At 54.9% G+C, this 103,044-nt stretch overlaps 6 protein-coding genes and 1 pseudogene across 13 annotated transcripts; 1 reads left to right on the top strand and 6 right to left on the bottom strand.

Moving 5' to 3' along the window:
* The first annotated feature begins 10,262 nt into the window (after window positions 1-10,262).
* LOC149863800 (galactoside alpha-(1,2)-fucosyltransferase 2-like) lies at window positions 10,263-66,842 on the top strand (annotated as a pseudogene). The gene is made up of 3 exons (XR_016442616.1): window positions 10,263-14,157; window positions 62,147-62,244; window positions 63,764-66,842. The product of XR_016442616.1 is annotated as a galactoside alpha-(1,2)-fucosyltransferase 2-like (transcript).
* TNNI3 (troponin I3, cardiac type) lies at window positions 13,958-20,918 on the bottom strand. Of its 2 annotated transcripts, none has more exons than XM_090049370.1 (10): window positions 20,837-20,918; window positions 19,774-19,812; window positions 18,726-18,738; window positions 17,801-17,992; window positions 16,131-16,172; window positions 15,781-15,912; window positions 15,379-15,468; window positions 14,791-14,967; window positions 14,431-14,536; window positions 13,958-14,121 (listed from the first exon to the last, which is right to left on the bottom strand). In XM_090049370.1, exons 2-9 carry the CDS (start codon window positions 19,782-19,784, stop codon window positions 14,435-14,437), a joined length of 759 nt encoding a protein of 252 aa, XP_089905496.1. In that variant the 5' UTR covers window positions 19,785-19,812; window positions 20,837-20,918; the 3' UTR covers window positions 13,958-14,121; window positions 14,431-14,434. The 2 variants fall into 2 exon arrangements, with proteins under 2 accessions (XP_089905496.1, XP_089905497.1); XM_090049371.1 differs by having other exon boundaries at window positions 13,958-14,118.
* Window positions 21,724-34,138, bottom strand: DNAAF3 (dynein axonemal assembly factor 3). Of its 3 annotated transcripts, none has more exons than XM_090049367.1 (12): window positions 34,116-34,138; window positions 33,455-33,538; window positions 32,676-32,818; window positions 30,765-30,858; window positions 29,856-30,013; window positions 25,263-25,439; window positions 24,649-24,771; window positions 24,240-24,362; window positions 23,900-24,062; window positions 23,189-23,303; window positions 22,776-22,850; window positions 21,724-22,287 (listed from the first exon to the last, which is right to left on the bottom strand). In XM_090049367.1, exons 2-12 carry the CDS (start codon window positions 33,534-33,536, stop codon window positions 22,140-22,142), a joined length of 1,401 nt encoding a protein of 466 aa, XP_089905493.1. In that variant the 5' UTR covers window positions 33,537-33,538; window positions 34,116-34,138; the 3' UTR covers window positions 21,724-22,139. The 3 variants fall into 3 exon arrangements, with proteins under 3 accessions (XP_089905493.1, XP_089905492.1, XP_089905494.1); XM_090049366.1 differs by lacking the exon at window positions 34,116-34,138 and adding an exon at window positions 34,081-34,092; XM_090049368.1 differs by lacking the exons at window positions 24,649-24,771; window positions 34,116-34,138.
* On the bottom strand, window positions 37,290-50,960 carry SYT5 (synaptotagmin 5). The gene is made up of 9 exons (XM_090048891.1): window positions 50,851-50,960; window positions 45,780-45,935; window positions 45,125-45,312; window positions 43,923-44,042; window positions 43,453-43,620; window positions 42,893-43,060; window positions 42,158-42,275; window positions 41,666-41,799; window positions 37,290-40,755 (listed from the first exon to the last, which is right to left on the bottom strand). Exons 2-9 carry the CDS (start codon window positions 45,925-45,927, stop codon window positions 40,546-40,548), a joined length of 1,254 nt encoding a protein of 417 aa, XP_089905017.1. The 5' UTR covers window positions 45,928-45,935; window positions 50,851-50,960; the 3' UTR covers window positions 37,290-40,545.
* Window positions 53,740-62,238, bottom strand: TMEM86B (transmembrane protein 86B). The gene is made up of 3 exons (XM_090049372.1): window positions 56,135-62,238; window positions 55,166-55,412; window positions 53,740-54,860 (listed from the first exon to the last, which is right to left on the bottom strand). The coding sequence occupies exons 1-3, from the start codon at window positions 56,183-56,185 to the stop codon at window positions 54,454-54,456; spliced, it is 705 nt and encodes a 234-aa protein (XP_089905498.1). The 5' UTR covers window positions 56,186-62,238; the 3' UTR covers window positions 53,740-54,453.
* Window positions 66,843-67,122: 280 nt separating the features above from the next.
* PPP6R1 (protein phosphatase 6 regulatory subunit 1) lies at window positions 67,123-90,106 on the bottom strand. Of its 3 annotated transcripts, none has more exons than XR_016442614.1 (23): window positions 89,950-90,106; window positions 82,828-83,060; window positions 82,102-82,288; window positions 81,475-81,612; window positions 81,039-81,104; window positions 80,478-80,590; window positions 79,403-79,516; window positions 79,155-79,320; window positions 78,152-78,304; window positions 76,606-76,746; window positions 75,894-75,958; window positions 75,130-75,245; window positions 74,473-74,558; window positions 73,550-73,639; window positions 72,926-73,023; window positions 71,574-71,631; window positions 71,197-71,345; window positions 70,464-70,609; window positions 69,780-69,948; window positions 69,335-69,411; window positions 68,193-69,105; window positions 67,694-67,807; window positions 67,123-67,301 (listed from the first exon to the last, which is right to left on the bottom strand). XR_016442614.1 is itself a non-coding variant. In XM_090049365.1 (23 exons), exons 2-23 carry the CDS (start codon window positions 83,052-83,054, stop codon window positions 67,298-67,300), a joined length of 2,595 nt encoding a protein of 864 aa, XP_089905491.1. In that variant the 5' UTR covers window positions 83,055-83,060; window positions 89,950-90,106; the 3' UTR covers window positions 67,123-67,297. The 3 variants fall into 3 exon arrangements, 1 of the variants encoding a protein (XP_089905491.1); XM_090049365.1 differs by having other exon boundaries at window positions 68,988-69,105; XR_016442615.1 differs by lacking the exons at window positions 67,123-67,301; window positions 67,694-67,807; window positions 68,193-69,105; window positions 70,464-70,609.
* A 1,626-nt stretch (window positions 90,107-91,732) lies between these two features.
* HSPBP1 (HSPA (Hsp70) binding protein 1) lies at window positions 91,733-101,308 on the bottom strand. Of its 2 annotated transcripts, none has more exons than XM_090047253.1 (8): window positions 99,828-101,308; window positions 97,117-97,261; window positions 96,548-96,761; window positions 94,603-94,827; window positions 94,099-94,254; window positions 93,700-93,796; window positions 93,254-93,365; window positions 91,733-92,582 (listed from the first exon to the last, which is right to left on the bottom strand). In XM_090047253.1, the coding sequence occupies exons 1-8, from the start codon at window positions 99,983-99,985 to the stop codon at window positions 92,505-92,507; spliced, it is 1,185 nt and encodes a 394-aa protein (XP_089903379.1). In that variant the 5' UTR covers window positions 99,986-101,308; the 3' UTR covers window positions 91,733-92,504. The 2 variants fall into 2 exon arrangements, with proteins under 2 accessions (XP_089903379.1, XP_089903380.1); XM_090047254.1 differs by lacking the exon at window positions 99,828-101,308 and adding an exon at window positions 97,500-97,647.
* Window positions 101,309-103,044: the final 1,736 nt, after the last annotated feature.

Below are 103,044 nucleotides of genomic sequence, written 5' to 3'. Positions count from 1 at the left end.
CATTATAGTTAAAGGTCTGTCTGGTAATCAGATTCATAAAACAAAATCCTGAGTATTTTGCCTGTCATTTCTACACCTGAGTTAATGTGACCACACCTGTATTAAAGATTTTAGCTAGAGCTAAAGACAGTTTGAAGAGCTGTGGAATAGAAGAGACACATTGCCAGGAATGTCAAACAGGCAGCAAAATTGCAGGGGAAATGATATTTTGAATAGTGGAACATCAAGACCATTAAAAAGGATAGAGGGTCATTAATATCTGTGGAGTGGAGAAATTAGCAGGAAACAGAGAGGTGATAATGAGCCATGAAGTCAATTGACTCCCTCAGTGCTGCCTGACTAGAAATGTATTCCCCCCCCCCCCGGCAGTTGCTTTTAAAGTTTGGGTGCCACATAAATCAAAGGGGGATGTGACTGCACTATTGCAAGCCACCCACCCCTTTCCCTTAGTCTCAGATCTGTCCCTGGGTATTATTACTACCCAGGTCAGCTGAAGAGGCAAGAGACAGGTTTATAAAACGCCCTTTTATTGATTATACCCCAAAGCACAAGAGTAAGCTTATGTCTCTATGCCTACCTAGCCACCTGCCAGAGCACAATACAGATGCTCACCTATATCAGCTGGGAGAGAGGCAGGAGGGAGGCAGACCTGGCATGTGGCTTGCCCTGAATTTGCTGAGGTTTCCTTCAGTCTCCCCCACTCTCCTCCTTTGCACACAATATTTAGATATGGCTTATTTGAATAAATATTCTGACTGGTGTTATTCAAATGTCTTTGTTTCACAGAGACTCTGGGAACTTGATTATGCCAGATTTTCTGTGGATTTGGAAAATGTCCATTAGCTGAGGATCTATGTTCCTGAGAAAAGTGTGGTCCTTGGAGAGAGGACTTCCTACCTCTTTCTTTCACCTTCTGGAGGGCTACTCATGGGTGGATCTAGGACTCTGAAAAGGGGAGTTCAGATGGTGTGGTGCATTGTCACATATAGGACAGCACCCAGTTTTCTCCTGTTATAAATAAACTGAAAGCTTTATTAATAAGCTAGGGGCCTAGGGCTGTATTATTCAATTTAAGATTGAAGCAAAGGCAAAAATGTTATTGGCTTGTGCATTCGTTTGCTAGATCATGTATTATGTATAAAAAAACCACAACAGCCTTGACAAAATAATCAAAAGATGCTGGTTCATTAGTTCTGTAGTTATTAGAATGAAATGTGACTCTTTTTTAGATTCATGAAACAAAAGCCAGACTTCTTAACAATGTCTCCAAACTTTATGGAACATTATTTCCACACCTGAGTTAATGGCTCTAACTACAATTAAAAACAAACTGCAAGCCCATGGACTAGGAACCAGATTTCCAGGAGCAGCTAACAGACAGCAGAATTACAGTGAAGTGTAGCTTGATTAGCAGCAGACCATTAAAAAGGAGAGAGGGTCGTTAACACCTGTGTACTGAAGATTTTGGAAGGAATTGATGCATAAAGCGGTTCGTTTCTCTGGAGGCCACCAAAATCACAGACACACACTCATTAGATGGCACAAAAGGTGTATTTGCAAATAGGGTCAGAGCGGAGTCAAAAACTCAGATTACTCTGAACCCACCAAGGAATTTTGCAGGCTGTATTTATCTTTTTCCTCCTGGGCACGTGTGCAGAAACAGGAACTCTTACAGCTCACTTCCGTTTCATACAAGCATACATGTGGTTACATCACTACATACATCACATGTATAGTATAATTAACTACTTAAGTATGCAAGGCAGAGAGGTAAATATGCATCAGCTAATTAAGCATGCTCAGAGACTACGATAGGTCACCAAGAGTTCAGCCCCCCCCCCCCCCTTTCAAGGACACAGTCAGTTGAATTCCAGCTTCTGTAATCTGTATGAGAAAGGCTAGGGAGAAGCTGGGGGAGAGTCTGCGATTTAGCATAAGAAAAAGCTGTGGCAAGGCTGGGAAAGGAAAAAAGTCCTTGGCAGTGTTTCTTTCTTATCGGGTGCAAGATGCAAGCTGTGCATTTCTAACAATACTCCATTTCTAACAATATTCCATTTCTAACAATATTCCCCCCTCAAGATGCTTTCTGCTCCTCATTTTCATTTAGGCAGATCAAGATAATTACGAGGAATTTTTCTGAGTACCATGACTTTTGCTACAGTCTGGGCTTTGAGGGGGACTGCTGCAACTTGCATCCCTTCAACTGTGGTGGTTATCAATCTAGTGACAGTACTCTTCTAATGCCACTTGGGAAAGATCCCAGCTGCGGTTCTCATCCCGTTCTTGACCAGTACTCTTAACATCCGCCTTATCACTTACCAACCATTTTGGGGCCAAAGGAAAAGCCCTCCAAGGCCACTGTTCTCCGGCCTCTCGGAGTCCCCCACAGGCCCAGCAGTTGGTGAGATTGAAGGTACCTGCAATTCTTTCCATCATGTCAACATACAAATTTGTCCCTGGGGGAGCAATTGGGGGAAGCGGGGATATAGGCTGGCGGCTAGGGCTGCTCAGTCCTGCTTCTCTTACTACATAGATAACAGCAAGGCATATTAAGATTCCCACCATATTCTCCCTTTCTTGAGATCAAATACAGCCTAAACTTTTTCTTTTTACTTTCTTGTCTAATTTTCTGAACTTTGATTAAGCCGTCTCAGGCGCACTTGGAGATCACCAGTAGGTTTACAGCTCCACTTGCTGGCTTCTTGTTCCGAGGACGACTCAGCTTCCGGAGTGAGTTCGTCCTGGGAGTTGGTGTCCTCTGACACTCGTGGATGTCGTTTCACACGGGTATGGTGTATCCAACGGTCATGGCCAGCAATCTTTACAGCGGTGTGGGTTGTTAGAAGTACCTGGAAAGGGCCACTCCACCTCTCAGTCAAAGGTTCCTTTTTCCACCGCTGCACCAAGACCCAGTCTCCCGGGCAGAAGTCATGTACTGGTACGTCTAAAGGCAGACACTGAAAGGAGGCTGCATACCTGTGAAGAGAAGACAAGACAGACTGCAAAGCAATAACGTACATATGAAGCTCACTATTACCTAATTCAAAAGTTACATTTTCTCGCATCCCAGGGGGTAAGACTCGAGGGGGCTTGCCAAACATAATTTCATATGGGGTTAATTTAATGCCCCGTCGGGGAGTGTTTCGAATGCAAGTAAGAGCTAGCGGCAATGCTTGAGGCCACTTAAGGCGTGCTTCAATACAGATTTTGGTGAGTAGAGTCTTTAAGGTCCTATTCATGCGTTCCACTTGTCCTGAACTCTGTGGTCTCCATGGTGTGTGTAGTTTCCAAGTGATCTTGAGAGCTTGTGTGACTTCTTGAACTACCTTTCCCACAAAGTGTTGTCCTTGATCCGACTCAATGGATTCAGGCAGAGAATACCGGGGAATGATCTCCTGCAACAAATACTTCACTACTGTAGCCGCAGTGGCAGTCCTGGTGGGCCATGCCTCGACCCAACCAGAGAGCTGGTCTACCATGACAAGTAAAAACCCATGATGTCCGGACTTTGGGAGCTCGGCAAAATCAATCTGCCATGCTTGTCCAGGGTACGCTGCCCAGGGTCTACCTCCCATTGGCACAGGGGGTTTCCTTCGAGGGTTTACTTTCTGGCATGTGATGCACCTGGTAGCAATACGCTGAGCTTCTATATATAGCCCTGGGGCTACTGCTTGGCGGATCACTAGATCACCCATAGCCAAGCCTCCCATATGGGTTCTTGCATGAAGCTGATGAAGCACTTCCCGAAGCAATGGCCTGGGTATCATGACCTTTCCTCCTGGTACTATCCACCACCCCTGGGAGTTCTTTTCTGCACAAGCCTTCTGTGCCAATTTATCTTCTTCAGGGGAATACTGCGGGACTAAATCCCGGATGTATGGCCATATGGCATGGGACAAGGCCTACCTGGATACTTCCTCCGCTTCTCCACCAATAAATGAGGCTTCCTTTGCTGCCGCATCAGCCTTTGCGTTTCCAAGCTTATGCTTTTCCTCAGCAGCCTTCCCATGGGCCCGCACATGAATGACTGCTACCTCTTTAGGCTGGTGGAGTGCCTCTAGTAGCTTGATAATCTGAGGGCCGTTAGCAATTTTATTCCCAGAAGCTGTAATGAAACCCCTTTCTTTCCACAATAGTCCATGCGCATGGACCGTAGAAAAAGCATAGCGAGAATCAGTGTATATATTAACTCGCTGGCCTGTCTCCAGCTGTAATGCTCGGGTGAGCGCAGTGAGTTCCGCGGCCTGTGCCGACCATGAGCTCGGCAATGACTCCCTCCATACTACCTTATCCAAGGTTACCTCTGCACATCCTGTTCGTCTTTTTCCATCGATGACAGAGCTGGAGCCGTCTACGAAGTATTCAGCATCTGGGTCTTCAATTGGGTCCTCAGCAAGATCAGGCCGCACCTGTGTGGTTTGATTCAGGACCTCAAGGCAGTCATGCGTTGGTTTCCCTGGCTCTGGCAGCAAGGTTGCAGGGTTCAAGGCTGTAGTATGTTTGAAAGTAAGTCCTGGATTAGAGAGCAAAAATATCTCATACCGTGATTGTCTGGAGGGGTTGAGAAACTTTCCTCCCTCAGTCTCTAGAATCTGGGGAACTCCATGAGGGGTGTGTATTTCCATATCCGCACCCATGACTATCTTCTGGGCTTCTTCAACAACCACTGCTGTGGCTGCTGCAGCCCGAAGACAGGCTGGTCACCCAAGTGCAACTGGATCTAGAGCCTTTGAGTAATATCCCATGGGTCTCCAGGTTGGGCCTGATGGCTGTGTCAGCACCCCTGATGCGACCCCTCGATTCTCATGAACATACAGTTGATATGGCTTTTTACTATTTGGTATGGCCAGGGCAGGGGGCTGGGTTAATGCTGCCTTAAGCAGATCAAAGGCATGCTGCATTTCTTTATTCCATTTCCATTCAGTGAGACTCTCCTTAATCAGTGAGTCATACAGTGATCTAGCCTTTCCACCATAATCTGGTATCCATAGTCGACAGAACCCAGTTAGCCCTAGGAATGCCCGCAGCTCCTTGGGTGACTTAGGTGAGGTTAGACCTTGGGTTGCCTGTATGCGATCTGCACTCAGGGCTCTGACTCCTTTTGAGAGCTTATATCCCAAAAATGTAACTTGAGGCTGACATATTTGGGCTTTTTCTCTAGAGACTTTATATCCTTTTTCCCCTAGAGTGTTTAACAGTGACCTGGTGGCTTTCTCGCAGAGTTGCAAGTTTGGGCTTGCAACTAGCAGGTCATCCACATACTGGAGGAGAGTCACTGCAGGGTGTGATCCCTTCCACTCCTCCAAGTCCTTCTGAAGGGCGAGTCCGAAAATATGGGGGGCTGCTGTGAATCCTTGTGGAAGAACTGTCCACATGAGTTGGGCTTTATGGAAAGTATCTGGATCCTCCCATTCAAAAGCAAACAATTTTTGACTCTCTCAGTGAAGGGGAATGGAGAAGAAAGCATCTTTCAAATCTAGCACTGAAAATATTTCAGCTTCCCCCGGTACTTGTGTCAAAATTGTGTGTGGGTTCGGGACTACAGGATGGTCTGAAAGGACCTTCTTAATTACTGCTCGCAGGTCTTGGACCAGTCTGTATAAGACCCTATCTGCCTTCGGCACTCCAAGAATGGGGGTATTATATGGTGAGGACCCTTCCAATAGCCATCCGCACCTCTTGTATTTCTCTATTAATGGCTTAAGTCCAGCTCTGGCCGTTCGGCTAAGTGGATACTGCTTTACCCGAACGGACCCCTCCCCATCCTTGAGTATGATCCTTACCGGGGAGACCGACTTAGCTCACGCAGCGGTTCCATCAGCCCATACCGAAGGGTCTACTCCAGTCATGTGATCTTCTGGACTTACTGCAGGGCGTGGGTCCTCCAGGAGAGCCATCTGATAGTTCGAGCTCTGCTTGACAGGTAGCTGGACCACCATCTGGTCGTCTCTGAAAAATATCTCAGCTTGCAATTTTGTGAGTAGGTCTCGCCCAAGTAACACAACCGGGGAACTTGGAGAATATACAAAGGAGTGCTCGAGCAAATGGTCCCCCACTTTGGTGAGAAGTGGCTTACAAACAGGGAGTCGGGATTGCGTTCCCTCAATCCCTTCCACAAGTACATGCTGTTCACTAGTTCCTGCACAGGGGGTGTTTTCTGGAATCATTGAAAATGTAGCCCCAGTATCCACCAAGGCTTCAAAGTTTTTGCCACCAACCCTAATGGTTACCATGGGATCTTCTCGGGCTCCAGCCCGAAGGGTAGTGGTCTTAGATCCCCGTCCCCTTTATTCTGTGTCCTCACCCTTTTCCTCTGCCCGCATGAGGTGACCTCTTGGTTCACCCTCTCTCTTCTCCTTTAACTTTGGGCATTCCCTCTTCCAGTGTCCTTTCTCCCTGCAGTAAGCACAAATGTCTGCTCCCACTCTTTCTCCTTTCCCTTTCTGCATCCCAGCCTTTCCAGGGTTACCTCCAGTTATAGCAGCTGCCAGCCCTGCCATCTGTCGCTGAGCCTTTTTATCCTCCTTGCGCTTCTGCATATGCTCACGATTCCCATATATCTTATATGCAATTTCCACCAGCTCTGAAATCGGTTTCCCAGCACCTCCCTCAGTTTTCTGTAACTTCTTACGAATATCAGCAGTGGATTGACCAATAAACATAAGATTTACCATGCGTTGATTATCTGGGGCTTCTGGATCTAGGTCCGAAAACCTGCGGAACGCCTCATACAGCCTCCCAAGGAAAGCTGAGGGATCCTCTTCTCTTCCCTGTCTCACTTCATACAATTTAGACAGATTAGTAACCCGAGGCACTGCCTTCCCCATTGCTTCCACTATAATCCCCAGGTACCGTGCACTCAGCTCTCTTCCTTCTGCAGTATGATTATCCCATCTCGGTTCCTCAACAGGGCAGGTATCATGCAAGGTATGACCAGCAGCTCCCTCCGCTTCTACCTTGGCTGCTGCAATGCGCTCTGCCATCCCCAACACTAATCTCCTCTCCTCCTGGGTCAGGAGGGTTTGGAGCATCATCTGGACATCAGCCCAAGTGGGTCGATGGGTTTGTCCAATAGATCGAAACAGGTCCCTCATCTTTTCAGGGTCTTCACGAAATGAGGGGCTCTGATTCTTCCAGTTAAATAAATCTGAAGTACTAAATGGGGTGTAGACAAAAGTTGCATTGCCCCCATCTCCGATAACCTCTTGCATCGGGCAATTCAGCACCGGCTGTGATTCTACAGTCTTGCGCACATAATAGCCCTTATTCCCTGATTCAGATGGGGCACTTGGCTGAGGCTCACGCTCTGAATCATTAGGTATGCTTTGATACGCCGATGGTGGTTTCCCTGAGGGAGGGAGCGGTGGTGCAGAGGGACTGGATCCCGAGGAGGTGTCTGATTCATCCTCACTACCTGAAAGGGTGACCGGAGAGTGGGTCCGATACTCAGCCAATTCAGAATTCCCCCCCTCATTAGACTCAGGGAGTACAGGTGGTCCTCCTTGAGTCTTTCCTTTAACAACCATCGCATGAGACTTTACTAAGCATTTCTTAATCCAAGGTGGCTGATTTTGAACCAGCAACAACCAACAATCGATATAAGGAAATTGATTCCAATATCCGTTCTGCATAACTATTTCATGGATAGCTATCACTTCTTTTACTACAAAGGATCCTTTCGGGGTCCAGTGGACCCCAAATGTTGGCCACTCGAGTTGACAAAACTTAATTAAATCACCCTTTTTCATCTTCACTCCATAATCTGCCTGCTTTGCAAATTTACTGAAGTTTTGTAATATGTAACTTAAAGGCGTATCCGAGTTTTCTACACAGGAGCGACCCGCACCTATATGCCCACAAAAGTGCGCCCAACGCACACCAAATACCAAAAGATCCTAGTTACAGACGGTTCGCATATACCAGGCCGAAAATTTTCCAGTATTAAACCAAATCGAACGCGTCTTTGTTCCCGGATCCAGACCAAATTGGGCAAGGGAATTCATATACTCACTCAGATACTCCAGAGATCTCGATCAGAATGCCGGAATGTGTGTCTGGCGTCCTCAGAAACCAAAAATTTTGCACAGGAGCCTTTAATCTCTCGGGTACCCCAACTCACATCTCGAACCCCCTGGGTGAGCCCAAAAAGGCGGCTCGGTGCGCACTCCCTGTGGTGGCAGAGACGATCTTGTCACTGAGCCCTGAGGTGATCCAGAGACGTCCCATCTGGGATGCCAGATTGATGTATAAAGCGGTTCGTTTCTCTGGAGGCCACCAAAATCACAGACACACACTCATTAGAAGGCACAAAAGGTGTATTTGCAAATAGGGTCAGAGCAGAATCAAAAACTCAGATTACTCTGAACCCACCAAGGAATTTTGCAGGCTGTATTTATCTTTTTCTTCCTGGGCACGTGTGCAGAAACAGGAACTCTTACAGCTCACTTCCGTTTCATACAAGCATACATGTGGTTACATCACTACATACATCGCATGTATAGTATAATTAACTACTTAAGTATGCAAGGCGGAGAGGTAAATATGCATCAGCTAATTAAGCATGCTCAGAGACTACTATAGGTCACCAAGAGTTCAAACCCGCCCCCCTTTCAAGGACACAGTCAGTTGAATTCTAGCTTCTGTAATCTGTATGAGAAAGGCTAGGGAGAAGCTGGGGGAGAGTCTGCGATTTAGCATAAGAAAAAGCTGTGGCAAGGCTGGGAAAGGAAAAAAGTCCTTGGCAGTGTTTCTTTCTTATCGGGTGCAAGATGCAAGCTGTGCATTTCTAACAGTACTCCATTTCTAACAATATTCCATTTCTAACAGAATCAGGTAGATTCTAATGATCAAGGAGCCAGATTGATTTCTCAGTGCTGCTTCAGTAGACGTGCTGCTGACTTGGGAATTGGTTTTAAACTGTGGGTGGAGCAGGAATCGTACTGGGGTGCAAGTGCACCCACCCTGGATCCACCCCTGGGGTTACTTGCCATGTTTTGTTTCTTTTACTTCTCTGACTAGGCCACCTGTAACACAGCAGCCAAGGTTTATTATGACACAGGCTTTGGGGCCTTTTTTAGCTGTGCTTAGCACAAGTCCCTCAAGAAGGGCCAAGGTTAACAAAAGCACGAAGTTATTTCCAGAGGATTCCGGCTGAGGACAGTCTATGGCCCAGTCCCTGCCTGTCCGTCCGTCCCCATCCCAATGCCTGACCACAATTGTGGGAGCAGAAGGGACACATCAGGTCCTGCTGGGCATGGCAAGCAGCACCCACTGACAAAGCACAGAGGAAATCTCTGCTGCCTGGAAGAGACTCCAAGGCTGAGCCTCCCTGGGAGGGCTTCGGACTTGGAGCAGAAGGGATCTGGCCCACCAGGGTGGGACATCACAGCGCTCCTGGAGGACCCCTGAGCCATAGCCGGTGCCCCCTTGGAACGGTTTCCCCCTACCCTGACACAGTAAGGAGGAATGGGTGATCCCAGCTGGACGTTTGCCTCTCCCAGCCCCAGGCCCCCAGCCCTAGAGCCATGGCCCTGCAAGGGACCACCCAGGCCTCCACAGCCACCCCCACATGTCAGCCTGCCCTTCCCGATCCCCGCTTCCTAGCCAAGCAGCCCCTATGTCCACCCAGCCTTCCACAGGCCCAGACACGCATCCTTTCATCTGTCACTCCAGAAACACCCCCTCATGCAGTACTCCTGTCCATCCCCTGGAACACCTACCTGTCCTTCCAACTTCCCGTCATCTCTGTCTATGTGTCCCTCCATACCCTGAACTCAATAGGAATCTGCCTAGCTGCTCTTCTATCTATCCATGTTTCCATCTATCCTCAAACATGCACATCCATCCTGAACATGCACACACATTTTGATCCCTCTGTCCACCCATTTTTTATTTTTTTTGTAAAAATATATGTCTTTATATATATATACTAGCCAATTGCCTGTCACGAATGACAGATTTTAAAGGAGTGTTTATGTGGCCAGCCTCGAAGGGTGGCCCTGCCCCTGCCCATTTTGTTGCCCCTCACTGCCAAGCTACACCCGTCCCAGCCCTGCCGCTGCCCCTCACTCCCAATCCACTGACTCCAACCCTGCTAGTGCCCCTCACTCACCAAACTGCAGTACCCTGCCCCCCTGGGCCATGATGGTGCCCCTCACTCCTGATCCACAGCCCCCTGGTGCTGCCAGTGCCCCCTGTACTCCCAACCCACTATCCTCTGCCCCCACCCCAATGCCCCTCTCTCCTGACCTGCAGGCCCCTGACCCCACCAACCCTGTTGGAGGGGCCCCAGCTGTCCCCGTCCTGACCGGTCAGAGCATGGTGGCTCCAATACTAAACTTTTTATTAATAAGTGGCAATGGGCTGATTCAGACCCAGAGGTAAATCCAAACACTCGGTGACACCTACTTGGCACCAAATAACTGCACACATGCTCCCCTTCAAGGGCCTGGCACATCAATGCCAACACAAAGGAAAAATGGTCAGCAGGCAGTAATGGAGCGGGTTGGAGGGAAGAGGATGGGAGGTTGTGGTACCCCACCACCCTGAGATGGAGCTGCTGCACCTCACCAGGCAGCCTGGCGATGGCCCCCTCCTCACCACCCAGCATCTCGTGGCAGCTCAGCCCCTGTGAGCAGAGTGGGGGCACTGGTCCCTGTGCTGGCCACGGAGTTCCCTGCTACCCTCCAAGCCTTCCCTCCCCTTCCCCAGTGGAGAACAGGCAACCCTTCCCTCCCCCTTGCTTTGTTGCAACCCCAGCTTCTGCTTCCTCTGCCCTGATCAAATGTCTAGGATTTTGCTGTGCTTTGGGGGTGGGAGCAGGGGAGACCAATCGGAGGCAGCAGGGAGCACCGTATGGGTCTATACACCTCTGCAACTGCAGACCAGTACGTGTGTGTTCCCTGCTGCCTCCAATCGCCCTCCCTCTGCTCCCACCAGTGGAGCAAAGGAAAGTCCCAGACACTTGGTTAGATTTTAAAAAACTCGCCTTGACTGAGATCAGAGGCCTTAACAAAGAGGACACAGATGTATGGTAACTCTACCTCAGCAACACATGCACACTTGATCAAAAGCCTTATAGACAGACAGACAGACCGACTAAGCCCTTTATTATATTAGAATATAATAAGGTTACACACGCACGCACACACACACACACACACACACACACACCTCTTCTAGTCACTGATCAGTGATCATTACTTCTTTAACCCACAGAATGCTGCAGCCAGCCTGCTCTTCAAGTAGCAGAAGCACCAACTTGCCTGCTATACCCCAGAGCAATCCAACCAATTTTCTATGACTCCTGCCAACAGCCCTGTGACTGACCATCCAACCATCCCATCTCTCACTTCAGCCACCCAACTGTCCCACCAACAATCCTCCATCCTGTCTTTCACAGCATCCATGCATCCCCCCCATCCCTGCCATTGACATCCCTTGCACCCTTCTTTTACTAACCCCTGCCATGCATCTATCCACAGACCCCAACATCCATCAGTCCTTCTATTCTTCTCTCCTCCCACTGCCACCTTACCATTCCCTTCCATCTTTCCCCAAGAGCTACTCTCCAGCCTACACATGCTGCCATCATGGCCAATTGTCGTGGCCTTCCCTGGATAAGCGGGTTCAAGGAAGGCCTGAAGTTCTATGGGTGTGACTGAGTCTCATCCATTCCTTTTCTCTCCAGACTAGGATCAAGTCTTACTACCATGGTCCTCAGGGTCCCCACCACCTTGTTCCATCTACTATATCTCTGCCCACTGGCATGCCTGCCAATCTTTCTCTTTCTATTCATAAATGACTGGCAGAGTGACCCCGGGCAGAGGCCACCATACCCCAAACCCATGGGGTACCAAAAGGACACTAGCCCCAAAATGGACACTGGGTTGTGGACAATCAACTCTGTTGGGCGCTTGGGGAACCAGATGGGGGAGTACACTACCCTCTATACCCTGGCCAAAATGAATGGGTGTCAGGCCTGCATCCTCCCAGAGATGCACCAGCACCTGGCACCCCTGTTTCATATCACCCTGCCTGTGGCCCCCAGAGCTGTGTTCAAGGAAGTCCCCTGGAGGAATTATCAGCTCCATGACTGGATGCCGGAGGAGTACAGGCACATCCCAAGCAAGTACGTGCGGCTCATGGGCTACTCCTGTTCATGGACCTTCTACCACCACCTCCAGGATGAGATCCTGCAGGAGTTCTCTTTCCATGACTACATCCAGGATGAGGCCAACCAGTATCTGGCTGGGCTGTGTGGCCAGCACCAGAGTGTAACCTATGTGGGCGTCCATGTGCGCAGGGGGGACTACGTCCACAGGATGCGCACAACCTGGAAGGGGTGGTGGCTGACAGGGCCTACCTAGAGAAGGCCATGAGCTACTTCCAGGCCAAGTACGAGGAGCTGGTCTTCATAGTGACCAGCAATGGGATGGATTGGTGCCGGAAGAACATTGATGGTTCAAGGGGGGATGTGCACTTCACTGGGGATGGGAGGGAGTTATCTCTGGGCAGGGATTTTGCACTGCTGGCCCATTGCAACCACACAATCATGACTGTTGGGACCTTTGGCATCTGTGCCGCCTACCTAGTCAGAGGGGAGACCATCTACTTGGCCAACTACACCCTGTCTGACTCCCCATTCCTCAAAGTCTTCAAGCCCTTGGCCGCCTTCCTGCCTGAGTGGATTGGGATCAATGCAGACCTCTCCCCACTCATACACTAGAATCTGAGCTGGGGCAGTGGGTCACAGACTCCCAACAGACTTGGGATATGGTGACTGGTCTGCCCTGCATGGGCAGTAGGGAGCATGTGGAACCCAGCCCCTCCCATGGAGAGGAGGAGAGTGCAGGGAGTTGGGGGTGTGCCATTCCTCTTTGAGTACAGACCAACTTTAAGGTCAAATTTTAAACCAGGAGGAAAGGTAGGAGCCAGGACACCTAAGTACTTTCCAGCATGAACTGCCCTCAGGCAGAGCTGGCTCCATTACAAAAGGTAGTAAAAAGCACTCTGGCATCCAGTCTAGAGGTAAAAGTACCCAGCTCCAGAAACCAGACCAGACCAGGGATGCTCAGCCTCCAGCCCATGGGCCAGAACTGGCCCATGGCACTGTCATCTGGCGTGGGGGGCTCTCCATAAGTCCGGAAATTTGGCAGCAGGGGAGAGTGGTGGCACTGCTCCTGTACTGCCAAATCTCTGGATCCACAGGGAGCCCTGGGCGCTGCCTGCTGGATCTGGTGCCCAGTCTCTGAGCAAGGCCAGACATGGGTGGCACACAGGACCCAATCCCAGCTTTCAGGGGGCTGGAGGGGGGCAGTGCTGGGCCCCCAGCACTCAATTCTGGCATACAGGAATTGGTGCTAGGTCCCAGGGCCCAACCCTGGCCACAGACAGGCCCCATGCCACTCATCCAGCCTGTGGGGCCAAAAGGTTGAGCATCACTGGATGAGAGTAAGGCAGGCAGAGGACAGGACTCCTGGGTTCCAGCCCCAGCTCTGGGATGGGAGTGGGCTACACTTTAATAGATCAAGTACTGTATTTCTCCCACTCTATGCACCCTGGAATATATGATGCACTTTTTTTGAATGAAGGAGAAAACATTTTTGTCATAACTCAGTAGCAGCTGCAGCGGCAAGCAGGGAGACTATGCTCATTGTTCTGCTGCCTGTGGAGGGCTATAGATTTCACTTCCTCTTTTGCCTGGTAAGTGGCAGAAACTGCTTGTACCACATTTCTCAAATATAATGCACACTCAAATTCCAGCAGCTGTTTTTTTGAGTGGGGAAAAGTGCCTGTTGTATGTGAGAAAATGTAGCACTAGAATATCTGCATCCCTGCCCCATTCCATCCCCTGAGCCAGCCAGTCCTCTGCCCAGGGGCCAGATATGGGGAGGCAGAGGGGAATATTCCCCACCTCAACTCTCCCCTCTATGCACAGGTCCAGACAAATCCCAGAGACGCTGAGTGTTTTTATTGGCAGGCAGCTGTGAATACGGTGGTTATAAAGGCAGGGCTGTTCCTGGTTGCAAGAGTGGGAGGGATGGTGTGCTGGTGGGGCTCAACAGCGGACATGGGGTCTGCAGCAGTGTCTACACCCCCATCAGGAGCTCTCTGGGTCTGCTGGAGAGAAACACACACAGGCCGTGAGGCATGGAGGTGAGCAGAACAGTGATGCCCCAGCCCCACCTACTAGGGGGTATTGTGGAGGGGGGTTACCCTGTGCTCCAGCCCCAGCATGGGGCACCATGGGGGCTCAGGGTCAGGAGCTGGCTGGAGATGGGGTGGGAATCTCTTGGCTTCTCCATCTCCAGTAATGGGTGCTGTGGGGAGCCAGGGGTGGGAGCTGGCTGGGGGAAGGAGGGAAGAGGGAGAGTGCTGCCCAGTGCCAAAGCCCTAGCAGGGGCTGGAGGTGCTAGGGGGATCTCTCACCAGCTCAGGCCTGCCCTGCCCCAGAAGTCTCAAATTTCTTCTTCCTGCCCTCCATGCCGCTCAGGGCGTCGATGTTCTTGCGCCAGTCTCCTACCTCCCGGTTCTCCTGGAGGGGGTGGGAGAGTCAGTGCTGGGGAGGGGAGCACCCCATCTTCCCTTTGCTGCCCCCCAGCCTTCCCTTTGCTGTCTCCAGCCCAGAACCTACCCCAGCCATGCCCTTTCTCCACTCCCTCCCAGATCCTCTGATCCCCCTCCCCTCCCCCTGAGGTTCCATCCCTCCCACCCCATGCGCTCCCCAGTCCCCCTTCCCCTGCTTCCTTTCCTCTCCCCCAGTCTCCCTGTGCCCCCTCCCCACCTCACCTTCTCGGTATCATCCTTCTTGACCTGCTTGAGGTTGGCCCGCAAGTCCAGAGACACCTTGTGCTTGGAGCCCAGCAGTGCCTGCATCATGGCATCAGCTGAAATCCGGACCCGCCGTAACGCTGGACGCTTGAACTTGCCCCGCAGGTCAAAGATCTTTTGGTTCAGGTCCTCGATCTGGGAGTTGGGGTAGGGAAGAGAGAGAGTGGGAAGGTGGTAGTGGGTGCTGGGCAGTGGGACGGTGCTAGGGGGTACTGTGCTGCAGGGAGCAAGGTGGGCACTAGTGGGTGCTGTGATACAGAGAGCAAGGTGAGCACCAGGGAGCAGCATGATACTGAGACCAGGGAGGGCACTAGGGAGTGCTGCAGGGGCACAGTGAGGAGGTGGAAGGGGGCTGTGGGAAGGCACTAGGGGTGCCACACTGGGACCAGGGGGGCAGGGCAGTAAGGTGGCTCTGTATTGTAGGAAGGCACTAGGGAATGCAGTGCTAGAGCTCAGGGTGGGCATTAGCGGGCACAAGCATGGGGCTACCAGAGGACTCTGTGCTGCCCTGTCTCTGAAGCAGGGTACCAGAGTCCAGCTCCGCACCTCACTGATGCTCTTGCTGACGCGCACTTCAGTGTCATAGCGCTCCTCATCCACCCTGTCCACACGGGCGTGCAGCTCCCGGCACAGCTCCTGGGGCACCAGCAGGAGGTTGTTCAGCCCCTGCCAGTAGGAGAGGGGACCCTGCCCCCACCCCCGCTCATGACTCCCTGCAGCTCATCCACTCACCCAAGCCCTTTTCCCGCAGCCAGTCCCCTTCAGGCCCCCAGACCCCTCCCCTGCCCCCACATCAGACCCCAGTCCTTTTCCCCACCCCATTCTAATCAAACCCCTCTTTGCCACAGGCCTCCCTGACTCTGTCTAACCCCTGCCCCCTGTCCCCTTCCCAGACCAGTCCTGGGTCCCCCAGGCAGTTGGGGGGGGGGTATGGGGGGAAAGCCATACCTGCAGCTCTGCCAAGGAGAGCCCAGCTAGGGCGAGCGGGGGGCAGTGCTCAGAGAGGAACCGCTCCTTCTCCTGGGCCCGCTCCCCCTCCTCCTGCTCCAGATCCTGCTTTGCCACCTGCAGCATGAGTGTCTAGGGAGAGAATGGGGGGGAGTCAGACCCCAGGCCCAGCTAGTCCCATACCCACCTCCAGCAGCGCCACAAGCTCAGCCATCTCCACCCCATGCCATCTCCTTAAATCAGGGGAGGCCCATGAACCCAGCCTGCCCTGTACCCTCCTTGCCCGCTTCAGATCAGCCCTACAGGCCCAGCCAGCCCAGTCACTGCCCCCTTCCCCACTACCTGGTTACCTTGAGCTGCAGTTTGCGAGAGGCAGTTATCTTGGGTTTTCTCTGTGTCAAGACAAGGAAAATGACATCAGCAGAGGCAGAGACCCAAATCAGGGCAACCCTGCAGACGAGGGGATGGAAACTGCCAAGACCCCATCCCTTCTCCGTCCCCACTCTTTTAAACAGGAGCCTGACCCTCAGCTGAATTGTGCACTGCCCCTCTAGGACAGGCTGTTTCTACCCTCCATCAAAAACCTCATGACCTGGAAAGGAAAGAGAGACCGTTTTGAACCCATTTTCCAGATGGGTAAATGGAGGCCCAGAGCAATACGATGATTCCAATGGTCTAACAGAGCTGGGAAACTGAACTTGGCTTCTTGGCTTGGACCTGAGCCACAAGCCACTGCCCATGTTAGCCAGGACACTGGAGGAAGGTGATTTTAGCCCAGTTGTTGTCATGGTAAACTTTATCAATATCCCAGTATCAGAAAGAAGCATACTGCTGTGGGGCTGGCAGGGCCCTCTGGAGGTCACATCTAGTCTGACCCCGAGCCTGAGGCAGGATCAGCCCCATTCAAGTACTGATCCAATCTGCTCCTAACACTACACTGCAGTGCTGTTGCACAGCTATGAGGCTGCTGCCTGAGGACCCCAGAGCCCCTACACCTGCCCCAGGTGAAGCAGGGGACAAGGGCTGGTGGTGTCCTGCTGCTGCCCGGTTGTTAAATAAACTCAAGAGATCTGAAAAGGAGGGCCCTGCCTCCACTAGAGAGAAAGGCAAACCCCCCCACAATCTACACCATTCTGACCACGGGGTAAAATTCCTTTCTGACCACAACTATGGCGATGGGTCTAATCCTGAATGGAGGAACAAGACCCTCTAGACAGGAACCACCAGGTTTAAGTCCCAGTAGGAGCATTGGTACAGCCCAATCCCAATCCCTAGCATTGGCTGCAGCCAACACTCGGTGCCTCTGAGGAAGACTTAAAAACACAGTGACAGGTGTAACAGAAAAGGGGAGAGGGTGGCGAATTCTCTCCCAGCCCCATGCAGCAACCAGCAAAGCTCAGAAGCATGGCAAATACCCATAGCAGAACACAAGCAGAACTACACCTAGATGATCCCTGACCAGCTGCCTGTCCAAGCTCTTCTGGAACCCTCCAGTGATGGAGAGTCCACGCTTTCCCTAGGCAGTCTGTTCCACTGCCTCACTTGTTCTATCAGTGAAGTTTTTCCTGATATCCAATATAAACCCACTTCACTGCAACTTCAAGCCACTGGAGAAACTGAGGCATGGAGAAAAACAAGGACACCCTCCCCAAGAAGAGTCACACGTGAGTCAGGGATAGACCCAGGTGTCCTGGCTGTCTCCACCCTGCTTTAACTAGGCTGACACCCTAGGACCTTTTTTCTATTTTATCAGTACTCTGCAGTGTTGATACACCTGAGGTTGACCAGAACCCTTTGGAGTGGGAAGACCTTTATAGATACCTGGGCATGGCTGCCAGGTTCCCTTTCAAATGGAGCAAAGATATTGGTTGCTGTCAAGGACCCTGTCAACTGGGGATAACTTTATTGATGCACTGGTGTGGCTGACAGGGACCTTTCCAGATGGGTTCAACTTTATTGGCACCTGAGCATAGCTGACAAGGACCTTCTCAAGGAGGGAGAACTATATTGATACCCCAACCTTAACGTGCGGCTCAATGGCATAGGCTCGGTAATTAGCGGATGACTTTCTCCGGAGGGGTGGGACGGTGGCTGGTGGTGGGGGAGGGAGTGTGGGTTTGGGTGGCTCCGACTGGGACTCCGACTCAGGCTCTTCATCCTCCTGGGCTGCTTCTTCCTCTTCCTCCACATACTCCTCTTCCTCCTCCTCTAACTGAGCAGAGAAATCAATGACATGTGAGCTCCAGGCCAACCCATGCCATCACCTTTAAGAAGGGCAGGGGGGACAGGGGGGGTGTTATTTCCAGCATCCAATTCCCTTTAATTCCTAAATGGGAGGGCAGGATATTTGGTGGACAAAAAGTGTAAGGGATGCTTTCCCAGGGAACTCTCTCAAGGGATTGTTGTAGGGTCACCAACCCTCCAGGATTGCCCTGAAGTCTCCAGGAATTAGATACAAATCTCCAGGAGACAGCTGAGAGTCACCCAGGAGATAAATGATAGGGCATTCATTAAAATAACTATTAAATGTTGAATTTGATTTATACAAGAGTCCAGCAGATTTTTTAAATGCAGTACTGTAGTAGTAATGTGCATTTGCCTTCCTGACAAAGTCTGTGCACCAAAATCCGTAAGTGATATATGCAGGCATACGGGCATGTTGGTGTTCTGGAAACCTCCCAGAATAGATTCAAACAGAGTTGGCAAAATTACATGGTTGTCATAGGGGCCTGGCTGAATGGGGCAGGGGCCTTTACCCTCTAGGGGGCACTGGCCCTAATCTAGCCTCAGGGAAGGGCACTGGCTGCCTTGGGGCCAGGGGTGAAGCAGGGACTGCTCTCCTCTAGCGGGCAGCTCTGCCCTCCAGTCCATCCAATAGAGTGGCTGACTTTGTCCCAGTAATAAAGACTGATTATAGGGGAATGCACCCCCATGCTGATACTTACGGTTACTTCCTCCCTGTGGGGTAGGTTAGGGGGGAGAGAGAGAGGGAAAAAATTAGTTCAGTGACAAACCCAGCCCCTGAATGACACAGACACTATCTGAGACTGGGGGGGCGGGTCCCCTAGCCCTTTGCAGGCCTGGTGGATGGCTTGAAGCCCCCTCCCTGCCTGGGTACTGAAGGGATCAGAATCATAGAGAAGTCAGGGCTTGAAAGGACCTCCAGAGATCATCTAGTCCAAGCCCCTGCCCTGGGCAGGATCAGTCCTATCCTAACCATCCCCTACAAATCTATAATAACCCCTTAGCAAAGCTACTGTTAACCCTGATGCAACACAAGGCATCACACCCCAACCTGCCACAGGTAAAGCAGGGGGACCTCTACTGGAAAACGTTGTTCATATACACTCAAGAGGTCCCAGGTAGAAGCTGTGCTCCCTGCTACAGAGACAGGCAAAACTCCCTCAAAGTCCAGGCCAGTCTGGCCATGGGGTAAAATTCCTTCCTGACCCCAATACAGTAATCAGTCTGACTCTGAGCAGAGGAGCAAGAGTCTCTAACCAGGAACCTCCAGGTGGAAGCACAGTAGAATATAGGCAGAGGTATGCCTAGTTCATCCCTGACCAATGCCTGTCCAAGCTGTTCTTGAACATCTCCAATGATGAAGAGTGCACAGCATCCCTAGGCAGTCTGTTCCACTGCCTCCCTGTTTTACCAGTGAAGAAGTTTTTCCTGATATTCAGTCTAAACCTACTTTGCTGCAACTTCAAGCCATTGGAGAAACTGAGGCACAGAGAAAAGCAAAGACACCCTCTCCAAGGAGACTCACATGTGAGTCAAGAATAGAACCCAGGTGTCCCGGCTGTCTCCACCCTGCTCTAACCCACTAGACACCAGTCCCCTCCCAGGGCTGCTCCCTGCTCTAACCTTGCAGACCCCACTGGGGTAGAACCCAAGCATCCTGACTGCCACCCCACTGCTCTATCCCACAAGACCCCCCACTCCTGAGACCCCACTTCCCTCCCAGAGCTGGGCATGAAACCAATCACTTACTCTTCTGCCATGCTGAGTAGGTTGTGTCAATACCAAGAGCTGGGGGGGAAAAATGGGAAAAATCATCTCATTGTGCCCTACAAGGAGTGCTGCCCGAATCTGACCCCAGGCCTGGCTTAGGAGGTGGGTAAGGGGTAGGGGCACAGGCAGGGGCAGGGGCCTTTCCCTTCCAGTAGGTGCTAGCTCCAATCTGGTCCTGGGTGGGAATAGGCTTCTCACCAACTTCCTTATCTCCCCAGGCCTGTGGCTTTGCCCCTATTTGGGGTGGTTGCTCAGGGCTGATAAGGCAGTAAGTGGAAGGTGCTAAATATAACAGCTCTTATCACAGCTGCCAGATGGAGTCAGAGTTGCAAAGGGATGGGGGGTGGGGGCTGTTCTTTGCATAAAGCTCTGGGCAAGCAGTTGCAGGGTGTGGGGGAGGACCCAGAGGACCCACCAGATGGTGAAGTGGTTGTAGTCTCCCCCTTCTCCAGCCCCATGAGGCTGTGGCCCAGCCGGCCAGAGCTGCTCTAGTCACATCCAGATGGGCTGGGGGGAAGTGTATAGGGTTTAAGATGAAGGGGCTGGGGATGGGTTCAGGTTCATCCATTGTAGGAACCCAGTTTCCCAGTGCTGATGCAGATGCCTCCTGAGTAAGGTATGTGAATGGAGGTGGGGAAGACACTGGTTATACAGGGACCCCTCACACACGCTGAGAGGCAGCTGCTTCTGGGTGGGGTATCTTGGGGGTTGGTTATACAGGCACGACTCACCTGGCACTGGGTTGTGGCTATCCCTAGAGTGGGGCACAAAGAGGGTCTCTTTAAAGTCATGTTTCCCCGTCTCTTGGGGTGGACTGCCAGTGGGTCCCTTTGGGACCAGCTGTGGTATGGTGGGGGCTTGTTTTTGGGGTACTGAAGGTGACAGAATATTTAGTAAGGGGTTAAAGTCTCTAGGGATGGTAAAGGCCAGAGAGGAAAGATCTGTGGGCCTAAAAGCTGTGAATTTGGGGAGGATTCCCCCCCACCGGCCAGGACCTGGCTACCCCCTAGGTTCCCCTCCACTCCTTGCCCTCCTCTCTTACCTTGAGAGTTCCCAGCACAGTGGGGCTGGAAGAAGCAGGGTGTGGGGGGTGGGTCTCTGCAGGCTCTAGGCAAGTGTGGAAGCTGCTGGATTTAAATAGGGCTGGTGGACTGCCCAGCTGGCAGGGGAAAGGGAGGGGAGGGGCTGCTGATAAGGGGGGCCCTGGTGTTGGAGGGCTGGTGGGGAGGGGGGCAGGGGAAGGCCTAGGCAGGTGCTCCCATGGACGAGGGGGTGGAGTGGGCATCCCTGGGCCTGGCTGGAAGGGGTGGGGGGTACACATGGGCTCCTACCCCTGAAGCAGCCCATGGCCTCTGTGCTCCACTGTGGTCTGTGTCCCAGCAGCAGCCTTGGGGTGCCCATAGACACAGGCTGGCAGGGCTGGGCAGTGCTGGGAGGGGCGGGGTGCTGTTCCAAAGGTCCTGCCAAATCAGCAAGGTCAGTGCCGATGGCTCAGGAAGCCTCCCCCAGTTGAGCACCCCCACTCCCACCCCATGGTGCCCCCTAGCTCTGGGGCACTTGGGTCAGCACTCACAGCTGGGATGGAAGCCCTTCACGCTGCTACCCTTGAACCCTGAGGCTTTGGGTCAGTGCCCTCAGGCCCTGTAGCACCCCTAAGGGCTGGGACAGGGGGGCAGTACTGACTGCTGAGCCCCTGTACCCCTTCTCTGTGGCCTGGCACCCCCTGTACTGAGTCCCTTTGTTCCCCACAGCACACTGCTCCTTGGCACCACACAGGCACTTGCACCCGTCGCCAACATCCCCTCCCACTGCATCCAACCACCCATGCCTACAGCAGCCTACAGAAATCCCCATGCCGTGCAGCAGGGTGCCCCAAAGCTAAGCTTCTGGTATCACGTCACTTTGAATCAAACTTGTTGGGAGCAAAGCGGACCCAGCAGGAAAGAACTTTATTTCAGTATGAAACACGTCATAAATGACAAAGCCGGACGCAGATCAGAGGGGGCAGATAAGGGGAGTGAGGGGGATTCATGCTCAATTCTGGGGGGGGGGGGGGGGGGGGCAGGGGGTATTTAGGACCCTCCCCTCAAACATAGAGCAGTGGAATTTTATTAGCTTCTGGCCTGGAAGGACACAGGGCAGGGGAGAGAATGGAAGGATTAATAATGCTGGGCAGAGAGGAGTCCTGGCCTGCAACTAAGTGGGCAAGGGTTAAAGAGTGAAGCTGGGAGAAGCTCAGATGCCCCAATCTAGGACCCCAGCAGGTTAACAATGCGGGGGGGAGGGGTGTCTCTCTCCCCACCCTATATCCCCAGGGAGCTGGTTTCCAAGGTGTGGCCCTGCCCTCAGGCCCCTTCCTGCAGCTGGAAGCACATCCACACTGGATGCTGCCCACTTGGCACACCATGGGGCTGGAAGCCAGCCCCTGCTGCCAGGGCTGTGGCCCGGGAGGTGAAGGCGCTGGCCTGGTCCTTGCGGAGGTCGGGCAGGAAGCTGTGGAGACAGCAAGGAGGGGTGAGCAGTGGGGGAAAGGGGGACAAGATTCCTAGCTGGACCCTTCCTGTTGGGGGTGTCATGGGACCAGGGGCACATAATTCCCTACCAAGACATAGCCAGTCAGGTCCCACAGTACAGGCAGGCCCTCCGGTGTGGAACACAATTCTCTGCCAGACCCTCCTCATTGGGTGCTATATCATCCCCCAACAATCTGCAGGGTTGGGGGCACAATCCCTGCCTGACCTCTCTCCTGTTGGGGTGCTATAGGATGTCCAGGCCTGTCCCAAGTCTGGGGGAAACTATTCTCAGTCGGACATACCCTGTGCCAGGTGCCATAGGCTCCCCACAGAGATGCTTCCTAATGGTGGGGGGAGAGGGGAACACACGGGACACACAATTTCAAGGACAGCAAGGACTGGACCCACTCTGTCAAGGTTTCACCAGCTTTGAGGGGAGCAGGGCCCCAGTGGGTGGAGGGTACATACGTGGTCAGCTCCACAATGAGGGTGGCGCTGGGGGCAGACACTAGCTTCAGCTCTGGCATCAGGTCATGGATCATGCTGTGGGGACAAGGCAGCATGAGCAGAATCCAGCATGGGACCAGATCCTGAACCCTTCCAACCCACCTGACATGTCCTGTCCTACAGGAGGATAGTAGGGGGTATCATGGCACCCAACAGATTGAAGTGGGGGGTAGGTACAGGCTACGCCATATTGATGGTAATATCCCAGCCCATATACCCAAGGGAACAGATCTTGCTCTGCCCCTCCCTCTCTCAGCTAGGATAGAACCCAGGAGTCCTGGTTCCCAGCCCTGCTTGCTCTCACCCACCAGACCCCACTCCCCTCCCCACAGCTGGGATAGAACCCAGGCATCCTCGCTGGTGGCCTACCCTACCTGCAGGAGAAATAGAGGAGGTTGAAGAGCCGCTGGTACTGGCTCTTGCAGTGCAGCTGGGGGGTGCTGTTGAGAGGCAGAAAGTGGATCCGGACATCCCCAGGGGAGATGGGTCCTGAAGGGGAGCTGCTGGTCAGCACAGAGACAGTGAACCCCCGCCCCAGCAGGACCTAGCCCCTGGGAGCTAGGCCAGGGACTAACTGGCCAGAACTGGGGAAGGATCACCCACCCAGAAAGCAGCCCAGAAACCCCAGCAGTAGGGGTCTGCATGAGGGATCCCCCCAAGAGGGCTAGGGAGGAGGGTTCCCTGCCATCTCAGTGAGCTCAGGGGTTTGGCCATGGTCCCAGTAAACAGTGATCCTCAGGCTGACCTGCAGAAGAACAATAGTGTGTGCAGGACCTCTGTGTGAAGGCAATGGGTTTGCTTCCAGCCTTTGCATGCTTCACCCCTTATACAGGCCCCATCATGGCTCCAGGTCTGGGACAAGTGGAAGCAGTTCTGGCATGTGGGGTGAGGCTGAGGGGATGGCCCCAAAGCCCAGGGAGGGGCATGGGTGGGGTCTGGTGAGGAGGGGGGCTGGAGAGTGGGTCTGCACCCTGTGCCCCAGCATGGGCCAAAGAGCCCCCCATCAAAACTGCTCTTGGGTTGAACCAAGGGAGACCAGATGCTGAATCCCTCATAGCTGTGGTGCCACGTGGCAGGGAACTCACTGTGACCCAGCTGGCTCTGCTCCTGGGGCTGGGAAGCATCCCCTGGGACTGCGGGGGCCACGCTGTCCCCCTCTGGGCCAGGTCCTGGGGGGATGTATCGGGCCCGGGCTGCCAGCTCATGGAACATGGCTGTGACATTGTGCAGCGAGATCTCCTGGGCACTCTGGGTGCGGAGAGACAATGTAGAGAGGACAGCTCAGGTCCCCTGAGATTCTGATCGCTCCCCAGTTCTCTCCCTGCCCTCCCCCAGTCTGCTCATCAAGATCAGGACTGCTCCTCCATAGGGGGCCCCAGTCGCCCTCCATGCCCCACTCCTTGCTAGCCCATGAACTGCCCTCACCTTGCTGGGCACCCCGTTGATGGTCTTCAGCAGGCTCTTCTCCTCAGTCTCAATTCCAAAGGGGATGTAGGGTCCTGTGGCAATGTCACCCCAGTACCCGCGGGCTGGCACCCTGTCCCCATTCTGGGTTGGGGTGGGGAAGGAGATAGCATGTTACTTCCTCCACCAGACTCAGTGCCCCACAGCCGTGAGCTATGGAAGCCCCCCTCCATTCAACTTGGCTGGGCTGAGAACCTGCCCCACTCCCCAGCCAGTGCCCTCCACACCTGCCCCCTCATCCTCTCCCCTGCTGACATACCCCCTACCCATGCTAGGTAATGACCATGCTCGCCTAGTTTTGTGCCCCCTGCCCCTACAGTCCTCCCATCCCCCAGAACTGGCACCAACCCCCAAGCTAGGACCTGCTCACCAGTCTTAGGAGCCTCCCAGAGGCCAAGGTCTTGTTGGGAGTGTTATAGATGCCCTCACGGAGCTCGAAAGCCACACCTGTGTCCCGCCACCTCGCATATTCTTGGATATTAATTACACTGGCCTGGATGAAGATGGTGGGAAGGGTGAGAGCCCCCTGCCCAGGGCTGCTCCCTGCCAAGGTCCCAACAGTCTGAAGGTCCTGGGCTAAGCTCTGCCCCCACCCTGCTCCTCATAGCATGATGCCCACTAATAAGCCCTTCTCCCTGTGGCATGGTACCCCCTGTCTCTGCCCTCTAGGCAATGCCCCCCTAGAGCAACAAGACCCTGCTTCTGCCAGCACAGCACCCCTTAGCAAACCCACCCACTCCACTCTGCAATAGACCCCCTGTCATCTCCCCTGCAAGCAACATGGCACCCTTTAGTGAGGTGCCCACATACTCCCTGCCGTATGGCACCCCCAAGTGCCAGGCTGGCTCACTGGGACCATCACTGGCTGCAAGGGGAAGGTGCCCCCTGCAGGCCCTTCTCTGCCCTGCTCCTATCCTGGGGCTGCCCCACCCTGGTGCAGCTAGCATCAAGTTGTGCCAATGCCACATCCCACAATTTTCTCACCCCCTGCTCATGCAGCTTCATGTTGAGGTCCCAGTCGCTCACGCCCCTGCGGGCATCATAGCGGGTGCCCAGGTACTGCCTCACCCGCAGGTCCCAGAGCCGCACGATGGGGAAGGCTTGGGGATCTGGGTGGCGCCAAAAGCGGAAGATGCCCTCCAGCTGGTCCCGCTCCTTGAACTGTGGGAGGAACAGGAGATGGGGAATGGGGCCACTCAGCTGGGATTCTGCTAGGGAGAAACTGAAGCATGGAGGGGGCAAGAGAACAACTCCATCCACAGTGGAATCCAAGAGGCCTAGCTGGTATCACTTACTAGAGTCCATGCCTCACTTGGAACTGGGACAGGACCCAAGAATCCTGACTCCAGCATCTCAGGAAGGGTCAGGGAGGACCAAGCTAGGGAACTTCTGGAGGGGCTGGACAAGTTCAAATCAGCAAGTCCAGATGCTCTCCACCCTAGGGTGCTGAGGGAATTTGCAGGGGTCATTGCGGAGCCCCTGGCATGGCTTTATGAGCCCTTGTGGTGCTCTGAAAGACTGGAAGAAGGCCAGTGTGGTCCCCATTTTCAAAAAAGGGACAAGGGAGGACCCGGGCAACTATAGGCCCGTTAGTTTTACTTTGATCCAGGGGAAGCTCTTTGAGAAGATTATCCAGGAGCACATCTGGGAAGGACCAGCAGCAGGGATGATGCTCGGGGCAGCCAGCATGGGTTCATTAGGGGCAGGTCCTGCCAGACCAACCTGATTGCCTTCTATGATCAGGTCACAAAATCTTTGGATGCAGGTGTTGCAGTGGATGTAGTTTTTCAGGAAGGCCTTTGACACTGTCTCCCACCCCATTCTCATTAAAAAGCTCATTAAAAAGCTAGGCGACTGTGGCATTGATGCCTACATAGTCAGATGGGTCGCAAATTGGCTAAGGGGCTGCACCCAGAGAGTGGTGGTAGACGGGTCATATTCGACCTGGAGGAAAGTGGGCAGTGGAGTCCCCCAAGGGCTTGGTCTTTGGGCCCACACTGTTCAATTTCTTTATTAGTGACTTGGATGAGGGGGTGAAAAGCACCCTGTTCAAATTCGCTGACGACACCAAGATTTGGGGTGACATGGGCATGCTAAAAGGGAGGGACAGGATACAGCTGGACCTGGACAGGTTAGAGGTGTGGGTGAATGAGAATAGGATGGGATTCAATATTGACAAGTGCAGGGTGCTGCACTTGAGCAGTAAGAACCTGCAGCATACCTATAGGCTGAGGAACTCCCTTCTCGAAAACACGGTGGCAGAAAGAGACCTTGAGTCATTACTGATTCCAAAATGAACGTAGGCCGCCAATGTGAGGATGCAGTCAGTAAGGCTAACTGCACCTTGTCATGCATCCACAGATGCATCACAAGTAAGGCCAAGGAGGTGATCCTCCCCCTCTATGTGACACTGGTTAGGCCACAGCTGGAGTACTGCGTCCAATTCTGGGCACTGCACTTTAGGAGGGATGTGGTCAGCATTGAGAGGGTCCAGAGGAGGGCCACTCGCATGATCCAAGGACAGCAGGGAAGACCCTACGAGGAGAGACTACGGGACCTGAACCTGTTCAGCCTTCACAAGAGAAGGCTGAGAGGGGACCTGGTGGCCATCTATAAACTTACCAGGGGAACCAGCAGGGAATGGGTGAGACCCTGTTCCCCCGAGCACCTACCGGAGTAACAAGGAATAATGGCCATAAGCTGTTTGAAAGTAGGTTCAGGCTAGACATTAGAAGACACTACTTCACCGTGAGGGTGGCTAGGAGCTGGAACCAACTTCCAAGGGAAGTGGTGCTGGCTCCTACCTTGGGGGTCTTTAAGAGGAGGCTGGATAATTACCTAGCTGGGGGCAAGGGGTCAGATTTGAAGATCTGCTTAGGTACCTTCTGACTGTACATCTATGAATCTATGAATTTCCTCTCCCCCCAGCTCATCAGATCCTCCTGCCCTCCCACAGCAGAGAGAGAACCCGGGTACTCTGGCTCCCCCTCCAGCATTAATTACCAGATCTCACTTCTTCCCCAGTCTGATCCCTGGAGAAGGGAAATGAGGATAGAGGACTGGTCTGACAGGGACTGGGATACCAGGGCCCCTTGGTCTGACATGGCATAGATAAGAGGATGGCCCACTGGTGGACATGTGTGGGAGCAGCTTCCCCCCTTCCTTTGGGTCTCTCAGCTCCCTGCACCCCTCTTTTTGGGGCAGCTCATTTCCAATAGACCATGACCCTGCTTGATCTGGCTGGAGGGACACCAAGCTCTTAGCTTCTGTACCTGGCTTAGCTGTGGTGTAGAATCTCTCACCAGAGAACCACCTCCATCCCTGCCCCCCGCCAAACTTTACCCTCATGTTTTCACTTGGCTACTGGGTGGACTCCATTTCCCAGGATGCACCACTGCCTTTCCTCTATGTTGCATAATGGGGCATGCAGTTCAGTGTGGGAGGCCTGCTTTTAGAGGACAATGGGGGTGTGAAGCACCCAGACTTCATCTCCTATGATGCTCTGTAGTCATGCTGCAACCAAAAACCATGTCTACTTTACTAGCTGGGAAGTGCTGCATGCTGGGAAATGTACTCCAGCAAGGCAGCACAAACAATAAAAAATTGGAGAATGGGATAAGCAAGCATCATGATGCACTGTGATGATGTCTCTACCATGCTATCTTAACCCGGGGTGGCACTGTTGTTTATTTTGGGAAATGAAGCGCACCCTGGGAGCCCAGCCAATAGACTGGCAGTGGGCAGAACCTGGGCTCCATCTCCCATGATGCACTGTGGTCACACTGCTGCCAAGAATTAGGCCTTCCTAACCTAGGGATGTGTGGCATCCTGGGAAAAGTAGTCCAGCAAGGGAGTAAGGGTAACGATGGGCAATGAGAATAGGAGCTGGGGACAAGTGAAATCCACTCCCCATAATGCACCATGGCCATGAACCTGCTATGAGGCATGGTTGCTGAATGCAGTGAATGTATCAATAGAAGCATTAGGTGCAAAACACAGGTGATAGTGCTGCTCTACTCAACACTGATTAGACCTCATGTAAAGTAGTATGTGCAATTCTGGGCTCCACATTTTAAAAAGGACATGCAAAAGTTAGACAGTGTTCAGAGATGAGTGACAAAGATGACAAAGGGCCTGGAAAGCAAATCATATGAGGAGAGGCTATAGGAGCTAGGCATGTTGAGCTTGCAGAAAAGGTCTTTAAGAGGGGACATGATGGCACGTTTCAAATACTTGAAGTGCTACTGTACAGAGGGAAAAGCACCTTTTCTCTCTTGCTTCAGAGAGTAGGACATGGACCAGTGGCTTGAAGTTGCAGCAAAATAGGCTTAGGTTGGATATCAGGAAAAACTTCTTCACTGATCTGATGAGTGAAAAACTGTTTCACTGAGGCAGTGGAATAGACCACTTAGGGAAACTGTGAACTCTCCATCCCTGGAGGTGTTAAGGAAAAGCCTGGATAGCCACTGGGTGGGGATAGTCTAGGTGTAGCTCTGCCTATGTTCTACTGTGGGGATTTCCCAGGATTTGAGGCTTTTCTGGTTGCCTTCTCCCATTTTCTACTACACATGTAAGGGTGTTTTTAAGCCTTCCTCAGAGGCATTGGGTGTTGGCTGCAGCCCAGACTGGGGATTGTGACATCTGTGCTAATACTCCTGCTGGCACTTAAATGTGGAGGTTCCTGCCTAGAGGGTCTTGCCTCTCCACTTAGGGTCATAGTTTCATAGTTTGTAGGGTCGGAAGGGACCTGAGCAGATCATCTAGTCCGACCCCCTGCCATGGCAGGAAAGAATACTGGGGTCAAATGAGCCCAGCAAGATGTTCATCTAACCTCCTCTTAAACACCCCCAGGGTAGGAGCCTGCACCACTTCTCTTGGAAGCTGGTTCCAGACCCTAGCCGCCCTGACTGTGAAGTAGCGCCTCCTGATATCTAACCTAAATCTACCCTCTGCCAGCTTGTGACCGTTATTCCTGGTCACTCCTGGCGGTGCTCGGGGAAACAGTGACTTCCCCAATGCCTGCTGATCCCCCCTGACTAGTTCATAACAGGCCACAAGGTCAAAACGATCACCACTGTTGGGGTAAGAAAGGAATTTGACTGGTGCAGATTGGTGCAAACTGTAGGAGTTTTGCTTTCCTCTGTACCAAAGGGTGTAGCCTCTACCTGGGATCTCTTGACCATATATTAATAACCTTTTTTGGAAGAAGGGTATTGACTGCTGTGGTTTCCCTGCTTTACTGGTGGCAGGTTCAGGTATGATGTCGTGTGTTGTGTCAGGGTTGATAGCAGTTTTACAAAGAGATTAGATTATGGTTTGGATAGGGATGACCCTGCCTCAGGCAGGGGGCTGGATTAGATGACCTCTGGGGGTCCCTTCCAGTCCTTCTTCTCTATGATTCTATGATTATGGGAAATGTAGTGCATCCACAGTGCCCAGCCCACTGCAGGGAATGATTGAGTGGCACCCAGACTCCATCTCCCATGAGACACAGTGAGGGCATGCTGTTTTCCAATGCCCAGCAGCGGCCCTGGGCACAGGTGGGTGAAACCCAAGGACCACTGGCAGGGGACTTACCTTCAGGCCTGCCATGTCCAGGACTGGCAGGTGGCACTGCTGGAAGTCTGGGTCAGTGGCCAAACGGATGAAGATGTCTGACTTATCCTGCAGGTAGGTGGCTGTGGGGCTGCGCATCAGGCTGTTCCCCAGCAGTTCTAGGAATGTTTCACTCTTCTCTGTGAAGAAGGGAGTGATGGAAAACTGGAAACAGCAGCCTGCTGTCCCAGTGGGACTGAGCGCCAGTACTCCTGGGTTCTACCCTCAGCTAAAGTAGGGGAGCTGAATCTAGTTCGAGCACAGAGGGCTAGGAGCCAGGATGCCTATCCCAGCTCTGGGAAGGGAGTGGTGTCACAGTAAGGAGATCAGGATCCAAGATTCCTGGGTTCTGTCCCAACACAGGGAGGAAATTGGGCTTTGGCGGGTTAGAGCAGGGGGTGCTGGAAATGAGGACACCTGGGTTCTACTCCAGCTTAGAGGAAAAGGTGGGGTCTCTAGAGTACTGGCTCTCATCCTGCTTAGACCCAAGGTTCCCCTTCTCTAAAACTGCCAACTCTTAGCTTTTACTCATTTCTTGCCTACAGTAAAATATTTGAGAGATTTGTCTGTTGCAAAGAACTCAGGCAGCCCACAGCAGGTCAGCATGTTTTGACACTATGGATTCCAATTTGAAATCTCTTGGCTTATCTTGTGAATTGTGTGTAGGTGTTTGCACATCTCACAGTGCTAATGCTGTGTGACACTCCAAAAAGGATTTCATAGCACCCCAGGGTCTAAAGGGCTGGAAGCCAGGATGCTTGGGTCCTACCTCAGCTTTGGGAAGAGAGCAGGGTCTTTCAGAGGACAGTTGGGAGACAGGACACCTGGACTCTCTCCCACTCTGGACGGTGGTAGACTGATCATTCAAGCAAGGGATTTGGAGGACTTTACCTTGAAGCCCCATCTTCTCCTGAGGCTCTAGGGCAAGGCTGAGGAACAGCAGCTGCCGGGCCAGCACTTCAGGGTTATTTTCCACAATGTAGAACTGAGAGAGGGGAAAGAACGAATGTAAGCCACACACCACAGGATTGGCCTCTGTGCCAGTTACAGACCCATCTGCTTCAGAGATGCCCACATCCCTGCACCTGGTGAAGGGTTCCTGTATAACCAATCCCCATCCCTCCCCAAATGTACCTCACACTGGAGATAGTTGCAGTTCAGCAAGGGGGCCTTCCCTGGACCATGCTTTGTGATTTTTGTGGTGCCTCCTATAAAAGCAGCTGGAGAAAGTGTGTCCCTATGAAATCCAAATGCTCTTGCTGGAATTTAAACCTGGAGGTTCCTGGCTAGACAGTCTTACTCCTCCACTCAGGGTCGGACCAATCACCATAGTTGTGGTCAAAAAGGAATTTTATCCCATGGTCAGATTGGTGTGGAGTGTCGTTGTTTTTTTCTTCCTCGGTAGCAGAGGCATGGTCCCTCTACCTGGGCTCTGTCCAGCATACATTAACAAACTTTTCCAGCAGCAGGAGATTGGCTTCTGTGATCCCCCTGCTTTACCTGTGGCTGGTTTGGGTGTGATGTCTTGTGTAGTGTCAGGCTTGATGGAAGTTTTACAAAGAGGTTAGATTATGGATTTGTATAGGACAGTTTGGGTAGGGATGGTTCTGCCTCAGGCTCAGGAAGGAGGTTAGAATAGATGACCTCTGGAGATCCTTTCTAGCCCAACTTCTCTATGATTCTATGATACCCAGGCCTGGTCTCTTCTGAGGTGGGGTTCTGTGGGGAGCAGAGCAAGGATGGTGAATGGGGAAGAGTTCCCCATCTCCAACCCTAGGAGGGGGTGCTGTGAGGAGGAACAGTGGGGGAGGAGCTGGTTGTGGGGTGCTTCTGGCTGCTCTAAAACCCAGAAGGGGGCATTGTGGAGGGCCACAGTGCAAGAGCTGGCTGTTGGAGATGTGCTGGGTACAGAGAAAGATATGTGCTTCTTCTCTTGCCAAGCATCTCTACTTCTCTGGAGAAAGGCATTGCGTTTTATAAACGTCCTCATACAACCCTTCCTGCCTGTCCCTTTCCATGCTCTTCCTGTCTCTCTCTCTCTCTTTCTTTCTCTCTCTCTCTCACACACACCCTCCCCCTTTTCCCCCCAGGCACGTAGGAATCAGGAGATGTAAGCTGGGCAAATGTGAGAGTTTCTCAACAAGACTTGCTCCTCTGGTGAGGAGGGTGGGGGGAATATCTTAAGGGGCACAGGGAGGGCGCAGGAGGCACATCAGAGGCAAGCACACTGTGCTCATTGGCAGCTCCCTCCTCTCCACCCCCACCACCTTGCCTGCCTCAGGGCACATCCTGTGTCTAGCCCAGCTCCCACTCCTGCTACCCTGATTAGTTGTGACACTTGTGTGCAAATGCAGCAGTGGTTCTGACAGCTCCGCAGGGCACTCCAGGCAGAGCCATTGTGCCCAACCCCATAAGAGAGGGACTGAGATCAGAACACCACACAGGGTTGTGGGGAGGGACCCTAAACAGCATGTAAAATGGCAAGCAGGCCCAGTACCCAGAGACAATCCAGAAGCCCTGGTGCCTAGCCCCCCTGCTGTAATCCACAAGACCCCACTCCTCTCTCAGCACTACGATGGAAGATCCAAGACCCTTTGCTCTAATCCATCAGGTCCTACTTACCTTCCAGAGCTAAGGGTAGAGCCCAGGAGTCCTGGCTTCCAGTTCCCCACTGCTCTGACCCCCAAAACCCTATTTCTCTCCCAGAGCTGGGATAGAAACCAGCTCTGCAGATTGTCTCCTGTGTTTGCCTCACTAGACTGCTGTCTCTTCCACATCATGGAAGGAAGGGGAGGTACCTACATTGATTTTCCTCTGTGGCCAACGGTGAGCTTGGCACATGGTCTTGAGGACGTGCCGGCCATCCACAGAGCCCACCAGCAGGATATTCAGCTCTGACAGACCCTCCTCTGACTGGCAGAGATGGTCCAGGGAAGCCTCCAGACCTGGAGGGAAAGAGAACTGCTGCATTCAACACCTGTATAAATAATCCTCAACATACCCCATCCCAGAGGTGGCTGCAGCTCAGTGTCAGGAGAGGGGTTCCCAGCTCTCACACCTCACCCAGAGGCAGCTGCATCTCAGTGCTAGAAGAGAGGTTCCCGGTCATAGAATCATAGGGAAATCAGGCTGGAAGGGACCTCTGGAGATCATCTAGTCCAACCCCCTGCCTCCGGCAGGATTGTCTCTATTGAAACCCTCCTGTACAAATCCATTGTTTAACCTCTTAGCAAAACTACACAGTCAACCCTGACACAACACAAGATATTACACCTGAACCTGCCACAAGTAAAGCAGGAGGATCACAGCAGCCAAGGTTGCAGAGATCCCAGACAGAGGCTAGCCCCCCACCCTACAGAGGAAGGCAATTCCCCACCCAGTCCGCACCAATCTGACCAGTGGGAAAATTTCCTCCTGATCCCAAATGTTACAATCAGGCTGACTCTTAGCAGAGAGACAAGACCCTCTAGCCAGGAACCTCTGTGGTATAGCCTGGGATCACACTTCTTGAGGGGACCTTGCTGAAAGAGAACAACACCCCAGTGCTGGTGCTGCCCCCCAGGGAAGGAGACAGGCCTCACATTCTTTCTGCAGATCCAGCGCAGGGGAGAACCCCCACCAGGTAGTGGTGCCAAAGCCGGTGCCAGTGCCCGCTGCTGTCATGGCTGGAAGACAAAAATACATAGGTGGGGGACCTGCCACCCGTGGTGGTGGGGGTCCAGTGCTGGCCTCCACCCATTTCTTTTTCTCCTCCTAGAAGACCCCTGCCCCCTTTTTCCCTTAAAAGCCCCCTTCTCTTTGTGCTGCCTCCCCTGTGACCCTGGGGGAGCTTCTCCTGCTATGTGTTGGCAGCATCTGGCACAGGGGGGCTGGGACTGCGAGTTCTTGGATCTGCAGGGACAGGGGAGGGGTATGCAGAGGATGCCCCCTGCCCCCTCCCCTGCAGCAGCCACATCCCCCCTCCCACACACCTGCTTTCTGCCCCGCTGGTGCTAAGGTGTTCCCCCCCTTCTCCATCACATCCACAATTTCCCCTTTGCTGCCTGGTCCCTGCTCCCCTCCCCCACCTCTGCCCCTCCCCCACTGCCCCTTTCACTGCCCCCCAGTCTGACCTCCGCCCACTGCACCCTCATTCTGCCCCTCCCTCACTGCCGCCCACTTGTACCCACACGCCGCCCCTCCCCGCTGCCCCAGCCCATCTCTTTACCCCAGTGCAACCCCCGCCCCCAACCTCTTTCTCACCCTACCCGGCTACCTCCCGAAAGACCTACCCCTTCCCGGCAACGGACAGCCGCGCTACCCAATGGGTTGCCGAACCATGCCCGGCTCTGCGCCAATGGGAGCGCGAGTGCAGGCCGGGAGTCTTTGGATTGGTTGATCCTGGGGACGCGGTCGCTACGGCAACGGAGCTGGACGGGATTGGTGAGGGGGGTGGTTGCAGGGCCCTGTACCCTACCCTGCTCCCATTGGGAGACACGGACCCCGCGATTCCCCACTTCCCCCGGCAGCCTGTCCCCGGGGCCCCAGTGATGCTGGCGCAGGACCCCGTCCCACAAGTGGGCACTGCCTGTCCCATACCTGCCTTCCTGAGAGCCCCCCGCTGCAGATCTCCCAGCTCCAGATCCCTGTTGCCCATGATCCTCCTTCCTGAGGTTCCTCCTGCCCCAGATCCCCCTGCCCTAGGTCCCTCCTGCCCCAAATCCCCTTCTTGAGATCTCCCTGCCCTAGTTCCCCCTTCCTGAGACTGCTCCTGCCCCAGATTCCCCTGCTCCTGGTCTCTCTTGCCTCAGGTCCCTCCTGCCCAGTACCCATCACTCCTGCCTCTCAGGCCCCTCATCATGTTTGCTGCCCTGTGCTGGATACCTTCCAATCTGTCCACATCTTCCTGAAGTGCAGGGCCCAGAACTGGACACTGTGCTTCACGGGAGGCCTCCCTTGTGCTGAACAGAGCAGGAGAATCATTTCCTTTGATTTGCAAGTGACGCTTCTGTTAATACAACCCAGGGCAGAGATGGGGGTAGGAGTGTTGTGCCAAGAACCTGAGAGCGGTGAGGGGCAAACAAAGTCCTGTGGCTGCCTCCACCTGACCTGCCTGGCCACAGCTGCAGGGAGCAGGGGCATGGGCTCCCTGGTGGCTGTCATTAGGGCATCCCCCCAACACGCACACCCTAAAGCCTCCCCTTCCCACAGTTTGCAGTTATCTATCTCCCCTCACAGGTTTTTTATCTCTGCCTAACCCCATCCATACATCCATACATTCCTCTATCCTTCCCTTCATCTATTTATCCCTCCCTCTACCCATTGTTTCCTCCATGCCTCCCTCCCTCCATCCATCCATGGAAGGGGTGTCAAAGGGTTGGATCCAGCCCTCAGAACTGTGTCACCTGGCCCACTGTCTTCCTGCGCTGGGGCGAGCAGCAGCAAGGTTAAAAAGCAGCCACCACTCATCTCTCCACCAGATTCCTGAGACGTGGGGGCAGCCCCACAAGCTAGATCCAGAGCATGGGGCTGTGTCATCTGTCTTGGGGGCTGCCCATAAGTGGGAAATTTGGCAGTGGGATAAGCAGCTGCTGCGATTCCCAGAGCCACAGTAATTAACACTGTGCCCCACCACAGGCCAAATTTCTGCCCTCCTCCTTCTCCCACCTCCATGGGCTTATGATGTGGCTCTGGGCAGGGGATCCAGTCCACAGACCTATCCCCCCACTCCCCACTCTGGATCTGGCCTACAGAATGGCTCCATGATAGTCATCTGGCTCATAGGCTGTGTGGTTCATAAAGGGTGTGTAAAGAGGGAGGAGGAGGGCTTCAGTCTCGGGGGATAAAAGGTGTTTGTTACTGATGACTGCTTTCATGGCCAGTCTCCACTGGGGCTCCACATGTGTGTGGTTTCACATTGTGGGTTTAGCATTTTTATAATGAAGATTTGTAAAAAAGTCTAAAATCTGGCTGGCTGTCCTCACATGCATCCATGTAGCTGTCTGTTCATCCATTCATCCCTCCGTCCATCCATCCCTCTGCATTCTTCCAACTCTCTCTGATGCCTCCACCCCACATCCCTTCTTCTCTCACCGCCCCCCACTTTGCCCATCCCTTATGCTCCCTCTCCCCCTCCCTCCCCTCCACTCCCTCTAATTGTCCAAAGTAAATTACATCCCTGGAAACCATAAGAGCTTTTCATCTTTGTTAAAAGCCCCTTTGCTCCTGGATTTGGAAGGATTTGCTGCAGCTCATGTAGGAGGGAGGAGGGAGCGATGCACAGTCTAATAGTACAATGAACGTCTGCCCAGCAGGCTGGCCTGGCAGGTGGTTCTCACCTGCTCACCCCCTCATGTACTGGATTATATCATGTTAACGGCTGCAAAGGGTCTGTTTGTGCAACCACAAACTCCCTGCATGACCAGCCTCTGGCTACAGGGCAAGTGCAGATCTCGTGCCTCAGAATAGATGTTGTAGTTCCCTGGTTTGTTAGGGTAGGGTCTCTCACCAGCCCTTTGCCCACTGGTTATAGTAGGGTCTCTTCCTGGGTGTAGAGAAGCACCTTACCTAGACTCCTGGTGGCCCAGGGTGAACTTTCAGTATTGGGCCCCCCTTCACCAGAGATAATAATAATACTTATTATTTTCACCATTTTCAGGCCCCCTTTCTGTCTGGGCCCCAGGAAGCCACCCACTTTTCCCCTGCCTGTGTCCAACCCCAGTGTAGAGTTTAGTGTGGCGATCCTCAGCCAGGGAACCACAGCATCCTGGGGGGCTGTGCAATTCTTTTATGGATGCTGTGGGGTGTCACACAATAGTAGCACTGTCAGGAGTGCAAACACCCACATATGATGCACCCAGAGATTTGAAATAGGAATCCACAGTGTCAAAAACATTTTCACCTGCTGTGGCCCTCCTGACATCTTTGCCACAGAAGAATTGCTCTATTATTTTTCCATAGTCAAAACACGGGTGTAAGCTAAGAGCTAGCATTTCCCAAGGAGGACCTTGAGTCTAAAAAGGCTGTCTGCCGCTGCTCTGGCACTGGTCTGCAATTGGAGAATCTCATCACTCAGCAACTTTCCCCAGGTTTGTTATTGTAGGGTCTCCCATGAGAGATAGGGCTATAAACAGAAAGTCTGGTAAGGAGGAAGGGCCTTGGAACTAAGTAGCTCTGAGAGGTTCGGTACTGAAACAGGTTCCCTAGGGAGGTTATGGAGTCTCCATTGCCAGAAGTTTTTGAGAGCAGGTTAAATGAACACTTAGATGAGAGTGGTTTGGACATGGCTGATCCTGTCTTGTGCAGGGCATAGGATCAGATGACCTCTGGAGGCCCCTGCCAGCTCAATTTGTCTATCATTTAACTTCCCTTGATATGAATCAGCCAGTCGTTGGGGGCAGTTTTGCCTTGCCACTCCCCAGTCAGAGACAAGGAGAAACAGGCCTTTGAAATAGAGATCTTCCATTGATTTATTCATAAATGACAGTACCGCTCGGTTCAAAGACATTGATATTAAAACCTGTTTAAAAGGGGCACGTTTTTTTGTAAAGGATGGCACCACTAAGGATGGGGAAGAACTCCTCGATGTGGGGGAAGGAAACTACACACGTCATAGGTTACAAAGTCATAGGCCTGTACACAATCCCTTCCACCATTATGATACAGTATGTCTCCTGACACCTCGGCAGTGGCCATCTTCAGTAGTAGCCAGCTTGGTCTCGGGATCTACACATGCCCACGGTTGTTAAATTGTTGGTGAGAGAGAGGGGCTTAATCCTCTAAGAAAAGGTTAGTGGAAGAGGCTGTGACACAGCCCCTCCTCAAAGTGTGGTGGCAGCCATCTTGAACAGTCACCATCTTGATCTGGACCTCCATTGCCTGTTGCTAAATTACAGTTATTATCTATGGCCTTCCAATTTGGCCATGATCTTCAGACTTTGCTAAAAGCTACGACTGAGGAATAAAGAGGTGGAGAGGTTTAGGAGTTGTTTACAATAAAATGGAAGTCAGTAATAGTGATTATTGAACAGCATCTATGAACACCTTGGCCAAGCCATCTTGAGAGGCAATCTTCTTACACTTTGCATTGCTTGTGGTTAACGTTTAAGAAGTAAGACGAGGGGACAGAGAGAGGGTTCAACAGCCTAATGAGGGCCCATCAGATGGAGATACAACTAGGTACAGTGCCTCCTCACAAACCTGATGGCAGCCATCCTGGGTACCAGCCATCTTTTTCAACAGCTGCTTTGTTCTGTACTGTGAACTACTGCTGAAATTTGGGCTCAGAGGAAGATTTCAACTGTGAAGACATTACTTAGGGCTGTAGCCAAAATTATGTTAATTCAGCAGTTGGCTCCTTCCTGACTCATGCTTCCTGCTACCCCAACACTAACCACTAAATTCCTGGGTTGTAGTCCCAATTCAGGGAACGTTATGGGGTCTGGTGATTGCAGCATGGCAGCTAGGAGCCAGGACATCTGGACCCTATCCCAGCCCTGAGAAAGGATTGAGGTCTAGCGGGTTAGAGCAGGGATTCCTGGGTTCTCTCTGACATGCTTTCCTTCCTCTCTCTGTGCCTCAGTTCCCACCCATGGTAAAATACGGGTTGTAATAATACTGTCTCCACTTCCTTAGAGATGGATTAGCTTGTAAGAGAAAGTCTCTATTAATACGGCCTGATACCTGGTAGAACCAGGCTATGAAACCAAGTGGCAGTGTTTGGCAAAACCTGAGCCCAGAGCACAATATTATACAACAAGCATCAGTGGAGGAGAATCAATCTGAGCTGGGCAGTGATGGCCCCAGCTCTTGGGAGGGCAAATATGGAGCTACCTAGTGCTGATGCACTAACCAGAGATGCCCGTTTCAAGGTACCTGCAGAAAAGATGCCTGCCTGGGAGATTGCATCCTTGTGTGTGGGCCAACCTTCCTGGGCTTGAGTTAGAAGATGTGTAAATGCGTAAGGGCCAGCTGTCAAATGTCCTCCTGTGATACATCAGCAGGCAACAGGCAGGGCGAGATGTCCCCATTTGAAAGCTGGACCTGATGTGTAAACCTAGAGTAAACCTGTTGTAAATCTAGAGTAAACCTGGCAGTAACCTGTTGCAAGTCTATAGCGAGCAGGCTTATGAAATCTGTTGTAAACCTAGAGAAAATCCATTGTATGTCTACGGTAAACCTGTTGTAAACCTATAGTCAAGCTATTGCAAGGCTGTTATAAAACCTATAGCAAACCTATTTTAAAATGGTTGTAAGCTTAGAGTAAACCTGTTGTAAGCCTGTCAAGAAACTGTGGTAAGCCATATAGCAAACCCATGGTAAACCTGTAGTAAATCCATAGGAACCCCCATGTAAACCAGTTACAAGCTGATATTAAAATTGGTTTGTAAAATCATAGCAAATCCCATGTAATCCTTTAGGAAACCTCTAATAAATGTATATTAAAGTTGTTGTAAGGCTATAATAAATCCATGGCAAGCCTATATAAGCCCACTGTAAACCCGTAACATCCCCATAGTAATTATATTCATAACACCATAACAAAATTGTTGAAGCCTATAGGAAACCCAGAGTAAACTTGTAAACTTATAGTAAACATGTTTATAAATCCCTAACAAGCCTGTTGTAATCCTAGAGTAAGCCTGTCACAAGCTTATAGAGAGAATATAGAACAATCACTCACATGCCTGTGGTAGGTGTATAGTACATCATCTGTCTTCAACCTGCAGTAAGTGTATTGTGTTTTGGTGTGAAACTAGGAGTAAACAACTTGTACACAGATCAAGAGTAAACCTGAAGTAGATGAATAGTAAAGCTATTATGAACTGGTTTATAATAGGATTACATATATTAAAATGCGGAACCCCCTCAGACTATCCAAGTGTGTGAAGATACGGGAACAAGAAAGTAAGGATACTGTCAATCTGTTGGAAAAAATATAGGCAAGAGATCTACAATAGAATTACACATGAAGCTTAATTTGCAAATGTGGCAGCATGTTATCGCTCACACATATAAACCTATTGTAAACCTATAGTGAACACAGCCATAAATGCTCTATGATGGAGGCCCAGACGTGAAATGCAAGAAGGGGTTAAAAATCATGCTGTAACCCTGCAGGAACACAGATTTACAACAGGTTTACTCCTGAGGCCTGGGGCTCAAACTTGGCTGAGTAATTTGTTGCTGATTGCGTAAAGTTCCCCATAAAGTAAAGCTGTAGTAGACAGGCTGACAGTACATTCACACACACGGCCCAGTGTTCACACATGCCAAGGGAACACCGTGTCCAAATGTGTAAACCTACTGCAGTGGTATTGTAACCCAGGGGTAAGCCCAGAATAACCCTACACTGTAAACCAATATGAACCCCATAGGAGTCCCATCATAAACTAATGCCAAATCCATAGCAAATCTATACTCAGCCCATAGAAAACCTGAAGTAAACCTGTAGTAGACTGATAGTAAGCCTCCCATCAGCTTCCAGACCCAACACAAATCTCTCTCTCTTTTTACACAGTGGATAAAAAACAGAGGGGTTTCTCAGAGGTGTTTCGACAGGAATGGCTCTGTAAGAGGAAACAGGCTGACAGGGGTCCTGCCACACACGCACTGTCCAGGGTCACCTCACCCACATGCTCCCACGTGCTCAGGACAGGAGACGGTACGCTAGCCCAGGCGGTGGGCAGGGGCATCAGGAGGTCTTGATGCCCAGGGCAGCATCCACCTCCTCTTCTGTCTGGAGGGTGTGCCACTGAGCAATGGGCCGCCGTGGGTTGGCCAGCATGTCAGACCAGTGGCGCAGCTCTGTGCCTGTAGCGTTGCAACCCACAAAGACCTTCCCGATGGCTTCGTTCTTCCCCAGCTTGTCATAATCCAGGACAGTAAGGACAACCTGGACCTTCTGGAGGTGAGGAGAAATGAGGGTCATGCGGGGGACCCATGCTGTGAGCTTCCCCACAACAGTTCCATCAGGCAGGGGTTTCCCAGTGCTGTGAGCTTATACAGTGCACCCTGTTGTGACCCCCATGACTTCTACCTAGGGAAGCTGTGTACTCTCCATCACTGGTGATGTTCAGGGAGAGGCTGGACAGCCCCTGGTTGGGGATGATTTAGGCGTAGCTCTACCTATGTTCTGGGGATTTCCAGGCTTCTGGGCTTTCCTGGTTGCCCTCCTCCCTACTTTCTGCTACACGTGTTAGGGCATGTTCAAGCTTCCTCAGAGGCACTGGATATTAGCTGCAGCCAAGGCTTGGGATTGCAACTGGGCTGTGCCAATGCTCCTGCTGGGACTTCAAGTCAGAGGTTTCTGGCAAGAGGGTCTTGCCCCTCCACTCAGGGTCAGACTGATCACCATAGTTGGGGTCAGGAAGGAATTTTACCCTCTGGTCAGATTGGTGTGGACTGCGGGGAGGCTGGCTGGAGGAGGGGTATGTTTTCTAGCAGCAGGACGTTGGCTGCTGTGGTCCTCCTGCTTCACCTGTGGCGGGTTCAGGTGTGATGTCTTGTGTTGTGTCAGGGTTGACGATAGTTTTATGAAGAGTTTAGATTCTGGATTTGTACAGGATGGTTTGGACAGGGCTGATCCTGCCTCAGGCAGGGGGCTGGACTAGGTGACCTCTGGAGGACCCTTCCAGCCCTGCTTCTCTGTGATTCTATAACCCAGCAGGGATGGAGCTCAGAGCTGTGATCTTCCCTGTAGCGATGTCCAATGGGTCAGAGACAGATGCAGGGACCTTCCCCATTTTAGGGGGCTTTGGCCCTTCTGGCCACAGGACACAAGGACACTGGCTGGTGGGAGGTAGGGTTCTCACCTGGATCTGCTCAAAGGGCACCTCAAAGCTGAAGGACTCATTGTAGTAGGGGTTCAGCGTGTTCTTCTTGATAGTCGTCTTTTTCTTCTTCAGCCGCTTCCCAGACTGCATCAGGTGAATTTTCACATAGGGGTCTGCGTAGGGGCAGGGAGACACTGTCAACCCCTGAGGCCCCTGGCCCCCCTCTGTAAGGGTGCATCAGTGGATACAGTTCCCAACCATCCCCCTCCCCAGCCCTTGTTCACCCCGACTAGGGGCTATCCACAATTCCTGGCTCATGGTCTTGGAAGCCCCCAGCCCCCACCCCAGCTCCAGGGGGCCAATGTCAGACTCCCCAGAGGGAAAGGTGGTGGTCCAGCAGTGGGCACTATTGTGAGGAAACTTGCAATGCTGGAAGATGCCTGCTATGGGCACTACTGTAGGGAAGCTCACTGCACCAGGGAAGGTGCTGGCTGGGGGCACTGTTGTGGGGAACCTCGCAGCGCATCTCACCGGAAAGCCCCCCCACGTCCATCTTCTTGAGGTTCTTGGCTTCCAGCACAATGACGGTGAGCTTTCCAGCCGTGGGCACATAGCGCAGGGAGAAGCAGATGTCGCCCAGTTTCTCGTGCTGGGGGGCAGTGCATGGGGCTGGTTACACCCAGGGGTCTAGGGGACCCTCCCACTCAGCACTACTCCTTTGGGTTTACAGGTGACTCCCCTATTACCCATCTTTACCTCCTACTGGGATATAGGACACCCCCCCATTGCCCATTACAACCCTTCATTGTGATATAGGACACCCCCCCATTGTCCATCATTGCCCTGTACTGGAATACAGCTCCCCCGGCCTCCCTGCTCCCCCATCACCCATGGGGATTTTTCTTTCCAGGTCTCAGGGAGCTCCCACAATCCCCCACCGCTTGAGGCTCCCTAGGAAGGGTGTGGCCATCTCCAGAGGGGGTGGGGCTAGGGGTGGAGCCATGCTCAGAGGAGGTGGGTCTGGGGGCATGGCCTGGCCAGATGGGGTGGGACTTGGGGCAGAGCTATGCCCAAAGGGGGTGAGATCTGGGACAGGGCTATACCCAGAGGAGCTGGGGCCATGGCTATGCCCAGGTGGGGTGAGGCTGAGGTGGGGTTATGACCAGAGAGGGCAGGGCAATGCCTGGCAAGGGTGAGGCTAGGGGCATGGCCTTGTCCAGGTGGTGGGGTCAGGGAGATATGGGGTAGGGGTGAGGTAGGGCTCACCTCCTCCTTCTCAGGGGACTGCAGGTCATGCCACTCTTCGATGACATGGGCGAGGTCCACAGAGCTCATGGGTACGCGCACCTCCCCGATGGCATCGTGCTTGGAGAAGCGGTCGAAGTCGTACACAGCCATGACCAGTGTGCGCCCGCCCAGCTCTGCATATGGGATCTGTGGGCACGGCACCCATCAGCTGGCAGCAGCAGGCACTCACCCCACCCCACCCCAAAGGCCTTTGAGGGGAAATGGAGAACACCCACTGTTCTGGGCAAGCGGGTGGGGTTGGTGCGGCTGGAGGCCATAGGTGGGAAATGAGGGGCACTGGCAGGTGGGGGGGCTGAGGGAGGCTGGGGGCAATGGGGGGGCACTAGCAGGGCGGAGGGGGCAAAGGGCTGTAGATTGGAGGTAGGGGAGGCAGCAGGGCTGGGCTGGAAGGGGAGCTGGAGGGCACCAGCAGGACTGTAGAGCAGAGGAGGGTGAGGGCAGGGCTGGAGGGCGGGGGGCATGTGGACTGGGAGTGAGGGGCACCAGCAGGGCTTGGTGGGGGCAGGAGCAGGGCCTACCTTGAAGGTGAAGGTTTCGTGGAAGATGGGGTTCAGGGTCTTGCGATGCACCTTGGTCTCATGCTTCTTCTTCTTCTCAGGCAGCAGAAAGACCTTGACGTAAGGGTCGGACGTGCCTCCCAGGTCCAGGGCTGGCAGGTCAGCTGCCTGCACAATGCCTACCACCAGCTGTGGTGGGGTGGGGAGGGGGAAATGGTCATCCACAGCACTGGGCACCTGAAGTGCTACCAGCTTACCCACAGCTGTGCCCTGACCCTCCAGTGCTGCCAGCTCCCCCACAACAGTACCCCCAGCTGGAGCACCAGGATTCCTGGGTTCTCTTCCTGGCTGTGGGAGGGACGGAGGGAGCAGGGGGTGCTGGGAGTTAGAAGTCCTCCCCCCGCAGCTCTGGGAAGGGAGTGGGGTCCAGGGGGGGTGTCAGTTTGGGAGCCAGACGCCTGGGTCCCCTGACATGGGATGGTGGGGCCCACCTGCCCATTCTGGAAGTCATAGTCCAGTGAGTACTGCAGCTTGCCCAGTTTCTCCTGTGGCTTCTCCTCCTTCGGCTCCTGCAGCAGCGCTGGGTCCAGGTCCTCTATGTCGGGCTGCACCTGGGGGGAAGCAGATCCTTGCACTCCCAGGGGCTTTGCACATGTGAGGCCTTGCACACACAGAGGCCTTGCGCACCTGGGGACCCTGTGGGCCTTGCACACTCAGTCTAGCACCTTCAGGGCCTTGCTCACCCAGAGACCTTGCACATGCAAGGCATTGCACACCCAAGGACCTTATATACTCAGTGGTATCACATGTGCAGTGCAGGGCCTTGCACAGTCAGGAGCCTTGTACATGTCTTCTACACATAAGGCATACCCAGGGGCTTCACACATGGGTGGGAAGGGGTGGGGGGTGGGAGGCTGAGGGCCTTGCTCACATGCAGGGACTGTGCACACACAGAGACCCTCCCACACAGGGCCCTTTGCCCCCAGACCCTGCACACACAGATGCCTGGGTCTTCTCAGCCCTGCTTACCGAGAGAGACCTGGCACATGCCCCTGGCCCAGAGGGACTGGGCTGGGCACAGGGGTGATGGGCAGCAGCAGGGCAGGGGGCTGTGGGTTGGGAGTGAGGGGCACCAGCAGGCTGGGGGGCAGGGAGCTGTGGGTCAGGAGTGAGGGACACTGGAAAGGCTGTGCATGGGGCAGGGTGCTGTGGTTTGGGAGTGAGGGGTACCAACAGGGCCAGGGGAGGGGGGCTATCTCATACACAGGGACACTTACGCATGCTCTCTGCCCTCACACCTATTAACACAGATGCACATATATAGACATGTGCCCAGCCACAGCCCCACACACTCAGCCCACAAGGTCACAGCCCTCCCAGACACCCACCCCTAGACATACCCCCTCCAACTCTTCCCTATAAAGCATCCACCTACAAATACATTTGGGGATACGCCAGTTGGAGATATGCTGCTATTGCCCTCAGCTCCCGCACCTCAGGCACTGGGGGGAGCCCTTTCTATCAGGAACCTCCCACCTGGCCTTGAGGGGCTCATCTCTCCAAGGTTTGGACCCCTGGGAGTCAGTCAGTGCCCCACCTGCCCAGCCAGTGCTCCCCAGCTTGGGGCCATTGCCCCCTGGAAGAAAACAGTCCCTGTACCCTCTGCACGTCCTGCCCCCCACCCTTGCCTCACCTTGTCGATGTAGCTCTTGCCCAGGTCCTTGACTTCCTTCATGTTGATCTGGGCCTTCACCTTGTCCTTGCCTTTCTTGCCCTTCCTCTTCCGGCCCAGGCACTTCTTGCAGATGCAGACACAGCAGCACAGCAGCAGGAGCCCAGCAATGATCAAGATCGTGGCCAGAGCCCAGGGTGGGACTACAACTGGAGACAGGAGGAAAGCTGGAATGCAGCTACTTCTGGGGGGCGGGCAGCTCAGGGGCTGTCATATGCAGGGACCATCAGCCTGGTACTAAGAGGCAATGGCCTCTGGGGTGCACTGATTCAGAGGTTGGTTATACAGGAACCCTTTGCTGGGCAGTGAGATGCAGCCACCCTTGCGATGGGGCACGTCAGGGTGTGGTTAAACCTTCTCCGGCACTGACTGCATCCACCTCTGGCGTGGGAAGCAGCAGGGTCTATTTATACATGGACCCATTACCCAGTGCTCCAATGCAGCCACCTCTGGGGAGAGGTGTGTCATGGAACCAGTTATACCAGGACCCCTCACTTGGTGCTGGGATGCAGCTGCCTCTGGGGTGGCACATGTTGTGGGGACTTATATCTCAGGCCTAGCTGAAGCCCCTGCCCTGGGAGGTGTGCATGGCGGGGGAGGGGGGAGAATCACTCACTGGGCAGCTTGCTGATCTTGTTCATGAACTTGTCCTTCATGTTGGAGAAGTTTTCGCGTGTGGGCACCTGGGTGGTGTTGAGAATCCCCTGTGGCTGAGGTGCTGGCCCCTCTGTGGCCAGCATGGCTGATCTCCGTGCTGCATTCATCCCTGCACCTGTGGAGAGGTTGGCAGGGGGCCAGGACATGGGGGTCAGAGCACTGGGGAGGCCAGCAGGCAGCCAGGGCCCTTTCCTGGCCTATGGCCTGAGGTATCCAGGTCCCATTGCCTTCCTGAGTGCTGCCCAGAAGTGGAGGGGGACTGGGAGCCTGGACACCTGGGTTTTCTTCAGTGGGGTGGTGGGTTAGAGCCAGGGTTCTGGGAGCAAGTACACCTGGGTTCTCTCCCAGCTCCGGGCAGGAGGTCTATACCTTCTCCTGCCCTTCTTCTGGGAACAGAAGCCCTGGGCCCTGGCTCTCAGGCTGCTCCTGTCTCAGCTGCTTCCTACCTCTCAGCGTTGGAGCCCATCTGGTACCAGATGGTGCCATCTATCACCTGGGCAATTACTCAGCGCTGCCCCTGGGGCCATGAGTGAGCAAAGAGTAGACTGGCAAAGTACCAGCTCAGCCCTGCTGCTTTCCATCATGGGAGTAGGGGCAGGAATAGAACCCAGGGGTCTAGGCTCCCAGCCCCCTGCTCTCAACCTGCTAGCTGGCCATAGTCTGGCCAGATGCTGGGCCTCTCCTCCCTCCCCAGCCTGGTGCAGCTTCAGCATCCTAACGGCCTGGAAGGCAGTAGCTGTCTCTGGCCAGGTCCCGACCTTGGCACCCACTGGGCTCAGGGGCTGTAGTGGGTGAGGGGTGGGGAGTCTCAGTCAGGGGATCCCCCTCCCCTGTGGGCAGTGCAGGGGCTGGCTCTGGACATCAGGGGCCTCTGTGAGCATGACCCAGCCCTCTATATGTATAGAGATGGGATGTGGGGCCTAGACAGACGGAAGCAGGAGCAGAGGATCCTGACCAGAGGGGTGTACAGTATCTGGCATGGGGGTCTCTTCCTTCTAGGACACTCCCCTCCCAACTAAGGTTATCTAGGAATGAACCCAGGCACCTGGGCCCCAAGCCCCACCCTGCTCCAACTCATTAGATCATGCTCCCCTGCCAGAGCTGGGAGAGAACCCAGGCATTCTGGCTCCCAGCCCCTGCTGCTCTAACTATTGGAAACCACTTCCCTCCCAGAACTGGGAGTGAACCCAGGTGTCCAAGCTGCCAGCGCCCCTGGACTTATCTATCCAGCACCCTGCCCCCTGCCCTGCTCTGCGCCCATCCAGCCCATGGGACTGTGTTCTTCTGCCTCAGAGCTGCCATGTCCATCCATCTGTCTGTGCCCCTCAGTCCCCTGAGGCCCGTGTCCCATGGAATGGGAGGGACCCCTGAAAGATGGGGCAGGGACCTGATTGGGTCCCAGGGCAGGGGGCACTGGCTGGGACAGAGGGAGGGGATCCCTGGGCTCATCATGGTGGGGGAGACAACAGCCCAGCTGAAGAGGAACCGTCTCCCTGCATTAAGCCCTGACACAACCCCGCTAGGCTGGTACTAACCTTACAGGGGTGTTCTAGCAGTGCGGCACAGCCCCCAGTCCAGCTTCTGCCCCCATCTCTGATGCCTCTGATGACATCTGGCATTTCCCTGGTGGGGCGGGGCCCCTCAGCAGGCCTGGCTTGTGCCTGGATCTCCTGGATTCCTTCCTCTCCTTGCCTGTTATGCAACTCTGCTAGTGCTCTCCCACCCCACCTCTGGGCCCCTGCCCCACCTAGCCTTGCTGGTGCCCTTCCTTCCCATACCACAGCCCCCTGCCCCCCCAGCCCTGCCACTGCCCCTCACTCCTGTTCTGCATCCCCATGGTCCCCCAGCTCTGCTGGTGCCCCTCACTCTCAACACCCAGCCCTCCCCCCACCCCCCCACCCCCCAGCACTGAGCGGGTTCCTTCCTAAATAACAGGGGTTGAACTGCAGGTTCCTGTGAGTTATCTGAGCAGATGGAGCATGCATGCATGTGTGTGTGTGTGTGTGTGTGTGTGTGTGTGTGAGAGAGAGAGAGAGAGAGAGAGAGAGAGAGAGAGAGAGAGAGAGTGAGAGAAAGAGAGAGAGCGCGCCTGTCTGCATGTCTGTTGTAACTATGTGTGAGCGTGTGTGTGTGTGTGTCTCTCTGTGGAAGTGCTTTGGGAATGGATGCGGTCACATCTTGTTCCTTGCATCTCTGCTTCGGCTGTGATTGTGGCTCTGTGCGTGTGTGTGTGTGTGTGCGTGCGCGTGCACGCATGCTCTATGTGGTTCTATATTTATGAACCAGAGCACGTGTCAGAACCCATGTCTTCTGTGGAGGGGTGTGCATGTCGCTGTGGTCGTACATATGTGTTGGGGCCTCTCCCCACCCCCCCTGCAAATATGTATGTGGATGTGGTTGTGTATTTGTGCATGTGTCTGTGTGTGCCCACTATGGCTTGGTGTGCATTGGCATTGGGGGTATTTGTGCCTGTGTCTGCCATACAGTGGTGTGTTTGTGCATGGGGCTGTGATTGTTTGGGGAGCTGTAGTGGTTGTTTTGCAACAGGCTGTGCATGGAGTTGTGACTATGCATCTGGGTGCAATTGTGTTTCAGGTGGGGTTTTGTTTTAGGAGCATTGGGCTGTAGTCATGTGTGGGGTTGGTTGTATCTCAGTTTGAGGTTGTGTTGGGTTGCAGTTGTTTATCAGGAGTGTAGGGCTGTTGTCATGTGTGGGGTTGGGATGTGTCTTCAACTGAGGTTTTGTGTTGTTGGATTGGGGTTATGTATCAGGCTTTGCCTGTGTGTGGGGGATGTAGTTGTGTCTTGGGTTGAGGTTGTGTGACAGGAGTGTGGGGCTATTGTGTGTGGGGTTAGGTTGTATCTTGGGTTGAAGTTGTATTGAGTGGTTGTCGTGTGTCAGGCTTGGCCTGCATGCAGGGCTGTGGCTGTGGCTCAGGCTGAAGTGTGTTGGGTTAGAGTTGTGTGTCAGGAGTATGGGGCTGTGGTGTGTGGATGGGTTGTCTCGCAGTTGTGTCTTGGATTAATATGTGCTGGGTTGGGGTTGTGTGTCAGGAGCACAGAGCTGTTGTGGTGCATGGGTTTGGGGGGGTGTTGGTTTGGGGTTGCACATGGGGAGTGTGGGGATGTTGTCACATGTGGGGTTGGATTGTGAGTCAGGCTTGGCATGGGGCAGCAGTTTGTATCTTGGGTTGATGTGAGCTGGGCTTGGGATGTGTATCAGCAACACAGGGCTATTGCTGCATGTGGGTTTGGGTGGTTATCTCAGGTTGAGGTGGGCTGGGCTGGGGTTGTGTCAGGAGCATGAAGCTGTTGTCATGTGTGGGGTTGGGTTGTGTGTCAGGCTTGGCCTGTGCATGGCATAGTGGTTGTTTTGGGTTGAGGTGTGTGGGGCTGGGCTTGTGTATCAGGAGTATGGAACTGTTGTTGTGTGTGGTTGCAGGCTATGGTTGTTCCTCAGGGTTGTGTGTCAGGGTTGGGTCAAGATTGCGTGTTAGGAGCATGAAGCTGTTGCTGTGTGTGGTTGTATCTCAGGCTGCGGTTGTGTCTCAGAGCTGTATCTTAAGGTGAGGTGCGTTGGGTTGGGATTGTGTGTCAGGGGCATGGAGGTGTTGTGCATGGAGTTGGGTTCTGTGTCAGGTGAAGGCCATGTGTCAGGTTTAGCCTGTGCATGGGGTTCGGTTGTGTTTTGGGATGAGGTGTGTCAAACACAGGGTTGCTGTTGGGCACAGGGTTGGGCAGTGTGTCAGGCTCAGCCTCTGCATGGGGCTGCAGTTATGTCTCAGGCTAAAATGTGCTTGTTCAGGGCTGCTTCTCAGGAGCAGAGGGCTGTTATCATGTGTGATCATGTCTCAGAATTGTATCCCAGTCTGTGGCTGAACCTAAGGATTGTCTCAGGTTGAGGTGTGCTGTGCTGGGTTGTCAAAAGTTTGGATTTGTTGTCACCTGTGGCTGTAACTCAGGCTGTGGTTGTACCTCAGGTCTGTGTCTCATGTTGAGGTGTGCTGGGCTGAGGTGTGTGTCTGAGGACATGGGTCTGCTGTCACATGTGGTCATGTCTCAGGCTGTGGCTGTACCTTGGGGTTGTGTCTTAGGATGAGGTGTGGGGTTATGTGTCAGGAACCTGGGGTGTTGTCACATGTGGTCGTGTCTCAGGGTTGTATCTCAGTTCTACCTCGAGGCTGCGTCGCAGATGGGGATGTGCTGGGTGGGGAGTGTGTTTCAAGAGCACAGGGCTGCAGTCGTGCATGGGGCTAGGTGGTGTCAGACGTGGCCTGTGTCTGTGCGGGGCTGAGCCGTATGTTGGGCCCTGTGCGTCACCCTCATACCCACATGCCCAGTGCTGCCCACTGCCCCTGGCACAACAACAGCTGCCTCTGCCCCACTGCCCTGGGTACTGCACCCACATGCTCCCATCCTGGGGGGGAAGGCCCAGGCAACCGGGGGCCCTTCTCTGCTCCTAGCCCCCCAGAACCCACCCCCTTCCTGAGCCGGGAGACAACCCAGGCATCTGGGCTCACAAATACCCATAGGGCAAGGTGGAACCTGGCATGGCGCCCCCTGGGTTGGGAGGGGGCAGGTCACTAACCCCCCTGCCCAGCTGTCCCCCAACACAGCCCCGCCCGGCTCCGCCCCACCAGACAAAGGCTGGAGACATCGGCGCTGAATTATTGATGCTCCCAGAGCCAGCTCGGCCCCCCCCCAACCCCGCCCCAGCCAGGATCGGGCTTTCCCCACCATTTCCATCCCCTGGCCAGGATCGGGCCCCACCTCCTCCCCAGCCAGGATCGCCCCCCCCCATGGGGCAGCGGCTCAGCCGGACCCTCCCCCGCAACCCAAGCCCCCAGCTGGAGTAACCCCGGGGTGACTCCCCCGGGACCCGATCCCCCGCAAGGAGTGCGGGCGGGGGGGGAAATCCGGAGTCATTCCGGATCTCCCCCCATATACACCTGCGGGGGGAAAATCCGGACGGACACCAGGCAAAGGCGTGGTCCCGATCCGGGGTCCCGGGGCCGAGCGGGGCTCCCTACCTTGCTGTGGGCCCGCCCGGCTGCAGGGGCCCCGGGCCGGGGCCGGGGCCGGAGCCGGAGCCGGAGCCGGAGCCGGAGCAGGAGCTGTCCGTCCAGCGGTGCTGGCGGCAGCGGGGTGGGGCAGGGGTGGGGGCGGGGCTTGGGGCAGGGGGAGGAGTTGGGGAAGGGGCTGTGGGGGGCGATCAGACGGGGAGGGGCAGGTGGGGGTGGGGAAGGAAGCTGGGGCAGAACTGGGTTGTGATGGCGCGGTGTGATTGTGTCTGGGACACGGAGTGTGTGTATGTGTGCGTGTGTCAGAGCCGGGGGAAGCCGGGGCTCGTGTCCAGGTGTGCGGGGACACGTGCACACGTGCAGCCACAAGTCCACCGCCCCCCGCAAGAGGAAACATCCTCCTCCCGCCTTCCAGTCCTGGCATCTGCTGCTGCCACGGATCAGGAACCCAGAAGTCCAGGCTCCCCCCCACCCCTCAGCTGACCCACTAAACTCCCCCTCCCCAACGGCCTTCAAGGAGCTAGAAGATAAGCCAGGCATCCGGGTTCCCAGCCCCTCCCCCTGCACTGACCCACCAAGCCCCCCATTCCCTTCCCAAAGATGGGAGAGAACCCAGGCCTCCAGGCTTTTGCCCCCTCATCCCATGACCTACTCTTTTCTCCTAGCCAGGCTACAATGCAAGTGTCCCAGCTTGCAGCCCCTGCTGCTCTGTCCCATCAGACCCAGTCCCCTCCCGCAGCTGGGAGAGAACCCAGGCCCCCGCTGCTCTAACCATTGGGCCCTACTCCCCTCTCAGAGCTGGGATAGAACCCAGATGTCCAGGTTCCCAGCTCCCCTCCCTGCTCTGACCCCCGCAGCCACTCTCTCCCCCCCTGCCCAGTGCTCTGACTCCCATCCCTGGAAGCCTGGTACCATGGGAACAGGCTGGGAAATCACCAGTGTCATGGCAACACTGGGCGTCCAAACTCGGTTGCCCAGGCAATGGAGCAATCTACTGACTGCCTCCTTATCGGTCAGGGGCCATGAGTCAACAGGCTGGGAGATGGGGGGCACTGTGCTGGGGGAGGCCTGGTCTTACCTGGGAACCCAGATGTCTGGGTTCTCTTCCAGCCCTGGGAAGACAGTGGGGTTTGGTGGGTCGCAGTAAGGACAGGGGTTAGGAGCCAGGACTCTTGGGTTCTTTCCCTGGGAGCAGGGTGGGGGCTGCAAGCCAGGATGCCTGGGTTTTCTCCCAGCTCTGGCAGATAAGTGGGGTTTGGTGTGTTAAAACAAGGAGGTGGGGAGCCCAGATGCATGAATTGCATTCAAGCGCTGCTGCTGCCCCTCACTCCTAGTCACAGCCCCTTCTAGGGACAACACCAGCACCCTGCCTGGGGCCTGGTGTGTGAGGATCTCCTGGTATTTGCAATAGTCTTTGGTCCCACAGAGGGAAACCCCCATCCTTGGCTCAGAAGAACTGAATCCCCGTGGAGAGCAGGTCTCAGGGGCTGGGAAACACCATCAGTCAGGGGGCGGCCCAGGCTGCAGCCAGTCTTGGATCTGCTGCTTTGCCTGGGAACCTGTGGGTGACAGGATGAGCAATGCGTGGCCAGGGGGAGCTGAGGGAGGGGGGGAACTCTGTGACCCTCACCTCTGCCAGCTGGGGAGCTCTGAGGAAGCAGCACTGCCCCATTCCCCAGCAGAAGGGCTCTGCGGGGGGCTGTGGAGCAGGAGCGCTGGGAATAGGGGAAAACCTGGACACACTACAGAGGCACCAGCCGAGCTGGGGTGGAGCCCAGGTGTCCTGGCTGCCACGTGTTCTGGCTGATAAGAGGCAGGGGCAGAGAGAGATCGTCATTAGCCCTGGAAGTTTGAAGTCATATAGATTTGCACCTTAGAGACTGACAGAGGCAGGGGCAGAGACTACCCTACCTGCTATGCAGCTGGGCTCTGCATTCTTTGGCTCCCAGCTCCCTCCTGTGGACACTTAGAAGACTTCTGGGCTGAAACTAAGAACCCAGGAGTCCTGGCTCCCAGCCCCCTCTGCTTTAACCCCCCAAGATCCCAACCCTACCCAGAGCTGGGAGAGAACCCAGGTGTCCTGCTCCCAGCCCCTTCTGTTCCAACCTCCCAGACCCCACTGCCTCCACCAAAACTGGGAGAGAACCCAGGTCTGCTGTCCTCCCACTGCCCTCACTCCCCACCCCTCTAACCCCCCCAAACTTCCCTCCCACCCCAAGAGCTCCTAGGCTAAGCACCCTTCCATGCTGGCCTCTTGAAGACCAGGCCTTTAGGCTCCTGTCTTGTGTGAGGACCTTGGATGGAGGGGTCATGAGTCTTAAGAAAGTGCTGGTTTCTGGGGCCATCCCATGGAGAGGCTGGGGGTCTGATAGGGTCATTGTGATATCACTGACCTCCTGCTTTATCTGTGGGGCACCCCTAAGTTCTTGTCAGAGGACTAGTTTTGGGGTAGAGGTGGAGCTGAGCACTGTCCAGGCCCTCTGGAAGAAGATACCCCCCGCCTCCCCCAACACCTCTGGCCTGGCAGTGACATGCTCAGACACCTACATCACATACCCAACACATACCAAGGTGTTGTCTCAAAAACATGGACCCAAACCCTGCTCCCTGCAGTGCCAACCCACCCTCCCAGGTAGGGGTGGGTGTATGAGAGCAGGGGGTGCTTGGAGCCCAGACTGCCAAGGTCTAGCCCTGCTCTGGGTGGGGAGCCTGGACACCTGGGTTCCAGCCTTGCTCTGGTAGGGGAGTGTAGTCTGGGGAGTTAAACATGGGGTGCTGGGAGCCAGGATGCCTGGCTCTAGCCTAGCTCAGGGAGGGGGTAGGAGTGCCATGGTCAGTCCCTGGGTTTGTCTATGTCTCTGCTCACACAGGTTAAGAGAACCACTCCCAGGCCAGAAGTTGTTCCACAGCCAGGTGTTATTGGGGCAGCTGGAGCAGGGTCAAACATCAAAGAAACTGCTTCCAGGTCATGGCTTGCACACCGAGGCATCCTCTTGGCAAAAGTGGTGAGGATCTGACCCCCAACCTTGGCCATGTCAGGTGACAGTTCACCAGCATCACTTCCAGCTGCTTTGAAGGTCAAATGTCAACCCGTGACCCTCCCAATTGGCTCAGCATCAGCATGGAGACAGTCCTAGGTCACAGGAATATCTTCTAGGTCAACCCATGACTATGTTGGTTCTCTTGGCAGCCATGGAGGACAAATATGAACAGTGCAGGGGGGTCAACTGAATAACTTCCAGGTCAGCTGTTCCAAGGGTCAACCAATGGCTCTCCCAATTGGCTCAGCTGTGGCATAAAGTCAATCCTAGGTCATGGGAATCAATTGCAGGTCAACTTGTGACTCTGTTGGTTCTCTTGGGGTGGGGATCACAGGGATCAAAGGCAAACAGCATCCTGTTGGGTTGGCCGTGCTTGGCTTGGGGGGTGGGTAAAGGCCAATGGAATAATTTCTGGGTTAACCCATGATTCTGTTGATTTTCTTGGGGGCCATGGGTGTCAGAGGTAGACAGAGCTTGGTCAAAGGTCAACCAGATAACTTCCAAATCAACTCTTGGTGAGAGGTCACAAACATCCTGCATGGGTTCATAGGTCATGGGAGCGACCCCTGCCTCAGATGTCCTTCCAGTGGATGCCCTCCCCCACCACAGAGACTGCGATGAGGCTCTGAGCCATGTAGTATGTGACCATGACCACAAGCCGGGCCCGGGGGAGAGGGGAACAGAAGTGGTCGAAGACCAGGATGGCATCAGAGGTGGCGAAGAGGAGGAAGCCGCAGGCCACGAGCCGTGGGCTCCAGCGAGGTGAAGGCAGACGGGACAGGGACCTGCAGGCCGCAGCCAAGAGCAGGGCAGAGTAGATCCCTGCACAACCCAGCACTGGGCTATCCAGGCAGGGCTTCAGGAAGACCAAGGTTGCAGTCCAGACCACAGCCGCCAACACGAAGGCAACAGGGCGGACAGGACACAGCCCCAGTGCCCACAGATAGCAGAGGTGGGCAATAGCAAAGGCACCTGCACCTGCAGGGAGAGGAAGTGTGACAGCTGTCATAGTGACCCCCATTGCTCCCTGTGGCCCCTGGCCCAGCCCAGCCACTGCCCCTCACTACCAACCTGCAGCCCCTGCCCCGCCTCAACTGGCCAGTGCCCATCACTCCCAATCCACAGTCCCCTGCCCTCACTCCTGACCTGAAGCCCCCTGCCGTCCCCACACCAGCCCAGCCAATGCCCCTCATATGCAGCCCTCTGCCCCCACAACCCCGCACTCCCAACTCACAGCACCCCACTCCCTGTGCCCTAGGCTTTGCTTCTTCCCAGCCCTATACCTGGCAAGAAGAGGTCAGGCCAAACCAGGCAGATGTCACCAGCACAGGAGCACAGCAGCCCCCAGAAGATGCCCTGGGCATAGGGTGTCCAGGCCCCATTACTTTCGCTCCAAATGAACAGCACCAAGCTCAGGATTGGCAGGATCTTGGTCACAGCACTGGGCCAGCTCGGCTCTGGCAGCCACAGCCCAAAGTAGAGCGCACAGGATGCCAGGAATGGGAGCAGCCGCACAGTGCGGCCCCTGGCCTGGCAGAGAGACAGAAAGCAGGGTTGTGGGGCCCACTGCCCCAGGGCCTGTCTACACTAGTACAGCCATAAGGTTCCTGCATCTGGAAGGGTCCTGCCCAGGCTCCTGACTTGGCCCCCAGTCCTGCTGGGAGCCCCTCCCACAAAACCAAGCAAAAGCTTCATGTAAGCTTCACCCTTATTAACCTTTTCAGCACCAGGGCATGAGTCAGGTAGGCTGGAGCTCTGATCTCCCCTGCTGAGCTCCTCCCGTGTAGTTTGAACTCCCAACCTTGAAATGTAAGTAACACAGAGGCAGAAATGGGGACCAGCCAGCCAGGGCCAGCTCCAGCTTCCTTGGGCAAAACACCTTCTGCGGTGCCCCATATCTATGGTGATGCGGTGTTAACTCTGGAACCTACTGATACCCACATTCAGCCACCACCTAGGTACTGATATCACCATGAAGGCATAGATTTGAACCCAACCCAAATATGCAAGCACTGGACTGGGAAGCTATGAAAGGGGTCTTGGCTATGTCTGCTTTTTATAGATGGAAGATATGGGAGTAGAAAGGTTACTTGAGGATAGGAGGCCTGAGTCAGCACAAATATGGTTGGAGGGGGGGAGGGGCTGGGCTCTACCTCTCTGGGAGGGGAGTGGGATCTGGGAGGTCAGAGCCAGGGTCTGGGAGCCTGGACACCTGGGTTCCACCTGCACTCCCCCACCTCCATGCTGCCTACCTCAGCCGCGAGCTTCCTGCGGTGGCGGGCATCCATCTCCAGTATGTCCATGCTGGTAACAGGCTTAGACCAGTCCCCCGGGCTGTGCAGTGCAGCTGTCTCCCTCCTGGACTTTCACCCGCAGAGGGCACCACGGGACAGCTGATAGCGGGGTTATCGACCCAGCCCTGCCTGGCACCATCTGATAACAGTGCTGCAGCCTGGGAGGCAGGGTGAGGAGCAGCCCAAGGTGGGGGCAGGGTGAGTGAGATCCGAGGTTGGGGGGGCAACAGATCCCAGCCCCCACTACATAGCCCCACCTGCGTTTCCCACCCTGCAGCTGGCCACGCACAGGACACCTGGGCTCTATCTCAGCACTGGGGAGGTAGGGGAGTCTGGCACGTTTGGGAGCCAGGATGCCTGGGTTCCTCCCAGCTCCTCTCACTCCCTTCTTATTTCAGGCCCTGAGGTGCTGCCCTCAGTCGAGACTGCCTTTCCAGGCATGGTCCCTGTACCTATGCTCCCCAACAGGGCAAGGGGGACCCCAACCCCTTCCACATGCTGAGGCTCCCTCTGCCCCTCAGGCACCCCCAGCCCTGCCCCCTCCCCAGCTCCCTCTGAGCCCCTTTCACCTTCACCATGGGGTCAAGCCTTCGCCCACCCCCATACTCCTCTCACTCCCCACTATTCATCTCCCACCTTGGGCCTGGCTTGGCCCATCACCCTCTCCTCCTTTGGGACAGGCTAGGGACTCCATAGAGAAGTTGGATGCTCTCAGGTCAGCAGGGCCAGATAGGATGTACCGAAGGAACTGGAGGAACTTGCTAAGGGGATTTCAGAGGCAGTGGCTATCCCCTTTGAGGGCTCATGGAGGCCAGGTGAGGTCCCAGCTGACTGGAGAAGGCCCATCTTTAAGAAGAGAAAGGAGGAGGGTCTGGGGAGCTACAGACCAGTCAGCCTGACCTCCATATCCAGAAAAATCATGGAAAAGATCCTCAAGGAATCTGTTGTGAAGCCCCTAGAGGCGAACAAGTGATGATCAGGCACAGGCAGCATGGATTCACCTAGAACAGGGGGCATAATATGGCCTGTAGGCCAGATCTGGCCCAACAAGTGATTTTGTCTGGTCTGTAGCAGGTCCCTGGGCCCTGCCCAGCCCAGGTGTGGGGGCAGCCTGGGTCATGACACATGCGGTCAGTTCTGCTGCCCCCGGGGCCCATGGCTGGATTAGGCTTCCCAGCAGCCCTGGTGGCAGTGGCGCTTTGCCCAGCTGCCAGTCTGCCCCACACCCACTGCCAGGAGCTGGCAGGCAGGTGGGGTCTCCATGGAGACCCACCTGGGACCTGATCGGGCTGTGGGTAGACTGGAAACAGCATACAGGAGGGCAGGGCCAGGGCCAGGGCCTGGGGAAAGGCCACGATCCGCTCCCCACATGCCCTGCCTGGAACCAGTGCACATCACAGGGACATGAGGCGAGCAGATCATGGCTCTGCTTTGTGCCCTGGCCCCACACCATCACTGGCCTGTGATCCCAGCCCTGTTGAGTGTGTCCTACCTGTGGGGGTCCTGGGCCAGTTTCCCTGGAGACCTTGCCCACCCACTCTGTCTGGTGTAGGCTGTTGAGGATGGGACCAATGCCTCCCGCCTCCCCCCTCCCCCATGCCAGGCTGAGTCAGCACCTCCCCCTGGCCTGTAACAGCTCACTGAAACACCTTAAGTGGCTCTTCGGCCCAAATAATTGCCCACCCATGATCTAGTAGCGAGTCATGCCTGGTCAACTTGATTCTCTTCTATGATAAGGTGACAGGCTCTCTGGATGGGGGAAGAGCAGTGGCTGTGATGCAGCTTGTCTTCAGTGAGGCTTTAATCTCTCATGACATTCTCATTAACAAGCTAAGGACACACAGATTCCACAGCCTCCCAGTGACTTTAAGCCTTGCAAGGTGAATACATAACTGGTTGGATCATCATACTCAGCAAGTAGTCACCAATGGCTCAATGCTGGCTGGGAAGAGGTATCAAGTGGGGCTCCCCAGGCATCTGTCCTGGATCTGGTATTGCTTAATCAATGTCTTTATTAACAATCTGGATGATGGGATTGAGTGAACACTTTATAGATTTCATAGACACTAGGGTTGGAAGGGACCTTGGAAGATCAAGTCCAGCCCCCTGCCCCAGGGGCAGGAAATCAGCTGGGGTCATAGGATCCCAGCAAGATAAACATCCAATTTTCTCTTGAAGGCATTCAAAGTAGGTGCTTGAACCACCTCTGATGGCAGGCTATTCTAGACACTGGGGGATTGGACAGTAAAGAAATTCTTCCTTATGTCCAGCCTGAAATGATCTTGCAGGAGTTTATAACCGTTAGACCTTCTTGTCCCTTGGGGCGCTCTGGTGAACAAACATTGCCCCAGATCCTGGTGGACACCCATGATAAACTTGTAGGTGGCCACCAGATCACCCCCTGAGCTTGCGCTTTTCCAGGCTATAGAGTCCCTGTGGGACCTGAACCTGTTCAGCCAACACAAAAGAAAGCTGAGAGGGGATCTGGTGGCCACCTACAAACTGGCCAAGAGGGACCAGCAGGCAATGAGAGTTACAAGGAATAATGGCCATAAGTTGAATGAGAGTAGGCTCAGGCTAGGCAACAGGAGGCACTACTTCACAGTCAGGGCAGCTAGAGCTGGAACCATCTTTCTAGGGAAGTGGTGCTTGCCCCTAGCCTGGGGGTCTTCAAAAGGAGGCTAGACAACCACCAAGCTGGGGTCATTTGACCCCAGCATTATTTCCTGCCCATGGCAGGGGCCTGGGACTTGATGATCTGCTTAGGTCCCGTCCGACCCTACCAACTATGAAACTATATCTCCCAGCCTGTCGTCATAAGGTCCGTTTTCCTGACCTCTGATCATGTGTGGGGCTCTCCTCTGGATTCTCTCAAGCTTCTCCACATCCTTTTTTAATTGTGGAGCCCAAAACTGGATGCACACTCCAGCTGCGGCCTCACCAAGGCTGAGTACAATGGGAGAATGATGTCCTGGGATTTGCTTGAGAAGCATCTATGAATGCAAGCCAGTGTTTTGTTCACTTTATTAGCTGCAGCACCACATTGAATGCTCATGTTCATCTTGTGGTCAATCATGACCCCCAAGTCCCTTTCATCTGTAGTGCTAGCCAGCGTAGTACTGCCGAGCCTATAAGGATGCTGCAGGTTTTTCCTCCCGAGGTGGAGAACCTTGCATTTTTCGGTGTTAAACACCGTCAGGTTCCTGTCCATCCATTTCCTGAGCCTGTTGAGGTCAGCCTGGATCGCTCTCCTGTCCTCAGGTGTGGATGCTTTACCCCAAAGTTTGGTATCATTGGCGAACTTGGCCAGTCTGCTTTCGACTCCAATGTCCACATCACTACTGAAGATGTTGAACCATACAGGTCCAAGGACAGAGCCTTGTGGGACCCCACTGGTCACAGGGCACCACGACGATTGACTTCCATCAACCACCACCCTCTGGGTCCGACCACGGAGCAAATTCCCCAGCCAGTGGATCGTGGTGGACCCAAGGCCGCAGTTGGCCAGTTTTGCCAAGAGGTGTTGCTACCCGCAACAAACCCATGCTGGGTATCCCACAGGATGTAGCCATCAGCATTCTTCTGTTAAGAATGGCCTCTTTGATAATGTTTTCCAAGACCTTCTCCCAGATAGAGGTCAGGCTGATGGGCCTGTAGTTAGCCGGATCCACTTTCCTCCCTTTCTTGAAGATAGGCACCACATTGGCCTTCTTCCAGCCTTTGGGCACTTCAGAGCACCTGGTGTTAGCAAATCTGTGGATATGAATTATACAGGAACAACAGAGTAGGTTGTATTGGTGGGCGAGTTGCACTCTACATAAAAGACTCCATCGAATCGAATAGGGTAAGACTTTTCAATGGATGAGAGGGACCAAAGAATCTCTGGGAATAGAAATTCCAGGTTTCAATAGAAAAAAAAGTATGTCTGGGAATATACCATCAACTCCCAGATGAGGATGGCAGTAGCAAGCTAGAAATGCTAAGGAGGATGGAAGAGGCTTTGACAAGCAGAAAACGGGGAATTTCAACTGTCCACAAGGAGACTGGGTCAATTTGACTTCAGGCTGAGCTGCAGTAACCAAATTTCTTGAAGTGATCAAAGACGGCTTTCCTGGAGCAGTTAGTCCTGGCACCTACAAGAGGAAAGGCCATTCTTGATGTAGTCTTAAGGAGGTACATAAGAAGGCTGTATTGAAGGCACACAGCAAATCAAAAAAGGAAAGCAGACCAAAAGAAAGCCAGTGTGGTTTAATGGCAGAATTGTGAAGGCAATAAGCAGCAAAAAAGGCTTCTTTCAAAAGGCAGAAGACAAATCCTGAAGAGGAAAATTTAAAAAGGTTCATGAACTCCAGCAAAACAAATGCAAAACCTCAACAAGAAGCTAAGAAACTAAGGAGAAAGCTGCTCGAAATGCAAATGGTAACAAATAAAAAATTCTTCATGTATATATTAGCAACCAAGTACCTGCCAGTTAGGCCGTTGGGTGAGCATGGTGTAAAAGGGGCACCAAAGGATGATAGGGCTATTGCAAAGACACAACATGCAGTCTTTGCTATGGAAGATGTTAGGGAGAGTTCCTCATCAGATCCACTTCTCTCTGGGGCAGGTCAGTAGAGCTGACCCAAACTGAAGTTTCAGTAGATGAAGTCACAGAGAAAATTGCTGGCTAAGCAGCAGCAAATCACCAAAACCTGATGGCATTCACCCTAGGGTCCTGAAGGAGCTCAGCTCAGAAATTGCCAAACTCCTGTCATATGCAACCTATCACTAAAAACAGCCTCTGTACCAAACCACTGGAGAGTTGCTAATGTGACTACATGTTTAAAGAAAGCTCTAGAGGGAACACAGGAATGTACAGGCCAGTGAACCTAACTCATGTTCCTTGAAAACTGGTAGAAATAATAATAATAAAAAAAGAATTGTTCAGCACATGGATGAACGTAATTTGCTGGGACAGAATCAACACAGCTATATCAACAGGAAATCATGCCTTGCCAATCTACTAGAGTTCTTTAAGGATGCCAGTAAGCAGGTGGATCAGGGTGATCCAACTGACATAGTATATCTGGACTTTCAAAAAGCTTCTGACAAAGACCCACATCAGAGCCTCTTAACTAAGGTTGTCACGGGATTATAGGGAACATCCACTCATGGATTAGAAACTGGCTTAAAGTTAGAAAGAAAAAGTGTGAGTATAAATGGTCAGGTTTCAGGATGGAAAGAAGTAAACAGCAGGGTTCCCTCAGGGATCTGTGTCGGGACCAGTGCTGTTTAACATATTCATAGATGATCTGGAAAAAGGGGCCAGTAGCAAGGTGGCCAAATTCACCGATGACACAAAATTACTCAAAGTGGTAAAGACCAAGATGGACTGTGAGGAACTACAGAATGATCTGGCACAACTGAGCAGATGGGTAACTAAACGGTGTCTGAAATTCAGTGCAGATAAATGTAAGGTGATGCACCTGGGCAAAAACTTGAGAGAGTCCAGAGAAGAGCCACACGCATGATCAGAGGTCAGGAAAACAGACCTTATGATGACAGGCTGAGAGCCATGGGGCTCTTCAGCCTGGAAAAACGCAGGCTCAGGGGTGATCTGATGGCCACCTATAAGTTTATCAGGGGTGACCACCAGGATCTGGGGGAACGTTTGTTCACCAAAGCGCCCCAAGGGATGATGAGGTTGAACCGTTATAAACTACTGCAAGACCATTTCAGACTGGACATAAGGAAGACTTTCTTTACTGTGCGAGCCCCCAAGGTCTGGAACAGCCTGCCATCAGAGGTGGTTCAAGCACCTACACTGAACATCTTCAAGAGTAAATTGGATGCTTATCTTGCTGGGATCCTATGACCCCAACTGACATCCTGCCCTTTGGGCAGGGGGCTGGACTCGATCTTCTGAGGTCCCTTCCAGCCCTAATGTCTAAGAAATCTATGAAAAATAACCCAAACTCTGCCCTACGCTAGGATGGGCCCTACAGTAGCTGTTACCACACAGAAGAGATCTGACAGTCACTGTGGACAGTTCACTAAAAACATTTCAGTGCTCTGCAGCTGTGAAAAAGGTAAACAAAATGTAATTAATTATTAAGAAATCCTTTGTGTGTCTGCACCTTGAATCCTGCGTTCAGTTCTGGTCCCTACCCCTTTATGCATCCCCCTTTCTCTTGCTTATTTTACATGTTTGCAGTGCTAGTTTTTCAGACGCATTTCCCTCCTTTCCTTCCCCCTGCACAAAGACATTTTAAAACCAGAGCTGCCTTTGCAAGTTTTGAAAGTGGAAGGCTTTGTGGGATTTAAAGTTTCTTCAGCCATTCCCCCTCCCCACCCAAAGGCAGAACATTCCCAGTTCTTCTTATTGCCCATGTTTGAATTTTTGCCCTCACACTCCATTTTTGTTCCTGATTTTTCTCTCATTTTAAGAACTTGGTTCCTTTTAAAGTAAGAAAATTCTTATTTTGCATGTTTTTATTGATGCTGACCCAAAGGCATCTGAGGGGCTCAGGGTCACTCAGGAAGCAAAGCTATGGATCTGGCTTATTCAAAAAATGGAGGACACCATGCCTACATACAGTGTGTTAAGTAATAGCGAGAGAATATACTGGTGAAAGTGTCTAATGCAGAGATTGCACCCCAAGGCAGGGAGAACTCGGAGTCAGGGTTTTATTCCTCAGAAAATGCCAGCCCTTAGCTCTCACTTCTGTTCGACTACGCTTCTGTAGCACTGAACACAGGCCCTGACAGATACTGAAGTCAAGGCGTGGTGGGCTCTGAAGGGGGAACCCCACACAATCATGGTTCCTGCTACACCTCATGTGCATGGCAGGAAATGTGACTGTGGGGAATAAACCAGCAGATCCCATTCTGCTATACAGTCAGTGCAGATGTTACCCCACAGCCTTGGATCCGGGAACTAGCGAGGTATACTCAAAAAAAATGCTCAAGACATAAGTTTCCCCTCCACTTATGTAGGGTAGACAGCACACAACTTTATTTTCAGAAATGCACTAGTTACCCTTGCTGGTAAATCTTGCTCCCTATCCTGTTGATCAGACAGTCCAGGGTCTTGCTGGGACATTTAGGGGCACAGTCCAGCAGTTCAGTAATACAGGAACTCAGGAGTCCAATGACCTTTGTTCCCATTTTTATAGCTCAATTCTTGCCATTCTTATTTTTACTACTACCACAGACAACTTAGAGACTACTTCTAGAATCAATTACTTACTATGGGGCATTTTCCTAAAACTGTAACCCCCATGCCCTGGAGGGGGCATGGGTGTGTGGCTGTGATGATTCAGTACATCAGTTTAGCAGGAGGGTATAAACGAGACCGATTTACTCACAACCATAGGCATTAGAACAGCGATGTGGAACCCAGCATGGAAACCAGGAAGCAAAATACCCTTTTTAACAGTGTAACATTACATGAGACTGTGTGGGGTCAAGGTTTAAGGACACTTCAGGGTGTCCCAGATGGCACAAGGACTTTAGCAGCCCCACACGATCACACTGATGTCTGCAGCCGTACAAGAACAACTCAGATCTGGTTTCTGTAGCAGTCATCGATTTCTCTCTCCGTTTTAGGTCTCTTTTGTCGGGAAGTCGATCCTTTTCCCAGCTGCACTCAGGCAAGACTCCTTCACAACCTTCCTGGGCATCTTTCAACGGTTCTTGGAACAAGACCTCTCCCTTGCTCCATCCACACTGCCTCCAGACAAAATGGCCCTCACTGTTGCAGCAACTTTCCCCCACTCTCCCCACCTGCTAGCCCTCCAAGCAGCCTGGGGGCTTAGTTCAGACGATTCTCCTGTTTTCCATTTTTCTACGGTGTTGGCAACCCCACCCATTCCCTCTTCCCTCACTGTGTGGCAGTGTTACATCCTTCCTGCCAGCTCTCAAGAAAGGTTGGAAACCCTAGTTCACCATAAGCTCTCTGGGTCTGGGGTTCCTGGGCTTGGAGTAGCCCCGATTCTCTCTGGTTAACCCTCCACAACCCAGGGTTACACTCATATGCAAACACCCTCATACCAGCATACCTTATCACACGTACTCTCCGCTGTGCATTCTCTCCACTATCACTGACCATGTAGCTATGCACTCAGCTTTAACCACAGGGACCTCCTCACCAACTATGCAACACCCTGCAGGAGTAGAAACTGGCAGTTTTATGCTTACACAAAGGGACCCCAATCCTAGGTTTCCCCTACACTGGCTAGTAGCAAGTTTGACTCTCTGCACTACACCAGACTGGGGGTCCCAGAGGTGGGGTGGGGGGTCTCAGCCTCTAGTCTTGACAGGCTCCCTTGGGCTCGAGGTAGGACCACTGGCCACATGTTCAAGTTGTGATAGGACCCAGCCACAAAGTTATTCACATATTATGTAATATGTGTGATATTACATATATCATATTCTATGATTGTAAGCTTATGTATAATAACTTTGTGATTTATTCCTCATTGTATCACATCATTAATTATTATAGAAAAATTGGTCAGGAACAGACCTCTGGAGGTCATCCAGTCCAACCCCTGCCTGAGGCAGGATCATCTTTATCCAAAACATCTTGTGGAAATCCATAATCTAATCTCTTTGCAAAACTATCATCAACCCTGACAAAACATGAGACACAGCACCCGAATCGGCCACAGGTAAAGCAGGGGGACTATGGCAGCCAATGTGCTGCTGTTGTAAAAGGTTAATATACTTTCAAGACATCACAGGTAAAGGGGCCATTGAACATGTGCCCAGGTCACTACATAAGACAGGATTCACTAATTATGTTTCAAATAGGTCTGTCATGGATCTTAAAAAGGCCATAACAGGTCAGAAAATGCTTGACACGGTGGCTTCCTATTCAAAACATCTGGATTTGCCTCGTGAAGCACGCATAGGTGTCTGCACACCCAACAGTGCTAATGCTCTGTGGTAGCCTTAAAAGCATCTTGTAGTACCCTGGCTGCACATATAAACCGGTCTAAATGCATGACAGCAGGGAGCATGGAGAGCCAAGATGCATGGGCTCTAGCTCCAGATTTAGGATGAAAGGGTCTAATGGGTTAGGATGGGGGGAGATGGGAGCCAGGAGATCTGAGCTCTGTCTCCAAGCTCTGTTTCCCTGAATGACCTCGTGCACAAACCTGTGCCTTGATTTCCCCTACCACTATCTGTACAGCAGGGAATGTGCTATAGAGGCATAGAGCAGCCGTGATCCCCTCCCCCGGGCCCCAGGAGGGAGAAAGCTGCAGTGCTTCTAGGCTTTGAATATTTTTTATTTTCATCCAATATAACAAAAAAAGAAAGAAACAACTTTGGAGACACACACACACACACACACAGAGCAGAGGGGGTGGGGGGGGTGAAGGGGTGGGGGCAGGGGGGCCAGCCCTGCGCCCACCCCACGCCCCAGCCACAGGCTGACGCACGCAAAAAAGGCCACTTGAGTTCCTTGGTTGGTTTGTGTTTAAGAGCTTGAAGTATTGCCACTGAGTGGTAGCCGTGAGGAGGGGTGGGGGGTAGAAATGGGACAGGGAGAAGAGTGGGCTACCAGGATGTTATTATTGGCTACTGGCTTTTTGGGGAAGGGATGTTCAGTGCTTGTAAGACAAGGATGGGGGTAGGACAATTGGATTGGTTCCCCTCCCGCACCAAAATATGCCCTGCTGCCCCAGATCACACCCCAGTGAGCCCCTCATGCCACAGCCACCCCAGTTCAGAGTCATAGGCCCATCAAGCTGGGCATCTGTGTGTGGGGGGGGGGGCGTGGAACATACCAGGCCCCCTCCACAGACTCCTGAACAATGCAGAGCTGCCAGCAGGGGCACTGCCAGTGCCCCCTATACCCCCAAATTAGTGCAAGCAGAACACCTGTCAAGAGGCTGCTGGGACAGGTGTGGGGCAGGAGGGTGGCATGAGCACTTCCTCAAGTCCCCAAGGTGACACCCCCTGCCCCCCAGGCTGGGCTCCTGTGGGACAGACTCCTTCCCATTCCAGAGCACCTGGGAGCTGGCCCCTGCTCCTCTTCCCCTGGTCCCCCCAGATGCCACCCCTGGGTGGGAAGAGGGTGCAGGTCCAGTACCAATGGGCATGCCAGGTATCACCCCCCTCCCCTCAGTGGCCAGAGGTGGGAGATGCACCATTAGCCTGGGGGGGGGGTTACAACCTGCCCCCGCCCCCCCAAGGTGGGGCTAGGACAAAACCCTTCCCACATGGACCAGCCAAGGGGGCAGGGCTACAGACAAACACCTCCCACTATAATCCCAAGGAGGAGGAGGAGCTACAGACAAGCCCCACTCCCTAGAACCTGCTTTGGGGGGTGTGATCAGTGGACCTGGGGAGGGGAAGCTACCCTCAGTCTTTGGGGAGGCAGGAATCTGGCTTTGGGAGGCAAGGATACCCCAAGTGGGGGGAGTCTCTTGGGCCCCATCACCCCACAGTTGTCTCCTTTCCCCCACTCTCCGATCTTCTTCTTTTTCCTCTACAGTATCCGCCTTGGTGCCTGTTGCCCCCCACCCCCATCTCACTTGTGCTCTTTTTTTGGGGTGCACCATGCTAAGACTGCATCTGACAGATGGGAGTAGTGGAAGGGAGCGGGGTGGTGTCTTTGGTTGTGCTTACACAGAAGCGCAGAGGCCTCCCCTAGGACAGGAGTGGGTGAGGCAGTCCATGCCCCCTCCCCCAGCAGCAGACGGGGGCTACCACAGGGGAGACATGACCTCTGGGGGGTGGGAGGGAAGGAGGGTGGGCAGCCCCCCCCCGGGCCATTTAGTGCTTTCCAGAGTCACATCTCCATTAGCTTCTAATTCCATCAAACCACGGTGGTTTCAGTGCAAAATGGAAACTGGAGGAGGTGGGGATCAGGGGGGCATAGTACCAGCAGGGAGCAGATCAGCTTCTCAGGCCCTGTATCCTGATTGGGGAGGGCGGTGGGGAATTCGCTCGCTTGCTGTGAGCATCTTGTGATGGGGTGGGTGGGAGGCCACGTACCCATGTACCCCCCCCTCCCCATGCCATGCTGCACCCCCAATGGAGGGTAAAACCAGGGGGAGGGGCAGGGGGTGCCCCCAGCCAGCCCCTCCCCAGCTCATGATGGGCAGTTTCCCCAGGTTCCTTCTGAAAACTTTATCTGGGAGGAGGAAGACCGAGACAGACAGACACGGGGAGGGGAGAGACAGGAGGGGAGGGGTGTTACTTGAAGCCCTTGTGCACCCTGAAATCCCGCATGGCCTGGCTGACCTGCCAAAGCAGCCCTCATCATCCCTGCCCATCAGTGCATCCCCCCAACCTAACACCCAAAAGGTGTCACAGGCCAAGAGACTACCCCCTCCCCTGCTCCCCCCAGCCTGGCAAACATATCCCCAGGGAGGGCTGTACCCACTAGGAGCCCTTGGGGGCTTTTGCACTAAGCCAGGAGGGAGTATGTGGTGGGGTTCACAGGCTACCTAATTGCCCCTCCCCGCCAACACTCTGCATGGGGCTAACCCCTGCCCCCCCCACACACCTGGGACTAACCCTCACCTGGCTGCTGGCTGCTGCTGCCTCTGAGGGGAGCCGCTCTCTGTCCTGGTGTGGTCTGTGAGCCCTGGGAACTGTAGGGTGGGGTCAGAGGTAGATGGGGAGGCCCCTTCTGTGCTGTAGAAAGAAGAGGGGAGAAATTCAGCTGGAGGGGTGGGGGCAAGCATGGCTTCTCCTCCAGCCACACAAGCTCCCTGCCCCTACCAACAGAATCCATTCCACAGCACCACCCTAAACGGAGATGCTAGGAGGGAGCCAGGCACAGCTGGTGAACTCTGAGACAGGTGGGGCACGTGGAGCATCACACTGTATCATCCAGTTGCAAGTCTTACCCCCCGCCTCCCCCAAGCTCCACACCCCACAGGTCCCCCCACTCCCCAGCTGCAAACCCCTACTCCCGGCCAGAGTGCCGGGCTGGCTGCAAACCTTCCCATTCCCTCAGCCCCCAGCCAGGTTCCCCTCCTACCCCACAACCCCCCAGCCACCCGCAAGCCCCACTTACCTCACAGGCTCCAGCAGGAAAGTGAGCCTGAGCCAAGCCTTGGGTGACTGAATGCATCAGGCCCTGCCCTTTCCCCTCCCCCTCCAGCAGGGTTGGGGGTTTCCTGTGGTTTCCTAGGTAACTGCTTTTTCCCCCGGGGCTGTGTCAGTACAGGCGTGCTGCTACCCACTTAAAGAAGTGGTTATTGCCATCCATTCAAACTGTTCAGGTGTTTCTACTGCTCATGTGTCACTTGGGCAGTAGTGAAATCACCCCAAGGTGCTTACTGCACACACTCAACTTTTTGTTGTGTATGCGTACTGAACAAGCATAACAATTGATTAATGTTACTAGGAGACATAGGCTAGAACAAATTATTACTACTTCTGTTTACATTGTTAATTCAACTGACGCTGTTTTGGATACTTCTAATTAACAATACTGTTATTTTTAAAAATATATTTAGCTGATAGTTTGTGCGTGTCATTTTGAAACTGGTGTTGAACTGAGTGCCCCGTTAACCAGCTGCCACTGGAAGAGGCAAAGCTAAAGACGTCCCCCTCCCCTTGAAGACCTCCCTCCAAGGTAGGGAGGCAGCCAGGGAGGCAGAGCTTCCTCACCCCCACTTCTATTTAGCCAAACCTTAAGGGACACTCATCTGGAGAAGGGTGGGGCCAGGAATGGCTCCTCCCCTTGGCTAAACCCCACCCCTAGAGCACCTACTAATGTAAAGGAGACAACTGAGAAGGGACGTGGCCAAGGGTAGGTAGTCCCTTCCACTGCACCTACAAGTCCCGCACCCTGCACCCTTCTTACTCCATACTAGCTGGCCCTGGGTGGGCGGGCTGACCCCCGGTGGGGGGGCTGGCCTGGGTTTCCAGCTCGCTGTTCAGCGCTTGTGGGGGTGAACCCGTGCGAGGGGACTCCTGGAGATCTGGGGCAGAGAAGTGGCAGTTAAGCAGCATGGAACCCACCAGCCACCCTGAGCTCACCCAGCCTAATATCCCCCTCACCATTCCCACAGGCCTGGCTGGCCTGCCACCCCCGCCCTCCCATGTGCTCCAGAGTTGAATCCCCTCTTAGCTGCATGGGATTTGGGATTGGGTGGGACACTTTCGGCACCACCCCCCCCATAGGGTCTCTCACTCCCCAGGGGTACTCACCTCCTGCTGAAGGTACATTGCTTTGTGTCGAGGTTTCCTGAGCATGGGAGCCCGGGAGGGCGTTGGGGTGTGAGAGGCTGGGGGAAGAGGATGAGAAACAGGCCCGTGAAAAATGGAGGAAGAGACCCCATCCCAAATATGTCCCTGACTGACTGTGTAGCTTCCCTGATCATATCCCACTCCACCCCCTCCAGAATCACTATGATTGAGCCCCCAACAGCCCCTAATTCCACAGTCCTGTATCTTGGCTCTCTCCCAATCCTGTGACTGGCCCCATATACATAGCACTCCCAAACCTCCCTCCCTACCCATATTCCCCCAGGATCCAGCCCCACGGCCCAGCCCCAGATACCATGCCCTACAATCCATTACTATCAAGTGCCCCCTGGTAGCAGAAAAAGGCAGGCCCTTTCCTTGTGCATGCAAAGCTGTCTGCAGGCCTCACCTGGTTTGCCGTGAAGGGGAGTCTGCAAATGCAGCCCAGCCTCTTCCTGGCGAGGGACAGGAGGCATTCGAGTCAGGTGTGTCCCACACAGCAGCACCGGTGTCCACCCCACCAGCAAGGGCCACGGCAGATGTGTCTGCAGGCACAAGACTGGCAGTCCAGCATGGTCCTGGGGAGGAACAGGGCAGGCATAGAGAGGTCAGATTCCCCCCATGCTCTACCATGTATGACACTGGCTTGCCCAGCACAATTTGCATAAACACTGCATATGCAATGAATTATTTGCATACATTGAGTTCCCTCCTCACCTCTCTCTGCCCAGGGCTCCCCAGTACCACCCCTGCCTCTCCATGTGATGCTGCTCTAGCCAGCTCTCTATGGCTGCAATGGGGTTTGGGACCTACTCTATGGGACAGTCTCTATGGTTCTGGCCCTCCCAGGGAGGCACCACTCTAACCAGCATTTTATGATCTTGTGGTGGTTTGCAAGTGAGTCTCTATGGTTCCAACCCCTCACTTGACTGCGGGGGGGGGGCGGGGGGAAACGATGACGACGGTCCTTATCCTAACTGTACAGTTCAAAATCACAGACTCTGTCCAGTCCCAGCTCCAGGGAAAGAGGGGGACATTTAACCCCCCACCAGCCCCATGTGCTGGACAAAACTCAGCCCTACAGGGGTCTTACCCTCAGCCCCCTTCTCCTGAACAGAGTTGCTGTTGATGTCGTCTTTGCTGCCACCACTCCCTCCTCCCCCCCCACCCGTGTCTTCCTCTTCGCCCTCCTCCTCCTCTGAGTCCCGGCTGTCTTCGCTGTCTGTGCTCCCGCAGCTCCTACACAAGGCAAAACAGGAGCCCTGGATTAGAGTACCGGCCCATCTACCCTGGTACCTACCCTGGTATCCTGTCCCTTCCAAGGATCAGGTGCAAGAGCCTACCCAGCCCAGTACCCTCCCCAACACCAACAACCTGAGTCAGAGTCCATCCCTGACAGCAAACCGTAACAGCTCCTTCGAAGGAGGGTGTCAAGCCCCCACTCTGTCCCCAAACTGGGAGAACCAGGCATCCTGGCTCCTACTCCCCGTAGATCTAACTCACCAGACCCCACTCCCCTCCCAGAGCTGAAGACAGAGCCCAAGCATCCTGGCTCCCAGCACCCTCTGCTCTGACCTAGCACAATGCAGTCCTCCCAGCGGCAGGAGAGAACTTGGGCATCCTGGCTCTTAGTACCCCCTGGATCTACACCACCAGATCCCACCCCGCTGCCAGAGTTAAGATAAAACCCAGGCGCCCTAGGTCCCAACCGCCCCAACTCCAATATACCAGACCTCACTCCACTCCCAGTGGTCTGAGAGAAACGAGGTGTACTGGCTCCCTTAAAGCCCAGGGTGAGCTGGGGTTCCCACAGCCAGAGCTGGTACCTGGGTCGTGCTAAATGTGTGGTGCCGCCAGGGAAGTCCAGACCCTTCTGGTGCCAGCCATCCTCCCCATCCAAACCTTCCTCCTCATCATCATCATCAAACTGCTGGATGCGTTCTTTATAGCAGATCTCAAACAGGTTGGAGTTGGGCTGTGGGGGGTAGAGCACAGTGTGGGTCAGAGGGGCTTGGGGGAGGGGGCAGGAGGAAGTAGGAAGCTGCATGTGTGGGGGGAGGGGGTCAGGCTGGAGATCTGGGGTCTTCATCCCCAGTGGGGGCAGCGGGGGCTTCATGCTCCCATGGGTAACAGGTAGCAAGGGGTCTGTGGGGTACCAGAGGATGCCAGCACTGGGCCATGGGGGAGGGAAAGGGACACTCACGCTCTCATCATCAGCATTCAGCGAGAAGGTGATATTGGCTGTCTTGTCGAAGGGGGCACTGGAACAGAGGGGCTGGTATGAGACAGGCATGGACTAGCCTGGAGCATCCTGGTCCCCTACTCTACCACTCTGGACTCCCCCTCCCAAGGTTGGAATAAAACCCAGGTGTCCTTGCTCCCAATCCTCCTGCATGATTCAGTCTAAGCCACCACACCCCACAAAGAGCTGGGATAGAACTCAGGTATCCTGCTTCCTTGAGGTAGCCCTGGCCATAACACAGTCCTCATAAGACCCCAGTAGTGTGGTCCAGAACCAGAGAGAGCTTTGGAGGAGAGGGAAGTTCTGTGGGAGAGGGAGACGTGGCTGGGATGTTTGACAGAACAGAGAAAGACTGTGAGATAGAACCCAAATGTCCTGGGTCCCTCGGCATGCATAGGTCAACCTGGGGATGTGGCAGAGGGTGGCTGGGAGTGCTGTGACCAGTATAGCCCAGAGTCAGGTCATCTTACAAGGGGCTGTGGGAAGGTTAACTATGTAAGGCCTGGAGGGAGTCCCCACTTTCTCCAGGATTGGGGGAGTGGAGGTGAGGTGGGGAAGGGAATGGTCAGACTAATTCAGCCTGTGCCCAGGTGACGGGTTGGGGGAGAGGGGGGCCTCTTAGGACTGTTACCTCTTGAGCTGGCGGAAGTGAGCACTGGAAGGCAGAGAGAGAAAGAGAGAGACAGAAGCAGAGACAATCAAACCGAGGGGGTTGAGGAGATCCTCATACCCCCACAACTGGAGGGGGGGGCCTGAGGAGACGACAGTTTGCAGGCTGGAAGTACCAGCCCTGGATGGATGGATCTCAGGGTGGGGTGTGTGGTGGGGGTGGGTTGTGCCATGTGGGCAAAGCTGGGTTAGAGACAGAGATGGGCAAAGCCCCCAGGAAAGTGATGCTGTTAAGTCAGGGAGTCCCTCCCTGAATTGGCCATAGCAGAGGGAGCATCACTCCAAATTATCTGGCACAGAAGAGTTAGCAGGCAGAATGAGCAGAGATACAGAAACCCATCCAAATACCCAGGCAGGTCCCAAGTACTGTGAGAACCACAGCACAGCTGGGAGAAAACCCAGGCCTCCTGAATCCAATCCACCAGACCTCACTCCACGCTTAAAAGCTGGAAGAGAACCCAGGAGTCCTGGCTCCCAGCCCCCCTGGTCTGACTTACTAGGATTCCACTCCTCTCCCACAGCTGGGAGAGAACTCAGGCATCTGGGTTCCTAGCCCTGCCCTTCCTAACAAAGATCAGACATAGAGGAAGCAGCGCCACCCAGTGGCCAACTGCACCCTCATGGTTGGGCTGGGCAGTACTCACTTGACACTCTCCTCCTGCTCCCCAAACTCCTCATCATTGAAGCCGAAGTGGTCTATGAAGGCTGAGGTCATCTGCTGCATCTGGTAATCAACAAAGGCCTGGGGGGGGAGGGAGGGACAAGGAGGACAGAGAACAGATTTGGCAGGAGCTGGGCACAGATCCCAGCAGGCTCAGCACAGGGACCCTTTGCACAGTGCTAAGATGCAGCCACCTCTGGAGTGGGCCATACTGGTACCCCTTGCCCTGCATTGAGATGCAGCTGCCTCTAGGATGGATCATAGCAAAGGGGATGGGGGCACTTTATACAAGGACCCCTTGCCCTGCACTGAAATGCTACCACATCTGGGGTCAGATACATTAGGGGCTATTTATTGAGACCCCTCACACAGGGCTGAGACGCAGTTGTCTCTGGGAAAGAAAATACTGAGGGTTCTTCTGTGTTGGAGGGTATTTATATGGGAATTTAAATGCAGCTACCTCTTGGGTGGAGCACGCTGGGAGCTATTCATACAAGACCCTACCCTCAGCACGGAGCTGCAGCTGCTTCTGGTGTGGAGCTGGTTATAGAAAGCATCTATAATCAATCCTGCATCTCCATGAGCATGGGGGCTGGCCCACACTCACCTGCTGCAGTACAGCCTCCTGGGGGAAGCTGAACTCCTTCAGGTCTCCGTCATCATCATCACTGGAAGAGTGGAGGTTGTGCGTGTTCACCTGAAGAGGGACAGAGGCAGATAGGCCAGGCTGGGGTCACAGCCTGGAATGAACATCACATCCAGCCCTCACTCCCCACACTGCGTCACCCAGTTTAGTGGGGCTCTACAGTGCCACCTGGGGGTATCCCCTGCTACAGGGTTCAGGGCCAGTGCCAAGGCAGGGCTGGAAAGGAAGAAGGGTGCTGGGGCAAAAGGTGTGGAGGGGGAGATGAGGGGGGAAGTCTGGGGTCAGATGTGGCATGAAGAGTTGGGGGAGGGCACTGAGAGCGAGCAAGCCAGCCAGGGTGTACCGGACTGGATGGGGCCTTGATGGGATAGGTGAGAGTGTGGAAGGGCATACAGGGCTGGCTGTGAGGAATGTGTGTGTGTTGGGTTGCACTGTCGTGGGGGAGCGTATTGCGCTGGCTGGGGAGTGCGAGTAACACAGGGAGATGTACTGGACTGGCTGAAACCTTGGCGGGTGGAGGGATGGGGTGGTATGTGAAGGAGTATGTAAGGGTGTAGTGGGGATGGCTGGCTGGGCCCAAGTTGCAGGGGAGAAGGGGGTGGAGTACTGGGCTGGCTGAGATGTGGGATCTGACCCAGGGAGGGGGCAGAACCCCAGACTAGACATGCCTGCATGTGTTAGGAGCAGATGGACACAGGTCCAGAATGCTCTTAGTGAGGGCTCCAGCCCCATGCCTAGCAGGCCAGGCAAGGCCCCAGGGTAAAACCACTGCCATGCTGGTGCCACAGTGAGCAGGGAAGGGTACATCCTAGTTCCCTGCCTCTCCCAGCTGCCCTGTTCACCACCCACTCTCAAGGGGCAGGATGGGAGTGGTGGGTACTCACTAGATCCACCATGTTCTTCTTGTTGGTTTCTGCCAGAGGCCCAGAGATGAACTTCTCCCACTGCTCCTGCAGCTCTTCAGGCAGGTCTGGGGGCAGATGGGTAGGGGAGGGGAGGATCAGAAAAGTCACCCCTCCCCAGCAGAGTCCCTGCCCGAGCCTCGCCCCTCGGTGGGGGGCGACAGAGAATAGCCTTAGTGCATGGTGCCCACCACCCCCTAGTTCTACCGAATTGTAGTGCTAGGTTATAGGCCAAGATGAAGGCTCAGGACAAGCGTAGTGGCTTCTTAACCTGGCAGGGGAAATACCATGTATCCATGTCCAAGAAGGCAGTTTTCCTAAACCACACCCTGGGAGAACTGCTCTTCTGGTGTGATTCGCTACCCACAGACGTGCAATGGCTTTAAGCCCAGTTTATGGAATTAGGAGTCTCCTCCTTTGCTTGCTCCGATGGCCTTATGTCTAAGGGCAAGCAAAACTCGGGGGCATCCAAACCCCAAACCTCCAGGCTTGGGCTTGCAAGTAGGATGCCCACCAAAGGTTTTGGAAACATCTGAAGCCCCAGGGACAGGTGGAGGATGTTTGCCAGTAGCTGGCAGCTTAGCTCTGTCCTTCTCCCTGTGCCCAGCGTGACCCACACCGTCCCCCACCTGCACGTACCCTTCAGCAACTGCCCCACATGGGCAACATGGGGGCCCTTCTCAGCACTCTGTGCCAAGGCATTGGCGATCCGGGTGAGGTGCCCCATGTAGCCCTTGCGCCTCCCGCCAGCCAACCTGCAAGAGACCCAGGCAGGAGAAGAGGGTCACTGCAGCTCCACCCCAGAGGCAGCTGCATCTCAGCCATGGCCCCTGTACACCTAACATGCCCCCACGCCAGAGGTGGCTACATCCTACCCCAGAAGCAGCTGCATCTCAGTACCAGGTACTGGGTTGCACTACATCCAGCCCTCACTGCTCCACCCGAGGCAGCTGCATCTCAGTCCTGGCCCAACTGTCACAGACCCTGCCCTGTGGGAAGGAAGGGGACGCAGGCCAGTCTGGGGGAGTGGGGAGTAGGAGGCATGAGCCAACCCTGAACTGGCCCTGTGGAAGGGAAGGGAGGGAGAAGGGGCATGGACAACAGCAGTATTAATTGCCACTGCTCCCCCCCTGCACCCATTTCCTGACCTGTGGGCTAGACACCATGACTCCATGGGCCAGCCAGAGGTTGAGCACCTTGGTCTGTCTATACCTAGCCTTCACTGTGCTCCTCCCAAGAGACAGGTGCATCCCAGCCCTAGGCAGGCTGTACTGCAGAGGGCTAGGTGGATGCTCTCTCTGGTGTTCCCAGGCACTGTTTCAGTGGCGGAGCCTCATACCCTGGGCTGGGGAGAGCAGGGCACAACCTGCCCTGGCAGGGGCCCCACACACACTCCCACTTACTGAGCCTGCTCGTTCTCTTCCCAGGCAGACAGCACTCTCTGAACCAGGCGGCACTTCTGGAGCAGCTACGGAGGAAAGGGGAGTAGGTCAAAATGGGGGTCTTGGCAGTGTGTGGGGGAAAACCCCAGGGTTGTGGGGGACTTGAAATAGGTTACAGTACAGGGCCAGAGATTGGGAGACAAAGACTCCTGGGTTCTATCCCAATTCTGGGAGGATGGGGGTTCTGGTGAGGTAGAGAAGTGGAGGTTGGAAGCCAGAATGTCTGGGTTGTACCGCAGCTGTGGGAGGGGGTGGGAATTAATGGGTAGAGCACGGGGCTGGGAAACAGAACACCAGGGTTCTACACCAGCAACACAGGAGTGGGGGAGCCAGAATTCCTCAGTTGTATCCCAGGTCTGGGAAGGTAGTGGGGTGTGGCGAGTTAAAGCACAGGGGCTGGGAGCCAGGATGCCTGGGTTCTAGCCCAGGTCTAGGAGGGGAGTGGGGTCTGGTGAGTGACAGCCAGGATGCTGGGTTCTTATTCCAGGTGCAGGAGGGGAGTGGGAAAGCTGGGATCCAGGATGCCTGGGTTCTAGCCCAGCCCTGGGAGGGAAACAGAGTCTGGTGGCTTACAGTAGTGGGAGCTGGGAGCTCAGATGCCTGGGCTCTCTGGAAGGGGAGCTAGGACTACTGGGTTCAGGGTCTCAGTGCTGTGGTTCCCAATCCCACTCACGTGCGTGATGACAGGACTGTCTGGGACAGGCTGAGAGCTGTCCTCCAGGGTGGACCCAGGGCCAGCCCGGAGCATGGTGCTCAGGCAGGCCTCTACCTGAGCATGCAGGAAGTTGTTGTAGCTGTACTCGAAATACAGATCCTGGGAACGCAGAGAAAGACAGTGCTCAGGGCATGGCCAGCAGGTGGCACCACAGGAGAGCTGGTGATCAAGGGCAGGGATGAGGCTGCGTCTGGGGTGGAGTACACTGGAGGCCATTCAGACACCAGCTTGCTTTGGGACAGGAAGTGCAACTGGCCATAGAAAGCCTCCTGCTCCTGGAATCAGAGCCTAGGCCTTGCCTTCCCCATCAGGGCTTGGGGCAAAGTCCCCTGCTCATCTGAGGAGAGACTAAAGAGGTCTAATTCAGTTTAGAAAAGGGACATGGGAAAGGTTTACAAAATACTAAACTGTGAAAAGAAAGTAGCGTATTTACTCAAATCCAAGACAAGGTTTCTGTCCCCATTCAGTGTGGCAGAAAAAAAATCTCTTATATTAAGATTCAAGTATGGGCCAGACAAGCAGCTGTGGCTACGGACAGGGCCAGGGTGGCTCATGCAGTAGACAGGGGGTGCACAGGAAAGTGTGGAGAAGGGGTACGTGGAGCTGCTGCCGCTCTGACTCTGCTCTGGACTGAATATAAAGCTGCTGCTAGTGCCTGGCTTCGCCAGGTGGCTCCATGCCCCTAGAGGAGACAGAGCAAGAGCAGCTGCAAAGGTAAGGGAGGAGGGGGGCAGGCACTAAGGGCAAGGGGGAGGACAAGGGGCATGTGGCAGGCTGCCTGACCCCAACCCACTGCCTACCCTGCCACTACTTTTCCTGTCACACTGGTGGGCGGGATGAATTTAAGAGGATCCTCCAATAATTAGATTTTAGACATGGAAAAAAATAAATATAATAACTGTGGGGTCATCTTAAAATCGAGGTCATCTTAGAATCAGGTATATATGGTAGCTAGGAATTTATTATTTACTGTCTCTCACAAGAAAAGAAACTAGCAAGTACGAAGTCTAAAACTAATAAAGGGAAGTTTTTTCATGCCACACAACATTCAAGCGTGAAACTTGTTGCTAACAGGCGGTGTGGAAGCTGACAGCTTAGCTGGATTTAAAAAAAGGAAAAAGGATTAGATGTATTTTCTTGGAGGAAAGGGGCATCAGTAGCTATTGAGCCTGGGAGTTAGGGGCACCGCCTCTGACCCAGACTTTTGTAGACCTTAAATGCTGGAGGCTGCAAGTGAGAGAGGAACTATGGGGAAAAAAACCCTGCTTAGATCCTGTTCACCCACCTTTCAGCATCTGTTCCCTGCTGCTGTGAGACAGGACATTGGGCATGACAGACCACTCAGAGCAGTAGGTGAGAAATCAGGGGCAGTCCAGACACTGAGACTGAAAGGGGTAGGAAGATGAGGGGAGATGGGGCTGGAGGACTGGGCTGGCTGGGCCCTGGATTGGCTTCCCTGTTGTCCCCTGCGTGGTGACAGCTCCTGCTCCCTTCCCCCACTCACCAGCATGGTGTCCAGGGCGCCCAGCCCCAGCAGCTCGTCCTGCAGCCCTGCGTCACCGGTGGCCAGGGCGCTGGCCAGCAGCTTCACCACGTGCAGCCGTGTGTTGCCCAGCGGCAGGTCCAGAAGCCCCCACGTCATCCTCAAGGACTTGCGCTGCACCGCGTGGCAGGGTTAGTGCCCCCGTGCAGAACCCCAGAGCCTGAACCGGTAGCCACACTCCCCTACATCTTTCTCTAGCCCCCTAGAGCTGGGATACAGTCCAAATGCCTGGGATCCCCAGCCAACCCTCCCTGCTCTTACCAAGATCCTGATCCTTCCTAGAACTTGGATAGGACCCAGGCAACCTGGCTCTCAATCACCCCGACTCCAAATCACTACACCTCACTCCCCACCCAGAGCTAGGGTTAGAACCCAGGATTCCTGGCTCCTAGTCTGACACCCCTCCCCAGTCCTCTCCTAGAGCTGGGAGAGAACCTAGGAGTCCCAGCTCCTTGGTTTCCCAAGCTCCAACATGCTACACCAGTGCTCTCTGACTTTTTACCCCCACTCAGGCCAGATGGACAGTGCTATCTGTCTGTGGACTAGATCTGGTCAGAGGGCCTGATCCAGCACTTTGGGCAGTGAGGAAGGACCCAATCTGACTGTGGAGTGGGTAGAAGGGTGCGGGTGGGGAGGCAGTCAGGGACTAGTCTACTTCAACTGGTACTGCAGGGGAGGGAGGGAAGTGGGCATGGCCTGGCTCCCACCTGGTTGCTTGGGAGCTTGGTGGCATGGGAGGGGTGGCCATGCCACTTGCCACTGCACTCACACCTTCTGATTACCCAACCTGGACTGGATGCCATGGCTCTTTAGGCCAGAGGCTGAACACCCCTGTACTAGACCATGATCTCCTCCCAGAGCTGGGATAGAACCCAGGCATCCTGGCTCCCAGCATCTCATGTCTAACTCAACAGTCCCGGTCCCTCTGTCAGCTGGGCAAAACCCTGGTGTCTGACCCTGTTACCTTGGGGGGCTCGAGCAGGAGCTGGTGGAAGTCCGGGAGGCGCTGCCTGAGTGCTAGCAGGGTGCCCAGGCTGACCTGGCGCTGAGGCACATCCAAGCTGCCAGGGCCCATCTCCAGCTGCCCATCGAGGTTACAGTAGAAGCCACCCAGCCCTCCCGGCTCGGCCCTGTGGGGAGCATGGGGTGAGCAGCAGGACAGGGGGCTGGGAGCGGGGCCTGGATCCCTGCCCCACACCCACCTGCCCTCACCTGGGTCTGCGTGGCTCCAGCAGCGTGAGGAGAACCTGGATCCCGCTGACCAAGACTGACTCGCTGTGCTCCCCCGTGAACATGTTACTCAGCAACTGCTCGATTGTCTCCTGCCTGCATGGGAGACCAGGGTTAGAGCAAAGCCACCTACATCTTGGCGCCAGGAGAGGGCCCTGTATAAACACCGCCACCCACATTCCACTCCAGAGCCAGCTGCATCATGGCACAGAGCAAGGAGCCCTGTATAACCAACCCCTCAACACACCCCACCCCAGAGGCAGTGGCATCTCAGCACCAGGAGAGAGGGCCCTGTATAAAAACCATCTACCTTCCACCCATGGTCTGTGTCAGAGTCAGCTACATCTTGGTGCCAGGAGAGAGGGCCCTGTATAAATATCCCACACCCATGCTACACCTCAGAGCCAGCTGCAGTGCAGCACAGGGCAAGGGGCCCTGTATAACCAGCCCCCATTACATCCCACCCCAGAGCCAGCTGCATCACAGGACAGGGCAACAACCCGTGTATAACCAGCTCCACAACCAATGTAGCTCCTTTAACATTAACCCTGGACACAGAGGTATCCCCTACATTCTCCACAGCTATCAGATAAAGCTCAGAGTTCAATAACAGTTTTTTCTCTTATCTCTTGACCCTTGGCTGGTCCTGGGGTCTGGTATGTTGAGAGGAGGAAGAGAGGGCTGGGTGCTAGGACATCTGGGTTTCCTTCTAGCTCTGGGAGGGGAGGGGGAGTCTGATAGGTTAAGACTGGTGGCAGGGAGGCTGCTGAGTACCAGGACACCAGTGTGCCCTCTCAGCTCTGGGAGGGGACTTGGGGTCTGATGGGTTAGAGAAGTGGGAGATAGGTGCTAGTATGCCTGGGTTCTCCCCCTGCTTTTCCATGTTATCTGCATGAAGACTGTGTACCTCAGTTTCTCCTTTTCGTTGGAGCTGATAGTAAGGAGATGCCTCAGCCCTAGGCTCTCCTCCCAACCCATGAAGCCCTGCTGCTACTCCCCTTGACTCCTGCCCCACAGCCTCTTTTCCCCAGCAGCCCTGGTGGGGCCCTGTACTCACTTCTCCAGCGTGGCCAGCAGCTGGTCAGGCTCGGGGCTATCCGGGATGTGGATCATCTGCTCCCGGCTCAGGCGGATGATGTCACACAGGGACTGGGCTGCATTAGAATGTTGCTGGGGATGGGGGCAAGGGGGAAGGACATTACTGCAATGGCAACAGAAAGGAAAGGGCAGGACCCCAAAAGCATCCGAAGTCATGCCTCATCCTTGGCACCCTCAGGCACTGGGGCAGGGTACCAAGGAACCCCAAGATCTGGAAACAACACCCCCAGGGAGGGGGGAGGGGAAGGGGAGCTAGTGGGATACCTGGGTTCTATCCCAGCTCTCTATGGGGAGCAGGGACTGGTGTGTTAAAGTGGGGGCAGAAGCCAGTTATCTGGTGACTCAAGCAGGAGAAGCCTCCCTGGGGGCACATGTTCAGGTTGGCAGAGATCATGGAGTTTTCCCTATGCTGCTCCTGCCCTGCTGATCAGCCCAGCTTGAACCCAGTCCCCTACATGTCAGACAGGTGCACCCAGCCCTATCACCTGCCCCAGGGCAAGACCCTCTCCTTGCTCCTCACATTGTCGTCCTTTGAGGGGTGGATCATCTCGATGAGACGCTGCACAATCTTCTCCTCATTCAGCCACTGTACAAAGGACCCCGAGAAAGAGTGTAACGATGCCCCTCACTCCTGACCTGCAGTCCCTTGACCCCCCCAGCCCTGCCAGTGCCCCTCACTCCTGCCCCAGTCCCCTGCCCCACCCCCCAGCCCTGCTGGTACCCCTCACTGCCCCCTAGCACTGCAAACCCCCACAGCCAGGCCTAGCTGTAGGGTGGAGGCTGGGGGGTAGTCAGCTGGTGACCAGACTCCTGGCATCACTGAAGCTCCAGCTCACATGACCCAGATCAATTGGGTGCCCAGAAACTTGTGCCTGCATGTGGGCTGGGGGGGAGCTGGGGTAGGCAGGGTAGGGGCTGGGGCACCCCCAGGGGAGAGGGAAAGGTGGGGCCATTACAGTGAAGACATCCTGGCGGAGCTGGGGCTGCTCCACACAGGTTAGCAGGCGCAGCAGCAGGTCCATGATGGCCGATGTGCCAATGTGGCGAAGCAGCAGGCTCACAAAGTCCTCCTTCTTGCGCAGGAATGCCACAATCTGTGGATAACAGAAATCCAGGGCAGGGGCTCCTTGGTCACTGACATCCCTCACTTCCAACCTGCAGCCCCCTGGCCCAAGGCGCGCTGGTGTCCCCAACTCCCAACCTGAAGCCCCCTGCCCTGAACTCTGCAAAGGCATTCTGGCTGGCATCATGAGCTGCCCTGTGAGGACACAGGCTCCTTACCCCTTTGCTTCCCAAAGGGAATGCCAGGCTGCCTTCCCTTGACATCCACCCCCTGATGCGGCTATCAATTTCCCTCCCAAGACCAGATGGCTCCAACTGGATTGAGAAGGGCTCGTTGGGGGCCAGGACCCTGCCATAGACCCAGCTGGCCTGGCATCTCAGCTGTCTGGAGGCCCCAGCCACCAGCAGCCAGGGAAGGCACCAGCCCCTGCTCAACTCAGCCCAATACCACAGCAAGACTGGGGGATGGGGTGGGGAGGCTTGAGAGTCCTGTTAGGACTCTACCCCCTCAGATGATGTACCTGGTCAGTCTTGCGGTTGATAAGAATGCCCATAACCTTGCTGAAAAAACTGGCGAGCAGGGGGTTGAGGGTGCTGGCGCTCTGCAGGAACCCATAGAGCCGCCGCAGCAGGGTCTCGTCCTCGCCCAGAGCATCATTGATTTGGGTCACGTCCGACGTCAAGATCTCACATGACACGCTGGGGTACCTGCCAAGGGCAGCCCGGTGAGGGACAGAACCCAGGTATCTGGGCCCCTAGCAACCTCTGCACCCTTGCTCTAACCCAACAGACCATGCTTTGACACTCTAGAGCCTGGGCAGAACCCAGGTGTCCTGGCTCCCAGACAGCCTTCTCTAACCCATCAGGCACTGCTCCCCTCCCCCCAGGACTCAGAAGAGAACCCAGGTGCCCTGACTCCAAATCCCTGACCATTTATCCTTCCCAAAGCCACTCACAGAAGCAAAGAGGGGCAGGGGTTATACAGGATCCCCCTGCTTGGTATCCCTGTCTCCCACCTCTGTCAATGCCCCTCATTCCTGCCCCACAGACCCCTCTCATCCTGCTGGTATCCCTCACTCCCACTCCATCCAGCCCTGTTGGTGCCTCTCGCTCCCCACCCACATCCTCCTGCCCCCAACCTCAGCCTTGACAGTGCCCCTCACTCCCATCCTGCAGTCCCCTGCCCTGACCCAGCCCTGCTGGTGCCCCTCACTCTTGTTCTGCAGCCCTCTACCCCTGCAGCTCACTTGTACCGCAGGCGCTCATCCAGGTGGGCAGGGGGCTCTTGGGTGACGCAGGTGACCAGTGCCTCCATGTGCTGGGGCTGCACCAGGAAGTCAACCAGCTTGCGGTTGACCACCTTGCACTCCTGCAGCACATCGTCCTCATCCAGCAGCTCGGCCAGCGTCACATTGTCTCGCTCTAGCAGTGTCTCAATATGCGAGCTTGTGTGCAGGTCAAACTTCCAGAACATCCTGCCCTACAAAGACATGGTAGGAAGAGGGCAGGGGTGAGTGGGGTTGCTTCGGATGGGAAAGGGCTAACACCCTCCCCAACTCTTATTTAGCAAGGACTCCAGGCCAGGCCAGGTGATATTTAAAACTCCCCCTACCAGAGGCACCAATATCTATGCCATATGCAGATCCCACTTCCCTAGCTGCGACAGGAAAAGCTCCCCTCCCATGCCAGCATCACCCTCCATGCCAGGAGAGGACCCTGTGCACAGCCACAGGGATCACTCGTTAATTTTGATCCAGACTCTGATGCACTGGGACAGTACTCACTGCTAGGGACAGTGCCCCTAAAGCAAAGCTACCCTGCGCCATACCAAGGACAGCCCCTGGCCTGGCTCTTAGCATACACTGTACCTCCCCCACCCAAATCATTGCTACCCCAGACAGGTACCCTTCGTCGCCTTTTCCCCAGCCCTGCTTGGCCCTAGCATGGAGTGGGGTCCCAAACCTCAGCTCTTGGTTGATGTCAAGGCACACACAGGACACCTGCCTTGACTGCTAGACAGACAAGGGATCCCCCTTCAGGCACCCCTTGCATGGCTCCAAGATGCAGCTGCTTCTAAGGTGGTGCAGGGTAAGGCTGGTTATAAAGGATCCCTCTGCTTGGTACCAAGATGTAGCCACTTCTGGGGTGGGGCACATCGGGGGCTCTATACACCACACTGTGCTCAGCGTCCTCAAGATGTGGCAGAGACTGGGTACAGGGAGCTAGGAATCTTGGGTTCCCTCCCAGCTCTGGGAAGTGAAGCATCTGTTATGTTAGCACAAGGAGGACCTCAGAGCCAGGAATCCTGGGTTCTCTCCCAGCCTTAAGACAGGTAAGAAGGTTGGAGCAGCTTAGGGACTAGAAGTCAGGACTCCTGGGTTCTCCAGGAGGGAAGGTGGTTGGGTGTGGTGGGTTATAGCAGCGGGGGCTGAGAGCCAGGACTCCTGGCTTTTCTCTCAGCTCTGCCATTGAGGTCTTACAGAGCATGAGTTGGTATCTGCTTAGCTTCCACAGCTTCTGTGACTGCTCAGTTTCCCTTACGTTTCAGGGAAGGGGTTGACACCAGCCCCCTCCCTGGCCCATCTAAGCCCTACCATGGCCCACCATGACTCTTCTGGGAGCCAACTTTCAATGTCAGGCCCTTACCTGTACCTAAAAAGCTTCTGAGCTATACAGCATAGAGAAGGGAGAGGCAACTCTACCAAGGGGGTGAAGCAGAAAAAGAACCCCGGTGTCCAGGCACCTGATCCCAGGCCCATCTGTAGCTGGCAGGGTTCCCACCTCTGTCATCACTGTAGGGCTCCTGTTCTGGTACTGCAAATACCAGGGGGTAGGAATCCCATGTTTAGCTCTGATTCAGGTCTGGGGCTCTGACGGCACCTGGAAGTACCTCCCAAGGCAGAGGCAGGAGCTCCAGCTCAGGGTTATGCAGCAGGTCAGTAGGTGGGTGACTCAACAGGATTTAAAGGGCTGGGTTCCTCTGGGCTGGCAGAAATTGGGTGCAGGAGGGTGAGCAGAAAGAGCTGCCTATTTCTGCTAGGCCTGCCTTGGGCTCCTTGCCCCCACCCCCATTGCCCTGGACAGGGAAGGGAGTAGGGGTTAGGGCCTCTGCTCAGGCAGTCTAGAGCCAGACAAGGGTTGATGGGGGCGGGGGGTTCCTACACTGCTGGAACAGCTGGGGCACCTCCAGTGTGACAAAGTATTGGGGCCAGTACTCCATGGAAGGTAAAAGCCCCTGGCCCAGCCCAACCTCTGACTTGGGGCCAGTGCCCCCTTTTCTTCAACCTCAGCTGCTCCCTATTCTCTATCCAGGCACCAGCACCCATACTGGGGCTGGGACGCTGACTGGCAGGCTGCCCTACCTGGACAAGACCCAGGACTAAGAGGCAGGAGAGGGAGTGAGGGTAGGCACAGGGCTCCTATCCAGGGCATGGGGTGTCCCCAAGACCCACAGGCTCTGGGTTGTTCTATGCTGCTGGTTCCATGCCTGTATTGTCCATGTTCAGCTTCAAGGAGGGACTGGGACCTGTTGGCTCATGCCCAGAGAAGGGAGAGCTTATGGCAGCACAGGGATGGGTGGGATCAACAACTCCCTGATCCAGAACCTGGTGGAACCATCACACTCGCACAGAGCAGGGCCCGATCCCTCCAGCAGGGACAAACTGTACATATCAGTGAGATGGGGGCCTCTCAGTAAGCACTGGCTGGAAACTAGTGCTCAACTATATTACCACTCCCCGCCCCCGCCCCCCTCCCCCCCAAAGCCTTGGATAACCCAAGCTGAGCCTAGCAACACTGTCCCAGCATGGGGCATGCCAGGATGCTGCCAGCATAAAGGCAGGGGTGGGGGGACAGTTGGGCCCAGGAATGGGGAGATCTGGAGGGGATCCAATCCTCACAGCCTCTACAGAAGGGCCTGGCTGTGTAGGTCTGGTAAGGAGCTCCGTGGCTGTCACTAGAAAGCTCTTGGCTGTGATGCCAGACTGAGGGCTCTGTCATCCCCCACAGAGCCACCCCACAGGTGATCACAGGAGATTCGGAACAGCTGGCTGTGGCTGCCAGCTCCCAGGCTCCAGCCCCAATGCTGTTGAGGCAACAGGTGGGGCAAAAGGGAGCCCCCCTGAGCCAGAGACCTGAGGGTGTCAGTGCAGGAGACTGTCCCATCACCAGGTTGGCTCCTGCATCTTGAGGACAGCTGTGCTACTGTGAACTGGGTGTTCAGGGAACCCGGGGTCAACCTCACTAGGGCAGATGTGCAGGGACATGTCACCTGCCCCCCTAGCCAAGGCCAGGGCTTGGGCCAGGACCAGGTACCACGGAAGAAAGACTGGGGAGGAATGGGCAAGGGAGGTGGATGACTTGGGAAAGCAGGGGGCTACTCAGCTCTGAGATGGGAGTGGGGGGAAGGGAGAACCTGCCCCTGGGTGTCACACAGGTCCCACCTATGTCCTGAAGCCCCACCTACAGCCCCCAAATCATATCACCCCCTGCTGTACCACACAGGCCCTGGCCATGCCTCCCACAAGCAGAGATCCTCCCTCCCCCAGCAAATTGGAACCTTCCTATCCAGACACATAGTACCCAGCCCCAGACCCAAGACTGGATCCACCCCCCACTCACAGCCCCTTCCAACTGTTGTTCCAGGCCCATCCTCCACATGGGAAGGGGCCCAGGCCTGGCAGGTGCTAGGGATCAAACCCAGCCAGCAGGGAGCTGTTCAGGAGCAGACAGCTGCAGAGAATGAGGTCAGAGCAGGGCCAAACCTGGGCACAAGGAAACCAGGCCTCATGGAGGGTACAAGAACCCAGCCCCATTGACACTTAGTGCCATGAGGAAGGTCCTGGTACACAGGCTCCAAACAGATGTCCAGGCAGACATTGGGGCCTCCTCACCCTGTGATACCACACCAACCCCCCTCTCCCCCAACCTCGCTCTCCCTGGGGCTGCACATAACTCCCCAGACTGAGACTGGGGTCCCCATAGACCACATCCAACCCCCCCAAGAGCTCAGGGGCTCTCCAGCCTGGCACTCCACAGAGATACAGAGGGCTCCACCCTGCCAAGGCATCACACAGACCCGTCCTCTCCCCAGTCAAGACTAGGGACCCCATCCTATGAGATTCTAGAGAACCCCCCTCCCCAGTTCAGATCTGGAACCACTACATCAGGGTCCTGTACACAGCACCCCCACAGGCTGCAATGGGGACCTCCATCCTGCCAGGGAGCCTCCTAGGGTCATGGCCCCCCACTTCATAGTGATGCCTTCCCAAACTAGAGCCCCCTCACACCAGGCAAAACATAGACCTCCCCCCAGAGTGCCCCCAGGCTGAGGTACCAGACTTCCCTCCCCACAGAGACGACCCCACAACATCAGGTACTGCCCATGACCCCAATCACCCCTGCTCTCTACCCTGTAGTGCCTGACAGACAATGGCCAGAAAGGGGAGGAAACCCAGGTGTCTGGATGCCCCATCCTGGGTCCCGCCACTGGACCCACCAGTTAGCAAGAGCTCAGGAAAGCCTGCTGAAAGTCTGAGACATCCGTCAGCTGACGGGAAACTGCTGTGGTACTTCAGTGCCCAGATGCCAAGGCTGAGGGGGATCTGCTAGGGTTTGTTTCACTGCACAGGGCAGGCCGAGCAGGTGCTGGGAACCCACAGATGCACACCCCAGGGAGATCACACCCTTCACAACACAGACATGCCCCAGACACCACAGTCCCCCCCCACAGACAACAGGCTCCTTGTGTGCCACACCCAGCTCCGACCCAACCTCTAGCCTGCTGGGCACTACCCAGAATATACAACCGGAGCTGGTGCCTGGCTTAAACTGAGACAGCCCAGAAGGGGTCCAGACTCCCACAGCTGGATCAGGCCATGGCCCCGAGGCAGGTCCAGATCTCAGATCCTGCAATCCCCAGGCTTCTGCAGGGTAATCATAAGGAGTGTCATGCAGGTGCCGAGTAATGCCAGAGTCCTGAGCCCAGTATGAGCACATGAAGCCTTACCCCTTCTGTAGTCAGGCTCCAGCAAGTCATGCCTGGAGACAGCTCCTCTCAGCTGCGAGGAGGGGGAAGGCAGGGCAGCAAAAATGTTCCCTAGCCCCCTGTCAAGTCTCAGCTGCTGGCTGAGCAGGCCCCCAGCCTCCCATCTCCCCCCGCTCCCCACCCCCCTGCACCCAGGCAGGCAGTGCTGTGAGCTGAGCAGAGAACGGAAGCAACAGGAAATGGGTTTGCAAAGACAGTTGAGCAGCAGTTTTACAGAGAGCTGAGGAGAGGGCAGGGCCTTCTCCTCTCTCTCAGATCTCTGAGCTGCCCCTGGAACATGAGGGCAACCATCTGCCCCTGCCTTAACACTCTGAGGTAGGCAATGTACTTTAGCAGGTGTCTAATTCAGGTGGGTCTTACAGCCCCTGAAGAATGGGGGAGCTCTGGGCAGCTCAATGACTCCCACCCCCCTCCCCACATACAATCCCTGACCAGACTGGGTCGATAGTAGTACCCACTTTGATACCAGGCCAGGCAGGTTGTCTCCAGGCAGTACATGGCACAGCCAGGGCCCCTCAGTCCCAGCACAGTCCCCACCCAACACAGCCAGCTGAGTCCAGCACCCCTAGTAACCTCTCTTTCTTGCTCACTGGAGGCCCTGCAGAGGCTCACTGGAGGCATGGAAGCCTTCCCCTCTGCACTTCCTGTGCAGCAGATCCATCCCCATCAGTACAGCTGCTGGACCAGAAAGGAGACTTCTTGTCCAAAGAGGAAAACTGAGGCAGAGAGAGAATTCTCTAACTTCTTCCACCCAGGGGTTGCCATGCAAGTCAGCAGCAGGATCTGACCTTGAGACTCCTAGGCTGTACCATTAGACCTCCCCTTGTGCCCCATCCCCTCCCTTGATCAGGGTCAGCACTCCCCAGGCAGGGAAGGCTCCTGGCTCATTCCTCACTCCCTAGCTAAGGGCTGGGGACAACTCACTATACACCCAATGGGTCAGTACCCTGTTCCAGCCCCCTCCCAGACAGGACACTTCTCCATCACCTGGAGTAGTGTCCTGCAAAACCTCCCCAAGCCCACAATGTGCCCAGCAGCATAACAGTCACAGGCTTTACCAGGCTCAACTGGCTGGTAGCACCATGAGAGAGGAACAGGAAAAGCCAAACCATCTGCCAATGCTGCCTCACTTCTGGAGGGGCTGGCTGGGTCCTGCCTACCCCTCTGGACACTGTCCTGCTGGGCACAGGCAGCCCGGGGGTACAGATGCCAGGAGCTGACTGCTGGTCACAGTCACTGCTGCCCCTCCCCCCCAAGCCTCTCACCAACAGAGCCCAACACCTGCTCTCACACACACCAAGCCCTGCCTGCTCCCCCAGGGGCCCTTCCTTTCTGGTGAAGAAGTATGATAGTGCTGGCACCCCCCTGTCAGAGGCTGAGAAACTGAGGCATGCTACGGAGATCTGCCCCTCCAAATAAAACAAAGGCAACAGCAGAGAACCCCTACCTCCCCCCATTTTACCCCACTCTAAGCCACTAACCCCAGTTCCCTTCCAGGCCCAAGCATCCTGGCTGCCAGCCCCCAACTGCTCTAACCCACCAGGCCCTGCTTTCTCCCAGGACTAGGATAGTGCCCAGGTACCCTGGCTCCCAACCTGCCCCTAGGAGGGCAGCTCTCCAAGGGGTGGCAGGACCCAGGCAGCCCCTTCCAGCAGGTGGACAAGGATGGTCAGACAGGATACTCTGCCCTGCTTTCTCTACCAATGCTCCCAGACAGCAAAGGTGGCTCCAGACCCCTACTCTAACCTGCCTTTGCCCTTGCTGGATCAATTAGCAGAGCCCTTGATCCCTGAAACCTAAACGCCTTTCACCCCATAACATGACCAGTCCCCCCCAGCCCTCTCCCAACAAAGCCAACTTCCAGCTGGGGGGCAGGGGCTAATCCTGGGGCTGCACCCCCTATGAAGCTGCCTCCCAGGTAAGGGGGGTCTAGGGCCTAGCTCTGCCCTAGGCCTACCTTCAGTGAAATGCACCCCCTCCCCCTAGAGCGGAGCAAGACCCAGCCTATGCCCCAAGGCTGACCCCCGCAACCCTCAGCCAAAGAGGAGGGCCTGCTCCATGTACCCTAAAGCAGTCCCCAGTGCACCCCCCCCCCACAAGCAGAGGCAGGGGCTAAGCCATGCCCCGCCCCCCTCAGGAGCGGCAGCAGCCCACAGGGGAAGACAGCTGGGGATAGGGGTATGCGGACCCCCCCGGAGCGAAAGCACCCCTTCATGGGTGGGGGTGCATGCGGGTCTCCCAGGCTAGACCCCCGAGTGGGAGCCCAGCCCAGGCCCCTCGGGCAGGGGGGGTAACATGGCGGCGACCGAGAGCGGAAGCTTACCGGGCCCCCCTGGGTCTCCTGGCTCCGCCGCGATCCCACAATGCCCTGCGCCCGGAGCCAGCGGCCGCTCTGCCTCCTTGCCAACCCCCTGCCCCCGGGGCAGCGCGCATGCGCCGGCCAACAGCTTCTCTCACTCGGGGAGGACCCCGGTCGTAGGCGGAAGAATGCGCATGCGGCGCCAAGGTGGCCCCACCTCCACGCGCGCATGCGCACCTACTTCTCCGGCCCATATCTAAGAGCCGCGCATGTGTAAACTTTCCCGCCCCCCCCCCCTTCCGGGCCGGTAGTACCTACTAGGCGTGCGCGGGTTCTACTCCTCCCGCCCAAACAAGCTACGCATGCGCAGATGGTCTTGTATGTGGCCTCTGGGAAGCATGCACCTTTTTACCAGGCACGTGCGTACTCAGGCTCTGGTCCCAGTGCCCTTCGTTGAGCACTAGCCAATCACGGACCCGTCCACCTCTGAGCCGGGTCTCCGGCACTGCACATGCCTACTTATGTCCCACAGCCAGCCCCGCATGCGCATGCGCGATAGCCGCTGCTTGCTCTTTAAAGAATTTGTGAAATTCGAAATCCATACTCCAAAATATCATCGTGGAAATCTAACGGCCTGGTTTGGCGTGGCGTCACAGCTAAGTGACATAATCCCTCCCGGTATGACGTCACCATGCTCTCCCACCTGATATCAGCTCAGTGAGGTAATTAGAGCACTGACATAATTACTGCAGGAATAAATGACAGCTGCTACCTCAGGCATGTCACCCCTGCCTTATGAATTACTGAATGCACCACTACGACCTGAGTGTTCTTTCTGTGACATCATCGCTAAGCATGACACCACAGCCCTGCTCATAGTTTCTAGGGTCAGAAGGGACCCAAGTAGATCATCTAGTCCCACCCCCTGCCATGGCAGGAAAGAGTACTGGGGTCAAACAACCCCAGCAAGGTGTACATTGAGCCTCCTCTTAAAGATGCCCAGGGTAGAAGCCAGCACCACTTCTCTTGGAAGTTGATTCCAGATCCTAGCCGCCCTGACCATGAAGTAGTGCCTCCTATCTAGCTGTCATTGTGCAGAACATCCTCACTGTACTACAACCTTCAGGGCATGACTTTTCCAGTAACATCACTCTTCCTAAGCTGATGACATCAGCTGCTCCATCTGTGACATCAGTCTGTGATACCCAAAGCACTCCAGCTCCCCCATTGAGCACTGGGCATACAGACCTGGGTGCTATGAGGATCTCTGTAATAAATGCCTGAGGCTGGCCTCTCCCAGCCTACCCTCTCCCTAGCAAGGGGTGCAGCAGAGGATGTTCAAGAGCACCTGCATGGCACCCCAGGTCAGATCCTGGCTGAGGGCAGCTCACTGTGAAACTGCTACCAACTTCCAGGCCTTGGGGAGCCCTTGCTTTGAGGCAAAGGCAAAGCTGGGAGCCCCACAGCCTGTTCCTTGGGTTCTCCACAAGATGGAGCCACTTGCCACTGTGCTGAGAGCCAAGCTGAGACCCAGCAACTCATACCACAGAATAGTGAGAGATGGGAGCAGAGCAACACCCCCTAAAAAGGACCAGCTCTTGCCCCATCCCCACCCCCAGAGCCAGCCAGTGCCCCTGCCTTGGAGGGAAGTGGGGGCAGCAACCCATAGAGGAGAAAAGCCCCTGTCTCATTCTCTGCCCCCAGTCCACGTGCCCTCCCATACCAATCATTTTCTTCCCCTTGAACAGCTCTGAAGTCCCAGTGATGTCCTTGTGGCCTACAGCATCCATGGGGGGCAGAAAAGGAATCACTCAAACCAGAAACTTTATTTAGAAAATCACTGGCAACAAGCAGAGAACAGATGAACAGGCAGAAGAGAGAAGAGGGCTGCTGGGGAATCCCCAGGCCTTGAAAGGTGGGACCCCTCCCATCACTACGGCTGCCTCCCTTCCTCACCCCCACAAGGATAGCATGGCAAAGGAATAGAGCTGTTTTGCTCAAGTCTCTGTACTCATACATCATCCTCCTTCAAGGTGGGATGACTTCAAGACTTAAAAGGTGGTGTCAGAGGGAGCTGGTTCCCCCAGTGGACGGTAAAGCCTCCTGCCCCACTCCAAGCTGGCCTGGAGGCAGATGAAATATGATGCCCCCTGAAGTGGAAAGTTCCCCTTCCTCAGCCAGTCCCAGTATGAGTCAGAGGTTAACAACCTGCAGCTGGATCTTGCTAGCTGAATGAGACCTGACTCAGCATAGGGGATGGGAAAGGGAAAGAAGGAAAAAAGGGACTGCTGGGATCTGGATAAGGAGTGGGAGGTCTGCCTGAGGGCTAGGGGTAGTGGAGGAGGGTAAGGACTCTGAGGACAGGGGTAGGGAAGCAGTAGATTTGTGTGGAGGGGACCATGTGCCAGGTGCCACCCCCTCATTAGGGTAATAAGCCCCACCTACCCCAGCAGAGAGCTCTGGCCCAGCCTGGCCCCTTGGCAGTTCTGGTGTCTCATGCTGCCATGAAGGGGCAGGAGCTGGGGGCTGCATGCTGGGAGGGTAGGGGGCTCCCCTGCTGGGCTGGGGGGAGAGGGATGTCACCGATCCATGCTGCTCTCCTCGGGTGGGGTCTGGAAGCAGATTCGTAGCAGCCGCTCACAGAACTCCAGCTCTTCCTGTGGGTAGTGCAAGGGGTTAAACACACGCTATGCTGCCACTTACTCCTCCTATTCAGGGCAGCAGGGATGCTCTGATCTCTTGTCAACCAGCATGGGAAGTTAAGCGTTGGCTGGGTTATGACTTGGATGGGAGACACAAAGGTGCAGGGCAGGAGGCATCCTCCTTTCACAGCTATGGCTGGTCCCAGTGCCTCAGGGTAGCACTAAGGGGCATGACACTGTTGGAGCAGGGCAGGGAGCCAGGGCATGGCTGGGGAGGGAATTCCAGTGGTATTCTCTCTGTCCCCACCCTATTGCCAAGCTGGTGAAGATGGTGTCCCCTAGTACCAGAGAGAGAGTAGGGCTCATAACACCTCCTAGTGCCAGATGAGGAACTGGGGCATTGTCCATGCTCTCTACCACCAGCAAGGGGCAGAACACCAACTCCCTAGTGCCAAGGGCACAGGTGAGTCACAGCATAGGGTCAGGGGGACACATGGTGGCCCCCCATTAGCGCTAGGCTGAGGAAGAGAGACCCCCACCCTCTTTGCCCTCAGGTAGGGGGAGAAGCATGGTGGCACGCCCTTGTGCAGAGAAGGGGCTGAGCTGGAGTGCGGCAGCCCCAGGGTACCTGGATCTTAACATTCTGACCAAGAGGTTCCTTTCCTTTCCCCACTTTGGACCCATACCTGAAACTCCTCCTGATCCTGCAGCAGCTGGCAGCGTGCCCGCAGCAGCTCCTCTAGCCCCAGTTGGGGCTCCCGGCACTCCCGCACACCCTGAGGGAAGTCTGTCACCAGGCTGCAGTGCAGGGGGGTGTGGATGTGGGGAGTCAGGCTCAGTATACAACCTACTGCCATTCTCCCCCACCCTGTACCATCTTCCAGCAAAGAGAGAAAACCCAGGAGTCCAGGCTGTCAGCCTTTAACCTGCTAGGCCTCACTCCCCTCCCAGAACTGGGAAAGAACCCAGGTGACCCAATTCCCAGACCCTGGCCCTAACCCACCAGACTCCTCCTTCCCAAGCTGGGATAGAATCCAGGAGTCCTGATTCCCACATCCGAGCCCTAAGCCACCAGACCCCCTTCCCAGAGCTGGGATAGAACCCAGGCTTCCAGGCCCCTTCTCCATCTCACCTGCAGAGGGCACCCAAGACGTGCTCATGGAAGGAGCTGTGCTCAGAGTGGATCAGGGCCACTAGCTGCTGAACCATCCCCATGGAGCACAGGGTCTCTGCAGAGGGGATGGGCAGCAGTCAGGGACATCAGCATCCCTTTAGTGTTGAGCTGGGGGGATTGAGAGCGCATCCCTAGTGCTGGATTGAAGGGGAAGGGGCACTGCCCAGGGAATGGAGGGTGTGCCACCCTAACACCAGGCTGGGGAGAAGAGGCACAGACATGGAGGGGTGGGGGGCATAGCATCAAAACTCAGGGATGGAGACAGGGAAGGCTGGGCTGCAGGGCACACTCAGGGGCAGATAATGGTGCTAGTGCGGTAAACAGGGTTCCCAGGTTTCCTCACCCCTGCTGCCTCACCTTTGTACTCAGGGTGATCCAGGAGCAGGTTCTGTAGGAGGAAGGCCGATTTCACCTTAAGCTTCTGCACAGGGCTCTGCATTGCCCGCATTAGCACAGAGAAGCCATCCAGCCTCAGGAACTGTAGTAGCCCAGCCTCCTGGGCACGCACCAAGCCTGGCATGTGGGGAAAGAGGGGCAGAAACTCCATCAGCAAGGGCTGGATGGACTCCCCCTCCTCCTTCCCACTTCTCTTTGCCTACATTACAAAGCCCATGCTGTATTCCCACCCCTGAGCCTGCCAGTGCCCCCTAGGAGGGAAAATACCTCTGCCCCATCCCCACCTCTGAGCCTGCCAGTACCCCTGAGCTCCGAGGCCTGTGCTCTTTGGATGGTGAAGGGCCTTGCCTTCTTCCCACCCACTGAGCCAGCTAGTGCCCCCTATCAGAGAGGCAGCACCCCCTGAAGGGGAAAATGCCCCTGTCCCATTCCCCTACCCAGACTCTGCCCCCCCAGTAGACTCACAGGAGATGGCAAAGAGTGCCTTGATGCGCACCATCTCGCCAGGATCATGGTCCAGCAGGCGCAGCAGCTTCCGCATGCAGCCCAGTGCCAGGGCCTGCTCCTGCACTGTAGGCACATTCTGGCTGCAGGTGCCCACCAAGTGGGCAGCACGCCACCGCAGCTCCGGGTCCAGGTGCTCCAGGTACTGATGGGCGAGCAGCCGCATCCCATCTAGCTTGCAGAAATCTAAGGGGGAAATGCACATAAGGGTGACAACATGGTCTACATCAGGAGTGCTTCATCTTTCAGCCCTGCGGGCCAGATGAGTGGTACAGGGCCCATCAGTAAGCTGGACAGGACCCTGGTACCACCCCCTCCCATCCCACACGCACCTGAATTGGATCCTGGAGGCCTGACATTGCCCCCTTCTGTCCCTGTGTGCTGGAATTGGGTCCCAGGGGACTAGAGCCACACCCTCCCAGCTGGGTGGGAGGGTCCAACCAATAGGACCCTCCCTTGTCTGGATCCAGACAACAGGGCCCAAGGTTCCCCATGAGTCCAGAGATTTGATAGCAGGGGGTAGAAGTGCCATTGCTGCTCCACTACCAAATTTCTGGTTGCCTGAGGAGTCCTACTGACCAGATGAGACAGTGCCATGGACCAGATCTGGCCCACAGGCTAACCCCCAGGTTAGCACTCCTGGAGTCAAGACATCCAGCCTGGAAGCTGTGTACCATATCTTCTCAGGTAGAACATGTCCCAGAATGCAACACACACCTGGCTTTTTAAAGCTAAAATTACATTAGTACAAAGACCTTTCCTTGTAGCATACAACTGAGCAGCACCTGCAAGGAAGGAGAACCTGTTCATCACTCTGCTCCCTTTAGATGACTGCAGATTTTACATTTACTTGTGTCAGGAAAGCAGCAGAAACTACTCTTATTGTATTTCTTGCACATAACATGCACTCCAATTCCCAGCAGCTGTTTCTGAGGAAGGGATGCATTGTCCGCAAGAATATATGGTACATCCAGTGTGATCCAACTCCTATATCACCCTGCTAGGCCTTGTCAAAGCCCCACCCACCCTCTCTGGTAATTAATGGGGTGCCCCATAGACTCAATCCCCAAGGCAACCCCTCCCCTGCTCCACCTTGATTTGCCCCTGAAGCTCCTGTCCACCCTGCTCCTGGCAATGTATGGGTTAATGCAGGCACCTACATTCCAGCTGGGGTCCCCTTGCCCCCATGTGCCAGGCTCCACTAAGTGCCAACCTCTACACACTCATGACTGAGGAAAGACTTTGCCCCCATACGGCGTTCAGGGTACCTAGTTCCCAGGTGCAGATGCCTGCCCTATGTTAAGGGTTCACTTCCAAAATAAGGGGAATCAGCCCTCAGAAGGTGCTACCCTGATCCTGCAGCATCAGGGAGGGTCTTGTATCAAAGTGAGCTTCCAGACCTATGGGGGCACTGCTCCAACCCACTAACCTGCCCTCTGACTGCCCCCCCACCCCACAAGGAGTCTCTTGCTTGCATTACCCTTTCTCCTGCCCAAGTGCTGCCAGACACCCTGACACTAGGTAAACACCCACAAGCTCCCCTCTGCTCCCATTCAGGCACCAGGCCCCCTGGTCCAAGCATCCCCATCCCCAGAGCCCACCCCCCAGCTCTTATCTCTCCCCTAGAGACTCCCCCTTTACCTGGCCCATACACATCACAGATTCACAGATTGTTAGGGGCTGGAAGGAACCTTATAGATCGGGTCCAGTCCCCCTGCACTAGGCAGGAAAGGACAACTGGGGTCAAGTGACTGTCCAGTCTCCTTTTGAAGATTTCCAGGGTAGGCGACTGCACCATCACTGGAGAAAGTTTATTCTGCAGTCTGGACACCCTGACTGTGAAGTTTTTTCCTGGAAAAACTACCACCCTCTAGGATGCCCATGAGCTCCCCTCTGGTACCCATACCTGCAGCATTGTCCAGGTTCTCGCACAGCTCAGCCAGCAGCTCCAGGGCTCGCTCCTGGCGGGAGGGGTCATCCAAACCATGCTCTGAGCTCTCTCCGCCCTCCCCACTGGGGGGCTGGACTTCCAGCACCCGCAGACACTCCTTCATCTGCTCCACCTCCTCCAGCTGCCCCTTGAAGGCTTCGGCCATGGCCTCCTGCAGCCATTGCCTCCGCTGGGGGCGGGGGAAGAGAGGGAAGTTCAGAGCAGGGAGTCCTGCTGCCACCCCCTCTCTTCCAGGAGCTGGGCGAGAACCCAGGTGTCCCGAGTACCATCCACCCCCACTCCAATAACTAGGCCCCCTTCTCCCCCAGTCAAGATGGAACCCAGGCATCCTGGCTCTCATATTCCTGCATGCTCTCCCACATCACTCAGAGCTGGAAAAAAACCCAGGCATCCTGGCTCCAAGAACTACCCCCTTCCTCACTCTGGGCTGGAGAGAACCCAGGCATCCTGGCTCCCAGCTCTTCCAACCCACCCAACCCCCCAGCCCCGAGCTGGAAGAGAACCCAGGCGCCCCCGCCCCGCACCTCGTGGGACATGGGTGCCCGCTGGCTGGGCTCGGCGGTGCCGGCGGTCACGGCCATCTGCAGCAGCCCCTGCAGGCTGCGTGGTGGCTCCCGCGGCGGCTGACTCCCCGCGCCCCCGTCGGCCATGGCTCGGACTCCAAGTACCCTGCGGCGGGGAAGCCAGGCGTCCGGAGGGGAAGCCAGTGGTCAGGGTTCCCCTCCCTGACCCCCCGGCCCGAGACAGGGGAGAACCCGGGCGTCCGGGCTGCCCCCACCGAGCAGCCCGGCACCCGAGCCCCGCCAGGAGCTGGGACAGAACCCGGGCGTCCGGCCCCAGGGGCGGGCAGGGAAGGGAAGGCCGCGGCCCGTGGGGGGGAGAACGAGACACCAACGCCCCGACCCACCTCCTACCGCCGCCCCGCGCGCCCCCTGGGCGTCGCCATCTTGCCCGGACTGGACGGAGGGGAGGGCCCAGATTGAGGGCAAGGGGCGGGACCAACCTGGGGGCGGGGCTTGTCAGAAAGGGGCGGGCCTATGGGTACAGGAGCCTGGGGGTAGGTAAAAGGCGGGGGGGAGAGGAGGGCTCCCTCCAGTACCAGGGAGCAGGTTAGGGCCGAGGCCAGGATTTTTGCTCTGGGCTGCAGTCACACCTCAGCCCTACCCCACCTTTCAGGTCCTTCCAGGCCGGGCCCCGCCCCCTTGTCCCTGCACCTGACCCAGCAGAGCCAGGCTGGGAGCCAGGGACTGTGATGCCCAGCCGGGCTGTGTGATGATATTGTGGGGAGAACCGGATGAACCCAGCACAGATCAGCCACCAGGCCCGGGGCCCATGGGCTGCCCTGGACCTTAGCAGTGGGGTAGAAAAGCAGGGGGAGGCAGGGCAGCTGCGTGAGCTGGCTGAGAGCCTGAGCTGGCTGCCAGCACCCAGCTCTTGGTGGGGCCTGCAAACCTCTCCCCATGGGGCAGTTTGGGAAGTAAGGGAGAGAGCAGCAGGCCAGGCCCCCCCAGCTGTAGCTCCCTCCCCACAGCTGGTAGGATAGGTGTGGATCCCACTGCACACACCAACACAAGTCTAGGGGGGACCAGCGGGCATTGGGGGAGTCCCTGTTCCCCCGAGCACTGCCAGGAGTGACCAGGAATAATGGTCACAAGCTGGCAGAGGGTAGATTCAGGCTAGACATCAGGAGGCACTACTTTATGGTCAGGGCGGCTAGGATCTGGAACCAACTGCCAAGAGAAGTGGTGCAGGCTCCTACCCTGGGGGTCTTTAAGAGGAGGTTAGATGAACACCTTGCTGGGGTCGTTTGACCCCAGTACTCTTTCCTACCATGGCAGGGGGTTGGACTAGATGATCTGCTCAGGTCCCTTCTGACCCTACTAACTTTGAAACTATGAGATAGTTTGCCGGCCCCCAGCTGCCCCCCTTCTGGGGGAACTCATGGTGCCCATTACAAGGTCATTCCTTGTTCCTCTGAGCCAAGCAGTGCCCCTGCCCTGAGGCCAGATCATTCAGTGGCCTTTGAGACAGGAAAGTCCTCATGCTCCAATCCCCACTCCTTTCCCTGCACCTTGGTGCCCTGCATTCCTCAGTGGGGTGCTCAGTGCTGGGAGGGTCAAACCAATGGATGGGATTTGGGGTAACCTTTAAAAATACCAGCTAAGGGTTTGGGTGCAAATCCTAGAAGGTAAATTAATGGAGTCAATGGACATGGTCATCAGCCACTGGCGGGATGAGTATTCCAGCAATTAGAGGGGTGGGAGGCTGGGAGCAGGGTGCCTGGGTTTTCTCTCAGCTCTGAGAGGGGAGTGGGTCCTATGGGATTAAAGCAGGAGAGCTGGGAGCCAGGACTCCTGGGTTCTATCCTTCTCCTCCAAGAGGTGACACAAACATATATTGAATACATGACACATGTACACAGAGACACTCACATCACAGACCCACAGACACGTGCCCATCTCACACACAAACACACGCATGCTCCACATACATGCCCCCCAGCTTCAGCCCCTGTGCTGGGGCTGCCCAGCATTCATGCTGTGGGAAGCTGCCCTCAAAGGCACAGCTCAGCCCTGATGGGTTCCTTGTGTGGAGGGGACCTGCGGAGACAGGAGAGCTGATCTGGATGTCCTTGATGCAGCTGATGTGCCTGAGTCTGTTGGGAGCCTGCGCCTGTGGCTTGGAGAGGCATGAACCATGCATAAGTGACACTGATTGCAACGGGGAACCTGATTGGGGGTGGGTCAGGGGGTGGCTGAAGCCAACTGCTGATTCTTCAAGTTTTGCATGGGAGATGATGCTGGGGGCAAGTCACCCTCGGGCTCCCAGGGCATCTAGGTCCTTCCCTGGCTGTTGCTGTCTCCAGCCACCCAACAACAGAAGGACCCCGGAACTAGCAGAAGGGGAGGAGAGCTTGAAAGTGACCTTGGGGTGCCCTTTCTGGCAGACACCCATCCCGCAGGTATGCCCAGCAGCTGCTTAGGGGAGCACATACCTGCCATGATGCTGGAGTCTTGGAGAGAACAGGAGAGAGCTGATGGGCTGGAGAGCCCAAAGCCCTTGGGTAAAGCCAATAAGTTGAGGACACCCCAGACATGCCCAGGTGAGCCCCTTCCTCCCCCCTCCCCCAGCCCACAATGCCAGTGGAAGAATCCCCAAGCACCAGCGAACACTGGAGCTGGGGATCTGCAAACCTCCCTCCTCCATCAGTCACCCTCTGTGCCACTCTCCCTACCTGGACTTGGTCTCCTCACAGCCCTTCCAGGAGCCACAGGCCCCAATCTGTCCCCAGAACAAGCACTGGCTGCCACAAGGGGTGGGGTTGAGGCACTGAGATCCAGGGGCACCTGGGGTGTGAGTGGCACCATGGAGCCTCTCCTCCATGGCCAGCATTATGCCTGCAGAGTAAGGGCCTGGGGAGATGTTGTAGGGAGTCAGGAGGGAGAGAAGGAGCAGGGCTGGAACAGGGGGCAGAGTGGGGAGACCTCAGGGACCTGAGCTGGCTTCCACCCTGAGTCCCTTGATGCAAACCCATCATGCGGAGACGCACACACCTCTCATACAGGCATGAAAACATATATACACATATATGTTACCACTACCTCTCATACAGACACAAACACATGAACACGTACATGTCCTGCAGATGCACACATGCCTCTCACACAGATATGAACACACACATCACAGATACATGTATGCCACAAACACAAACACATGTCACACAAACACCTCACAGACAGAAGCATACAGACAGGTACATGTCACAGATGTACATACACCACACACACACCTTTCACACAGACATGAAAGCATATACACACATACACACACAGCTCTCATGTAGACATGAACACATGCACGTGTACACTTCATGCAGATGCACACATGCCTCACAGATACCAACACGCATACATACACATCACACACGCACACCACTCAGACATGAACACATACACATATCACACACATGCTTCTCAGGTCTATGAGCACAGACATGTATACACACTTGCACCACACACAGCTGAACACACACAAATACATGTCATACAGACACATACGCCTCTCACAGAGACATGAACATATACACACATACACATCACAGACACACAGTTCTCACACCGACTTGAACATACACATATACACATCAGACATGCCTTATAAACATGAACACACATACACATCACACACTTCAGACATGAATACACAGACATATACGTGTCACAGACACACACACACCATACAGGCATAAGCACAAATACTTCATACAGATATGAACATGCATTCGCATATGTACACATACATGCACATCTATCTCACACATACAGAGGTGACACAGACTTATATCACATACATGACATGCACACAGGCACTCACATCACAGCTGTATGTACACATGCCCATCTCACACACATCACAGAGGTTATACAGACACACACACGCACACTCCACACACAGATGGACCCGTTACACAGATGTGTACACATCCTACACATATAGGTGCATATGCACATGCACGTGAGCACACACGCACACACTCACACACACACATACACCCATCTCTCCCTCACTGACCCAACCACCCCTTTCTCTCCTTGCACATTCTCTCCAATCACAGCCTGTCTCACTCGCATACAGTCTAACACACACACACCCCGGCAGGTAGCCCTTCTCCCCCTTTACACATCCCTTCCTATAGTACCCTGCCTCTTACACACACAATCTGTCACACAGCCACACTATCACACACATACTAAACCACAACCCAGCACATTTCCCACCATGTCTCAGTCCCTCCTACTTGGTTCAACCCTCTCTCACTCATACAATCTCTCATACACATGCACACATCCCTCCTTCTGCCTGCACACACTATGACCACAATATTGCATACCCCAGCCCCTCCTTCAACTTCACCTCATGTCTCTTGCACACAATATGACACGCACACATATACACACACATTCTGATCCACAACCCATCACCCCCTTCTGCCTGATCCCACCCCATCTCTTACACATGCAATATCACACACATACAACACCCCTCTCTCTCCCTGTGCACTGTGAGCACAACTCACCACACACCTCCAGTCCTGCCATTCCAATTGTATCTTGTGTCTCTTGCACAGTCTGACACACACTCCATCACATACATATGCACGCACGCACGCGCACACACCAACTGATCCACAACCCATCACACCCTGCTCCTCCTACCTTATCACATCCCTTCCCTCGCACACAACCTGACACACAAACACACTCACCCACATCCCATCACACCCTCATCACATCCCCCAGAGCCTCCGTCTTACTCACACCCCTTCTCTTTCTCTCATACACACAGTGACACACACACACTGACCCAGAACTCATCATGACCAGCACCTCCTACCCAGTCATACCTCAACTCACACACATTCTGACCTACAACTCATCATAATCCCAGCTCCTCTCTCCTGAAAATACATACCCCTTCTTTCTCTGTCTCATACACACACTCCCATACATACACTGACCCGCAACCCATCACCCCTGGCCCCTTCTACCTATTCACAACCTACCACACCCACCCACACACTTGTGCACAGGCACAGACACGGACACCCAGCCCATCATTCCCAGCCCCCCCACCAGATCACACCCCATCTCACACACATGCACACACCTGCACACACTCTGAACTCCAGTCTATCAGATCACACCTATTAGACACACATACCTGCTAATCTCCAGCCCATCAGCTACAGCCCCACTTCCCCATCACACCCCATTACACACCTACCCCCACACACACATGCTGACCCCCAGTCTATTGCCCCAGCCCCACCTACCTGATCACACCCCATCTCACACACACACTGATCCCCCAGCCACACCTACTCAATAACGCCCTATCATGCATGCACACATGCACACTGACCTCCAGCCCATCAGCCCCAGCTCCACATACCCAGTCACTCCCATCTCACACACACACACACATTGATCCCCCCACAGCCCATCACCTTCAGCCCTGCCTCTCCAATCACATCCTGTTACACACACACACACACACCCCCCATCACAACCATGGTCCCTTCCCTCCTGCTCACACCCCGTCTCAAACACAAACACACAAACATACACACAACCATACCCACACTCGCTGACCCCTAGATCATCACCCCCAGCCCCTTCCTCCTGATCACACTGTCTCACACACATACATACACACATATACATATACACACCCATGAACCCACACACACACACACATGCTGACCCGCAGCCCATCAACCCCGTTGTCTCCCACCTGATCATGCCCCATCTCATACACACACGCACGCACACACAAGCTGACCCCCAGACCACCCTCCCACCCCTCCCTCCTGATCACACCCTCTCACACACGTACACACACCCACTAAGCCACCCCCCGCCAGTCCTTCCCTTCTGATCACACCCATC

This window comes from Crocodylus siamensis, chromosome 5 (genome assembly GCF_052110815.1).
Source record: "Crocodylus siamensis isolate JL-2025a chromosome 5, ASM5211081v1, whole genome shotgun sequence".
NCBI lineage: Eukaryota > Metazoa > Chordata > Crocodylia > Crocodylidae > Crocodylus > Crocodylus siamensis.
This window is presented reverse-complemented; position numbering and strand designations above follow the sequence as displayed.

Excerpts from the sequence above, each read along its gene's own strand:
- TNNI3 (XM_090049370.1), bottom strand. Across the intron at positions 16,173-17,800 it reads CCATTGAGCCGCACGTTAAG|AGAAAACCCAAGATAACTGC; the intron begins GTTGGGGTATCA and ends GTCTTGACACAG. Across the intron at positions 15,469-15,780 it reads TCTCCTTGGCAGAGCTGCAG|GAGCTGTGCCGGGAGCTGCA; the intron begins GTATGGCTTTCC and ends CTGGTGCCCCAG.
- DNAAF3 (XM_090049367.1), bottom strand. The coding sequence starts at position 33,536 with ATGACAGCAGCGGGCACTGGCACCGGCTTTGGCACCACTACCTGGTGG. Across the intron at positions 30,859-32,675 it reads GGCCACAGAGGAAAATCAAT|TTCTACATTGTGGAAAATAA; the intron begins GTAGGTACCTCC and ends CCCCTCTCTCAG. Across the intron at positions 24,063-24,239 it reads TCAACGGGGTGCCCAGCAAG|AGTGCCCAGGAGATCTCGCT; the intron begins GTGAGGGCAGTT and ends CTCCGCACCCAG.
- SYT5 (XM_090048891.1), bottom strand. The coding sequence starts at position 45,927 with ATGAATGCAGCACGGAGATCAGCCATGCTGGCCACAGAGGGGCCAGCA. Across the intron at positions 43,061-43,452 it reads ACGAAACCTTCACCTTCAAG|ATCCCATATGCAGAGCTGGG; the intron begins GTAGGCCCTGCT and ends CCGTGCCCACAG. Across the intron at positions 40,756-41,665 it reads TGCCCTTTGAGCAGATCCAG|AAGGTCCAGGTTGTCCTTAC; the intron begins GTGAGAACCCTA and ends CCTCACCTCCAG.
- TMEM86B (XM_090049372.1), bottom strand. The coding sequence starts at position 56,185 with ATGGACATACTGGAGATGGATGCCCGCCACCGCAGGAAGCTCGCGGCT. Across the intron at positions 55,413-56,134 it reads GCAGGAAGCTCGCGGCTGAG|GCCAGGGGCCGCACTGTGCG; the intron begins GTAGGCAGCATG and ends TCTCTCTGCCAG. Across the intron at positions 54,861-55,165 it reads GCCTGACCTCTTCTTGCCAG|GTGCAGGTGCCTTTGCTATT; the intron begins GTATAGGGCTGG and ends CTCTCCCTGCAG.
- PPP6R1 (XM_090049365.1), bottom strand. The coding sequence starts at position 83,054 with ATGTTCTGGAAGTTTGACCTGCACACAAGCTCGCATATTGAGACACTG. Across the intron at positions 73,024-73,549 it reads AGGAGGCTGTACTGCAGCAG|GCCTTTGTTGATTACCAGAT; the intron begins GTGAGTGTGGGC and ends CTCCCCCCCCAG. Across the intron at positions 71,632-72,925 it reads GAGCAGGAGGAGAGTGTCAA|TGCCCCCTTCGACAAGACAG; the intron begins GTGAGTACTGCC and ends CCTCTGTTCCAG.
- HSPBP1 (XM_090047253.1), bottom strand. The coding sequence starts at position 99,985 with ATGCTGGCCATGGAGGAGAGGCTCCATGGTGCCACTCACACCCCAGGT. Across the intron at positions 93,366-93,699 it reads GTCTTGGGTGCCCTCTGCAG|CCTGGTGACAGACTTCCCTC; the intron begins GTGAGATGGAGA and ends CCTGCACTGCAG. Across the intron at positions 92,583-93,253 it reads AGGATCAGGAGGAGTTTCAG|GAAGAGCTGGAGTTCTGTGA; the intron begins GTATGGGTCCAA and ends CACTACCCACAG.